This window comes from Lynx canadensis, chromosome B1 (assembly GCF_007474595.2).
Source record: "Lynx canadensis isolate LIC74 chromosome B1, mLynCan4.pri.v2, whole genome shotgun sequence".
Lineage (NCBI taxonomy): Eukaryota > Metazoa > Chordata > Mammalia > Carnivora > Felidae > Lynx > Lynx canadensis.
In genome coordinates, this window is record NC_044306.2 from 185,729,845 (window position 1) to 185,847,316 (window position 117,472).

At 40.7% G+C, this 117,472-nt stretch overlaps 2 protein-coding genes across 3 annotated transcripts; both read right to left on the bottom strand.

Moving 5' to 3' along the window:
- Positions 1-3,821: 3,821 nt before the first annotated feature.
- Positions 3,822-37,896, bottom strand: ANAPC4 (anaphase promoting complex subunit 4). Its single transcript, XM_030314097.2, has 28 exons — positions 37,659-37,896; positions 34,582-34,687; positions 32,731-32,863; positions 30,892-30,966; positions 30,743-30,769; positions 30,606-30,650; positions 29,891-29,975; positions 29,115-29,219; positions 27,278-27,361; positions 26,099-26,185; positions 25,626-25,690; positions 24,860-24,902; positions 24,674-24,750; positions 23,109-23,209; positions 22,976-23,027; positions 19,673-19,728; positions 16,863-16,909; positions 15,610-15,666; positions 15,002-15,058; positions 12,815-12,908; positions 9,253-9,350; positions 8,311-8,372; positions 8,194-8,232; positions 7,995-8,096; positions 6,697-6,771; positions 5,609-5,782; positions 4,792-4,915; positions 3,822-4,295 (listed from the first exon to the last, which is right to left on the bottom strand). The coding sequence occupies exons 1-28, from the start codon at positions 37,785-37,787 to the stop codon at positions 4,071-4,073; spliced, it is 2,424 nt and encodes an 807-aa protein (XP_030169957.1). The 5' UTR covers positions 37,788-37,896; the 3' UTR covers positions 3,822-4,070.
- A 7,809-nt stretch (positions 37,897-45,705) lies between these two features.
- On the bottom strand, positions 45,706-96,894 carry ZCCHC4 (zinc finger CCHC-type containing 4). 2 transcript variants are annotated; one of them, XM_030314098.2, is made up of 13 exons: positions 96,750-96,894; positions 95,632-95,750; positions 94,800-94,882; positions 81,679-81,954; positions 80,741-80,821; positions 68,886-68,958; positions 65,009-65,159; positions 63,402-63,502; positions 54,131-54,252; positions 53,814-53,889; positions 52,047-52,098; positions 51,131-51,275; positions 45,706-46,285 (listed from the first exon to the last, which is right to left on the bottom strand). In XM_030314098.2, exons 1-13 carry the CDS (start codon positions 96,874-96,876, stop codon positions 46,150-46,152), a joined length of 1,542 nt encoding a protein of 513 aa, XP_030169958.1. In that variant the 5' UTR covers positions 96,877-96,894; the 3' UTR covers positions 45,706-46,149. The 2 variants fall into 2 exon arrangements, with proteins under 2 accessions (XP_030169958.1, XP_030169959.1); XM_030314099.1 differs by lacking the exons at positions 53,814-53,889; positions 54,131-54,252 and having other exon boundaries at positions 96,750-96,877.
- Positions 96,895-117,472: the final 20,578 nt, after the last annotated feature.

Consider the following 117,472-nt stretch of genomic DNA (forward strand, 5'->3'; position numbering starts at 1 on the left):
CATGCTGACAGTGCGGAGCCTGCTTGAGATGCTCTCTCTCTCTCTCTCTCAAAATAAATTAAAACAAAAAAACACAAAGACTTCCTAAGTCTCCAATCTGGTTGGGAGGATACGACAACACTGGAAGTTGGAAGGGCAGGATGCGTGAATTACAAACCTGTCTCCTTGCTTTCACACTTAAAACATCCACCAAGTCAATAAACACCGTATCATTTAGTTATGATGCAGGATGCATTTATCATCACTACACCCAGCGTCTCAGGGTGCTGTGTGCTCAGTCGGACTGCACACACCAGAGCAAAGGTGACATTCATGAGTCCTAATGGCCTGTTAACCAACCTGGCTGGCCCATACAGACCCACCTCAGCATCTGCCACTCAGCTGACCATGAGCTTAAAGTTAAAATGTGGCCTTACAGGATCCAGTTCTACATGCTCCAGTGCACAGACTCAGGGTACAATTAGGCCCACCATCATTTAAACACACCTACGTAACTGGGCACGTGTTGCATGTAAAATTCGCATCAGGGTCATTTGTAAGGGAAAAAATACAGTTTTCAATGCACCTAATGGAGTTTTGTTTTCTTTTTTTTTTAATGTTTATTTTTTATTGAGAGACAGAGACAGAGTGTGAGCATGGGAGGGGCAGAGAGAGGGGAGACACAGAATCTGAAGCAGGCTCTAGGCTCTGAGCTGTCAGCACAGAGCTCGACGCAGGGCTCGAACTCACAAACCGTGAGATCGTGACCTGAGCGGAAGTGGGACGCTTTACGGACTGAGCCACCCAGGCGCCCCAGGGAACAGCTTTTAATTGAAAAATGATAAGCATTGATCACTAAAAAATAGCCTCCACACAATATAAAGGTTCTCAGCTTTAGTGGGCATAAAATTAGGTGGCATAAATTTGCATATTTAATCAACGGCCCAGGCAATTTTGATGTGGTGATATCTGCTTCATGGAAAATCCTGTTCTAGTGAGCTCAGAAAGTGAAAAACATTGATTACCCACATATTAACAATTCATTTTCATAGAACTAACCCTTGAACAATTGAGAATTTCTGAACTGACAATTCCTAAGAGTTCAAACACTATTTCCTGCTTTAACATAATCCTTACTCTCATGCTGTAAGGTTTTTGTGATCTTGACTTAGTATAATTCTAAGTACCATCTCTCTGCTCAGTGAGAACTAAAAATGGTATGTTGGACAAATGTATATTCTAATAAGTGCAATCAGTCTATAATAATTGCCACAACTTCAACAGGTGCCAAAGAAACTGATCTGTCCAGAGAATTCATGCAACCCATGATTTCAACAACAGCATTCTCCAGAGTATTTAGCACATGTTTGCTTGCTGAATTTCCATAAGAATGGGAAGTATTTAGATTAACTCAGGTATCTGTATCTAAGAGAGATTCCCTAGTTTATGGTGTCATAAACCCAAGGTTTATGGTGTCATATAACCCAAGGTTATACTAGAACATAAGAGTTTTCTTCACATTTAAATTCAAATGCTTTGAATAAAGATAAAATATTTTAGCATTTTGATAAGTGTAAAATTTTTGTTTTGGAAAAAAAAATCAAGAATAAAAAAAAAAACTACAAAGCCAGAGAATTAGAAAAAAAAAAAAAAACACACTACAAAGCCAGAGAATTAGAGGAAAACTATTGTCACAGTCCCATTAAGTCAGGCACCAAGAAAAAAGAAGAAGAAGAAGAAGAAGAAGAAGAAGAAGAAGAAGAAGAAGAAGAAAAACAAGAAAAAGAAAAAACAAAGGCTATTTAAATTTCTAAAAAATCAACACATTTTATCCTGGAAAAGAGAAGCGGGAATTACAATAAGTGCTAATCTTCATCAGGTGTTTCATGTACCAACCACAACGCTCTACAAACACCCATTTAACCTTCAAACCTTTAGACAGGCACTCGCTTATGCCCACTGTATGAAGGTCAGGGCCCAGAGCTCCACACACAGCCTGCATCTGGAAAAGTCCACTGCCCAAGGTCCTCCACAGCCCACTTTGCTGGTTACTCACTAAATTCAAAACTCAAATTTAGCATCTGCTGTTAAATAAACTGGAAATAAAATGATAGTCTACAATAGTCAAATTCTTCCTAAACATTAAAAGCAAAGTGTCCAATGGTGTGGAAATCATAGCTTATATCTAAACTTAAACAGATTATCTGCATTCTACTTATTAAAACTTAAAAAGGAATTCAGGTATCAGTTCAAAACTTTCTACACTTTGATATCATACAAATCCAGTTCCTAAATATTTATCATATACGTTAAAAGAATTAATGAATTAATGAAAGAATTAATGAAAAAACAATTCTCCGAAGATTAAGGATGATTCACATCAATTTAACTTGACGTTATGGGATAGCTTATACATCAACAGTACTGATTCTTGGTTCAGGATGAAGGCAGAGTCTGGGAGTCTTGGTTTCGATTTATCCCTAGGCCGGAACTGCAGGAAGCAAATGTGCACATATCCAAAAATCTTTATAAATTTCACACTGAAGTCACACGGGGGCAGATTACTGTCTAATAAAGAACTGGTTGCTCATTGTGAAACTGTAACTCATTCTAACAAGCTGTAATGTCATCTGACAGATTACCTTTCTTGCTTACAAAAGTTAATTCAAGACACTCTACATTACGCCATGAAACTGACCAACCACCAATCAGCATTTACGTAAATTATATATTAATCATGTTCAAGGCCTGCTACGTGCAAGGCTGCATGCTAACAGTCGGTCTCCTGAAGATCACAGCTCTGAATTCCAAGCTCACGCACACAATAGTGGCTTCTCTTCAGTTTTCCCTTTATTTATTTATTTATTATTTTTTTTTTTAATTTTTTTTCAACGTTTTTTATTTATTTTGGGACAGAGAGAGACAGAGCATGAACGGGGAGGGGCAGAGAGAAGGGGAGACACAGAATCGGAAACAGGCTCCAGGCTCCGAGCCATCAGCCCAGAGCCTGACGTGGGGCTCGAACTCACGGACCGCGAGATCGCGACCTGGCTGAAGTTGGACGCTCAACCAACTGCGCCACCCAGGCGCCCCCAGTTTTCCCTTTAAACCAACACAGACCAGACCAACTGAGGTACCTGGAGTATCTAAAGCATGATGTACCTACAATCCAAGTGTAACAGGTACTAAAGAAACAGACAAATGACACAAAATCCTGCAGTTACCCACTCCTCTGATTATAGTATATTTTCCTACCCAAAGATATTTAAAGCTTTAAAAAGTGATTCTTTTCATTTATTGGTGAACTGATACTACAATTCATATATAAACTAGAAATTCTTTGAAAGCCACATGACAATACCACTCAACTTTAGGAATGAGCATCAGGAAATTAACAGTTCTTCTGCACCAACGTGAAGTTAGGTTTAGCTGATCCACATTTCTAGCATTCCCAAGGCGTTACACAGAAAGCCACTGTGTGTCCTTGACCAATTCTAAACAGAGGAGAAAGACACATCTAAATGCTGCCAATTCAAAGAATTCAGAGCTCAAATATGGCAACAAAACGAGAAGATAATCATGTCGGTGCCAAACAGTGTTTTTGCTATTTAGATCGTAAAGGGAGTATCCATCTTTTGGCTTGTTTAGCATTACAATAAAGCAGTGTAATTTACTTTGAAAACATAATTTTGAAAGTATTCTGGAGACCTGGAATAAACTAGAAAGAAGAAGATGGAAAAAACAGGAATAAATGTAATCTACATTTTGATTAAATTTAATTTCTTCTTGATATAGGAATGATTTCTAGTACCTATCTTTTAACAGAAAAGACTGAAACTCTCTTCCCATTCAATTTATCTTTACTTTAAACATGAATTCTGCACACAGTATTAAAAAGAAATCTCAGCAAGAAGAAAGTCTATCATAGTGACTACACCACTAAGAGAAGATGAAACAGAATAAGGAAAAATATAATCTATGGTTTATTTCTTTGTTACACAAAGAAAATTAAGAGTGGTCCAAAACATCTTAGTCCATCTCCCATATCCTTCCTGACATAATGAGAACATACAAAATAATGGCAAGCTAGATTAGGGGTCCAGCTCAGGGTCAAGTTTTTCCACCTTGATGACGATCTCTGGAGCTAAAGCAGCACTGGCTGGCTGGTTCTCTGCCTCCGACTCTGAAAGCACTTCCTCCTTTATCTTCACAGGCTTATTACTGGCCTCCTCCTCTTCATCTGAAGACTCATCAAGCTCCCATTCATCATCTATGTCCATTTCAAATACTCTTACATGACGGAGATTTGAGCTCAACTGGAGAAGAAAAGGTTCAAGAGTTTTTAAATTAATGGCTTAACTAATACGTGATATATAAGAAATCAGAAATCTGAAGAATGGTCTTATACGAAAGTTATTTTTCATTGATTTACAACAAAATCACTAAACTCAGCCTCATTTGCTGCAAAAGGATCTCCACCTATAACGGTGACAATGTCATGATAATTAAAAGCCAGGGGTTCCTGGCTAGCTTGGGTAGAAGAGCATGCGATTCTTGGTCTCGGGGACATAAGTGTAAGCCCCCCTTTGGGTGTAGCGATTACTTAAAAAATAAATAAATAAATAACATCTACAATTGTTATTACTCAGTAAGACTTCTCAGAACAAGAAAGGTACACAGCTAAGACCACAACATGCTCATAATCAATAAAAGCAATACATCACAAAATGTTTACACTTTCTGAAAGGACCTCATAGATCCAAAGTCACTTCTTCCTGTTACTGAGTCCGTAAACAATCTGTAAATACTTACCACACAGGATACTTTGCGAAAACCATTCCCAGCAACGTACTGTGCTTTCATACTTTCCAGTAATCTCCAATGCTTCTCAAAATGCATGGTACGTGTGGGAATAGCACTACGCTGTTCATCTAGCCTGGGAAGGGGAAAGAAACCAACCCAGGAATGAAAAGGGGATCTTCTCCCTGGTTTACAAGGGGTAGTAACAGGATCCACCATGGGTTTCATTTCTACCAATACTCCCATTTCCAATAGAATTCTATCAGCCACTATCTAAAAAGCTATGATACTATCTTCTAGGAAAATTCTGCCATTCCAAGTAGCCAGAATGTCATCTTACTACGGTTTTTGATCCCTTTTCAATGAAAGCAAATGGACACATTTTTAAATTAGAGGAGGGATCTACTCACTTAAATCTAAGAAAACTAAAACCATCTCTGGAATTGATTGTGTACCCTCCATGTGGCTACCGAGGTCCTAATTCTGGTAGGAAAGCACTAAGAGCAAATCTAAAATAATTAATTCTACTATCACCTGAGATTAATGCTATGCTTGAAAACAGAACTAACAGAAATCCTATTCTCCACTCCAGGTAATTCCCCACCTTATGTTAGCAAATGCTTCTTGATTTATTAGTAAAGCAAAAGGGTAGAAGAGCTGCCGAAGTCCATGTTTTCTTAAATAAAATATAGTACTTCTGCTCAGCTGACTTTACCACTGTTCCTAGTAACCACTGTCTACCATACCTAAGGTACTAAAATGTGCGATACACATTAAAAAACATTTAACTGTCATGACAGAGAGATACTCTTACTAAGGAGGTGGTTACCTTGTCGAGTAATCCCCAGTGAACTGATATTCTGCAGAATCCTCACTGTTATACACTGAAGACAATGGCAACTGGACCAAGAGTCTGTCTCTTCCTTCGCGCCCCACTGTGTCTTTAAGAACTACCGTTACGGTTTCGTCATCATAAAACTGTGCATCTAAACAACTGTAGGTGCTACAAGTAAAGTACATTCTTTTATGTCAGAGATGATCCGGACTACTGAGAAAATACTGTATACATAACATGCTACTGGTACAACACAAAAACATTAATGAAACAAAAACCAAGTGACATTCTATTTAATTACATTTAAAATATATCATTAGTTTGCACTAAAGTCAGTTATCTATTGTACCGAGTATTCACAAATACAACTAGGCCCTAAAAACAGGTCATCATGAAAAAAGGAAAGTCTGTGAGGGTGAGGTCGGTTCACAGTTCCAAAAAACTCTTTTGATATCAAGAGTTAGGCCTTAAGCCTGTGGAAACTCCATGAATGGCACCTCGCTGGTATACTGAGTAAAGAAACTGGGCTAACTAGACTGAAAAGTAAAAATAAGACTCACACAGGAAAAGTCACAACAACTTCAAAGACGTCATCATTAAAAACTCCTTTTATGTAAGGAAAAGAGAATGAGAAAAAGACTGGCCTATGGTTAGTGTTCATTCCACACACTCAGGGGTGATTTTGGTAACGTTACCCTTTTATATCCTAAGGACCTCCCAGAATAGTGAGAACGACACCACCTCACATTACTGTTGGTTGTAACAATAACTCCAGCCATATACCCCTTGGAACGACCACCCTTTCTTAACAGCCAGGGGAGCACAGAAGTATTAATTACAGGAAACCACAGCTGTATAAATTCCTGTAGGGCAGGAAGGTTCCATTCAATTGTTAAGTCAAATCAAAGCATAACACACATAAGCAATCCTGTCCCCTACGCTGCAAGTTACAAAGGCCTCCTAAGGACGGTATCAACACTGTAACTGAGTCTAACCGTATTTCTAAAATTGCATTTATTAAGCACACACACATATCGTACATATATATATACAATCTCATCCAAACAAGATTCAAGATTTACCTTCTTCTCACTTTTTCAGTTGTGGCGTAGGTGAAGCTCCCAAATTTAACAGCAATCAGTCCATTAGTTACAGATCTTGAAGAAAGGAGGAGGGAAAAAAAAAAGACTATGGAAAAACCCGGATAGCCAATAATCTAAATGCTTGAAAGAACAGGATTGTCAGCGTTAGTATATTTACCTGAACAGCAAGCCCCAGACCAAAATACCATTATGTTCACTCTTCAACACTAATTTAAACGCCTAAATAGACAAACCTACGTCAAAACGACAACTTGGTTTAAAATCTTAGTCACTAAAGTAGCTAGATACCTTAAAAAATTAAGGGCACTTCGAACAACCAAATTATTTCTGTTTGGCCTCATCTTGGCCTCAAAAAACTTCCTTCAAATTCAGATTAAAAACCATTTGAGGGGCGCATGGGTGGCTCAAATGATTAAGTGTCCGACTCTTGGTTTCGGCTCAGGTCATGATCTCATGGTTTTGTGAGTTCGAGGGCTCTGTGCTCATAGTATGGAGCCTGCTTGGGAGTCTGTCTCCCACTCTTTGCCCCTCCCCGACTCGTGCTGTCTCTATCTCTCTCAAAACAAATTTTAAAAAAAGCTATTTGAGATACTAATGGTATTCTGTATATGATTTATTTTTTTTAGAATTTTCATTTCAGATTCTCAAGAGAAGTCTCTACAGGCAAGGCCTCTTGTTTAATGAAAGGCAAACTTAGCCTGAGGTAAAAATCCTTTCAATAAGGAACCAAAAACACAGTTTTGAACTGCTACACATTCATGAGATACAATCCTGAGTGCTCTGCTGTTGTATTTTTCTTAACTCTAAAGAAATCCTACATGTCATAGCTATACCTGTATAAAATTAATAACCCAGAATCAGAAGGGTTCACATAGCTTCCTGATTTGGCATTATCATCTTAATGATGTGAAAACTAAGACTAAGGACAGTTCGGTGACAAGCCTAAAGTCAGAAGGTGGCTTAACTAAACCCCAAAATGTAGGGAAGGGATGCTGTACATTTTACTATTAAAAATAATAGGGGCACCTGGGTGGCTCAGTTAAGCGTTCGACCTCGGCTCAGGTCATCATCTCGCAGTCCGTGAGTTCGAGTCCCACATTGGACTCTGTGCTGACAGCTCAGAGACTGGAGCCTGCTTCAGATTCTGTATCTCACTCTTTCTCTGCCCCTCCCCCACTCAGTTTCTCTCTCTCTCTCTCTCTCAAAAATGAATAAACATTAAAAAATTTTTTAAAAAATACAATCTTATCTAATTCAAACTTTAGATTAATACTTACTGGGAAATATCAGTATGTCTCCTTAAGATGCACATTTTATAAAGTGAATCTTCTAAAATTGTAAAAAGAAGATAATGTAGATTTGAGGTTTTATTATTCCACCTAAGGAAAAAAAATTAATATCAAAACATGATATTTAGCTATCATTGCAGAGAACAAAACTGCATTGTTCACATGAGATGGGGAAAAACACACTTACAGAAAAGGAAATTTGAACAATCTGCGTGTACAGTCCTCACTAAAACAAAAGAAGAAAAGGTAAGAAAAAATTAAATTGGCCGCTGAATTTTACCATCCAAAAAGGAAACAGAATTACCTTCTAGCATCCCTATATAATGGAATACAGATTGCTTGATTCATCGATTTTCCAATTACATCCTAAATAAAAACAGATTTAAAAACACAATTAAAGCATGTACATACACACACACACAGATACTCTACACAAAGTACCTGACCATCGCTGTTCAAATCTAGTAAAAAACCATCTAGATCACGAAGCTTTCTCACAGGAAACTTCAATGACAGTCGTTAACAGTAAGGAAAAGAGAGAGATGAAATTCTGAGCTGAAAAGGATGTTGGAGAGAAGTGCACGGCAGGCTAAGAACCCCCACCCCAGCCCAGCGTCTCAGAACACCCATCCTCCCTCCTGCAGGAGTCAGCTGGAGACACAAAAGCCCCATAACTAAGACTGTTTATAAGAAGTTTGGTCTGGGGGCGCCTGGGCGGCTCGGTCGGTTAAGCTCCAACTTCCTCTTAGGTCATGATCTCAGTGCTCGTGAGTTCAAGCCCCGCATCGGGCTCTGTGCTGACAGCTTGGAGCCTGCAGCCTGCTTCGGATTCTGTGACTCCCTCTCTCTCTCTCTCTGCCCCTCCCCTGCTCATGCTCTGTCTCTCTCTGTCTCTCAAAAAATAAATAAACGTTAAAAAAGAAAAAGAAAGGAAGGAAGGAAGGAAGGAAGGAAGGAAGGAAGGAAGGAAGGAAGGAAGGAAGGAAGGAAGTCTGTTCTGGGAACAAATAATGATGCCAACCCTTTCAGTAACCCTGTATTTGTTACTTTTAATTTATGTAAGGAACTAACAATAAAAGGAAACGTTAGGGTAAACCATATGAAACTGCCATTTTTGTTAGCCAGAAGTTGACTATCAGCATTTTCACGTGGCTCACCTTAATAACCATGATCGTTTGCATAAATGAGCCACATATTGTAGATATTCTCACTCCTACTCAAAGACATGCATTTCTTTCAAACTTACGGCTGGTTTTTGCAAGCATAGGTCAATAATGTTCTCCATCCGCCTTTTCACAAAATGCAATGATTTTCGAGGATAATACGGAAACAGCAAAGGACTTTCTGGTTTCAAACAAAAAGAGAAAGAAAAACAAAAACAAAAACACAAAGCTATAGCAAACCAAATGATTAGGAGAAAATAATCTCGTCAGAGCCAGCCCGCGCAGCTTATGGGGCAGTGGAAATCTCCCTGGCCCTTTCATTATCCTTCACACCCACCTCACTGGAAACGAGTATGGCCTTCTGCCTTTCATCATCGCCTGCTGCCACCCCTAAGTACCCCCCTAAAAACCACCGCACTTAACTACAATCCGAGTCCTAGCAGCTTGGTATTCTTTATTCTGTTTTCCCTACCAAAATCAAATAGTATGCTTCCACTGGGTATAAGGAAGGGATCATTTGGGAACCAAAAGACATATAATAAAGTTTGTTCTTCTCTACTCTTTGCCACAATGGGGTGACAACAGTCCAGCACGGTTCTGGAAGACTATAATACTTAAAAACAGAAACAGGAGACGAGAAACTAGTGCTGTGTAAATAAGCTCTTTACTTTTCAAAAGGCCACTTTACCAGGAGACAGTCCTGTATGATTCAGCGTTTATGGATACCAACTACGCTCCAGTCCTTTGTATCTGTTCTTCCTACTGCTCACAGCAGCTGTGCAAAGTAAGCATCTCACTCTCCAACTTACAGACTAAAAAATGAGGCACAGAAGATCTGGGCAATTGCCCAGTGTGGAAATGACTAACAATCTAGACCTGTAAATCAAACCCTCTGCCTCCCAGGCCTGCACTCTTCTACTGAGTTCTGCAGGCTTCTCCCTCACCTGCAGCATCTCCTGTCCCAGCTATGCTGGACAAAGTGAGTTTTAATTAGGTCAACATTATAAGCTCCCCACAGGTAACAGATGCTGTGGGAGCAGAGAAAGACATTTGGTCTTTGCCCCTGGTTCCTGGCACAGAACTCTAAAACCCTCAGAATTTCCTGAGTGATAAGGGTGATAGGAACATCTTTTGTTGTAATGAGACGACTGTGTGTAGATCCCTAGGATAGCTTCAGGATGAGGACTGGTCACCAGAAAGACCAAGCTCTGATGAGAAGTCTGGACTTTTCAGCTCCATCCCCCAAATTCCAGGGCGGGGAGACAAGCTGCAGAAAGACCAAGCTCTGATGAGAAGTCTGGACTTTTCAGCTCCATCCCCCAACTTCCAGGGCAGGGAGAGAAGCTGGAGTGGAATTCAATCACCAACAACCAATGATTTAATCAAGCATGCCTGCGTAATGAAATCCCCATACAAAACCCAACCAGTGGGCTTCAGAGGGCTTCCCGGTGTTGGGAGGGTGGCATGCCCAGAGCAGGCAGGGAAGTTCCGAGCCCCTCCCCCATACCCTGCCCTACGCATCTCTTCCACTTGGCTGTTCCGAGTTGTATCTTTACAGTAAACCAGTAAATCTAAGTAAAGTGCTTGAGTTTCATGAGCCATTTTAGCAAATTATCAACCTGAAGGTGGTGGTAGAGGGGGAGCAACAGAAATGTGGGCAACCTGGGGAACTGATGACATCGGGCACCCAGTTGACCTGAGAACTGGTCTCAGGAGAGAAAAAGCTCCCATTTTGTCAGGTTTTTTTTTTGTTTTTTTTTTTTTAAGTTTATTTATTTTTGTGAGAGACAGCAAGAGAGACAGGGAAGGGCAGAGAGAGAGGGAGATAGAGAATCCCAAGCAGGTTCCCCACTGTCAGCGCAGAGCCCGACACGGGGCTCGATCCCACGAACAGGTGAGATCAGGCCCTGAGCCAAAATCAAGAACCAGATGCTTAACCGACTGAGCCATCCAGGCGCCCCAGTGTCAGAAGTGTTTTGAGTAAAAACAGCTCAGATGAGAGCACACTGGCCGCTTATGAGCCATGTGCCGGCACAAACTGCTTTATCTACATTTAGTTAATCTTCACGACAGATTTTGAGGGAGGCACTACTATCATCCTCATTTTACTGATGGGAAAACTGGGGTACAAAGAGGTTGGACAATTGGCCCTCAGCCACATTCCTAAGAAGTCGTAGAGCAGATTCCAACACAACACTGACTCTCATGGACCCTGAGAAAGCACCTGTATCGAGTACTTAGCACATGACTTTTGCAAAGTGCTAGAAAGAAGTTTCATTAAAGTTTTAATAGTTCCATAATAATAGCGGGTATTTCTTCACACTAGACTAAGAAACTGGAGAATTAACGAGCTTGTCCCAAATCACATACCAGCAAAACCTCGAGCATTTAGGAGATGGAGTCAGTAATACTGAAGTGCATCTTGGTTAAACATGAGGCCTGTAGCTAAGATTAGGCCTTCCTGTTCAGTCACAGATGTCAAGACAAAAAGGGTAGGGCCCATTTTTAGCCCATCAGAGTTCCCAGAACCAGCATTAGCCCACTCTAGTGACAGGGCCCAGATGCCACCCCGGCCGGCACATTGCCATCAGCGCTCCTCAGGCTGGGGGGGGGGCCACCTGATTAAACACAGCAAAGAGATGAGTTGGCCGTACCTTTATTCTCCCTCCATTCGATAACTAACTGACATCAATGTATCTCAAGCAATACAAAATATGTCCTGCTCTGAAAAAGAATCTGGGCTTCTAGAGTTAAAACAAAAGAGCAATAAGCAGAGTTCTGGGCCTCAAAGAATTCTCTCCTTCCCCCATCCATCCTCATTCATTCATTCATTGATTCAGATAAACAGCAACCAGACACAAGTGGCAGAGATTACTCCTGAGTCGAGTTAAAAACTTAGGTTTTGAAGTCAGCAGAACCCTGGCTCCACTGCACGGTAGCTTGTGTGATCTTGGGCCTTCTCTGACCTTCAGTCTCCTCGACAGTAAATGGGGATAACAGGTACCTACCCCCTAGGTTCTGTGAGGATTAAAGGAGGAAATACACATATGTGGCTATCAGCCTAGAGATCTAAGAAACTGATAGACTGTGATCAGATTACTCTTAGAGAAAGCAAAAAAAATACTGCTTCAAATACTGTCATGTAAAATAGTGAAGTTCTGACATTTAATGGTGGCTATTTTGTTTTCATCCCTAATAATGCTGGATAGTTTTACTATATCAACATCTTAAGATCCTAGAGAATGAAAGGCACACGTACACTAAGAACCTACAACCTCAGAAGAACAGTTAAGCATCATTATGCTTTCAGAAATTAACAAATTGGAATCAGAAAAAGACTGCTCTCACTAGCAGGCTCTATAATTTTCTTCCCAATATCCTAGTTTCTATATGGTATAAAACAAATATAAAGAATACCTGAGAATAAATAATCTTACTACATCACAGTTAATATCAGGGTGTTTTCTATCATGGGAACGTCATACTGTTTGCTATTCTGCTGTTTCTCTAATCAACTACAATAGACACTAAAGATCTAAAGAACTGAGATACATATTCAACAACTGTTCAGCAACACTCATAGCTAATACACTGGTCTCAAATTAAGTATAAACATGGCCAAATTCTACTAGGTTCACTAAATACCTTTAAGATGGTTGCTATTTTGAAGAAAATCATACCACTGGTTTCCTTCTGTGTTAGGAGGTGACACAAGATCATCATCTTCATCTTTCAAGTACTAGAAACACAGAATTAAAATTTTAAATGTCGTAAACCAAAGAAGCAGGCTTCAAAAACTTTATACAGTTAACATTATTTTTTTTTAATGTTTGTTTATTTTTGAAAGAGAGACAGAGTGTGAGCTGGGGAGGGGCAGAGAGAGAGGGAGACACAGAATCTGAAGGAGGCTCCAGGCTCCGAGCTGTCAGCACAGAGCCCGACGGGGCTCAAACCCATGAGCTGTGAGATCATGACCTGAGCAGAAGTCAGATGCTTAACAGACTGAGCCACCCAGGCACGCCTTAACATCATTCTATTTAGTAAGTGGTTCCATCACATTGGTATTATTCCAAGTGAAGTGACCAAAATCTGCTAAATGCCAAGACGCTAAACAAACTACAAACTACTGAAAGATTAGAACACTATAGATTCAGGGACCATAAACTGAATTTAAATTTTGTGTTCCATTTTCATGAAGTACATTTAAATCATCTATACGTGTGTGTGCACGTGTACATTACAAATTAATTTTAGAAGTATCACCTGTCAATCTACTCTAGGGCAGTACTTCACAGGGAAGGATGGTGGACAGACCCCTGGAAGTCCCAAAGATGCCTTAAGGGTCAGTGAGGCTGATACTATTTTTATAGTAGCAAAATGTTATTTGCCCTTTCAACTGTGTTGACATTGCACGGATGATCAAAAGCACAGGTGGGGAAAACTGCTGTTGCCAGGAGTCATGGTGGTGGCCTTGAACCACACGAGTGGTCACTGTATTCCTTTTTGCCACATACTGACGGTTCCCATTAGTGTTTAATGAAGCTATTAAAATTATTGATTTAGTTAGATCTCAACCCTTGAGTACAGATCTTTTTAATATTCTGTGTTACAGAATTGGAAGTATACATAAAGCACTTTCACTGATACCAAAGTACAATGGTTACCACAAGGGAAAGCATTTAAGAAATTGTCTTGGCTGTGAGTGAAGCCAGGCACTTTGTTGCTGTTAATGGGATTCCTTTCTTCCTTGAAAGAATGACTGGCAGATAGGCTATGATGATTCATACATGGGTATTTGGTGGATACTTTCTTGAAAATAAAGTAAGCCTGTCACTGTAAGCAGAATAACTGGCAGTATTTATTGCCAATGATAACATTTAAATATTCATGCAAAAATTAGAATTTTGGAAAATCTGTATCTGCCACCGTGTGCTTGACAGCCGTAGCACTTGAAGATCATCTGATGAAACTGGTGCTGATATTCATAAAACCTGACTTTTAGATACTGCGTGGAGAAAGGCGTCAGCATTTGGAGGATCTGAACCACTCAGCGAACCAGTGTTTTCCAAATGACCAACACATGATATTATAAAATCATGCACTAGTGAACGATCCACTCAAAGCACAAGACAGATGAATGGATTTTAATGTATCAGAGTAGGAAAAGTTCACTGATGCAATTTTAGATTCCACATTAAAGCTAACCTTTAAGACACTATCTCTTAGCAAGACTTGGTTGAATATCAAAAAACATCCATAATTATCTAGAAAAGCTATTACAATACTCCTCCCTTTCTAACACCTATGTGAGGCCAGATTTTCTTTACGTACATTAACCAAAAAAACTCATCACAACACACTAAAGAAACAGCTATGAGAACCTGCCTTCTATTACACCAGACACCAAAGAGACTTGCAAATCTACAAAACAATGCCACTCTTCACTAAACTGTTTTGTAAAATATATTTTTCATTGAAAGTATTTATATTAATACATAATGGTAAGTGGAATTACTGTTACTTTTAAGTAATTTTGTATTCTGTTTAATTCCTAATACCTAATAATATCTACCATTGATAAACATAACCCATATTAGCAAAATCTCTTTGGGGTCTTCTATTAAGAATGTAAAAGAGTTATAAGATCAAAAAGTTTATAAAAACTGCTACTCTTCGGTTACTTTACCATCAGAACAGGGCTGCTATCCAAGTTGGCATTGTATTATTTTCTAGAAACTCTGGATAACAAAGACTAACACTGCTAAAGTTTTAACATTAGTTTTTAATAATTTTTTTAAAAAGTAATAACTAAGTTCCATCAAAAGCCCGTACCTGACCAACTTTTTCAACGTTAAAGTATTTTCCTTTTCGATTGTAAAGGTCTGGAGCCTAGAAAGAATAAGCATAATTTAACTCTTACATCAACTCACAAAAGAAAAAGAAAAAATTCTTTTTAAAAAAAATTATTAATGTTTATTTATTTTTAAACAAATAGAGACAGAGCGCAAACAAGGAAGGGGCAGAGAGAGAGAGGGAGACACAGAATCCGAAGCAGGCTCCGGGCTCTGAGCTGTCAGCACAGAGCCCGATATGGGGCTCAAAATCATGAACTACAAGACCATGACCTGAGCCAAAGTTGGACACTTAACCAACTGAGCCACTCAAGCACCCCAAAAATATTCTTAAACTTACCCAAAACCCTTATTTTTTAAGAGAGCTATTAGAGGCAGCTATTCTTTTCTTTTACGGATTGTACAACACACAAACAAAAGTTGAATTTACAGGCTCTAAGATGAATACTGCCATTAATTAGTGCAATAGTTTATAAACAGCACGACTGCTAAGAATGTCAATTAAATTGGATTAAATGTTAATTACTTCTATCACCCAGGTTTATTGCAATTATTTAAAAAAAAATTATACAAATACCAATTTCCTACCTCATTGAAATGTTCAGTAAGAAATTCAGCAACAAATGTAATATCTTTTTGAGTCATCTATCAAAACCAAAAAGGAACAAAAAGAAAAACAAATTAAGATAAAGCTTCCCAATATCTTGTATCATGTAATGTAATATCTACTAAAAGCTATGGTATGAAGAGGCAAAGTTCCTTCACAGAAATATCAATATAAATCCAAAAGATTATGCAACTGTGAGAATATGAAATCTTGAAGCTCTGACAAGTCATTAAACATTTAAATCCATTTTCCAATCAGCTAACCCAACAGCTACAGAATTCTTACGGCCTAAAGTTCTTTATTATTTTAGAAATAAAATACTAATTTATTTAGTAATTTACTTAGTATTTACTGTTTAGTGATTTATTATTGTGCTAAGACTGGTGTGCGGGGTGCCTGCTTTGGGAGAGGAGACTGTGACCCAGATAAGCAACCTCAACCTGAGCTAAGAGCTGATGCCTCGGGGTCGGCCTCTACTTCTTACAGTGACCCTGCCTCCATTTCAGCCCTCAAAAATTAACACGCTGAGGTCCCCCCAGCAGTCAACACACTTTATCTCCTCAAATAAAGGTTAAGAGTAATATCAGAGAAACAGCTAACGTGGACCTCCCTGGTTTGCAAGGCCAGTCACCCACAGCATAAAAGATCTACTTCTTGTCAGAGTCTAAGAATGGCGATCCTGCATTCATCCAGTCCACTGAGGCTCATTATAACATTCTCCATTTTTTCAGGCCCCAAATGACCTAAATCTACCTGCATGAGAGCTTGGACAGAGGTGAGAATGAGTGAACTGCAGAAATCAGGTGGGAATTTGGCCCTGGTCTGAAAGATTTTACTTAAATTCCATTGCCACCTGTCTCAATCCTTATAAAGAGAAACTACTGTTTACCAGACATCAACATAGGTAGTAATATCTAAAGTACTAGATTTCCCAGGAAAATAAAAAGGCATTCAAGACCTAAGGAAGTGAAAGAATACAAGCACCCTACATAATACAAATTATAAAATTTTATATAAATATGAGAACTATAAAATTAGACAGCCAGTTAAAGGCATTTTGAGAGATGAAAAAACAAACTTCTTAAAAAAAAAAAAGGCTTACTAAGATATATTTAGCATCTATAGCCTCACATCTTGTAAACTAGTAACCGTGTAAGAATACCAAGGTGACCAGCAAAGCTGAGCTCAACCAGAGCCACATTAACACACTGGAAAACGTACTACCACGAACTACCTTATTCAGCTCCGGAAGCACGTGGTCTTCTGTCATTCTCAACATCGCTGAAAACAGAAGTTAAAAAACTGTCTTTAAAGGAAAACTACAGACATAGCTATAGATACATTTCAAAGACAAAATGTGTTTCACTGGACTAAATCCTCAATATTCAACAAGGAAAATCACCAAGGAAAACTTACTTTTCTTCTAAAAACTAATGCGTGAAGAATTTAAACTTGATTTGTATTTTCAGGTTCAAAATGGCTGGTCTCATGATCCTGAACTACTATTTTTTATTTTCTCCTTCAACTCAACCCATTGCCACTCCAGACAGGCCAATCTGACTGCTGCCTTGTGTGAAGACTGTGCAGGGAATCCTCTTCTAACATATGATATTTCTTCTCATAAAATCTGCAAGCACTTCTTGCCTCCAAAAGCCTTAGAATACCCAACAAACATGTTTCTTTCCCTTGGGTTTTCTGTTACACAAAAACATTTGCACTAAGATTTACATGCATATACGTACATTTACGTATATTTATATACTTTCTTTAATTAATCTGTGGTTGATTCATATTGTCCTTTCAGAGGGCTGTGTTTTTTTATTTTGTCCACCTAAGTCAAGGAGTATGCCTCATGTGCTTTTACAGAGTGTTTGAATATCCCTCTTAATTGCTTTTGGTCAGGAATAAGCATGCTGGATGTGATTCTGCAAATACATATTATTTTAGAAACTGTTCTTAATTACTTCAAACTTCTAAATATCTAAAAAACAAGACATAATCTAGTTCCATTCACTCATTCATTTACTCACCCAAAAATTACTATGGGTGCTAGGAAGATATCAGTATAAAAGAGGTTCCTGCCTTCATGGAGGTTACATTTTACAAAAGAGCAAACCAAGGATGCACAGCATCCTAACCAGTGGCAGAGCCGAGATTATAATATAAGCAGGTCTCTGGGGCTCCTGGGTGGCTCAGTCGGTTGGGCATCCGACTTTGGCTTAGGTCACAATCTCACGGTTTGTGAGTTTGAGACCCACATCGGACTCTGTGCTGACAGCTCAGAGCCCAGAACCTGCTTCAGATTCTGTGTCTCCCTCTCTCTCTGCCCCTACCCCACTTGTGCTGTCTCTCTCTCAAAAAAGAAACATTAAAAAAATTAAAAAATTTAAAAAAAAAAAAAAAATCAGGTCTCCAGTTCTCCAGTCCAGTGTGCCTTCTACAATGCCCTGCTCTAATGGGAAGGACTAAGCAGTAATTCATTTCTCCTCTAATCAGGCTTCTTACGAGAATTAGGACATGCAGTAGGAACATAAACTGCCTAAAGTACCCCAACAATTATGAGTAAAACCCAACCTCATCTGTAAAAGAAAGTCATTTCTAAGATCCCATTCAGTTTTAACATTGTAACTCATCCTAATTAACATCTCTGATATTAAACAGGCTGGCCTGATAAACACTCTGGCTCCCCATTCTGGCTAGCGTTGGTACAGCTTTGAGGAAAAAAATAAAGAATTTTACAGGCCAACATCTGTAGATCACATTCTTTTTTTCATAAATACAATTATATTAGGCCGACAAATACAAGTCTGTTTATAAGATATCTGAATTGAAGAGTCAGGCATTTGTTTAAAAGATGTGAGCACATTACAGATAATTTACTTTCTATTTTATTTACCCTTTAGAGTTTTAACAAACTCAGATAAATCCCATTTATAACTAAGTTTTGCCTATGTTGGAAGGGAATGTATGCTGGATTATTTCAAAGATATTAAGAGGGGTCACAAAAATAGTACAAATGGACCTACATAAAATACACTGTAGAGTAAGCATTAAAACACTTAATGTCAAGTCAATAAATACCGGTTAACTACCTGCAAATGAAAAGAGATACTGTGGAGATACAAAGAAAGCTACCAATGGTCTACATTCTATTTAGCTAGGGTATTAGCATCCGATAGGAAGGATAGTGGAAATTTTCTAGTTCGGTGCTGTTCAACATGATAAGCACTAACAATGTATGACTACTGAGTACTTCAAATGTGGATAGCATGACTACAGAACTTGAACATATAATTTATATAATTCCAAGTAATTTAAAGAGCCACAGGGGGCTATTGGCTATGATAATGGACAGCACAGATCTAGAAACAAGATCAGGAATAAAACAGGAAACAAGCTACTCAAGGACAGAGGCTAGTCTTTGTTTTTTTCCCCCCTTTCTTTAAAAAAAAAAATCTGGGGCGCCTGGGTGGCGCAGTCGGTTAAGCGTCCGACTTCAGCCAGGTCACGATCTCGCGGTCCGTGAGTTCGAGCCCCGCGTCAGGCTCTGGGCTGATGGCTCAGAGCCTGGAGCCTGTTTCTGATTCTGTGTCTCCCTCTCTCTGCCCCTCCCCCGTTCATGCTCTGTCTCTCTCTGTCCCAAAAATAAATAAACGTTGAAAAAAAAAAATTAAAAAAAAAAAAAAAAAATCTAACTCCAAACAGTGCCTAGTACATAGTAGAGATCCACATATGTTATTTTAACCTAAGCAGACATTACAAGATTAGAAAAAAAAAAAAAAAAGGTTAATCATCAGTGAGTGAGAAACCATCAAAGCTATAAGTTACATCTGCGGGGAGCTGGGGCCGGGTGGGTGTGCAGAGGAAATAAGACTGGCCACGTGCTGAAAGCTGGTGAACCAGTGAAGGGTAGAAGACGGTTCATTTATACCATTCTCTCTTACAGTTACTGGAAATTTTACTAGAGTAACTTAAATATTCTAAATTGATACTCCCACAATTTTTAAAGAAGCATTAAAGTAATGTTTCATTCAATTAACTTACCCACATAAAGCCAGCGGAAAAAAGCTTTGAAGTTTTTCATACTACTATCTATAACTCTGAAAAGAAAAAATAAAAGAAATCAGAAATAAAATTATTATACAGGGTTCGTGTACCACTGTTCAATTGTTGTGGGATACAATAACCCTTACCTTTCTATTTTATCCTATCTGGAGGACATCCAAACCTTTAGAAAAGATATTATAAATCAAGCACATACCTAAAAATAAAGCTTCAGGAGAGCAAATCCTGGTTCTTTTCAAAAATAAGGCAAATAGCTCAGATTCTGACTGGTTATTACAGCCTTGCCACAAACTGTGTAATAGTCTTTCCCAGCATTCAGTCAAGTATGAAATCCTTTTCCAACTTTGCAAATAAAAGAAGTCAGAAAAAACCACTTTCAGCATTATTCTCAGTTAAAAAAAATACTCACTGGTCAGTATGAAGAAAAGACATCAACGCCAACAGAAAAAAACATTATTACCTATTTGTACTATGTCACTACCTCTGGTATCAGTGGACGTTATTTCTGGAAGTTGGAAGCACTTTTGATGCTTACAGTAACTGATCTCCAAAAACTGAATTTCCTTGAGCTTTACACAAATGCACCCCTCAAATTCCAATGTTATAGGTGGAAGCCATCTTTGTCTTGATCAAAAGGCTTCTAAATAAGGACATGGGTATCACTTCTAAAAAATCTCTGAGGGGCGCCTGGGTGGCGCAGTCGGTTAAGCGTCCGACTTCAGCCAGGTCGCGATCTCGCGGTCCGTGAGTTCGAGCCCCGCGTCGGGCTCTGGGCTGATGGCTCGGAGCCTGGAGCCTGTTTCCGATTCTGTGTCTCCCTCTCTCTCTGCCCCTCCCCCGTTCATGCTCTGTCTCTCTCTGTCCCAAAAATAAATAAACGTTAAAAAAAAAAAAAAATTTAAAAAAAAAAAAAAAAAATCTCTGTAAGTTCACATCTACAAGATAACTACTCTGAGCAATACGCATTATTCACTCCCAAGTCTCAAAGTCCCTTCCAAGCCAGAAGTTCCATAATACTACTGAGACGTGGATCAGCATCATTAACCTATCTCCATACAGTGAAACAGACTGCCACGTTTATGGGACCAAGCAACGTAATCAAAACGCTCCTGTGGCAAAAATGAAAAAAGAAAGAAAAGTTCCTTTCTGCCCTTCCCAATCAATACTCTGACCCCTACTGCGGGCAATCCCTGCTGTTACAGGGTAACATCAAAGCACTCACTGCCTCAATTTCCCCACCTATCACCTAAAATAATAATGCTACTTCATCCAAGGGATCAAGAAGCAAAACGAACTACCTTTCGTTCATATTGAAAAGTGATCACAGAAAGCTTGAGATTTCGTATTTACTCTCCGTAAATATGGTTAGCCAAAAAATAATCAACACACAGGAAAAGCAAAGTCATTTCTCCTCTCGTTTTGTATTCTTAGCACAAGTGTCTACAACCTCCACCTTCTAAAACCCCGTTAACATGGTAATGGATCGGTGGGGAGGCGTGCGTTATAAACTCACGAAAACAAAGAGGACGGCAGAAAAGAAATCAATTTCAGAAGTGTCAGAAAGGGCACATGACTGATGAGGCTCAGCAGAGGTGGCTGCATTTTAGAGAATCCATGGAGAGGACCCCGGAGAGGAGCAATCCACCCTGCAGAGTCCCAGGGACTCTCAGACCCTGGACATGTCAGGTCCACAACAAACGAATGGGGTTCTTCCAAGAACCCGAATAAGCCGGGAAGAGTGGAGGTGGCTCTGTGCGAGCGCTGGCGGCCACAGCCAGCTTCGCGCTCCGCACTCAGGCCGGCTTTCTGTTGCCCCTGCATACAGACCTTCCACGCGCTTTAAACTGCCTCATGAATCAAGAGGAGGAAATTGAGCATCAGGTATTTGAAGAAAGCTCGCAACCAGAGACCAAGACAAACCCAGGAAGTGGAAATCCTTCAGGGGAACAGCACACTTCTAAAAATATCTAATTAAGGTCCACAGGGATGTGAAAAGATGTCATCTACAAAACAAGAGCACGGCTTTGAAAACGATTAAAGAACTAAGAAAACACTTTTGGATGGAAAAACTAGGACTGCCATGATGAAGCATTCAATGCAATGGTTCAGGTTAACAGTCACGTCCTCCACCACACCTCGACTATTCCACAGTTCACAGCCTACACTGTCACCGGCAACTGGAACCCTCTAAATCTCAATGTGAAGCATGCCACTCACCAACAGCCACCTATCTTCCCAGTGACCTCTCTCCAGGACCCCAACCTCCGTCTCACAAGACCACTGCCTACTGGTTCCACCACCTCTCATCCTGCCTCCCACCCACACCAGCTCCCCGCTTCCTCCTAAACCAGCTTATATTCAAGGTTCATTTTAATCATGCTCTGGTTTTAATTCCCTCACTCCCGTCGCTTCCCCTCAGTCACCAGGCCTACCAAATCTGACCGCTCACCTGCTCCGTGCCCCAGCACTGTCAGCTGACCCCAGCCAGAGAAACCCTGCAGCCGTAGGGACGGCTCTCACTTCCACACTCATTCATAAGCACTAACCAAGGGCCCTCGGCACCACCAGCAGCCGCCTGTTTAGCCGCCTGTTCACCCTCCCGCTAGACAACCGGGTCACAGCTTTTCCTTTATTCCTAAACCACTTCCCCACCCTTACCTTCAGCTGCCGACAGAACATTCCTCTTTCATTAAGACAATCAGGACAACGGGAAACGAATGTCCCCAAGCCCCACGTGCTCATGTACTAGCATCTGGGTCCCTTCCCACAGCCTTCTCTCCTGTAATTGTGGATAAGCTCTTGTTCCGGCCCACTCCCCCATGCACCACATGGCCATCCCCTCCCACACTCCTGCCCCAGCGATCCTCTCCTCAATCTGCCAGCATCACTTGTTCCCCTTTGAGGAGAACATGGCATCATGTATAAATACGCTCTAACTTATCCCATCGTAAGAAGACAGACCCGACAGCGGCTCCCAACTACTGACCATTCCTTTACAGCCAAACCCCTCAAGGGACATTTGCTGTTTTCTTTGCATCTGCTCTCGTTCTGCATCTGCAGAGGGGCTCAGAGGGAGGCTGATGGGAGAGTAAAATGCCACTCTAATTGGTGAGACTCTTGTTATTAGCTTGTTTAATTATCTTTAAACTGTAAAGATACAGTTTTGATAAAAACTTAAAAACTCACTTTAAGAAAATCATGACAATTTGCTGGGTTCTTACTTCTAAAACAAAGAGTAAAGTGTTCTCAGGTCAATGACGCCAGGTAACCCCTCATACTTACTGAAGAAGTTCATTTGCCTTTAGTATGAAAGAACCCACCGCAGTAATAGCATCTAAAAAGAAATAAATAATTACATGTCATTTGTCAAATGAGGAAAGCGTGTTTAATGTATTCTATGGAACAATTAAGTTACCTTCGATTCCTGCAGCATCCAGTCCAAGAGGTTCGTATTTTTGCTTCCATGAAGCCATTCCTTTCAGTTCACTCAAATGGTACAATAAAGACTCGGAGCCACTATCAAAATGGAGCAGAAATAAATTACTGTCACTACCATCATCAAAGTGGCAGACACCGGCTACCTTGCCTAAATATTTCTAAACTTCCAGAAATAAAAACTGAAAGCAACCTTAATTTTCTTTCTATGAGAAGTAATTATTTCTCAAAATTTTCTCTAAGACAGTAGCAGAATCATTTGGTCATCGTGACTGAGATGAATATATGACCATAAGGTTAAATTCTGTAAGATCAAATTATGTTCCACAGTCAGCCCTGGCGCTTTTAAGACAGTCGTGTGGCCATCTTATTCACCCAAAAGCCATCAGTGTAACATTCAACGAATATTGTTTAAGCTCCGACTTCAGATCAGGCACTGTGCTATGTGCTAGGGACATAATAGTGAACAAAACCTCATGGCACTGACAGTCTAAGGGGGAGGACAGTCACGGCCACACAGTCAGGCAGGGTACCATTCCAACTACCATAAATGCCTTGGAGGAAATGCATACGATGCAGGTGTAATGAAATAACCTAATTTGGGGAATTGGGAAAGACTTCTCGGAAAAAGTGGTATTTGAGCTGAGACCTAAAGAGTCTGAGTGAGAACTGGGTGGGAGCGTCCCAGAAGGCAAGACAGATGCAGAGAAGCCCTGGGTAGGAAGAAAAAATGTCAAGTCTGAGAAGGTCACCAGTGTGCATGAAGCAGAGAGGCAGGCGTGTTAAAGGCCACGCAAAGGTTTAGGTCCTAAGAGCCACAAGAAAGCACTGGAGGTTTTTAAGTAAGAGTGACATGATCAGAACTGCTGTGGGGAATAGATTTGAGGGGCACGAATGTCCTTGTGGACCGGAAACCAGGCCAGAGGGCACTGCAGTGATCCAAGGGACAGGCGACGTAGAAAGGGCTAAGCACTCAGCATAAAGGAATTTATCAAAATTTAAGTGAAACACTGAACATTCATATGCAAACTGCTTCACCAAGGGAGCTGGGGATAGAAACAGAACAAGACTTAAAGGTCAGAGACACAGTCTAATTGTGACACTTAGTAACTTCAGGCCAGCCATACAGCCATTCTGGATTTCAGTTTCTTTTTGTGTAAAAAGGAGGACAATAATTATCAATACCTTGTCAGGGTGTTAAATGTACAAAACAAACAGTATGCTTCGTAAACTCTAAAATGATAAACATATTTAACTTCACTGCTCAAAAAAGGGTACATCCCTTTTTCAAAATATACCTCCTGGTTGTCTGGCTGAGAAAAGCCCAGACAGAGAACCTAGACTGGTAAAAAGATGTCTGAAAATGATTTGCAGCATTACCATTACTGATTCTTTAAAAATCTTGGGCACTCCGAGATTCCCCTCAAGTGCCAATGCAACAATTTTAGCTAGAAAAGGCTCAAAATGAGAATGCCAGATGATGAAGGAACACCGACACCACGTACATATAGATGCAACACCAAAAATTCAACACCACCTTCATACCTCTGTAAGTGACTTATAACCAATTTTTGTATACTGGAATATGATGACTCTATAGACTGGCCAAGCTTTTTTAAGCCCTAATTAAAAGAAAAAAATATATTTAGCATGTAAGATATTGCATGCTGCTCTAAAAAATATTAAGCACGTGAAGATAGCCATTTACATAAAAAGATACTTCATCTGCACCTTTACTGTTAACTGGTTCATTAAGAGGGTCTGAAGTTCAGCACTACAATGAAAAGAAAAGTATTTTTAGTCTTCTCCATTCAAAATGTGAATGCATCACTTAAAACTTTTAAATTTCAAAGCAAAAACATTTTTAAACAAAATAAACAAATAGTCCAACAAAAATTAAGACTTTGTTATACTCACAAAAGGACAGAAAACATGAAACAATAAAGTCCAGAAACAGACTGAACTACATTTAACAGGTACTGAATGCTAAAACAGCATTTCAACAAACCCCTAAGGACAAAGTGTGATACTCAATAAATTACGCTGGGCAATTATCTAAACCTTAAGAGAAAAAGAAGTCAGTCTTCCACAGCATATAACCAAATAAATCACATCTGAAACATGAGAAGAGAATATAACATAAACCATAAAAACACTCTAGAAGAAAATACAGATCAATCTTTGAATACTCTTAAGATGGAAAAGGCCTTTTTAAGAATAACATGAAGGCAGATACTGCAAAGGAAAAGACTGATCTGACCATATAAAATTCAATGTTTTTATACATTTAGAAATATATATATTGCAGACACAGAAAATGATTACATTTACATAAAAAAATACATACAAAAGTCTAGAAAGATATATACTATTTTTTACTCTCGCGCACCAGAATTTTCTACTTTTTTTTTTTACAATGAATATGAATTACTTTTGAAATAAAAAACTACTGTAAAAAAAGAAGAAAAAGCAAGGGCAACTAGTGTGAGTTTACTACCTTGCTTTCCCCCACAACAGCAAGTGCATGAATTCATCTTGCACTGAAGTGGTTGTGCTCTTCTCCTAGACAAAACGGATAAAATAATGACGCGTATTTTGAAAATGATAAGCATATGTGTGATTCAAAATTAAAATTACAGGAGCAGGACTCCCTTCCTTTTCCTTAACCTTCCTTCAAATCCATATTTAAACTGATTACGTGAATTATCAGTTAACGGAAAATGGCCGGTCAGCTCTTCCAACACCCCTGGCCCCACTCTCCACTCCACAACCTGTCCCCACCTACACTGTACCAGTGGGAGGAAAGCCTGTCCTCTCGGGAAATAGCGTGAGGTCAGACCGAGCCATCTGCGAGAAATCCTGACCTTAGCCTTTTCCAAATCGGACCAGTTCTCCCCTGGCATCTCATAAAGCAAAGGAGGACATCATGCACTCTTTTACTCCTTCCAGGGAAAACGTCACCAACAGTACCTGAACGAACTTGGTGAGACGAGAATCCATCTGCATCAGTATTTCTTCCCACGCTTCACACATACATGTTAGTGACAAATTTATATACTGTTATCAAGAAGAAAAAAATAATAAAACAGTAAAAAAAATATGTACGTAAATCAACGTGCTAATATATGCTTTTTATTCTCAACTATCTTAAAGAAATCCAGAATTTACTTTCAATCATTTTTAACTCAGCCTGAGAAAGAGAAGACCACAGCTAATGCTTGATAATCACTTAACCATCAAACATTCTGAAATTAAATTTTTATCTGGTAAAACAGACATCCTCCGGCTTTTTATGTATGTTTCATGTACACTAACCGTCAAAATGCTGGTTTAGTCAGCTATTCAATTTTCAAACAGAATCCTTAAAAAGACACTGATCTCCAGAAATCTTTCACATCAAGTAAGTCAGTGACTGCGTCAGACTGAAAAAGGAAGGACCCAACTGTTTGTAGCTCCTCTATAGAGGGTCCATTTCTAGACATCCGGGCTGGCCTCATGTCTTGCTATGACCAACAAACAGAACTGACACTGAGTCCAAGGCCTCAAATGGTTTCACACATGTCCACTTGCCCTCGACATCCCTGCTGAGGCCACCATGTCACAAACAAGCCTGGGCGAGCCGTCTGGAGATGACAAATGTGGAGCCATCATGAGTAAGGGACACTGAGACCAGCCAGCGGACCACTGACACATGACCAGGCCCTGCTGAGATGAGCTATACCTGGCCCAGAACAACAGAACCTTTTGCTGAGCCCAGCCCAAATTGCTGGGCTACACTGACCTACAGTACCACAAGCTAATATGGGGTGGGTTTATTATGCATAAAAAGCAAACTGGTATGAGAGCTGTTTTCCATAATGCTTTATTTGCAATAAAAATTAAAATTCAAAAATGTTATTTCACTCACAGGAATATTTTCAAAAGATTTAAACTACTTTTTTCTTTCCTTCTGGAGAAAAAGAGATGGGTGGGAATAGATTTTCAATTAAATCCCTTTTTCTTGCTTTAAGGGATATTTATTATTAGATTATCAAATAGACATGTTTACACCACAGATAGTTAGCTTTACAGAATAAAATCTGTGTTTTATTTATAGACTGTTAAAAACTTAGAATAAATATTCACATAAAACGAGACAGAAATAAATACCTGTAAAAGAGCTGAAATATGAGTAAACTTTCTAGCCATCCGCGTTACTTCAGGTAAGAAAGAGTACAATAGATTGGTTTCAAGCTGTAAAATCAAAATAAAGTGAGTTATAATTACACACTTCTTTTAAAGATTAAAAAAAAAAGTCCCTCCCAGCTCAAAAAAAAAAAAAAAAAAAATCCTACAGTTTAGAAGAGGAGTCGAGGTCTAAATTATCAGAAAGACGATGACCGAATTCTGCTCCATTGGAGCCTAACAGAACAGAACCTTAGGATTTTCTAATCGGCTATGTTTAGCCAGGCACAGCTCACCCTCTCGAGGTTAGCAATCCCCTCTCCATAGCTAAATAAAGATTACACACTATTTCCTAACACTATTATGAGGATTTAAAAAATGATTACAAATACATATAAAAAGTTTTTTAAAAACTGTATGTTCCTGATGAACACGTATTAAATATCTATTGCAATGGTACAAGAATTATCGATCAATAAAGCTGTTGTTTAAAAGAATATCCATTACAAACTTCAAAGAAATAATGAATCATTTTAGTATAGCACCAAATGCAATCCTAGAAGTCCTATTTCCACAGAACTTTAAGAGGAAGAGCAAATGTGAACAACTATTCCAGGGAATCAGGAAGTCCAGGGTCCCCCCAAGCTCTGACAGAACGATGAATACCAGAAAGCCTCCTACACAGCGCATTCTGCATCATTTTGTTCTACTTTTGTTTGGGAATTCATGCATCCTGAGGCTAAGCGGCTGGGTTATCTGGTATAAAAATCTAGGGAAGGGACATCTGGCTGGCTGAGTTGGTGGAACGTGCGACTCTTGATCTTGGGATTGTGAGCTCGAGGCTCACGCTGGGTGTAGAGATTACTTAAAAATAAAACCTTTAAAAAAAAGAAAAAGAAAAAGAAAAAGAAAATCTAGGGAAGATTTTCTTAAAGGCAAGGGCACAGTCTAAATACTCCATAGAAGTCGACACAGTTTCCACAATCTACAATACAAATAGCACACAGCACAGAAAGTTTTCGCCAGCGTTAAATGATCATCGTCCACAAGAGGAAATGTGTCGGTTAAGAGCACCAACTCTGGAGCCAGACTGCCCAGGGTCACTTCCTAAATGTAGGACAACACCGAGCAAGTGCTGCAGTTTCTCTGCGTGCCCGTTTACTTATCCATAAAGTGGGGATAATAGGGGCGCCTGGGTGGCGCAGTCGGTTGAGCGTCCGACTTCAGCCAGGTCACGATCTCGCGGTCCGTGAGTTCGAGCCCCGCGTCGGGCTCTGGGCTGATGGCTCGGAGCCTGGAGCCTGTTTCCGATTCTGTGTCTCCCTCTTTCTCGGCCCCTCCCCCGTTCATGCTCTGTCTCTCTCTGTCCCAAAAATAAATAAACGTTGAAAAAAAAAAAAATAATAAAGTGGGGATAATAACAGAACCTACCTATTAAGTGGCTGTGAGGATTCAAAAGGACTACAATGAATCACTCAGTACTTGGCACATATTAAACACTTAATAAATATTAGCTATTATTATTATTAGGACCCGAGTCCTAAGAACACACTTGGTATATAGATAAACTGGTTTAGCAGCCAATTAACATGGTCATTAATAAACCATCAAAACACTGTTTCCATGAAAACCATACTGGGCCATGGTAATAACTGTTCACTAGAATAAGATTCTAAATATGAGATTTAGAAGCTCCAAGCTGTTGTCATTTTTTTGCTTTGTTTTAATAACCATTAGAATCCAAAGACGAGGATAATAAAAACCTATCAAAACCTTACAAATCTGTATTTACTCTCTGCTGCGACCAAGTTTCAATACTCACCTGGAAGTATGAAACCTCTGAAGCACCACCTGCAGAAACCTCTGTGACCACGGATAACGATTTCAAATCACTAGATAAACATAATGCAAGACAAGTACCGACGATCTGTAAAACAGTCAAATACCCTGCTCTGTTTAGTATTATTGCTAGGCTGCATCTGCTTACAATACAGGAAACAAAAATTCACAGAGCCCTGAAAGCAGAAACACACATGCCTGGCTCCTCCCACGCATGTGGGACACGAAGGTATGTGTCTGCCTCGTCCACAAGGAGACACACACACACACACACAGCCCTCCATCAAGGTCCCAAATCAAGTGTTGGAGAGCCAACGATATTTCCTATCCCTCTCAGGAATGGCAAGAAGAGGACAGAAAAGCTAACAGAGAAGACCGAGACTTAACCACGGCAGACCCGGTACGAAGGGAAGATGGCTTCTGTGATGTTCCTCACACGATCACAAACTGTAGCTCCCACCCGGACTACAGGCTACAAAAACATTCAATCATCATCAAGTGTGTCCCACACATCTTTTCATTATCAAAAATTTGACTAATTCCACTAACAGTCCCTGTTCTTCATCGATACCATAGGACTACTATTTTATCTTAGTAAGAAAATTATTCTCCTAACATTTAACAATGAAAAATTCCAATAACTGAAACGGAGAAAAAAAAAGGCTAGTGTCTCATTCTTTTCCCATAAATCAGTTGGCTGGTGTATTCTGGGTGGTATATTCTGAGAAATGGTATCGAAAATTTTAAAGGAAAACTTACCCCCGTGACTCGAGCAATTTTGAACATTCCGTACGCATAAAGCTCAATAAATCCAGAGCTTCCTCCCAGGACAAGAATATTCAGCCTAATTAAAAGTAATGCAACAAGCTGAGGACAACAGAGAAGATCAAGTTCTTAAACTGAGACAGAAATTGTCCTTGCTCTCAAATAATCTGCAAGCTGAGGCTCCCCTACAGGAAAGCTGAAACACCAAATTCTCCAATAGTTCATATTCAATCATAGTAGGCATACTCCTTTTTTCAAAGGAAGATAAATTTGCTCTAGCCTAAAAAGCATCAGTTTACAGTAAAATAAGGATACAGTATTTTCACAACCACTGCATTATATACTCTCAATCACAACACAATCCTTTCTAACACAAAGTGCCATCGGCTTTATCATGGCTCTGATGCTACATGTATATTAAAGGGGCTTTAAAAATTTGGAATATTTAAACTTAAATTTTAGAAACTCCAGTAACTTCTACCTCCTTTACTTATTAAAATAAATCAAGGTACAGTATAGCATTATTAAACTTGACACAATCCAAGACCACACAAAAACAAGTAAATGATACTAATGCCTGTATACTGTTCTGAGGTTTGTCAGCAATGAAATACCATGACAAGTAAAGGAACTGCCCTTGAAACCCTAAACTCTGCCTCAAGTAGCAACTTAAAGACATGAGACTTGTTAAGATCTTTGCAAGATTTACCTGACGTCTCCCAAAAGCTTAATAATTTCATCAGAATTTTCTTCACTAAAATATAAAAATAAATTAGGTTACCTTTCAACTACATCTTTCAACTAATAAAAGATTATCTTAATTGAAAACAAAAAGGCAGAGCTTACCTAAATATTTTTGAGGTGTTGCTATAACTAGAGAAAAACAGAGACTGGTGTAAAAACAACAGAAATGTATTTTTTAAAACACATGAGAAAAGTATCACAGTATTAAAAGTAAAGAGAAATCTGCGATGAAATTAAACTCTGATACTTACTTTTTTGGCAGTGTAGGTAATTTAGGTAAGAGAAGATTTGATTCATCTTCAGCATTATAAAAGGATGTCAGAACACTGAAAAGAAAAGCAGAGGCATTACAAAAATACCAAAGATTTTACCTGTCTTTCCATTAAAAAATAGTATTTTTAAAAGAAATACTCAGTTTTATATATCATACGTTATGAAGTAAACAGATGCACACATATTTTAGTATTGTAAAACAGTCATTATGGCAATCGCAAACAGGAAACAGAAAAATAGGAAATTCCTCACTTACAAGGGGCTTTATTTCTGCCAAAAAAACCAAAAAACAAAAAAACCCAGCCACTTTATACTTAGAGGAACAAACATTAATCAACAATTTTCTCTAGGTATTCAGTTTTAGATACTAAGAATTTATGATATTTATGAACATATGAGTACCAAGAATAATTTTAGAGAACACCACAGTTACTATATCATTTAACTGTGGGTTCAACAGCTTATATACATTTGGGGAACTGACAACCTGGCAGGTATATGAGATAATACTACGTATTCTGAAATACAGTACAACCTTGGATTGAGGGTAACTTGTTCTGCAAGTGTTCAGCAAGAGGAGCAAATAGTTCTAATAAGTTTTAACTTGATAAACAAGAGAAGTCTTGCAATACGAGCTGCACCTGACACCAAATGTCACATGATCATAACTGAGCCAATGGTTCTTGAAATGTGCTTTGATATACGAGTGCTTTGGATTACAAGCACGTTTCTGGACCTTGCAAACCAAGGGTTTAGTGTAAGTCTTATTTACCCCCTCTTCTGAATTCTACCTCCATATTCAGGTTAGTAATAAATGAGTGAAAAGGTGAAAAAGTGGTGACTTGGCAAACCTTTTTTCCACTTTCATACAAACTAGGTGCCCTTTGAGACCCTGGAATCTCCATATTATATTTCTAAATTATTAGTAGAAAGTATGTTAGGGATACACTTTGCAGGTACCTGGAATGTCACAGAAATGACACGGCATACTCTGCTCCTCTAAGCATCTATATATTCATGTGACCATTTGCCTACCCTGATGATGATGGGTAGCACATATCTAAATTTGCTATATTCACTGTTTTATCTATAGTGAATTTCAAACACCACGTTACATCCTTGTTATCCAATTCTTCACAGACCCGCCCTTAGTTAATCTGATATTAACTTAAAACTTAATTAGAAAGGAAAAGCTACTGAAAACAAAATCACCATATTTCCTAAACAAAAAAAGAAAAAACCTTTATTTTCAGTATTAGCTAAACCCACCTATCCTTTACACCATCTTTACTGCAAGCCTGGTGTATTATTTGATTGCAGACTAAGGCAAAAAGTTATTTTCATGAAGCAAGGAAACTATAAGGACCATGGATACAGAGAGAACTCATTTAGCATCAGAACAGAGTGCTCAATTTAGCACTTTTTGTACTCAGGATATCTACTAAGATGCAAAAAAACAAAGCTCTGCCAAAAATAGATGGTGAAAAGAAAAACAGAACCTCAATTTGCTAATTAGTAATTTTAATATCTATTACTTGAAAGTATAAATCACTGATATAAACTCCTAAAAATAAAAAAGCAAAGAAAAACCTTAGCCATTCAGGCACTACTGGTCCAGTAAAGAAAACACACATTTTTAGAAGAAAAAAAATCTAACAAAGCATTAAAAAAATGTCACCTTGATAAACTTAAAACCCAAAGTTAAATGCAACGTGTCCAGGGTCAACACTCAGAGAGTCTTAAGTCTCCATGTTAAAAAACGGAAGCTGCACGACTGCCCTGCTGTAACTATCGGGGTTCTCTGTTTAGGACTCCACCTGCTTTCTGCAGTCACTTCCATCCAATGCATACAAGAAACTGGAGCCTCCACGGAAAAAGAGTGCAAGCTTTCAGGTTTTTCTACATCACACAGAACAATTTTCTTGGTGTCAGCAAGAGCAAAGGCCAAAACTGAAACAAGAAGAAACAATCAGGATAAATTATAGCAACGTTCCAGAAAACTAAAGGGCTATTTCACTTCTTGTCCGGTTTTACTATTTCAAATGCATCATAATCATAGAAATTATTTAACCTAAAAATCCTTCCTCTAAATAATATTTTAAAAACTGAAAGATACCTTTGCACATAGTTTTGCTGTTATCTAAGCTTATTTGCAAATGCTCAAACGTTCATGAGCGACTTACTACTTTCTCGTGTGCTGCACTTAACATCTTACACCTCAAAGCCTCTGGACCGGAACCCTGTTACCAAGCGGAAGATACAGAACAGGTCTCAACAGATAAACAACAGCATATCACCAAGATTTGCTTGTCTTGGAAGTAATTCCATCTGCTTGGTTCTTAGAAGGTTTTCTATTTCTTTTGTTTCTAACCCTTAATGAGAAACAAGGCCATCAAATACTGAGGTGAGTTCTTCCTTTCACTGTGGCTGAATTATATCGTACAGTTTCTCCACATAAGTCATTGATATCTTCATAACAAACCAAATTTAGGAATTTCTAAGTAGACGGCTTTGAGTTTCATTGTATAACAACACATGCAATTTTGCTGGATGTGAGGCAATCCAGGTCTCCTCTTGAAAACAAATTAAAGCAATCTTGAAATAATCACTACCTAACAAAACTTTATTTCACTGTCCAAAAACACAAAGCATATTTTTTAATGATTAAGAAATCATCTATCTATATGTGTGTGTGTGTGTGTGTGTATACATACACAGTGTAATCAACATACACTGACTTTCATGATTTATATTTGAGACTCTGGTGTTTTTGGATGAATAGTACAAGATCTCATGATGTTATTTATAAAAACCCTCTAATTCTACACATATTTTTTTTTTTTAAATAAAAGATAAAACAAGAGCTGAATAAATGGAGTACAGCCAGAAACAGCTGAGGCTTTCAGGGTGTTTTTGCATACTCATTTATATTTACAAGAAAAAAAAATGAGCGATGTGGAATACATATCATTTTACAAAAACAATTCAGCTTTTCTTCTTAAAGCACCAATGGTAACAGATGAACTTTAAGCTGCACAATTTACAGCATCTTGCTGTATGGACTGTATGTGCACAACAGCTCAAATAACTACTGTCATTGTAAAACAACAGGGAAGGAGAGAGTTTACTTGTCAAAGCCATAACAAGCTACAAAATAAAGGGCACCAGGAGAAAGGTCATACAGAAATGGAAGGAATGGGGTCAGAGCTGAGAGTCCTTCGGGTGAGGCAAGCATTCGTGAAGACAGAATATTTATGAGCCACACATTTAATGTTAACATACAATTTTGGGAGAAAAGGCCACAGTGGCACTGAATGGACTAGTGAATGGAAGATGAGCTTGGGCCATCAGTGCAGGACAAAACAGCATAAAGAATAAAACCTAAGTATTTTGCATATTCCAGTGAAATAAAGATTTCACTTTAGGAGTTATCTTTGCCAAGAAGTCAGATTTCTCTTTAGAGAGATCTCTGCCAAGAAACAACATAGTAAAATTAATCTCAGTTCTATGAAAACACTTTAAAGCATTCCAAAAAACAAAGTTTCCAAACTGATATTAAGTATACAATAAAAACATAATAAGCACAATAAATTCTTTCTGGAAATAAGATTCCTTTACAAAATTCTTCTTGTGAATAGTAATGTATTTTTAAATAATCCAGTTATTACGTTTGCCATCTGGTCTCCAAGCCAGGCAGGTCACTTCCTTTCCTGTATTTTCATTTGGTGGAAAACTCCAAACTCGATGAAAACTTGCAAGTCGATGAAGTAATACCTAAGACAAAGCAGATACAATGGCAAAAAATAAAAACTCCATTTCCAAAGATGAAATAAACCTAGATCCCTGCTATAACATCTTTAAAAATAATCTCAAGTAGGGGTGCCTGGGTGGCTCAGTCGGTTAAGCATCCGACTTCGGCTCAGGTCATGATCTCGTGGTTCCTGGAGCTTTCTGCCATCAATGCAGATCCCACTTTGGATCCTCTGTCTCCCCCTCTCTCTGCCTCTCCCCCACTAACATGTGCATGCACAAACACACACTCTCTCTCTCTCTCAAAAATAAACAACTTAAAAAAACAATCTCAAGCATAATATTTACTATCAGAAGAAATTAGAATTTAGAAAGGTCTAAATGAACTTAAGGTATACTCAAAAAGATGGGTGAAACAAGATCTAATTTGATCCTGTACTCTACACATTTTCCTATCTTCTAGGTCACCAGGAGACTTATCTTTTAGTAAGGAATGAGGTCGTCCAAGAAGATGATGACAAAAAAATAACATAAACAGCACTAGAAAGGTAGCTGTAATATGGTCAAATGACACTAAACTTGGAATCAGACACCTCAGTATTGAACTTCAGCTGTGTCACTTAATGGTCATAGAGCTTGGACAGGTCACTTATTCTAAATTTCCACTTCCACTTGGGTAAATTCCCACCATGGAGGGTCAAGATGGTGCCTACTGAGTCAAAACTAAGGCTGCCCCTGCTCTATCCTCTATCCAACCATTGAAAAGAAGGAAGAAAAGGCCTCAAAACTGCACATGCTCCCGAAGACCCTTCCACACCGTCTCAGTTCCCCACACCACAGCTTCCCCTCTCCCTGCCCTGTCTCATAGCGCCCTTCACTCTCAGTACAGGGTCCCCCACAGGGAAGCCAAGCCTCCCAAGGAATCCTTCATCCACTAAGCTCAGTGCTTTTTGGAGCCCATCTCTGCCATTCCCCACTTCTGAAACGCTTCCTCTGTGCCCTCTGGAATTCACGGTCAGGTACCCTTAAGGTGTCATCTTCATTCTCTTCTCTGAAACATGCTCCTCACCCAAGGACAGGATTCTCAGGATTCTCAGATGACAGCCATTTTGTACCCCATGTTCCCCATACTACCCGGCCAGGAGATGAAGTAGGTTTCCTCCTTGATGCCCGATGCCATTTCTGGATGACTTTTCTTCTCTAAAATCCTCTGTGAATCAGACCCAGTCACATCATGCTACCTACTATCCCTCTTAACTACAGTCATCTATAGACCCCGAGGCCATTCTCCTCATTCCTGGAAGATCTGGACTCCTCCCTGCCTCATTCATGCTCCCCAACGCTATTCATCATCTTTCCTGGAGATTTCAAGGGCTACGGTGTCCTGGCTTTTCCGTTCTCAACTGCCTTTCTTCTAATGATGGCGTCTTCAACTCACCTCGGTCACTCCCAGGGTCATGCCCTTAACCTTGTCATCATTTCAGCTACAAGTGCCGCCATAATGTTCCAAACCTCCCACTTTACATCGTGCCTCTATCCTTCCAGCTCATCCCTACTAATAACCAACTGCAATTCTTCCACAGGGTAGGAACCATGTCATACAACCCACTGATTCCACTTACTGTTGCTCACTCACACATGCTACTTCCATACTTAATCATGTTGGAATCCAAGGTTCATCATTACAATCGCTCCTCTTCCGTGTAACTTTAACTCTCTTGCATCTCTCTTGCTAGGTCACACTTGCAAAACAACCCTGGTTAAACCCAACCATGCCTGCGCCCACACAGTCCAACAGAACAGCAGAGACACAACTATGCTCACTAGGTTCCCTCTCAAACTACAAGACCACCAACCCCCCGTGGCTCTTAATACTGACCAGCAATCTTACTACACTTCCCTAGTCCACTTGCCTTGTCAGCCTTTCATACCCCTTTCTCCCCAAACGTCCAATATTTTCTTCTCCATCCTACACAGCGCTCTTTCTTCTTCACTGAGAACATGGAAACAAGTGCCCACTATTACACCCACACACCTAGTCGCACTCAGGCCCCATTCTCGCCCGTCCCTCCTACACTAGGAGCTGTGTGGCTGTACTGTCTGCAATCCTCTCTAGACCATGAGGATTTCTGAGGGACAGTGGCAAAGGAGAGAGACCAGAAGATTTCATGGAGGGACTTGAGAGAGGAGACATGCGTACCCGGTGAGAAGTCATTAGGAGTCATTATAGTGGTGCAGCTTTGCAGGCTGCTAAGTGTTCCTTACCACCTAGTTTCCAAGCTTGTCTGCACACAACACAACTCCCACCTGGCCAGGCAACTGTCAGGAAACGTGCCAAAAGGCCAAAGGAGGAAAGATGCACAGCTGAAGGTTTCCTTACACAATGGCTGCCAGGTAATTAAAAACTCTCGGGAGAAAGGCAGACACAGCGGATTTAGACTTGATGAAGCTACAAACAAGAAATGCCCACTGAGGACACTCGGGGACCTTTCACTCTCTTGCTAAATTTAAAGGTATTTTTACCAGGAGGTAGCTATCCGACCCACAGTATAGAGCTTGGACAACAGATTCTAGATTTTGAAACACGTCCTCTGTGGCGGCTACATGCACGCACATTTGCAGCTACAGGATGACAGTAACTCTTCTTTCTTCTGTTACTAAACCCTAAGCAAATTTAGGGTAAGGTCTGTGGCTTTACTACTATGTCTGGTTCATGAGTGATGCATTATGGGCTTTTAAAAAGCCCATTTAACAAATAAATGACTCGAGGACACTTGGGAATGCAGCACTGTGCGAAAACTGTTGTTTTTGCCATGGAATACGGAAAATGGGCCCATCAATGATCCTTCCTTTATAGGGGCCCTTACACTTTCACTTAAGGTTCACAGCTGCTTGGAAAGGGCGTGGTACACAGGCGGCCCGGCAAGTCCACAGAACGGGAAACTGAGGCTGGGGCAGTCTGCAACGCGCTCGCTGTCAGGTCGGGCTCACTCACCTCGCCCGCCGTGTTGGCCAAAGCGATGAGATCCCGCTTGGGTGACCAGACCAGGAAAATGATCTCCTGCGGCAGCTGCTTCTCTCCCACCACCCGGAAGGATGGGAAACAGGTCGGAAAACGCAACATGGGGGCGGCCCCGCAAGGACACCCCAGTCGGAGGCCGGCAGGGGCCTCCCGCAGCCGCCCCGCCCTCGGGCCTCGCCGGAGAGCTCCGACCCCGGCGGTACCTGCGAGACCCGCCCCCTCAGCGGCCCACGCGGCCCGGGAGCCCTCTCCCTCCCTCCACCCACCGCGCGCCCGAACCTGCGCACCGCGCCGCCGCCGCCGCGCGCTCCGGGAACTTCCGGCGCCCGGACTTCCTCGCGAGAGGACCAGGCGGCGCTGGCAGAGGGCGCGCGGGCGCGCCCCCGAGGCCGCACGCCTGCTCGTAGGTGAGGCGTGGTCACAAGCGTGTGCGCGCGCCTGCCGGCCCCGGCCCGTTTCCCCGAAATTCGCCCCTGGGCGTCGATGCGCAGGCGTAGGTTTGGGAGTGAGGCCTCAGGGGCTGCGGGGGTAGGAAAAGGAGCGCAAACTTTTGGTCCTCATCGGCCGGTGCCTGCATTGACAGCCTGTAAACGGGTTGTTTTCAGTCCCGGTTAGAATCACCTGGAGAGATTTTTTTTTTAACCCCGCCCCGGTAGCACCCCAGACCAATTAAAAGAGAATTGATACGGAATGCGACCCAATATATATTAAAATTCTAGGTGATCCCAGTTTGCAGCCAAGGTGGGAGGGCCCTGCTCCAAAACCTGTGAGTAGGCATATATCCCGATTATCCCAGTAAACGTCAACAGTTTATTGGTGGGAGTAGCCCCACCGTAAAAAATGGGGGCTGTGGCCTCGGAGCTACCCGAGGATCTACTAGGACGAAGTATCCGGGATCCACAAACGCACAGGGCATGGGCTCTGCCCTAAAAGGCTTACCGGTCAGCTTGGCCAACTTGTAAGATGTCTCTTTGTGCAGGACAAATTTAAAGGTCAGCATGTTCAAAAAGTTCACAGAAGTTAGGACTCTGGTTAAGAGAATGGGACCGGATCGTCCTGTGATTCTGGAACTTAAAAATCTCTGGTAGAAAATCCATCTACCTTTCACTTCTTTCCCTTGCTGGAAGGAGAGAGAAGCGATAGAACCTTCCAACTTTAACAAGCCCTATCTTCTTGCCCTCTCTCTGGATATCCCCTGGGAAGTACCAGAGGTAGACTAATTGCTTCAGCAACAAAGATTTGAAGCACTTGTTTTGTGGCACTGTTCTTGACTCCTATCTGATGCTTACCCTGCCCCCTCTCAGAGGCAGGCTATTTCCCTTACCTTTGCTGCAGTTTAGCATGACCCCCAAATTCTTCTGGAGGCAACATTTTTAAGGTGAGAATGGACTTACCTTTGGTATCCATGAAGTGCGTTTTCAGGTGTTAACGTTCTGGGGTAGCAGGGATAATCTGGATACTGGGGGCCGGGGGGGGGGGGCAGTATCCACTTAACATTCTTAAAATTGAATGCCCATTTTCTTAAAATTGAAGTTATCCTGATTCTGAACCCTCCTACAGCACATGAAAAGGACTGTCAGTGGAGGAGTCACCTGGTGCTAGCAGACAGAGGAGAGTAGAAGCATTCCCAGAGAATTTCCCAGAAGGTGTTGCAGCACAGGAAACGGTGTAGGTGTGGGGTTCCAGATGTGGTCAGGAAACAGCAAACGATGTTATGTGGCCACAGCACGTCGCGTGTCCTGGTGGGAGTGGGGGGCGCTGGAAATCAAAGTCGCCACTAACAGTGTTTCCAGCCTTTTGCTCACTGTCCCATAAAGGAGATTTGGGTCTCACCCGCTCCTTTTCTTTGACTTCCCCGTTCTCTAAGGGAAACACTGCTTTGGCAAATTGGTTTACTTGTGCTTCTGTGGCACAGCATCAACAGGAAAAGGGAAGAATGCCCAGGTGCTTTTTAAGGAGATAGAAATGCATGGGGTGGGGTGGGGGGGGAGTGTGTGTGTGTGAAGAAAACGGAAGAGAAAATAGTCTAAGAAGAATTTCCATGCTCTGTACATCCTCTTCCTAGTGCTCGAGGGGGAAAAACAATGCAAGAACTAGGTGTTTTTGAATGAACATTTTGGTAGCTAGTCTGTTTGACCACTGCAACCCCTTGGGCTAGCTCATGCTGGACATCTTTGCACGTGTTGTAATGGTACAGGGTTGAATTTTGAAGGGCCAGACAGCTGTCAACGGATCGGGAGGGGGGCATATTGTTAACAGCATCACACCGGTTCATTGGTTACTCAAGACCTTAATTCTTGTGCCAGGGGTGATGATGAGTTAGAAGGTAAAGACGGCAGGAAGACTAGGTAGGGGTTGGGGGAGGCACAATTCCAGAGACGTTTCTGAAGTAGGATAATAAGAACTGGTTAGTGATTGGACTGAGGGAATGAAAGTGAGGGATTAGTCAAGACTAAGGTTGGGATGTTGAGGCATGCAGACTCAGGGATGGAGAAATGGTCATTGCCGGATTAGGGAGGAGGTAATGAGAGAAGTATGAAGGGGAAGCCGGGACAAGCAGACCAGGGCAAAGGATTGAGTGAGTGAGGACTGTGCTCGGGTGTTGGTCCGGTGTGAAAATCTGTGGTAGCCGACAGGAAGCTGGAACTGCAGGTTTGAGGGGGGGGAAGTCAGGGCCTGAGCAGATATGTGGGAGTCACTGGATACAGGAACGGAAGACGGAACCATGTGGAATGTGACTAAACTAGGCCATCTGAGTGACTGTTATTTTGAGAGATCTATTTTGAAGTCATAAAATAGGTGAAACATATAAAATAAGAAATTGACCGAATTTGCTGGAAAGATAAATGTGGAAGATAGGTGTTAGACTCTGTCCTCCATGGCTGCATTTGTTAGGCTACAAAAAACACTGACTCAAAGTGGCACAAGTAATAACTAGAAAGTAGTGCCTCCTGTAAATGACAAGTCCAGAAATAGGGCCAACTTCAAGGCAGGCTAGATCCAGCCACTTGGTGTCCCCAGGGACCAAGCTCAGGGTGTACCTCATCATAAGGCTGGCTCCCCCTGTGGTCACTGGAAAGCCACCCACAGCAACCGGATCTACATGCTTCTGCCTTCAGAGAGAAAACAAAGGGCTCTTTTCAAGACTGAAGTCCCGAGCTGCGCTGTGATTAGACCAACCCCTATCACAAGCATGTCTGACACCAGTCACAGGTGACGGGTATGGAATATGCCCAGTAAAAAGTCTTCCCCAAGAGCTGGAGAGGATGTCAGTCATCTCTCTTCCAAACCCCATGGCAGGCACACAACGGGGAGGGCGGAAAAGACGCCGCCAAAGCCATCAATCAACACTCCTCAATATGACAACCAATCACAAATATGCAAAGGGTAGTTCTAAGTATGAAAGGCATTTGGGAGATGGTTCATCCTGGCAGAGTGAGTCTACACTGTACCAATTATTCGTGGTGTTTTGTCTCTACGGAAGAAATTTGGAGACCAACCCGTGATTCCCATCTGTAGAAAAAAGTATATATAGGTATGCATAGGAATTTATCCTAAGACAATAGATTTGGCCATTAAGTATGTTTATCATAGGGTTATTTACAAGAGTGAAAACATATAAACAATTTAGATGTCCAACCATGAGAGATTGATTTTAAAAAATACACTATATCCATACTGAAGAATAAGACTATTGTTGTAAGTATAAACCAATGTCCAGATGTTGATAAAAAAGAGGATTACAAAATAGTATGTATTCCCAACTCCCATTTTCATGGGGGAAACTTTAGAGTGTTTCTGTCTGTGTAGCTATTTATACAAAAACCTATCTTTGGAATGGTGGTTATCTCTGAGAGGTAGGAGTGGAGACATTTCTTTTCAATTTCTTTGATTTACCTGGCTTGTGTATTAGTTAATTAATTAATTGCAAAGCTAACAGGCAAGCCCTTTGTCTCTTTTTGTCCTCATGAAGCATATAAAATGTTCAGTCTGATTTCCCTGGTTTCTCCTACTCCTCACCCCTGCATTCACAGGTGAAGAAACTGGGCCCATCTACTGAGGCTCAGTTTTCTTGGAGCCCACCAGATGTGACGCTTCTAGTCTGCCGTGGTACGAAGCAACTCCATAGTGTGAGAATCTCGTGACTGTCTGGCTAATGGGATAAAACTCCTCTCTCAGAGCTCCAAGATCTGCTTGCTCACTTTGGGTGCTTTTTCCCCTCAGTCTTGCTGAGTTAACACTTATACTGAATCGCCTGAAATCAAATTGTAGAGATCTTATCTTCAGTGTATTGCAATGACCTTCTTAGCTGACCCTCAAGTAATTTAACCCATGTCCTAATGTTCAATTAAAATTGCATCAAATAGGTGAAATTGGATTTTCTTTGCATTTTGTTCAAGCTTTCCTTACCTAGGCAGCTCTAAGCGTATTAGCTTCTGACTCGTGTAGCTCAGTTAGGGTTCTGAGGCACCAAGGAGTAAGTATATTACATGGCACTTCCATTCACTCAATCCACATTTATGAGCAGCTACCGCTTGGTGGGTGAGGAAACGTGTAGCCCGGCCACCCGCCTCCCGGGGTTGTAGGGAGGGTTCGTGAAGTCACATGTGCAGCAGTTGGCTGTCTCTGACATCACTGGGTGCAAGGCACAGCTCCAGAAAGGAGCCAGTGAACACACACCACGGTGTCCACAGGCCATTGCTACCAACAAAGCTTCTAATCTGAACAGAGGAAGTTAAGTCCAAAAACATTGATCTAATGCAGGGCATAATTTAAGTACCTTAAAAGAAGGAGAAATGAAAAGACACACACATGCACATTTTTATTTCACTGGCAAGAAATATACTATTCCACTGGAAACACCAGCAAGGACGTTGTGAAAAGGAGGTAGCACCAGACCAGGATCTTTTGTGGGCTATGATTTGATATTTAAAAATTAGTCAAACTTCCCGTAGATGCCTACTATTTTATAGATCACTTTGAAGGAGCCAGACGTCAACTTAAGTGTTTTCCTTAAAATCACCTTCAAAGCTGAATTCTTCTTCTTCTGTCTTTTTTTTTTTTCCTATTTTTTTGAAAGCTGAATTATTCTACGTGTAAAGCCGTCTAGATAAGGCTGCCAATCTTGCTCACAGAGCACATCCCAACCCGAAACATACATCTAAACCCTCAGTGTCAGGACAGTCTTCGCACTGACTCTAAATACTTCCCAATATTGTTTAGGTGTGTTTTCCTTGTTTGAGTCCTTATAGGACAGAAGACCAAGCCCTCTCCAGATCTTAGGCAGGCCCACCGTTAGGGACTGAATCATACCTTCTAAATCCATATGTTGAAGCCCTAGCCCCCAGTACTTCAGAGTGGCATTATATTTGGAGATCGGGCCCTTAAGAAGGAGAGGCCATTAGTGTGGGCCCGAATCCAACCTTACTCATATCCTTAGAAGAAGAGGAAATTTGGACACAAAGAGATACCAGGGACTCACAAGCCTAGAAGAAAGGCTGTGAGAGGACACGGCAAAAAGATAAGTTCAGGAGAGAGGCATCAGAAATCCAAACTTGCCAACACCTGGACCTTGGACCTCCAGCCTCCAGAACTGTGAGAAAATAAATTATTGTCATTTAAGCCGCCCAGTCTGTGATATTTTGTTATAGCAGCCTTAGCAAAGTAACACACCCACCATCTGAAAACTTCTAGAAAATTCCATGCCTTCATCAAATTTTTTGAGCACCTACAGAAGATGGTATAAAATGGGTAGTGACATGAAGAAACCGCAATCTTTTGGGGAAATAGAATCTGTACATATAATGGCAGAACAATACATGAAAAGTGCCTCAGGTGTGGCTGCAGAACTCCCAAGTGTTCAGAGAGGAAGGTAGCGGTTGGTAGGGGGACTCCTAGAACACTTCCCTGGAGACAGTGGGACTGGGCCATATGGAGAGATATAGTCCCAACAGAGCAAAGGGAATGAGATGAAAACAGTGGGGCAGATTGGAGAAATAAATGAGTCTAAATATCAAACTAAATGTAAGAGAAAAACCTGAAATCTGATCATTCAAGGCCTACAAAGTGACTTTGGCTGTCATTAAATTTTGTAATAGAAGCAAGAAGTGGAATTAAATTTAGCTGTAATAAGAAAAACATCCTTTTAAAAAGCTCTGTGTCAGATTTAGGGATTTTCTTCTATTGGTGATTTGGGTAGGTATCTTAATGTTCAGATATGCAGATTTCTAATTAGAACAAATGACCTCATCTCCCATCACACTTTACCTCCCAGAGACATTTTTACATCCTATTAGTTTATTCCCTGAGAAAAGAAAGAAGCGGTTAGTCCTTAAAATTAGTATTAATTGAACAGAAGAACAGAATCACCGGATTTCTTATTTTTAACTTCCTAAGAAGTTCAAGTTTTAAAGTACATAATTCCTGATTGTAAGTAACACCCGATTTCCTCAATTCTAAGATGTGCTTTTTTTCACATTTCAATATTTCTGAAACAGGATATACCTAAAATTTAACATGCACAATTAATAAGCTATGGGGTTTCTCCCCCTGAAAAGTTACAATCCCATCAATAGTGCATTTTACAATTGATGGTACCTTAAAACTAAGGAAATGGGGTGATGATAATAACCCCTGGCCAGCAGGACCTGATTCTTGAGGAATCATGGTCCCTCAGGTGTCTGCGTTTCCAAGGAGATTTCCAGAGATTTTAGCATGGTATCAGGGGCCACCGTGAAAGTCAGGCAATCAGAGAAAGGAACACTCCTAATGATTCGGCAAAAGGTTCACATCTCACCCCGTCACCTCTAAATCCACCCCTCTGACCATCATAGCAACCTCCGTGGAAAAAGGGGACAAGGGAAGAGTTTTCTGATGCATGTCAAGTCCAGGGGCTTAGCTCATCTTTTGATGTGGCCGGATATACACCCCCATCAGCTGATCAGGGCCCACGCTGTGCCTTCCACATCACGCATCCAACAGCCCTAACTTAAAGACCAGAAGGAATTTCCATGCCAGGTGGGGTGCAGCTCTTGTAACTTTACTCACAGGGCTCTAGCTAAGCCCAAGCAAGCATGCCTCCAAACCTGCTCTAAAGCAACTATTTGGGAATAGGAGAAAAGTCATTATGCAAATGCAAGCCATTCAAAACTATGGGATCTTAAGGAGATGATGTCAGATACCTAGAGAGAAATAGGGAGAGGAACTGTTTGTTCTCAGAATTCAAACCCAGTCCCTTCACTGCTGATACTGGACCACCAGATGATTACCATTAGGGCTGCAACCCCACCCATCTGCACTTAACATTTCTCACCAACTGAACAAGAGCCAGACACATGTGCCTCATTTAACATAATCACAGAAAACAGCCTGTGGTATAACTATTATTACATAATACAGTAATTATATGATAATAATAATGAAGAATCGGGCTACGAGTGAATGACCTGGCCAAGGACATATAGTCAGGAAGTGTTCATCAGAACAAGAATGAGAGGTTTTAATCCCCAAACTATGCTGCCTTCTGCTACTACTTTTACAAAGAAATAAAGTTACTGGGGCACCTGGGTGGCTCAGTCAGTTAAGCATCCGACTTCAGCTCAGGTCATGATCTCACGATTCGTGAGTTCAAGCCCCACATCGGGCTCTGTGCTGACACCTCCAATCCTGGAGCCTGCTTTAGAGTCTGTGTGTCCCTCTCTCTCTGTCCCTCCCCCACTCATGCTCTCTCTGTGTCTCTCAAAAATGAATAAACATTAAAAAAAAATTTTTTTAAAGAAATAAAATTACTGCCTGGTTTAAAAGATACTGAGATGACAGAGCAAGTCATAATTCTAAATGTCTCATTCATTCCACAACAGTTAAGTGGTTCTATACCATCAAAGGACACTGCAAAAAGTACTTGAAAAACCCATATTTAATCATAAAGCCATGATGATACTCTTGATATCTTTAGACTATCTTCGTCAAAATTCTTCCCATCATCTTCAGTTTTTGTCCCCAAATAATTGCTCATTGTGCCTTTCTTTGCAAGTGGGGTTTAATCCATCATACAGTATTTTGATGTTTGACTTACAACATTCCTGTGTCTAATTTAACACACTCGTGTTCAATATGAACAAGACCTCAAGTCTCCCCTTTCATTCCTCTTCTGACACTTTCTGCAAAAGAATGCTATATGCCCATTGTTCAAAAGAGGTCAAAATGATACGACTGGGACAGATTTGGAGAGTGAAAGAAGGCACACGGAGAGGTCTGGAAAACCAGCTAAGGATGGGACAACTCCCCAGGTCTCCAGAGAGGCTGCTGAGGGGCCCAGACAGCAACAAATGCCACCTGCCTATTTTCTGGCTTCAAAAGGCGCATACCTTTGAAAGCGACAGAATTTAAGTCCAGTGTGGCACTTTCAGAAAATGGCATCAAAGGTTGGACTATAAATCTTTCTTATTCTCAAGTCACTGGACATTTAAGAGCAAAGATATTGATGGGCTCTTTCTCTCCTTTTCTTCTTCCTTGTAACAGATGTGTGATTCATGGATTGCTCTTTAACGGTCTCCATTTTCGTCTTCTTACTTTTTCTTTGCTTCTGCTTTCTGACAGCTCTGAAAAAGAAGGTGCTGAATTATTTTGTAGAATAAGCATGATGTATGTAATTATGCTGGGATTTAATTAACCAGCTGACCAAATAAGAAAACAGGAGGAAAAGAATTTACTGTATCCTAAGCATAAATCCTCAGAACCCTAATCATAATAACAAGGACATAGTCTGAGGCCTCACTAAGCAATATGCTGGAGTAAAGAAATTTCCTTGACAGACGGTTACTACAGATTCAGAACAATCTATTCGAGACAAACACACCACAGAGGTAAATAGTCAAGCCAGGAAAAACCGCTGCTGTGCTGAACCATCCGGTGGCCTCCAGCCAGCATGTGGCATCCAAGCACTTGGAATGTGGTGAGGGCGAGTTCAATGTGCTCCCTATGTCAAGTGCACACGGGATGCTGAAGAAAGAATGCAAAATATTTTGTCAATGTTTACACTGATTATGTATTGAAATAATACTTGGGATATAGATCCTTTAAATTGTAAAAACAGTAAAGCCAATGAGTTAGGAGGGTTTTTTTGTTTGGTTGGTTTGTTTTTTTGTTTTTTTTGTCTGTTTGTTTGTTTTTGCTGTTGTTTTGGTTTTGGTATGTCTGTACTGCTCAACTCAGCACTTCAATCTCCAAATCCTTGCATTACATTTTTCAGGAAAAGGACCAATACATTCGACAGTTAGCAGAGGTGGAGAAATGAAATCGCACGATGGAAAAACTGACAACACTTAACAGAGGCCCATCTTATAAGCCCTACGGCTAATTTTCTCTTCCTCAGTGAGTGTAAAAGTCTGGACAAGTGCCACACAGGATGTCCATATTTTGTGGTCCCTGTCTTCTCGAAAGACTAGCTTCAAAACAAACGAGATGGAACTCACTCCCTAAAAACACTAAAGCACACCAGAACAAAACAGATCCTTAGCTTCTGGTACTCTCTGAACTAAGTTACGGACAATCTATAGCTAAGAAAGATTACTTGTCCGTTCATTCTCTCTCTCCAAACTTACAGAATCATGCCATTTATCACATTACCAACCAAGGAAAATGCTGGGGCTGCCAGCACCAGCTAACCTGGAAAATCCCCAAGGCTACCTAGCAGTATCGGTCACGAGATGCACTTCTCCTAAACCACAAGTCCAAGGGACAACCTTCCTTCTGATCTGCCCAGGACCAAAACCTAGGAAAGAAGCTCCATAAACAATATATAATCCCTCAGTGGAGGAAACTGAAGCCTCGCTTTCTGTCCACACAACATCTCTATTAAGTGATGGAAATGAGTGGGCATAATCTTTGACTCCAAGGATCTGGGAGACTGAGACAAGGCTGAGGTCACCTTTCCTTTTCCTTCCCCCAGCTTTTTTTTAGGGGAAGAAACCGAGGCTATGAAATCATCCAATGAAGAAGTGGCAGACCAGCCTGATCCTAGAACCTGTGTTCTTAATTACCTTGATACTATGTACTCTGCTATAAATTATTCAGATATGTAAAATGCTACGCATACAGTAAGCACGAAACAAATATGAGCTGTTATTAGTAGTGCCGCATGACTATTATTCAGACTTTTGCTTGACAACTTTCCCTTTTTCCATATTTAGATTTTGCATTATGGATTCGGATAGCCTACCCGTTCAGAAATAAAACAAATGCTACAGTCATACACTGTTTTGTGCATGTTATATAAACCTCCTTTCCCTCCAGTCATTATTTGAAGTAGGCTAATGTTCTGACAAGGGATGATTTAGCAAACTTAATGAAGTCTAATGTCTGGATGGCAAAGTCAGTGAAGCTGTTTGTGCCTGTATACAGAATTTGAACAAATTTTCTTTGGCTTATCCACTTACAAAAAGAACTAAACACGAACCGGACCTCACTAGAATATATAGTAAACAAAAGCAGAAGAATATGTTCACTTGTTAATATGAATAAACAAAACTTTCCGGAGATAAATTTTTCACATGAGTATAAGCTGAACTGATTGAGTATAAATCAATTGTTTTGTTTTGCCTTAAAATTCAATTGACCTAGTAGCTGTTCTCTAAATTATAGGTATTTATGTAATGATAAAAAAGATTAACCACAAGAGGGAGCTTGCATCATTCCAGTTCAGGAGCAAAGGCAAATTAAACTCAGAAAAAAACAAATTAATATAAGACAGCTATGAAATATCTTTTATGCCATACATGCTAAAATATAAAATATCTATTTTTTTTAATGTTTATTTATTTTTGAGAGAGAGAGCACGAGCAGGGAAAGGGTAGAGAGGACACGACACACAGAATGTGAAGCAGGCTCTAGGCTCCGAGCTGTCAGCACAGAGCCCAACACGGAGCTCCAACACACGAACCACGAGATCGTGACCTGGGCCGAAGTTTGACACTTAACCGACTGAGTCACCCAGTGCCTCTATTAAAATTATTTTTTACAATTGTAAAGAAAAAATTTTACCTTGTCAATTTCATTATGAAAAATTTTTGAGAGAAATACCTGAAGATAACTGTCAACAGTTCAGGAGTCTATTCTGAGAAAAAAGTAATACTATTTAAGACTTATCAGGTAGGGGTGCCTGGGTGGCTCAGTTGGTTAAGTGTCTGACTCTTGGTTTAGGCTCAGGTCATGATCTCACGGTTCGTGAGTTCGAGCCCCAAATGGGGCTCTGCACTGACCACTTAGAGCCTGCTTGGGGTTTCTCTCTCCCTCTCTCTCTGCCCCTCCCTGCCTCTTTCTCTCACAAAATAAACATTAGAAAAAAAAAAGACTTGGGGCACCTGGGTGGCTTAATTGGTTAAGCGTCCGACTTCAGCTCGTGATCTCATGGCTCATGAGTTCAAGACCTGCTCAGGCTCTGTGCTGACAGCTCAGAGCCTGGAGCCTACTTCAGATTCTGCCTCCATCTCTCTCTGCCTCTCCCCTGCTCACAAACCATCTCTCTCTCTCTCTCTCTCTCTCAAATATAAATAAACATTAAAAAATATATTTAAAAGAAAGACTTATCAGGTATACCACATCCTAATGGATTTGCTCCTTGAATTAAACTTGATAAAACCTAGTACTAAAAAATACTAAATGGTTTCCCTCAACGAAAACAATATAATACTACCAAGCAGACTAGCCAGGGCTGTTGAAGAGCCAACAAAGAGCCTACAATATATAACTAAAATGCAAATTCAGTTTCCATGTATCATACAGATCAAAGTCTGAGCATGTTACTAACTCCGTTTGCAACCAGAATTACCCAGTAAATGGTGCAACAATCCCAGACCAATAGTTTATTATGTTGTACTTTATTCTTTTTAAAGTTTATTTATTTGAGAAAGAGTGTGCGTGCGTGTGTGTGCATGCGTGTGTGCAAGCGGGGAGAGACAAAGAGAGAGGGAGAAAGAGAATCCCAAGCAGGCTCTGTGCTGTCAGCACAGAGCCCAAAATGGGGCTCACCAACCATGAGATCCTGGCCTGAGCCAAAATCAAGAGTCGGACACTTAACTGACTGAGCCACCCAGGCACCCCGAGTTGTACTTTAATTCCCAAAGGTTTCTAAGAAAAACTCTTTTATAAGATTCTTCAATACATTTCTTAATTTAGCAACTTCCATTTCTACCCTGGATTACTTAATGGAAATAATTGTTCAATTAAATTTGATAAAAAGTAATGGAAAAGTAAAACAGTAGGCAGAATTCAAATAGCTGGACCTCAGTGGAAAAAAATAATTGTCACTGTCCAAAAAAATAAACAAATGGACAAGAATTCTAATACAATTATAAACAGTTACAATAGCATCAGATATTTCTAATACTAAGAAATATTTTTTTTTATCACAAGTCATAAGATAGCTCAAAAATTTTATGCTGATCCCAATTCTCACATAATGTTAAATTTGGCTATCTGGTTTTCATAACAATAAAAGAAGAAGACTCAATAACTATCATTCCTTTTAGTTTTTTTGGTTTTTTTTAAGTATTATCATTCAAATCAGCCCAGTTGAAACAGCAGTGGTTTTTCTAAATACACTGTGGTCACTGGGATAACTTTGTTCTGAGTTATAACCAACACCAAATATTGGTGGAAGTGAAAATAATCATAGAAAACAAATGGTAAAAATTAAAATTTTACATATTTAAATATTAATACGTCTGAATTTTTTTTCCAAGTCTGCAGAATTTAAAGAGATAGCTTCCATTTTCCAAGGTGTTCACTGTGGGATTACAAATCACATTCCATCTGAAATGCCTTCTCCAGCCTCGCCTATCACGTGTCTGCATCCCAGCTGCCCTGACTTAAATATCATGTTGGTCAATAAAGCCTGAACTCTCAGGGGGTGCCTGGGTGGCTCAGTCGGTTAAGCATCTGACTTCAGCTCAGGTCATAATCTTGCAGTTTGTGAGTCCGAGCCCCACGTCAGGCTCTGTGCTGACAGTTCAGAGCCTGTTGCCTGATTCAGATTCTGTGTCTCCCTCTCTCTGCTCCTAGCCTGTGCGTGCATGAGCGCACTCTCTTTCTCTCTCTCTCTCTACCTCTCTCTCTTCCCAATCTCTCTCAAAAATAAACATTAAAAAATATATATATAAAAAACAAAGCTTGAAATCTCTCCCCACAAATTATAATTTCACATGAACCACAAAAGATACAAAGTTAATCAGTTTCTACCTTGTATTTTGGTTATTTTCATGTCTTAAATGTTAGGCTTTTTCACTCATCTTCAGGTGCTCACACCACTGTCTACACAAAGGTACATAACAGTAAAAATAGCCAACGATTTCGCACTTCTGAATCCTCCAGTGCTCACCTTTGTGGACTGCTTTATACGGATCACACAAGGAAAAGCTTTTTCTAGTCAATAAAAGAATTCAACTTACTTGATCACTTTCTTAGATGCAGTGATCTGAGGACAGGTACTACGTTTATGATCTAATTCACCACAAATAAAGCAGCCATCTTTAGGGGCCCCGCAGGAATGATCTGGAAGAGCACAGTGACCGCAAAGGCTACAGTGGATCCAGGCTATAAAATAAAAATTGAGTTTTGGAAGAAGTTCATTTAATATAATTTTTCATTTGACCAACCTTTATGATAGAGAGGATGAACAATGTTTACTTCAAATTACCGTGACTGGTTTGCATAGTTGTTTATACTTTGGCTGAAGAGGCCAAGGTAAAGAGTCGGAATCCCACATAAACCAGCTAACTTCTTTCTGATACATGGCAACAAATGCAGCCCTTCAAGGAGTCATGAGCGGGAGCCACTGACACCATGGGGGTTGGCTGAGGGACACAGAGCCCTATTAAAATAAGCCAAACCAGGCCACCTGGGTGGCTCAGGCGGTTGAGCATGTGACTCTTGACTTCAGCTCAGGTCCTGATCTCATGGTTCATGGGTTTGAGCCCCACATCAGGCTCTACGCTGCCAGTATGGAGCCTACTTGGGACTCTCTCTCTCTCCCTCTCTCTCTGCCGCTTCCCCACTGCACCACCACCACCACCCCCATCCCTCTCAAAGTAAATAAAAATGTTAAAAAAATAAAATAAATTAAATTAATAAAATAAAATAAGCCAAACCAAATGCCACACTGAAATAGGTTACAGTCATATCTCCCTATAAAGGAGAGTGTGTGCATTTTGGTAACTGCAAAAACTACAAAGCAGGTAAAATCAATGCAGGTGTCTATATTAAGTTTTTTTCTCTTATAGATACAATTAAATAAAAACCCTATCTGGGTGAAGAAAACCGCTGAAATGTTTCATAGGATGTCAAACTCTAAGTCTAAATACTTACAAGGTTTTACACACTTTTTGCAGAGAAAGCAATGGTTCCACTTCCTGCCATCCTACAAAAATAATTTTTAAATTATGTTTAATGTATCATAAAAATCAAGTTCCACAATTAAAAATTAAAATGTCTTATTAAAATCTGTGTAAATTATTCACTCCTTATTTCTCACTTTCCTGGGCTTCACAATTAAATACTTTGATTTTAATTTATGCATTTCTCCACTCAACTCAAAGGCCGCCTTGATGGGCCCCAATTTCCTTAACTGGAAAACTAGGGGATTTATCTACATGATCTTGAGTTCAAGCAATCCATACTGCACAACGAAGGACTCAATGAAAATTTCAAGAGAATTAATGATTCATAACTTTGACATGTCTATGTGGTGTAATCCTTAATAAAATTCGCATTTAAGAATTTTAGATAATTTAGAAAGATAGAGATTACAGGGTACTGTCTGGGTAATATTAAATCCGGGAAATAGAACTACCTAGAAAAATGTATAAGACACTTTCGTGTATAAGGCACATGTCCCATTTAATGAGAATTATAAAGAACAGACTGATGAATCCCAACAGGCTGAGAAATGGAATCCTGTCAGCCCGGGGACACCCCCCCTTTCTAATCGAGCAACCCTTCCCTCCCCATTGAGTAACACCTACTCCAGTTCCTGGGATGGTCATTTCCTTGCTTTTGTTTATTTTTTACGACTTATGTGTGCCTCTCTAAATGATAAAGTTTGGTCTTACTCATTTTGAGCTTTATATGATCTGGGTGTAATTTTTTTCTTTTAAATAAAGAACACAGAGAATTTCTAAACTGATTGAAAATACATGTAATCAGGTGTGCTGCCACAGTTAAAAACAAGTATAACCCGTCATAAAATTATAGAGTTTTGAAAACTGTACTTTATAATAGTTACAAAAATATAGCCTTTCCTTTGGAGAATGATTTGCGTATATTACCCAAACTGAACTTCCTATGTTCTTTCTGACTGGATTTAGCTAAAACAAATAAGCCAACTTAAGTGTCATCCCACCTCTTTAAAACAATAAACAGGAGGTGCGTCCCTACAGTCCTTCCTTATCTGCAAAAACTGGCAGAGTACCTGGGGCGCCTGGGTGGCTCAGTCGGTTGAGCGTTTGACTTTGGCTCAGGTCACGATCTCATGGTTCACGAGTTCGAGCCCTGCATCAGGCTCCATGCTAACAGCTCAGAGCCTCGAGCCTTCTATGGATTCTGTGTGTCTCCCTCTCTCTCTGACCCTCCCCTGCTCACACTCTGTCTCTCTCTCCCTCAAAGTAAATAAACATTAAAAAAATAAATTTTTTTTTAATTAAAGAAAAAAACGAATTCATCCATGCACAGCCCTTAGGAAAGGGCCTGGCACATAAAAAGTGCACAGTATGTTACTAATACTTCATTAAAATACTGATGGCATCTAATAGTTCAGTACTTTACCTACAACACTTTAAGTTTATCCCCAACACAGTTCAGCACTCATCTCATGCCTTATTTAAAATACTCCTAATTTTAGCAGTCATACAGTCCCATAGCAAAGTGAATTCAAATAACCATTAACGATGATGAATGCAAAGGCTGTTGTGCTTTATAATTAGACATAAAATACTCTATTAATGTACATTTAGCAAATGATACTATGGTAATACAAATTATAATATTATCAAAATAACCTTAAGCAAATGTAATGGCTAGTAAGCTAAAATAAAACTAATATATTTAAATAAAAATGCATTCTATAGGAACCTATACCTTGGATGTGCAAGAATTACAGTGCTCACAGTGTTGATTCTCTAGGGAAACATATCGTTGACATAAAGGGCAAAATCTAAGGAGGAAAGAAACAGACTTAACTCAGCTGCATATTCTCATGAAGATTCACAGAGCAGATAAATGGCACTTGTTACAGAAGTTGGGTGTAATCCAAATGCAATTCAATATAAAATACAGACCAAATTTAAAAGTAACAGAAGAACTATATGAGTCAATATGAGGATCATTTTAATGTTAGATATATGGAACTTTATTTTCAGTGACTCATGTATTTCAAGGCCCCACTATGGTCTTACCTGTACCCTTCTTCACTAGGAAGGATTATTTTGCTGGGTGGGATATTGGTGAAAATACGCACAGGAGATTGTTTTCGACCTGTCTTTCCATGTTTATAAAGTGCGTGATTATCATAATCTACCTAGAAAGTTAAAAAAAAAATTGAAAAAGAACACTTACTCAAATGAGTGAACATCTATGAAGATTCTTTACCAAAAAAGAACAACTGATGCCAAGATAGGAGTTAAACCAAAGTATTTAACAAGAAACTATTCTTTTTAATTGTTTTTAACGTTTGTTTACTTTTGAGAGAGACAAAATGAGTGGGGGAAGGGCAGAGAGCAAGGGAGACACAGAATCTGAAGCAGACTCCAGGCTCTGAGCTGGCAGCACAGAGCCCAACGCGGGGCTGGAACTCAAGAACCGGTGAGATCATGACCTGAGCCAAAGTTGGATGCTTAACCGCCTAAGCCACCCAGGGGGCTCTTACGAAAAAATTCTTTTTTTAAAATTTTTTTTTTTTTTCAACATTTATTTATTTTTGGGACAGAGAGAGACAGAGCATGAACGGGGGAGGGGCAAAGAGAGAGGGAGACACAGAATCGGAAACAGGCTCCAGGCTCTGAGCCATCAGCCCAGAGCCCGACGCGGGGCTCGAACTCACGGACCGCGAGATCGGGACCTGGCTGAAGTCGGACGCTTAACCGACTGCGCCACCCAGGCGCCCCCGAAAAAATTCTTAAAAGCAAAAGTTTGCTTATTAATCAACAGGCTCAGAGAGGCCTCTGTGGCAGTGAAATTTCATTACAGAAAAGGCAAACTTTGTTATGCTAAGTTCATATTGCCCAGTATTGAGAGAACAACTGTAATCTTTCACCCAACACAACAGACTTCACAAGAAGCACTACTATGTAATTAAGAATTTGGCTTTTGGCACTAAAAAAATTCCACCCCTGAAGACGCGTGCCTGTCAGGTGTCAGGTCAGCAAGTCTCAATCCAGCCTTACTTTGGCCCTCCACCATTCACTATGTGACCTCTCACATCCTGGTAGAGCACAGGTTCAGGGACCAGACAGTGGCTCTGCCACTCACTTGTTGTGACCAGAGGCACCTTCACATAATCCTCACCTGGAAAAGGAGGTTACTGATTTCTGCCCCAGGGGGGCTGTGAAGGTTTCACGAGATAATGTGTGTAAAATACGGAGTTCAAAGCCTGGCATGTGGTGGAGACATAGAAAGATGGAGATGAAGAGAGAGTCACAACTATAATTGTGACTATTTCAAACATTTACGTCTCCTCAACACCCTAACTCGGCTTTCAGCCTTGGCAGCTCATCCTGAAAGTAAGCTGAAGCCAACAGGCACGGCTTCTATAGGCTTCTTGCTCCCGCCTCCTTCTCCAACCTCTCTGTTATCCATACGCATTCTCTCTTTGGCTTTAAACCTGCTCTGAATGCACCCGGTCACTAAGGCCATCTTTCTCTAGATCAGTAATTCTCCAGGTGCGATGCCTGGATTGGCAATACCAGCACTGCCCCTGAGATCTTGGTAGAAAAGCACATTCTCCCCAGCCTAAGACCTAAGAAAACAGAAGTTCTGGGGGTCAGGGCCCGCAATCTGCATTCTTTTTTTTTTTTTAGCAGGAACTATTTATGTATGTATGTATGTATTTTTGAGAGACAGAGACAGCATGTACATGCGCAAGGAAAGGGCAGAGAGAGAGAGAGAGAGGAGGACAGATCATCCCAAGCAGGCTCCATGCTGGTAGCAGAGAGCCCGATGTGGGGCTCGAACTCACAAACTACGAGATAATGACCTGAGCTTAACCGATGGAGCCACCCAGGCACCCCCACCCCCTGCTCCACAATCTGTATTCTTAAATTTTTTTTTTCAACGTTTATTTATTTTTGGGACAGAGAGAGACAGAGCATGAGCGGGGGAGGGGCAGAGAGAGAGGGAGACACAGAATCGGAAACAGGCTCCAGGCTCTGAGCCATCAGCCCAGAGCCTGATGCGGGGCTCGAACTCACGGACCGCGAGATCGTGACCTGGCTGAAGTCGGACGCTTAACCGACTGCGCCACCCAGGCGCCCCATCACAATCTGTATTCTTTTTTTTTTTTTTTTAAATTTTTTTTTCAACGTTTTTTTTTATTTATTTTTGGGACAGAGAGAGACAGAGCATGAACAGGGGAGGGGCAGAGAGAGAGGGAGACACAGAATCGGAAACAGGCTCCAGGCTCTGAGCCATCAGCCCAGAGCCCGACGCGGGGCTCGAACTCACGGACCGCGAGATCGTGACCTGGCTGAAGTCGGACGCTTTAACCGACTGCGCCACCCAGGCGCCCCCACAATCTGTATTCTTAACAAGCCTTCCTGGCGCACTAAAATTTGAGAACCGTTGTTCTAGATTATCCACAAGAATACCATGAGATTTTTATAAAGTCAATACAGGCAGAGCCCAACTTTCAAATAAGTTAGACTGAATTGTTTGGATTCTAAACAAGAATACACTTAAGAATTTCATAGAAGAACTGGCTTGCAAGCTAGCTATTTAATAAACAAATCACAAAAATATAAGGACTTAATGACAATGGAAAGAGAGGGCCTTTAATGAGAAATTCCTGAGCTCTCTGTATGGCCCTGCTGTGGCTGGCTATCAGACTAACAGATGAACAAGTTCAGGAAGACTCATCAATAAGCTTCAGCAGTGGGGGGAAAATAAGTGGCACATGAGGAGACCCAGCTAAACAAGGGACAGTTGGGGAGGGGGCGGGGACAAACCCTGGGGGCTCTGGTTAACTGTCAGCATGGTAAGTCCACGGTCTAGCGTGACGGTGTGAGAGCTGACACGGACTCACAGCTGCCCTATGCAGAAGTGTAATATCATAACAAGGAAAGGATGAAGTTAGATTACATTTGAAGCCCTGCATTCCGTCACTGCATATGAAGAGAGACGCTGATAAAACAAGTTCATTTCTACCAAAAGTAATGGGAATGAATAGGATTTGTAGTTTAACGAACTGGGGGTGGTGTTTATTCAGAAAAGCGAACACTGGGAAGATCTGATAGCTGTTTTATAACTGAAGGGGTGTCAGTGGAATCGAAATTAGACTTAGCCTTTATTGCTTTGGAGAATAGAAGTAGAACCAATGGTTAGAAGTTAATAGGGAGCATATTTTATCTCAATATGAGAAAATTTTCTAACGATTAGAGCTATTAAATAAATTGAGTTGCCTTGTAAGGCTGCAGGACTTTGCTCACTGAAAGCATTCAAGTGAGGCCGGTGACTCACTTAGTAGAGACGATTATTATGGTGAAAAGTTAGCCTACGTTACACCCCTCATGTTTCTTTCCAACTTTAAAATTCTATGAATATATGTCACCTATTAGAGGCTAAGATACAAAAGTAGGTTTTACTTCAAAATTACCTTAAAATATTACTGTAGTAGTTTTCTTTTAAACCTATTTAAATTCATAATTTCTCCCTAATACACTCCTCTATGTACTCAATAAAAACATGATACCTTATTAAATTCAACAAAGATATTTTGAACATTTATGAGTATCATAAGAAAGAAAAAACCTTCCCAAGAGAACCTCAGGAAGATCTTCAAATGTTGGAAAAGAGGACCTTAGAAAAATTTCTAAGACATGGAATATTCCATGCAATACAACGGATGGCAGACAGAAGAGAGGGAAAAAAAAGAACAATCTCTTTATGGCTACCCCAGGAGTTGGAGAATGTATGTGTCAGGAAGGTGGTTGATTGCTTGATTTTGCATAACCTAATTGAGATTATTATTATTTTTAAATGCGGGTTTGTTGTGCTAATTAACTATAAACATATGGTATGTAAAATGCATGCTGCTAGGGTAAATTAATGTACCTCTAACATACATCCATATTTCATAGCTTCATCCACACAAATAAACGTCCTATGGAAGGAAGCGCTGTAAAGCAAACACAATTTTGCAAATTGCATATCACTAGTGGTAGAGCTGATACACCATTTTCCCATCATTATCTCTGACATTTCACTCACAATGATGATGAGAGGCATTTTCAAATAGAAAATTTCTCCCATGGAACTGATTAATGTGATGAAGTACTGTATAGAAATGAGGGAAAGCACAAAATCTCTGCAGTTCTTAACTTTTAATTTTATCTATACGCAAATTTCTTCTGTAACATGAGACTGGAACTGGTTATACAGACACCAAGACGTTCAAGTCAACAGACATTTATTTTGCACCTACTATGTCTTAGGCATCCCTCGGGGAAACAAAGATTAAAAAGACACAGTACTTGTATTTATTTTCCCATTCCCTAAGGACTATAATCTATTTATTTAATTTCAGTGTATCAAAAGGTCTGAAGTGAACTCTTCAGCTCCATCAACCAATTTCCACCAGAGCAATAAGGTCTTTTAGTCATATTCCCCATATCCCATGTACCTCTTATTTAAAATTATAGGGGTGCCGGGGCGCCTGGGTGGCTCAGTCGGTTAAGCGTCTGACTTCAGCTCAGGTCATGATCTCGCGGTCTGTGGGTTCGAGCCCCGCGTCAGGCTCTGTGCTGACAACTCAGAGCCTGGAGCCTGCTTCGATTCTGTGTCTCCCTCTCTCTCTGACCTTCCCCCATTCATGCTCTGTCTCTCTCTGTCTCAAAAATAAACATTAAAAAAATTTAAAAAAAATAAAATAAAATTATAGGGGTGCCTGGGTGGCTCACTCAGTTAAGCATCCTACTTGGGCTCAGGTCACGATCTCATGGTTCATGAGTTCGAGTCCTGCATGGGCTCTGTGCTGACAGCTCAGAGCCTGGAGACTGCTTTGGATTCTGTGTCTCCCTCTCTCTCTGCCCCTCCCCCACTCACTCTGTCTCTGTCTCTCTCTCTCTCTCTCAAAAATAAAAAAAAAAAAACATAAAAAATATTTTTAATAAAACATTACATACATACAATATATATTATAATATATGATATATATACATATTATCCCCCTTGTCACTCCAAACCCTTTACATGTTTGTTTATTACATATCAAGTTTTAAGAATTTCAGTTGCCATCCTGTAAAATTTGCAGTCATTTGCCAGAAATTCCTGTCAAAATATCTTCATTTCTGAACATGAAAATAAAAATTTCAAAAAACAGTTTAACACAGGATGATTTTTTTAAAGATAGCTTAAAAAAAAAGCGCGAAGTTTGTACTTATAACAATCCAAACAAATGTCCCAGATGAAGTAGAAACAAGAGATCATTGCATGTTCGCAGTGGAAGGGAAGTGAGGTGATCTAGTTCAGATACGGTAAATACAGGACCCGAATGCCACTATTCCCTGACCCTGTCCCTGTGGCAGACATCACTAATCAATCACACACTACTCGCTGCCACTAGGCATGGTATTCTCAACAAATTCTCCAGAAAGTCACTACCAATTTATCAGGCTTACCACTAAAGCACTAAAAGTGAAACTTATCTGCCCTCTCTTTTCTGATTCAATCATTTTATTTTATAGGTAAGGAAACAGAGACCAGGAAAGATAAACTGACTTCTTCCAAGATTAAAGAGCCTCTAAAAGGCAGTATGCTAGGACTCACACTTCTGACTGTGAATCAAAATTTCTTTTCATTATCACATCCTTCCTTTCTAATCTGCCCTTAATAGAACTTTTAGTTTTCTAGGTCTTTGATGATTATTTTATTCTGTAGTCATCAAGTGCTTTATCATTGAAGAGTCTGACTTATATTTTATGAAGATTTGCAGCATTTCTGCATTCTTCTTACCCGAAAAGTATTTCAAAAAAAGAGATTTAGTGATTTTTTTTTTTTTTTTACTGTATTATGGTTTGGGAGCTTATAATCATCTTGGGCAATGTGAGAAAGAAGGTCTAATCCAGGTCTATGGCAAAAGACCTGTGAAGGAGGACAAGAGACTTTCAAAATTTCATTTGATGCAGGCAGCTAATATACAAGAAAATAAACTACCACAAAGTAAGGTTAAAATAACAAGAGAAAGAAAAGAAAGAAAATAAAAGTGTCAGAAAGGATAATAATGGAAAATCCAGAAAAAAAATCAAAAGAAAGAAAGGAAGGAAGGAAGGAAGGAAGGAAGGAAGGAAGGAAGGAAGGAAGAAAGAAAGAAAGAAAGAAAGGAAGGCCATCAAGGTAAGATACAACAAATAAGGTTTATAAACACAATGGGATATACGGTGAAAATCAATTTCTCCATCTGAGCATATAAAGGGCAGTAGTGTTCTGATCTTTAGTAGAAGTCAGGAAAAACAAAGATTTTTCTTTGTTTCACAGATTGTATTCTAATTTTCCTTTTCAAAGTTTGGCTTTCTCTTTACCAAAAAGACTACTTTTTACCCTGATACATATGGCCTAATTAGAAACTTTTTTCACCAATACAATGAATTGTATAATTATCATTTTTTTAATGTTCATTTATTTTTGAGAGAGAGAGCGCACGTGTGCAGGGGAGGCGTAGAGAGATGGCGAATCCCAAGCAGGCTCTTCACTGTCAGTGCAGAGCCAGACGCAGGGCTCGATGTCATGAGATGTGAGATCATGACCTGAGCCGAAATCAAGAGTCAGACGCTTAACCAACTGAGCCACCTGGGCTCCCCTGGATAATTATTTTTTATAAGCTTGGACCTTGGAACGATTTCTCAACAGCGAGACTCCAGTATTCCCACAGGTTCCTTCCTAGTAACATAGGCTGTCAAACAATGACTGGTTTCTCCACAGTAACCTCTCTCATCCACTCTACTCTTGATCTGCCTTCTTTGGGTTCCTTGCCATTTCAAACTCTTGCCTTAGTGAAAACTCATCTCTAAAAGTGTATGGAAGGGCGCCTGGGTGGCTCAGTTGGTTAGGCGTCCGACTTCGGCTCAGGTCATGATCTCGTGGTTCGTGGGTTCAAGTGCTGAATCAAGGCGCTTCAGATCCTCTGTTTCTTCCTCTCTGTGTCCCTCCCCTGCTCACGCCCTCTCTCAAAAATAAACAAACATTAAAAAATAAATAAATATGAATGGACCAGTTTTCTGAGGGACCTTACGTTTTGCAAATTTAATGTTTCAGATACTGTACAAAAAACAAAAAAAAACGCCCGAAAGACGAGTTTTACCCCCACCTTGGGACTGTCTGAATGGTGACAACAAAGTGATGGTCATAACAATGCTGAGACCAATAGTCTTTAAATTTTTTTTTTTTCAATGTTTATTTATTTTTGGGACAGAGAGAGACAGAGCATGAACGGGGGAGGGGCAGAGACAGAGGGAGACACAGAATCGGAAACAGGCTCCAGGCTCTGAGCCATCAGCCCAGAGCCTGACGCGGGGCTCGAACTCCCGGACCGCAAGATCGTGACCTGGCTGAAGTCGGACGCTTAACCGACTGCGCCACCCAGGCGCCCCCAATAGCCTTTAATCTACATTTGCTGTGCGTCAGGGACGAGGCTAAGCCTTTTTGTGTGTTATATAATTCTCAAAACCTTATTGAGGCAGATAGATTATTACTCTGCTCATTTAACAGGTCACATGGGCTGCAGAGAGTTAGATAAAATGTACAGGCCTAGCTAGTAAGGGGCAGAACCAGGATTAAAACCCAGTTCCTTTTCAACTCTGGAGTTCACAATGGCTTTCAGACAGTTATTTATTCAACGTGTATAAGGCACCTACTATTGTGCCAAACATCGTGCCACATGATTCTTCACTGTCAAAGGCAGCAGGCGCTCCTGCCAACTGAGAAATTTCCTTGGTTAACATCTTTAGGATATGGCCGCTATCTCTGCTCTGCAAATGTCCACACTAGAGGCACCTCTCAGACAAGAAACAGAAAACTGTGTGTCCTAAAAAGGAAAGTAAACCGGAATCGGGAAGAATTATGACATGGACTTTGCCTGAAGCAGAGCTTGAGAATTCAAGGTTAAAATGGTTTGTGCTAGAGACGCTTTTGGAAAGGAACCTGGTAATATGGTTCAGAAGCCATAGAAATGTCCATTAAATTCGATAACATAATGTTTGGAATTCTATTTCGGTTTTGGAAATTTATTTTAAGGACGTTATGTAAAATATGGAAAAATTTGAATAAAAGGTGTTTATGGCGGTGGTATTTATAGTGCCTTAAAGGTGGAAGCAATCTGAGTCCAAAAAAAAAAAAAAAAGAATGATAACAATTGATAACATAACTTGCTAATGAGATAATTTAAAATGATTAAAAGCATAAAAACTATGGCGCTACATTTACAAATGTACACGTACATAAGACACAGGGGGGAAAACAGAATTCAGATTTGTCTGCTATGATGACAAACACGGAAAATTATGATATTTGCTATTTGGGATAGAATCACAGGTAGGGTCTATCCTCTCATTTTTGGTAACACTGTTTCTGAAAGAAACATAACAACTTTTTTCATATGGTAATTTTCATCATTCTCATGATAAATGTCTTCAAGATTAGAAAGCTCAGATCCAAGCACTAGCTTGTAACAAGTAGGGAAGACATTTTCAGTTCTATGGCTGAAAAGCCTTCATAAAGGTAGTCCATTGCTCAGCAGCTCAAATAGAAAAATATCACTACAAAAGAGGAAGCAGTGGCCACTTGGTGACCACACATGGTGATGGTGACAATCGGGTTAACTTCAGAACCCAAGGGAATGAATACAGGAAAGTGGACATTAAAGCAGAAGGAGTTGAGGGCAGAGATGGGAGGGCGGGCTGGTCAATTCCACCCTGAAATCAGCACACTCACCCCCACACACAGACCTCAGCATCTCTGCCTCTCTGACATGCTGCTACCTGGGACACGCCTCCCTTCAGAGCTCCTGGCATCCTCTGAGTGACACAGTAAAGTGTACATGACATGCCACCAACCAGAAAAGCGACTTACTTCTCTACAACCTCTGAACAGACAAAAATCCCCGTTCCTAACAATGACCCTGAGGTTCTGTGGCATCTTCTGGTGATGATAAAGGTTAGGTCAGTTGGTCTAAAACCTAGTTACACTGCAGAATCACCCGGAAAGCCTGGGAAAATATGGTTTCTTCGGGCTTTACTCTCTAATTTTGATTTAGTTGGTTTATTTTGGTACCTAAGAATCTATATTTTTAATCAGCGCTCTAAAATTACAATTAGGAACCTCTGGACTAAGCTACGTATGGTACAACTTTAGTGTTTAATACAGCTTATAATATTTTCATATGCTAAACCTGATGGATAGTCTGATCAGAATATTTACTTAAGCATCCCTCGGTCATGCCCGAAAACAGAATATTTACTATACCTGGTAATCCAGCATGCAGAAGCTTGGAAAAAACTGACGAATTCGGGATTCAAAAAAATAGGGGAAAATCCAGAATACAGGTAGTTCTTTGTGACTGCTATCTAATGGATCAAAAAAAAAAAAAAGGAAAAGAAAATAAGAAGTTTAAATTAAAAAAAATAAAACAGCTATAATTGAAAAACTTCTGATACTGGGAGAAATTGCAAGCATTCAATGCATTTAAATCATACAAAAGAAGAAGTTCACCAGACTGCCATTTACAACCTGATCTTTTCCAAGAGCCAGTGGAAATGTTCTTTTAGATCTAAACACAGCTATAAAGGAAATGTAAAAGGAATCCTTACACACATATCACTCTATTCCAGTAAAGGCAAAGATATCACCAGTAAAGTGGGAGATGAAAGGGAGCATCACGTGAGGAGCAACGTGGCTGTGCTGTGTGTGGGGCAGGAAGGACGGGCCAGAAGGCAGAGGCCGGAAGGCAGAACACAGCTCTGCCACAACTCGTTATGTGCTTTTCCGGGGTGAATCAATCTTTCCCAAATCATGGAAGATTCTTAAAAACAATTTTATCCACACTAACTTTGATGACAGACTGGGGATATGGCTGTTAATTGCAGAGCACCCAGTAGAGGCTGAGCACAATACTAGGTACTTTCTATACATTATCTCCTTACAATAACCCTTAGAGTTAGATGTTAACAACCCCATTTATAGCCAGGGCAACTGAAGCCGTAAGATTTAGGTATTTTGTTCAAGTTCATGCGGCCAATAAATGGCAGAACTGAAACTCAAGACCACTGAGCTCTTTATTGCTTCCCCAATAACCCTGACTTTATCTATTCTGATAAGTGGACTTAAGATCTGAAAATAAGTGGAATACTTAATACTTTAAGTCATGTTTAAGATTTCGTTTGCATTCTCTCTCCAAAGCACAAGCACAATTAACGAAGAAGCCTGGCGCTCTTACAGTTTATCAACTTGCAAGCTGGAAGCTAAAAAATGATTGTACCAACTAATTAGATAATTACATAAAATCCTTCAAAGGCCTAAGCCACTTTAAAATGAATAATAACCCCCCGCCATTAACGCACCTCTATCTACGTGGGTATCTATCGCTGATAACCACTGTAAGGCTAGCGCACGTCCAATCTTTCTACCCCAATCTTGGCACAGTTTAGAGCTCTGGGCCACAGGCTGGGTGACCTCCAGGAGCTTTGGGCAGGACTTTAGGAACATGGAATGTAAGATCCACGAGGACAGGGAAATGTGCCCATCTCGCATGGTACTCTATTCCCAGCACCCAAACAGTACCCAGTACTCAGTAAATATCTATTAAATAAATGCCAACGGTTTACTGCGATTCTTCATAATGTCCCCTTATGCTCACCTGCAAGTCATTTTGAGAACACATGATTAGGAAAATACAAAGTGTATCATGATAATGAAGCGTGCCACATTCTCAAATGAGCCCGTTTTAGAAAAACACAAGAACCCAAGACATGTATATTTTATCAGAGCTCTGATTCACTGAGCTCTGCTAATATTTGACAGGAAGTAGATACACAGATACATGTTTGTTTTGCAGTAAGTAATAAATTACACACCTTGGCTTTGACCTTCTTTCCACATAGCAATTAACTTCTTGAATGTAACAGCCAGAGGTTCAACCAAGCCACCAAAAGGAGGATCTGTCACCATAATGACTCCCTCACCTTTATCTTCCTGTAAAAATGTTCTGCATACTTCAAGGGCAGCCTGGAACAAATAAAAATTCATTTCTAAATGAGGACGAGAGGGAGGCACTTCATCCTATCTGGAGGATGTATTAGGCTCGGGCCTCCTGTTTGTACTGAAACTTCACCCATCCTGCCACCTCAGAGTCGCTCGGTGACATCCAGAAGCCTCTCTCATTCAGCCCCCAGAAGATTTTATCTTTGGGCTCCTTGATAAGCGGGTTTTTTAAATTGCAAATTCAAACACCATCACTATCAGAGGACTACACATTTCAAATGGTTAAATTAAAAAACTAAATTTAGTAACCTAAAAGAGAAAAACTCATTACCCATGAAGACTATCTAAAACGCTAAATTCAATTCCACAAACAGAAGCAGGGACTGAGCTAAACACTGGAGACACAAAGACGAATAAGACGGACTCTTTTCCTATCTGGTTTGTCCACCACCATGAGTTCAGTTTAATAGGAGCTACACGTCACCAGTTTCCATGCACGTGTTCTTGAGCACCGGGTATATGACAGATGTATTCGGACATGCACAGTACGTAAATAAATGAAAGACGACAAAAAACAAAGCTTATCAAGGCTGTGAAACCATGCTATTAACGCATTTTCCCAACAGACTAATTGTTTTCAGTCATTGTAAAGTTAACATTAACCACTGTCTAGGATATTTATTATTTTTTGCTTTGAGAGAAGTTAGTAAGAAATATACCTATGATACTAACTCCAGTCTACTGACTTTGTAGTAGTTTTCAAGTACTCATCTATAAAAGCAAATCAACACACTATAAAAATGGCCTAAGACTTTAAAGTTTAATGGCGTTTTAAACTTTAATCAGCCCATATGTACTTTATAATAAAATATATATTGTTCTACTACTAAATCAATTTAGAAGACCCAATTGATGAGAGGAAAAACCACAACATCCTAATCCCCTTTCCCTAGGAGAGTCTTTATTAACTTCCTACTCGAAGTCCTACGGCGATGGATGGTATGTCAGGAAGGTTAATCATTTTTCAAGTAGTGCCTGGCACTTCCTTAACCTGCCTACGTGAACAAGGACTTCAAGTACAGATGATGTTATTGAAAAACCTTCAAATTCCTTAGGCTTAAACGTAGGAAAGGAAAAGGAACAAGTAAGTGAAATCTAAGCTCTTAACCAAATTAAAAAACCAGTAAAGAGTGCATTTGTCTCCAATGGCAGGATGGCCCAAACCAGTCGAGTATGTTTGTTTCCAATGGTGGGACATCCCATCGTGACTTGCTGAGGGTCCTGCTGTTGACCTATGGGAAACGCATGCTTGACACCACCAACGCTGACACAACTTAACTCTTCCCTACACCTTAATCATCACTAAAAAAAGTGCCTGGTACTTTAAATAACTTCCCTCTAGACATGCTTCAACTTCCTTGACCACTGAAGCATATGACACTTCCCATTACCTGAAAGACTATATGATTTTCTCTGGGAAACAAGGAACACCTGCTTTTTAATCCTGTGGACTGTGAAGTTCTTACCTGCAGAGACAGAGACCTCTATCCCCGAAAGCTCCCTGCACACCTTTACAGGCGCCTGGTAGATGCTTAAATACTCAGTGATGGATTAGTAGATGGTAAATCTCTACTGAAAACCTTTGACTCAGGAAGCAGGCAGAAAAAGGGCAGACGGTAAAATCATCAAGACAATAGTTTTCTGTAGATCAATCTCTACAGTTGCAGTGCTATTTAGAGGCTGCTCCTAAAATATAGAGAGAGGAAAGACTGAGCTAGACGATTGTTTTCTTCTGGGAAAGATAAAGTGGAGCTCGGTCTTGGCAGCTTATTCCAACCATTATTCTAGAAACTTTTAAGGTATTTCCATAAGCTTTCAATAAAAGTTCAAAAGAATTTCCTACAGAAAGGTGAATCACATGCTACTTTCTTAACATATAAGATACTGTTAGCCAACGGTTAGCGATTTCAATGTAACTTCACTCTTATCTTACCATTATTGTTCAAAATAGAATGCAAATCATGGTATAGTATTAAAAACAAATAAGCAAATGAACAAACCCGACCCACTACTGCGGTATCAAGCAGTAACACAGACTCAGTTATTACTTCGCCAACTCTGAACCCAGCCCTGACAACACTCCTGAGCTTGAGGCCCCCCAGTTTCAAGAAGCCATACTCAATACCCCTAAATCAACATTTCACCAGCTCCAGAAACTTGACATTTCCAAATCTCCCTTCCAAACTTCCCTACCCTCTGTTTTGAAGAATGAAATACAAATCCAGGCTGGACCACCATATCCTCTTGGACTTCTCCCCCAGTATACTTACCACCAAGTCTTCTGGTTTCCATCTGTGGAAGCCCACGGAATCCACCTCTCTCTTTTTCCCACTGCCACTGTCCTAGTTGAGAAGCCCATCATCGTCCACTGTCAAGTAAGTTTTCAATACCTCTCTCTCCTTCACACTCATCTAATCAGTTCTCAAATCCTGGAGATGATCGACCACATAACTGCTTTGGGAAACTCTGCAATATGTCTAGTTCTAACTGCTATTTATTTCAATACTTGGTTTTTATGGCTATCATAGCCAAAAAATATAGAACCCAATGCTGACTGAGTCTCGTGGAAGGAGTGCATCACTGGCTAGACTGAATCAGGAGACTCATTTTTCAATCCCAAACAACAATTTAGAATTTGCTTTCATTTCCCGGATGCTTAGTGTTCTAGTTTTGCTTGGTTTTTGTTCTATCATCAGTTAATATCTAAAAACATAATATATACGTATACATGGTTCAGAATTTCTGGAAAATTGATATACATACATATACGGATATGTGCTTCAAGTAGTCTTGATAATTTCAAACAGTGTGGCCAACTTCCTGTCAGGTGTCATTACTTGGTTGGGTATAGTTTTTATATTGTAATAAGACTAACAAAGAGCTCAAACTAGGAGTGCAAGTATCAGCTCTGCTATGTTGTTTATTCATAGTGACATTACTAACATCATAGTACTGACAGATGCCATCCCCTGCTACACATGGACAGCCTCCCCCACTACCACCATCCCCCACCAGAGCGGTACATTTGCACAACTAATGAACCCACACTGACACACCGTTCGTAGATTAGGGTTCACTCCTGACACAGTCTAATTTTTAAGAATTAGTTTAATAAAACCATAAACCCCCTTAATATTTATCAGGGAGGCAGACATCAAACAACTAATCACAGGATTATTTAATTATAGTATCAAAGTACAAAGGAGAACTTGACCTTGTCTGGGGGCCAGGGGAGGCTAGAGAAAGTGGCTTGGAAAAGAGCTCTGAAAGATAAGGTGAACTTAACAAGGCAAAATGAGCCCAGAAGGCAGAGGAAACACCGTGGGCAAAAGCCCCCGGGGCAGAGAAGCCGCTCCCAGATGAAAGTCAGACATCCTGAACACGAACACACACAGCAGAGCAGGGAACAAAGAGAGCCACTGGAGGGTGGCAGGGGTCAGCTCAGGCTGAGCCACGTGGGCCTTGGTAAGAAAGTGGGTCTTTATCTGAAAAGCAGAAAAAAGTCACAAAAGAACAAGAGTACAATCGCTTCTAGGGGCTCAACACACACTCGGTGGATGAAGAAAACTAAACACCAATAAATGGTGGGACAGCCACAGTCTGATCTTGAGGAACTCAAAGAAAATAAGAAAGGAGGTGCTCTCGAATTTGTTCTTCCACAGTAAGAAGGATGACGGTAATAATTCTTACCTTTCCATCAAAGAAGTGATGGTTGAACATGTTATAACGGCAAAAGCTATCTTCCATATAAAACTGTGAATACCTGTAAAATGATTTATTACTGTAGTTATCTGTCCAGTTATGTATACAGTAAATACATACAAACTAAATTTTAAAACTATCAAAGCACACCTTTAATAAAAGCAATTCCATCATTCCTTACTTTTCGAAGTAAAGAGTGCTTTCCCAAAGTCTCAGGGAGTCCATAGCAAGGAATAAATATCAAATTTAAGAATACTCACATATAAGATTCGCATGTTCCTTCAGACCACAGAATTATACAGAAACAATGAGATTACTGACCAATTATTATGCAATTTAAGCTTGAGATGGGTTGGCAATTAAGATACATCTCTCATAGTTAATAATTTGAAGAAAAACACTGAATAAGCATTTCTGCTCGGCAGCTGTTAATTATTTTTTTCTGTGGTTAACAAGGAAAATATCTAATACAAAGCATTTCTTGTGCATTGCGGATTAGCTCAATAAAATATACTTCTCGATATATAAGAAAAATAAGTATGTGCATTTCATATTTACTGAATTAGTGCCAGGAAAGAGAGATATTTATTTACTGATTGAACCATTTTATTCTGCTAACATACTACTTTAAAATGCAATCAGTAATGAATGAGAGTACCAGCTTTGGGTATTAACATTTTATAAATTTTTGCTAATTTACTAAAAATTCATAGCATATGATGGTTAAATTTGCATTGATTTGATTTCTTACAAGACTGAGTTTTCTTTATTCCTTAATTGTATTTGTACTGTCTGTCTCTGCATCTTCCCCAGGTCTTGTTAGTTCTTGCTGAATTTGGAGTTTTTTGTATAATATAGAAACTTCTTTGTTATCGTAATAGGATTCTGAACTTCCAAAATTTTGCCATAAGCAATTCACATATGAACCACATTGTTTTTCTACAGGATTCATGACCTAGTGAAAAAAAATCAGGGACACATGCTCACTTCTTTCAAGTTGACACATGGTCAACTTTTGACCAAATCGTGATAGTGGCACTTTGCTTCTATTTTTTTTTTTTAATGTTTGTTTATTTTTGAGACAGACAGAGGGGGTAGGGGAAGGGGCAAAGAGAGAGGGTGACAGAGGATCTGAAATGGGCTCTGCGCAGACAGCAGAGAGCCGGATGTAGGGCTCAAACTCACGGACTGCGAGATCATGACCTGAGCTGAAGTCAGACGCTTAACCAACTGAGCCACCCAGGCACTCCACTTTGCTTCTACTTCTACTTCTGGTTCTCCATTACTGTCCGTAACTGATTCACCACCCATGGCGAGTGCTCAACCCAACGGACAGCCTTGCTCTATCCTCTCTATTACACGTGGTTAAAAGTACAGGCTCTAGAGTCAGATGGTCTGGTTTCGAACTCTGGGTCTCTCACTTACTACCTGTGTAACCTTAGTAAGTTATTTAACCTATCCGAGCCTCAGTTTCCTCATCTACAAAACGGAAGAAATAACAGTGTTTGCTTCATAGGACTTGGTAAGTATAAACAATGCACGTAAAGTGCTTAATCCAATGCATCTACATAGCACATAATGAAATGTAAGGCAATGCTGTTTTAATAAATATCTGCTATAAAGATTTATATCTTAATTCCCCTAATATTAGGGAGTTAACGTTTATGTCCAACCAAAATTTCTCCTCCTATAATTGAAACCCACTTCTTCTTGTTCTCTGGAGAGAGAACAGCTGTTCACTTTGAGTACAATGTCCCTTAATATCATTTGAGATACTGTTAGTGCATCTGCTGATTTCATAAAACATAAATTTGCACTGAAGAAATAAAAGGTCTGAATAACTGAAAAGTATTTAAGCTATACACTGTAACCTGATGAACGTCCCAAAAACTGTGGGACAATGTCAGTTACCGTTAATAAACAAATGTCTCCCTATTTAAGTAAATTCCAAATAACCGGTAATATAGGTATCAGTTATTTTATATACAGGTATATCTCCATACTAGTACAACTGCAGATCAACTATAGTTTGCGGACTTTCTTCTCTCTTGTATAGCTTGTTAAGGGTGAGCAAAGGAAAATACAACCCCTTTTAAAATATATTTCTACCCCCCTCCACCTTTTTTTTATTGCTTCAAAAAGACACAACAGCCATTTTTAAAAAATTAAAAAAGAAAATTTTATTTACATAAAATTCAGCACAGCACACTTGTCCAAAACATTCTGGGAAGCAGTGGGCAGAGTCAGAGACAGAAAAAAGCCAAAATTTCAGCTCTGAGTTTCCATCAGATACAAACAAGGGAGCATAATTTTTCATATTCTAAATTATGAAAAATCACTGAACTTACCCTCTTAAAATGAAATTGGCCTCAAAGAATTATTCTCTCTATTGAATAAGGCAAACAAAACCAATCAGAAATGCATGCACTTGAAAACTGCAGAAGGACATTCATTTAATTTGGCCATTCATTCTCTTTAAATGAGAGTCAGTTACCAAGTGTAAAACATGCTCTATACACAGGAAATGTAATCAAGAGCTGAATAAAATTAGTCCATGAAATGAACCTAAGAAATTCATTTTTTTTTATATAACTTTATTTGGATGATAGTTTGCCAAATAGAGTTTCACATCTTTCATGCTAAAATTGGAGCATGTAAAAATCCATCTTAGCAAATGTTAACTTCATATCTTAGACCTCCTGAAGAGAATATTTATAGCATATATAACACTGGGGTTGAGGCAGTTCTCTGAAGCCTTAGACAGACCTTTTGTAGGGCTGCAAGGAACCAAAGTCAAAGGGCCAAAAGTAATGATTCACCGCCACTCTGTATCACACGGGATTCTGTTCCTGCTTTAATTGTGGTCCCTGTGAGAAATCCAAACAGACTCCACATCCCATAATACCGGAAGTACAGGCAACAGATTCATTCTGGCCACTAATGTGTTTCAGTAAAAGAGTTCTCCCTCAATACCCAATGTCAACCTTTTACAGGACTGACTCAGCATCAAAGAAGCTAAGCTAAGTAATACAGCACTTTCAACTTTTGTTTCCATCACACACACCCAGAAATGTATAGATACGAAAAGAAAAAAAATCAATACATTTGATAAGTTACCAAATAACTATCCACATCACCTACTCCATCCAGGAGATTTCATACAGGCTCGAGGGAGGTAAAACTATAAGACACAGCTTAAATGAAGAGTTAAGAGTCCATGTAAATCTTTCAAATTAAAAGCCATTCAGCCAAGGTGAGAAGAGTTCTAGCGAACTGTTGTACAACAATGTGAAGGTATTTAACTTAATACCACTGAACTGTACACTTAAATAAGTAACTTGGTAAATTTTAACCTATGTGCATTTTAGCACAGTTTTGTTGTTTTTGGGTTTTTTTTGTTTTTGTTTTAAAACTACATCAGGGTACCTGGCTGGCTCAGTCCATGGAACATGAGACTCCTGATCTTGGGGTTGAGAGTTCAAGCCCCACATTGGGGGTAGAGATTGCTTATAAATAAATAAATAAATAAATAAATAAATAAATAAATAAAATCTAAAAAACCAAAAAGTAAATTGGGGCACTAGCAATGAATAATACAAAATGAAATTTAAAAAATGATTTAATTTACAATAGCAACAAAAAGAATAAAATATTTTAAATAAATTTAACAAAAAACGTGCAAGACTTATACAGTGAAAAACTACAAAATATTTAAAGAAATTAAAAACAACCTAAATAAATGGAAAGAACTCTATGTTCATGGACTGGAAGACTTCATATTAAGATGGAACCCACACCAGCCAAAACAATCTTGAGAAAGAATACAGTTGGAAAACTCCCACTTTCCATTATCACAATTTACTACAAAGCAACTGTAATCAAGGCAGTGTGAAAGTAGCATAAACATAGATCAAATAAACAGAGTTGAGAGCCCAAAAATAAATGCATACATTTATGGTCCTCCGGTTTTCAATAAGGTACCAAGATAATTCAATGAGAAAAGAATAATCATTTCATAAATGTTGCTGAGGCAACTGAATATTCACATGCAAAAGAAGAAAGTTGGACTCCTACCTCACACCATACATTACAAAAAACTCAAAATAGATCAAAGACCTAAATGTAAGAGTTAAAATCATAAAACTCTTAGAAGAAAACATTGTGTAAAGATCGTGACCTTGAGTTAGGCAATCGCTTCTTAGATATGACACCTAAAACACAAGCAACCAAAGGAGAAAAATTGCACATAATCACTAATAAAAAGACAGCCCACAGAAAGGGAAAAAATACTTACAAATCATATATCTGATGAGGGTCTAGTATCCAGAATATATTAATTACTCTTTCAATTCAACAATAAAAAGACAGCCAATTAAAAATGGGTAAAGGATTGAATAGATATTTCTCCAAAAAGATAAACAAAAAGCCTGTAAGCACATGAAAAGATGCTCAAAATCATCAGCCATCAATAAAATACAAAACAAAGCCACAGTGAGATACCACATTAGAAAGACAGACAATAACAAGAATTGACAAGAACATGGAGAAACTGGAACACTCACACACGGCTGCTGGGAATGTAAAATGGTAGTCACCTTGGAAAACAGCTTAGCACTTCCTTAAGAAGTTAAATGCAGGGTCTCCACATGACCCAGCAATTCCACTCCTAAGATAAATGTCTGTTATGGGCTGAACTGTAACCCCTCAACATTCATCTGTTGAACCCCTCACCCTCAGCACCTTGGAATGTGACTGTATCTGGAGACAGAACTTTTAAAAAGGTGATGAAGCTGCTAGGAATTTACCCAAGAGATACAGGAGTACTGATGTATGGGGGCACTTGTACCCCAATGTTTATAGCAGCACTCTCAACAATAGCCAAATTATGGAAAGAGCCTAAATGTCCATCAACTGATGAATGGATAAAGAAGTTGTGGTTTCTATACACAATGGAGTACTACGTGGCAATGAGAAAGAATGAAATATGGCCCTTTGTAGCAACGTGGATGGAACTGGAGAGTGTGATGCTAAGTGAAATAAGCCATACAGAGAAAGACAGATACCGTATGTTTTCACTCTTATGTGGCTCCTGAGAAACTTAACAGAAACCCATGGGGGAGGGGAAGGAAAAAAAAAAAAAAAAGAGGTTAGAGTGGGAGAGAGCCAAAGTATAAGAGACTCTTAAAAACTGAGAACAAACTGAGGGTTGATGGGGGGTGGGAGGGAGGGGACGGTGGGTGATGGGTATTGAAGAGGGCATCTTGGATGAGCACTGGGTGTTGTATGGAAACCAATTTGACAATAAATTTCATATATTAAAAAAAATAAATTAAAAAAATTAAAAAAATAAAAAGGTGATTACGCTAAAATGAGATCATTAAGGCAGTCCATGATGCAAGATGACTGGTGTCCTTATAAAAGAGGAATGTGGACATACAAAGAGAAACTGGGGCTATGCTAAGTGAAATATAAGTCAGTCAGAGAAAGACAAATACTATATGATTTCATTCATATGTGGAATTTACAAAACAAACTAGATGAACATATGAGAAGGACAAAAAAAGGAGAGAGAGGGAAGCAAACCATAAGAGACTTTTAACTAAAGATTAGAACAAACTGAGGGTTGCTAGAGAGGAGGTGGGGGGGGTGGTTACATGGGTGATGGGCATTGAGGAGAGCACTTGTGATGAGCACTGAGTATTGTATGTAAGTAATGAATCACTAAATGTTATTCCTGAAGCCAATATCATACTACATGTTAACTTACTAGAATTTATATGAAAATTTGAAAAAAAGAGAGAGAGAGAGAGAGAGACACTAGGGCCGTACACACACAAAGGAAAGACTACGTGAGAACACCGTGAGAAGATGGCCGACTACAACCAAAGGAGAGAGGCCTCAGAAGAAACCAAATCTAATAAAGACAGTCTCTTCAGCAAGTGGTGCTGGGAAAACTGGACAGCAACATGCAAAAGAATGAACCTGGACCACTTTCTTACACCATACACAAAATAAACTCAAAATGGATGAAAGACCTCAATGTAAGACAGAAAGCCATCAAAATCTTTGAGGAGAAAGCAAGCAAAAACCTCTTTGATCTTGGTTGCAGCAACTTACTCAACACATCTCCGGAGGCAAGGGAAACAAAAGCAAAAATGAACTATTGGGACCTCATCAAAATAAAAAGCTTCTGCACAGCAAAGGAAACAATCAGCAAAACTAAAAGGCAACCTACAGAATGGGAGAGGATATTTGCAAATGACATATCAGAAAAAGGGTTAGTATCCAAAATCTAGAAAGAACTTCTCAAACTCAACACCCAAAAAACAAATAATCCAGTGAAGAAATGGGCAAAAGACATGAATAGACACTTCTCCAAAGAAGACATCTAGGTGGCCAACCGACACATGAAAAAATGCTCAACATCACTCATCAACAGGGAAATGCAAATCAAAACCACAATGAGATACCACCTCACACCTGTCAGAATGGCTATTAACAACTCAGGCGACAACAGATGCTGGCGAGGATGCGGAGAAAGAGGATCTCTTTTGCACTGCTGTGGGAATGTAAGCTGGTGCAGCCACGCTGGAAAACAGTATGGAGGTTCCTCAAAAAATTCAAAATAGAACTACCCTATGACCCAGTAATTGCACTACTAGGTATTTATGCAAGGGATACAGGTGTGCTGTTTCGAAGGGGCACATGCATCCCAATATTTATAGCAGCACTATCAACAACAGCCAAAATATGGAAAAGAGCCCAAATGTCCATTGATGGATGAATGGATAAAAAAGATGTGGTGTATATATATTCAATGGAGTTTTACTCAGCAATCAAAAAGAATGAAATCTTGCCATTTGCAACTACGTGGATGGAACTGGAGGGTATTATGCTAAGCGAAATTAGTCAGAGAAAGACAAATATCATATGACTTCACTCATATGAGTACTTTAAGACACAGAACAGATGAACACAAGGGAAGGGAAGCAAAAATAATATAAAAACAGAGATGGGGACAAGACATAAGAGACTCTTAAATATAGAGAACAAACTGAGGGTTACTGGATGGGTTATGGAAGGGGGGATGGGCTAAATGGGTGAGGGGCATTAAGGAATCCACTCCTGAAATCACTGTTGCACTACATGCTAAATAACTTGGATGTAAATTAAAAAAAATAATAAAATAAAATAAAATAAAATAAAATAAAATAAAATAAAAATAAAATAAAAACAAAAAAGAAGAAACCAAATCTACTGACACCTTGATCTTGAACTTCTAGCCTCCGGAACTGAGACAATAAATTACTATTGTTTAAGCCATCCAATCTATGGTTACTCTGGTATTGCAGCCCTAGCAAATTAACACAATACCAAAGAGACAATAAAACCTATGTTCACACAAAAACTGTACACAAATGTTCACAGCTGCAATATTCCAAATAGCCAAAGAATGGAAGTAGCACGCGTCCATCAACTGATGACTGGATCAAAATTTGGTATCCTGATACACGCTGTAACACGGAGGAGCCTTGAAAATACTAAGCTAAATGAAAGACGCTAGATACTAAGGACCATATGTCGTAAGATCCCATTTTTATGAAATATCCAGAACAGGCAAATCTTCAGAGACAGAAAACAGATTAGTGGTGGCCAAGGGCTGAGGGAAGGAGAGAAAAGAGATCACTTATTGGGACCACGATAATGGAGAGACAGCTCCATCAGAAGTGATGGAAATGGGGCACCTGGGTAGCTCAGTCAGTTGGGCGTCCAACTCTTGATTTGGCTCAGGTTTGTGGGTTCGAGCCCCACATCGGGCTCCATGCTGACAGAGTGGAGCCTGATTCCCTCTCTCCCTCTCTCTCTACCCCTCCCCTCCTCACATGTGCGTGCTCTCTCCCAAAATAAACAAATAAACTTAAAAAAAAAGTGATGGAAATGTTATTAACGATGAGCATTTAGCACAATTTGAGGCTGAAGTTTAGTGCAACACTGTATCCTAGATCAGTCAGTCTTAACAGTTTGCCTGCTGTATTTGTAGTCACCATTTTCCTCTGGACTGTTTAAGCAAAAAAAGGTAACTAACTCCTTCATCTCCTTTCGCACTTATTTGGAAGTTTTAGTTACAGTGTTTAACTGGCATGGATGGATAAAGTTGGAGTTTTATTTCTAAGAAAACTTCACAAGCTAACTTCCACTTAATCCATTACCTCTATCTTACTGAAATGTATAGTCAAATTAGCTGAAGGAAAGATTCGTAGGACTATGTTGCCAAAGCACTTCATGGAAACTAAATTACTGTTTCACGTTGATCTGCATATTTCTGTGTTTCGTCATGACAGTGCTTGCATGCTATCTGGTGTACTGAGCACACACACACAAAAATTTCCATTTTAAACAAACGACAACAAAAAAAAAGGTGATGGAAGTGTTTTGGAATTAGGTGGTGGTGACAGTTGCACAACCTTGTGAATAATACTAAAACCCTGCTTTTCCTACATGAAATATGCCTCAGTTTAAAAAAAGAAAATATGACTGATATACAGTGGGGAAAAAAGATTATGATTCTCTCTTTTCAAAATGTTTATATGCATAAAAAAGACCTAAAAAGCCAAAATCCAGAATGTTTTGGGTGATGGAATTAAAGATCTTGTCTCTTTAAAGAGCTAAAATAGGAGCGCCTGGATGGCTCAGTTGGTTAAGGTCTGACTCTTGATTTCGGCTCAGCTCACGATCTCAGTCATGAGATGGAGCCCTGTGTTGAGCTCCTGGCCGGGAGTGGAACCTGCTTAAGATTCTCTCTCTCTCCCTCTCCTCTTCCCCTGCTCACACACACATTGTCAAAAAAATAAAAATAGAAAGATTTGTTAAAAGTAAACCAGAGATTCTTGGAATTTGAGCAAATCACAATGAATCACTGATTTTTTTCTAGTTTGTGCACAAGACAGTCCACCACAACTGGCTTGGAAAAAGCTTGACTTGAATGAATCAGAACACAAAGAACCATGACTGTACCAAAGAAAGACAACACTGTACCATTTTCATGGAGGTAAAAGTCCCAAAGGCAGGGACATGAGCACTACTGCCTACTGATATACATGATGTTAGATAATTCAGCTGTGGACATGTGATTTTTGTCATCTCTCACGTACCTATGGTAAGAGAGGGTTTCCTTTGGTGAACCCACTCCATGTGGTTGGTCAGGGTTGCCGGGCCACCCTACCTGGCAGGCCACAGAGATGGTTCTGGAACGGGCAGATGGCCCCAGCCCAGCCAGCCCTTCCCCCATTGGGGCTCTCAGGAAAGAGTGCCTCCGGCCACTGGACAGTGAAGCTAAGACTACAGGGGCTCAAAGCTGCTGCTGTCAAAGTGTGTGATGTATACTGTCTGGAGAATAAAGCCAATCCGGAGAAAGACAGAATGAGAGGTACAGAGAGAAAGACGGAGCCCGAACGACACAGGGCAGCGCCCAGGACCTCGCCTGGACTGAGGCCTGCTGTATCACAGGCTCCGGTAACATGAGCCAACACGTTCTCTTTGACATAAAAGAGACTTCCAGGGCTCCAATATAAGGTGCCCGACTAACGAGTGCCTTCTTGTAAACACGTGAGGGGCCTGCAAACCCGCTACGACGAACCTTCGTGGACCAGGCACGGGGACAGATGGAGAAAGGGAGATGGAAGGATGACAAGAGAGAAACGGGCTACAGAACAAAGGCTCATATACAAGTTCAAAAGCAAAGTTATTTTCAGAGGGTAACTTAACTTTTGGAGCCAGACTAACTGGGTTTGAGTCCTGACTTGGCCACTTACAACCACAAGGTCAAGCCTGTTCACCTCTTTGTGCCTCAGCTTTCTCACCTGGCAAATGAGGATGAGGACAGCACCGACCTCACCGGGGAGGTGAATGTGAAGACGGAATGAGTTAGAGCAGGGTTTGACACAGGACAGGCACTCAACGCAAGCACCAGTTATTGTGAATACTGTTATCGAAAGAACCCAAAGTTACACTTCTACCTTCAAAATAACATGTTTACAATAACTTAACAATCATTCCTTAGAAAAGGAATGTGGTGTTTTAAAAGAGAATCTGCTCTATCGATACAATGGAATGTTAACAGAGCCTTACAAGGAACAAAGTACCGTGAGGTGCCATGACCTGGATAAGCCTTGACAACATTACACCAAGTGAAAGAAGCCACATACTCAGGCCACACATTGTATGATTCCATTTATGGAAAACATACAGAAGAGACAAATTCACGGAGACAGAAAGCAGATCGCTGACCGCCAGGGGAAGCGAGTCAGTTTCTTTTCAGCGTGACAGAAATGTTCTGGAATTAGATAGTGGTGATTACTGCAAAACATAATGAATACACCCCAAACCACAGGCATATACACCTTAACTTGGTGAGTTTTAAGTGAATTATATCTCAATTTAAGAAAAAGAAATTGAATTTCTCTTTTAAAAGTCTGTATTATCACCTATGGAATTACAGCTTGCCAAGCCACGCTCATGTTAAGCAGAAATCGCCAACTGTGCTAGTCCTGTTAATACGGAATGAGAGGTTACAGAAACTGTGGCTTATTTCTGAGAAATGTAGCTGCCTCTATTAGACCACCTAAAGTTGACCTGGAAATCTTAAAAATAGTAATAATAAATGATAAAAGCTGTACTTCTTGTTGTAACTTTTTCACTTTAAAAATCTGTTGGCCTTGTTTTTAGCGAGAGAAAGCACATGAAATTTCACAGATTCTCTCTGACAAATACTGGAATATTAGCCAAACAGACTCTATCAGATTAAATAAAAAGAAACACAGTGCCTGCTCCCTTTGACATATTCAAGAACAAGTAAAAGATACTAAGAACACAGTGTTTTATAGCATCACCCTGATCTTGGGGAATCCAAGTAATTACAGCAAGTAAGGAAGGGCAGTCCAAGTTTACAGAATCACAGAGACTGTGGATGGACACATGTGCTTCTAAATCACCACCTGAGGGGAGGTACGACCGGTGGTCCTCTGTCAGTCTCATCTCCGCTTGTCCCAACACATCAGACGCCATTTAATTCTGGCCTTCTCCCACAGACTTTGTCTGTTAATCCTCTGCTTTAACACCTGTCTCTTCCCTAGCTCTCCCTTGACTTCAGGCTATTTCCAGTGAAAGACAACAGGCACATCATCTGGGAAGATCTTTTAAAATAAGTATCTTACCACATTTCCAACATGATGAAACAAAATCCTGAAGGAAGTTCACAATTATCTTTGAAAAATAAGTGTATGAGAAGAAATTTCACTCAGTAAGAATTTATCTCTAAATTATAAGCCCAAGACAATGAGACACATTCGTTGAAAGAATTTAGGACGCACATCAGCAAGAAGGAATCCACTGCCTTCTTGAATCCACTGCCTGTGTTTGAAATACGGAAGATTACAAGTGGAGTTTATATGACTAAAAAGGCGGCTTCTAACCAATTACTACTTCTGAATGTTAAAGGAATGCAACCAGTAACAAACAATAAGAGGAAAACATTAACAAGGAATAGGAGACAACTGGGTGCCCGGGTGGCCCAGGCAGTTAAGCGTCTGATTTTCAGGTCATGATCTCGCGGTTAGTGAGTTCAAGCCCCGGGTCGAGCTCTGTGCTGACAGCTCAGAGCCTGGAGCCTGCTTCAGATTCTGTGTCTCCCTCGCTCTCTGCCCCTCCCCTACTCGGGCTCTCTCTCTCTCAAAAATAAATAAACATTAAAGAAGGAAGGAAGGAAGGAAGGAAGGAACGAAGGAAGAAAGAAAAAAAGAAAGGCGACAATGAACGAGAATAAATACCATACTTTGTAAACCTACCGAAAATCAATATCCAATAAAAGGCTTTTAATGTTAGACTTCTCGTCACCTGATGCTTTCAACCTGATCAGCTCATGCAACCTAAAACAATTAATGAAAGCAAATTTAATAAGGAATTACAAATGCCATAGATAATAAGCAAATAAACCAAAAAAAACAAAAAACAAAAACAAAAAAACAACACAAAACAAACAAACAAAAACCCACCAATGTTCTCCTGGTATTTCTAATATTTCAATGAAACAACTGAAGTGAATTTGGCAAATACAACTGTTTCAGTTTTCAAGTATTTTTTAAAAGGTAGAACGTATTTGAAAAAGAGAAGTCTAAAATTGTAAACAAGTCAAGAATCAAATCAGAAGGAATCTTCCATCATATAACAGAATTCTATAAAGGTTTCTCTCGAGGAGCACCTGGGTGGCTCAGTCGGTTAAGCGTCCGACTTCGGCTCAGGTCACGATCTCAACAGTTCATGGGTTCAAGCCCCGCGTCAGGCTCTGGGCTGACAGCTCAGAGCCTGGAGCTTGTTTCGGATTCTGCGTCTCCCTCTCTCTGCCCCTCCTCTGCTCATACTCTTTCTCTCTCCCTCCCTCTCTCTCTTTCTCTCAAAAATAAACAAACATAAAAAAAAAAAAAGATTTCTCTCAAATGACCTATACAAACTCCTTAGGAGAAGGACCATGCTTTCTACTTCCTTTGTATATTTAAAGCTGCGTGCGATGTCTCGGAACATAGTACACAGCTGCTTGATAATTCCGTCTCACAGTTTCAATAGTGGGGATAGAAGTTTAAAAAAAAAAAAAAAAATCATTGGGAGGGGGGAGGGGCTACATGGGTCAGGGGCATTAAGGAATCTACTCCTGAAATCACTGTTGCGCTAGATGCTAGCTAACTTGGATGTAAATCAAAACATAAGGAAATAAGATCGCGTGACCCACCTTGGTGTGCCAACGCACAGTACTCTCGTGAGCCCAAGGGCAGGAAGCAGGTCTACCAGGAAGTGGCAGGTACGCTCGGCAAACAAATACTGGGCGTTTGTCTTCTTGTTCTCCAGTGGACGGAGAAGCTGGCTGGGCCTGCCGAGCTGGCTGGCAGAGATGTTGCCCACCACCCAGTGCTCTCGGTGCTTCTCCCAGTCGTCCGGCAACAGCAACTGCTGGCATCTTTGACAAAACCTCCTCTCAGCCAAGGGCAACTCAATAAACTTCAAGTACCTTCAGGACATAACAAAACACAAAGCGATACGTTGGAAGTCTGCTGTTTTAAAGACAGTTTCTCTTTGCTATTTTTAGTATGCAAAAAGTATTATTTTTTTTTTTAATTTTTTAAATGTGTGTTTATTTCTGAGAGAGAGACAGAGAGCAGGGGAAGGGCAGGGAGAGAGAGAGAGAGAGAGAGAGCAGGGGAAGGGCAAGGAGAGAGAGAGAGAGAGAGAGAGAGAGAGAGAGAGAGAGAGAGAGAATCCCAAGCAGGCTCTGCACTGTCAGCACAAAGCCTGACGTGGGGCTCGAACTCACAAACCGTGAGATCATGACCTGAGCCAAAGTCAGACGCTCAACCATCTGAGCCACCCAGGGCCCCCGCAAAAAGTATTATTACTTCCTGAAGAGTACTGTGTAAAGAGGCAAAGGAAAGAAAAATCTGTGGAATGCTGGCTAGAATTTATGTCTGGCTGCATACCCACAAAGTAGAAAAGAATCAGCAGTTTTGTAAGAATTGAGATGCTCCAATTCAGTCACTGAATGAAGATCAATATCCACTTAAAATGTGAATATAATATATTACTCAAACAACGTAGTAGTAATGGAGACTACTATTACGCTTAAATTTATTGACAAATCCATGTGTTCCAACGCTGAAGTGTTAAGTAGTCTGGCTCGGTATGACAGTCATTTTAAAATGAGAAATTAAGATCGTTCTTCAATTTTTTATGGCATAGTTAGCGGGAAAAATTACCTCCTAAAAGAAAAAAATGTTCCCACAAAGTTCCTCTATTCTTAGCAGTACTGATGGAAGCAGCTCTGCAAAAGCTCATCCCCAAAATAGCAAGACAATACCCAGAGCCTTAAAAAACTGTACCAATAGCCCATTTGGTCTCCTTCAGATCGTCCTCCTATCTGATTTCAAAGTTACTGCTTTGATTTTTCTCTTTCATTTTATTAGAGATAATTAAAGAGAGAAAACAATCACTGTATGTTTTAAACACTGCTGTTGGATAGCCACTAGCAGCTATGAAATCAGAGTAGGGACACAAAAGAAAACCAAATAACGCTATTGAGGCCTATGGCGGGTCAGAAATGTCTGAATCTAAGCATGTCGCATAGTCCACTAAAGGGTTCTTATCGTTGGAGCGGAGCCATATGGTTTCAACTGAACTGAACTCCGGGACTGCACTGGAAAAACTGTGAACTTCACACAGAATCAAAGTGGGTTTTAAAACTTTTTATATCTAAGCACAGTTTCACTTCAAAGCACCCACGGCAGTGACAAATCGATGCTCTGAATGGCTACAGCAAGAAATAGGCTTATCGTGCCAGTAATTTAAATGTTTCTATTTCCATGATAACTGTGCTTTTGACAGCTTTATCTATGACTGGAAAGAAAAGGGAAAGCGATATTAGAGGAAACTTTTATAGTAATTCAAAGTAAGACTGTCGGTAGAGGAAAGGGACATGAAATGCCGTAGAAAGAATCAGTACATTCTCCAGCAAGAGCAACGCTGAATTCACTACTATTTCCTTTCATTGTTAAATGCGGAGTGTTGAAGACTTTCGCGTGCAGCCATGATAGAGTAACGGAAACCAGACTGACCACCTTGGCCCTCAAAAAATCTTTTAAACAGGGGCGCCTGGGGGGCTCAGTCGGTTGAGCGTCCGACTTCGGCTCAGGTCATGATCTCGTGGTCCGTGAGTTCGAGCCCTGCGTCGGGCTCTGTGCTGACAGCTCAGAGCCTGGAGCCTGTTTCAGATTCTGTGTCTCCCTCTCTCTGACCCTCCCCCATTCATGCTCTGTCTGTCTCTGTCTCAAAAATAAATAAAAACAGTAAAAAAAAAAAAAAAAATTAAAAAAAATCTTTTAAACAGACAAAATAACATGAAACTGCAGCTTTAACATAATGGACAACTGGCAGCCAAAATGGGGAATGGTGAGAGAAGGGAAGGGTTGAGGGGGAGGACAGCTGCCAGTTTGCCGCCTGCACAGAGCTGGCAACAGAGGACAGAAAGCCCAAACAGAGCTCAGGGAATGGATGAGCAGAGCTGGGAACTCGTGGAGGCCAGGGCGGCTAGAATTCACAGGGCAGAGCACTAGTGAATGCACATGTGGAGCATCCCAGCCAGAAAGCAGGACGCGGAGAGAGAGGGAGCTCCACGGTTTGCTACGACTCCCCTCGAGTCCGTAGCTGAGTACTGATCGGCACACGCAAGCGAAGGAAGCATCCAGAGCACGGGAGAGAACCACTGGAAAGGAACAGGTGGAATAATCGCCAGGTACGCAACAGGACACGGGGTCGGTGTCTACCAAGCAGCCCGAGGGAGAAACCTCCTAAAACCCAAGCATCAGGTGCGGTCCTGAGAAGGGTACTGCTTCAGGAGCGGGGAGAAATCAGCCCTACCCCACAGATGCTCTAGTCCTGCCCAAAAGCTTGAAGATAAACCTTCGAAAGCAAGGAACGACAAACCTTTTCTGTACAGGATCAGGTAATAAATATTGAGCTTGGCAGGCCATCTGGTTTCTCTGTCACATCTATGCTGTGATTGTAGCACAAAAAGAACTACAAACCCAATGTGTAAATGAACAGGCATGACTAGAGGTGGTCTGCACGCTGGGGTATGCCAAATCCTGCTGGAGAGTACCAAACGATAGCCAAGTAACAACTGTGTTCCAGAACAAAGCTCAAAAATATGTAAAGGAATAAGAAATATCCAGTATACAAGGTAAAATTGATACTTCCAGCACTGAATCAAATACCAACAGGTATGTAAAGAAACAGGAAAACATGACCCATGACGAGGGGGAAAAACAACAAGAGCAACAACAATCAAATCAAACTGACTCAGAAATGACACAGATGATCAGAGAGAAATTAAAGCCATTTACTGTAACTATATACCATATGTTCAAGTGGTTTAAAAAAAAAAAAAGAATGAGCTTGTTAGGTAAAAACATAGAAAATATTAAAAAGACCCAAATTGAACCTTTAAAGTTTTTTTTTTTTTAATTGTCTGAGTGGAAAAATAGCCTAGATGGGAGTAACAGAAATTTAGACGTGACAGAGGAAAGATCCATATACATGAAGGCACAGTCTTAGAATTTACCCAAAATGAAACCCCAAGGGACAAAAATACATGAAAATGGGCCCCCAAGTGGGGTTGGGGAGATGGAAACATTTTTGAAAAAATTATGGCTGCAATTTTCCAAAAATTACATCAAAAGACTCAAGAAGCTCAGAGAACCTCAAGCACAAGAAACACGAAGAAAACTACAAGGTGCATCATACACAGTAAAATTACTCAAAATCAGTGAAAAAGAGAACATCTTAAAACCAGAAGAAAAAAAGACACTGTACAGAGGAACAAAGATTAAGAATGATATCAGATTTCTCACTGGGAACAATGTAAGAAAGAAGACAGTAGAGCAATACCAATTCTACATAAATTCTTCCAGTACCCTCAAGAGGAAGGTACAGTTCCCACTTCATTCATTAGGCCAGGATGACCCCAACACCAAACCAGAAAAAAATAATCGTAAGAAAACTAAAGACCAATAAACCTCATAAACGCAAACTCAAAAGTTATTAACGAATTTTAGCAAATCAAAACCACAGTATATAAACAAGGTAATAGATCATGACCAAGTGTAGGTTAGCCCAGGAATGCAAGGCTGCTTTAATGTTTAATGTTGCAATCAGTGCAACTCACCAAATTAACAATCTTTTACAAAATGATCATCTCATTAAATGCAGGAAAAAAGCACTTGACAAAATCAAACACTCATTCATGAGAAAGATTCACAGAAAACTAGGAACAGAAGGAAACTTCCACAGCCTGCTAAGGGGCATCTGGGAAAAACCTATTGCTAACACCATACTGGTAAAAGACTGAATACATTCCTCCCAAGATTGGGACACAAGCAAAGATGTCTACGCTTACCATTTCTAGTCAACACTCACTAGGGATTCTAGCCACTTTGATAAGACAAGAAAAAGAAATAAAAGGCACAGATCGGAAAGGAAACATAAAAATTTTTTTCACAGACAACATGATTGTATATGTAGAAAGCTCTGAGGAAATATTTTTAAAAGTTGCTAAACCTAGTAAGCTCATCAAGATTACATGATAAAAGATTAATACACAAAATCAATTGTACTGTTTACAGACTGGTTACTTTGCATATGATCAATCTTAAAATCACACCAAGTGAATAACCAGGCATTATCTATCTTTTGATGTAATTCAAAAGGGAATATGCCCCACTACTTACAAAAGAGTTTTGTCCCCTGAAACTGAACTTGAGTCTGATGATACCTCTACAAGAAATACAGGGATAGAATAAATGTTAAACAACATTACAGGATGCAAGCAACCAAATCCAGAATGTGAGGAATTCTATGGGACAAATTACTCTGTTTTTTTCAACAAACAAGTGATTAAAGATACCCACCAACTACAGTGCATAAACCCTGTTTGGATCCTGTTTGAAGAATCAATTATAAAACAGTATTTATGGCTAATAGTATTTATGGGCTAATCAGAGAAATGTGAATACTAACTGCATGTTACGTTAAGGAACTGTTCATAGTTTAGGCATTTTAATAGTATTGTGATTATGGTTTTTTTAAAGGCTTTATTTCTTGAGGTGCATATATTTATGGATAAAATATGTAATATCTACACTGGAGGTCACAGTAGAAGGTACATGTGAAATAAAATTAACTACATATTAATGACAAATGAAGCTGGGTGTGGGTGTAGGAGACTCTTTATACTGTTCTCTCTTTTATATATGCCTGAAATGTCCCACAGTAAAAGGTTTTAAAAAGTGCTTTAAAGAAAAGGCAAGAATTAAACTCAAAGAAAACAAAGATGACTCCAAAAAATACTAAACCAAAAATGGATTGTAATCAGCCCTACATCATGTGAGATTTGGTTTTTCATTCGTTGACAATGGGAATATATGCTGGGAAATTTCTCAGAACTGAAGAACAGGAGTTTCCAGTTTGAAAGGATTTACCTAATACCCAGCAAAATAAAATGTAACAGACTCACATCAAGATAGATAGTCATGAAATGTCATACCCCTAGGAATAAAAAGATTCAAAAAAAAAAGAAAAAATGACAGAGGGATCAAACAGTCACAGATCATTTATGAGATCAGGAATGAACTTCTTGAACTTGAACTTCTCAGCAGCTAAAATGAAGACAAAGTAAATGGAACATTGCCTTCCAAAATCTGAGGGAAAAATATTTCCAACGTAGAATTCCATCATCTGCAAAGGTATCAATCAAGTATCGGCACAGATAAAGGTATTTCCAGAAACACAAGATTTCAAAATTGTTGGATAGTAAAAATCAGGTTGGCCTCAGATTTCTACAGCACCACATTTAACTCTAGATCAGTGTTCCTCACAAAGTGGCCACGAACTGGTGCTGGCAGTCAACTGTTACCAGTTCCTGATGACACAAAGACAGACATCAAGAGTATGTATTTAGAATTTTTATACCAGTTAGAGCACTTTCATGTCTGTTCAAATTAACAATAAAAAATGTGGGCTTGTATTTTGTATGTCTTCTCTCTTCTTCATTTGACTTTCATTTTACTTTAATTTATCTTTACCAGGTTTACAAAAGTATCTGACCCCAATGGGTAGGAAATAAAAACAAGAGCACAAAAAAGCCAACAGACAAAAGACCGATCCTTTAACACAGATCATTTAAGAAGTCCTGCTCTGAAGGACATGATGCAATCCTGCAATTGTTCAAAGGAAAACATGTAATCTGAATAATTTTATAGTTGGTTGCCACTCAAGAATAAAGCAGGTGGGCACCTGGGTGGCTCAGTCGGTTAAGTGTCCATCTTCAGCTCAGGTCACGATCTCAACAGTTCATGGGTTCAAGCCCCGCGTCAGGCTCTGTGCTGACAGCTCAGAGCCTGGAGCCTCCTTCAGATTCTGTGTCTCCCTCTCTCTCTGCCCCTCTCCTGCGCACGTTCTCTCTCTCTCAAAAATAAATAAACATTAAAAAAAAGAAAAAGAAACAAACATAAAAAAGTACCCGAGGAAAACTATCTTAAAAAAAAAAAAAAAGAATAAAGGACTTCGTAGAACTCAGGTTATGTAGTCATACAATCTAAGTCCTTGCTGAAGAAACTGCAGGACTGCTAGGTGCCAGGTAGAAAGGGAAACCATTCCAGACTGGAGCATTTCTGAAAGCCCTAGGACAGATTTCTCTAAGATCTAAAAGACTGTGCTACATCTGAATGTTCTGAAAGGACTCAGACAACTGGCAGAGAGTTTGCGGTTGGAGCAGTGATCAGCACATAAATAAGCAAATAGCAGCTACAACAGTAAAAAAATCCAAGACTATTCTTAACTCCAAAGAAAACAAAAAGCTGTGTAGGAAAGAACTTACTATGATTTCTTATGTGGTTCAGCTATGAGCAGCATTTACACAGTTATAATAATGCAAATGCTAAAATATGAATCTAACCCCCAAATTATGATGTAACCATACACAAATGGGGTAGTGAAAAGGTACAGATTCTGAGGTGGGGAGCGGTAGAGGTGAAGGGGAGAGGGCAGGAGAGGAGAAGAAGAAAGGTAAACCCTCCTCTTCCACAGGAAATAGATAATTCCAAAACCTGATAAATCAGGAAGTGGCAATGCAAGCATGTTTTGTATTTCACAGACAGGAAGGCAAATTCTAAAATAATTAGCCAGAACGGCTGACTGTAGTTGCTGCTGGGGAGGAGAAACGTAAGGGTGGAAACAGGAGCGTTGCTCTCTGTGAAACCTCACAGAACTGTTTGATTCCATTGCCACGTAAAGATTTTGGTTTGACTGAAATTTAACTCCTACCGTACAACCACTCTTCTAAAGTGTACAAGTCAGCAGTTTTTAGAGTGTTCATGAAGTTGGGCGACTATCACCACAATCTAATTCCAGACCATCGTCATCACCTCAAAAAGAAACCTTGAACCTGTCCACAGTCATTCCTCGTTCCCCAACCCCCAGCCCCTGGCAACCATGCCTCTACTTTCTGTCTCAACAGATTTGCCTGTTTGGGGTATTTCATATCAACAGAATCATACAACAGCCACATAGGAATTTTTATTGAAAATTTCCGATGAATGTGAGACTTTTATTTAAAAAGTAAAAATCACGAGAATATGAATGTTAGCCATAGGGGAGATAAATAAAGCAAGTACAGCAAAGGGGCTTCCAGGAAGCACCGAATCCATTTAACCACAGAATAACAACGGAATCATATGGGCATTATGGTTACAGTATAAAATGTAAATAACGTAAATCCCAACACAAGAGGTCGGAGAAGTCCCAGAGAAGGTGGGAGACAGTGTAAGGACACTGGTGCTCTCGTGTGTTAGAGGCAGAGACCAAAAGATATCATTTCAAAGCGAAAAATCGAGGGACAGAGCAATAAGCAATAGTCAAGGGCATAAAGGGTATTCCTAAAAAGAAATAATCAACCAAAATGGGATAGTTCATTATCTCTCACTTTTAGATGGATGAAGACCATCTAAAGAAAGGATTAAATAGGATATAAAAAGCTAGAAAAGCAACCGTAAGAACAACAAAAAAACAGAAGCAGCACACATTAAATGAAACAAAGCAAAGCCAACATACGCCACATAGTAAAAGAGAACAAAGAGAAGAAAACCAGGAAGCATCAATACAGCAAAACCAAGACCAAGTGTTATCTATTATACCCGCTATGAAAATGAGATAAATCTAGCCACTAAACGAAAGCCAGTCAGACAGGATCACAAAGCAAAATCCAGCCATCCCCATTTCATCACTTCTAAGATGCGTATTTTTTCACTACGACAGAGACAGGATTTTTAACGCCATCAGCCAGACGGAGGGCATGATGTGGTTGGGATGGTCCCTCCCCACCCCCTCCACGTGCAAAATTGTCCCAGCCCTTCATGGTACCATCTCTCCAAATCGGCCCAATGCACTGCTGGAACTACACGTGTCACTGCCGTCATCTACGATTCGGTCCCCAAACGCAAGGGTATGACACGTGCAGTCAGGAACTAAAACAGAACAACAGGGCATACGTTGGATATTAGGGAAGTAAATACCCATCCTTGAAAGAATGACGACTACAATCGAGGGCTTTATAGGAACAACGAGAAGGAAGATCCCCACAGCTAGAGCTGTGTCAGGGTCTGTTACTTAAACCCAGTCCAAAGGACCACCTATCACTCACCAAACGATGCCCACTGAAGGAGGAAGACGCAAATTCACCAGGAAGAGACGAAAGTTTAAAAACACCATGAATGACCGGTGTACAATTTGCTCATGACACAGGACTCTCTGAAGGCACTGAGGACACTGAGTTTAATTACTTGTAAACAAAGGAAAAGAAGAATACTGTTAAGTGAACCTCCACCTCGAGATCTTTGTGCCCTGTCAAAATTGCTCTTCGGAAAGTTTTACTGCTGGTTTGTTAACCTTTCCCTGACAAAAGATAAACTGAGATCTTGTGCATTTATCTTTCCATTCAAAATCACATCATAATCATTCAAGTGTACTGCTTTAAATTTAATATTCAGACACAAGGCTTTTTAGAGGTTTGGTAGGAAGAACATGAGAACATGAAAACTGAAGATTACTCAGCTCTCCCTCCTTATTGGTACTTTCTACACATACTGAGGGTGGGGGGGGGCAGAGGAAATTCATTCTGCTGCATGGCTCAGCATGATTCACAAATTGCAGGCTAGCATTTTGAAATGTCATTTTTATTGATCTCCATTTGATGTTCCATTTGCCTTTCCTGGAGTAGACGAATTACGTTTATGGCATTTCCCTAATAGCAGACCTTGAAAATCTGAGTTTAAATTGAGCTCTGAAAAAAACGTAACCAAATGAAGTTATCAACTAAACAAAACCATATGGATGCACATAAATTATTGCTTATTTTAGCATTAAAATATATCTTCTCTAAGACTTCATAGGTCACAATAAAGGTGCCAGCACACCACATAATAGAATAACATCTCAGGGCATGACAGGCAGCTAGAAACTATAAGGAAAGTCAAATCTCAGACACAAAATGTAAATCTGTCAACTGAACACATGAAATCAAAAGCATGGCTCAAAGAGTGAGGTTAAAAAAACAAATATCCAATCCTCTTCTGTAGCACCTAGCCATCTGTGCAGGACAGCCAGTTCTGTAATAAAAATCAAGTATAACAAGCCAATTTATATGGCTAGCTACATATTTCTTTTCTAGCAATTTGGAAAAGAAATTACCAATGCAAAGCTATTGTTACTCCACAGTAACAGATAAAAGTTTGCTTTATAGAATAGGAATCACATTTAAATGCATTTTAATACTTCCAAATGGTGTAGTTATTTCCTAAGACCATTTGTAAATGAGTTGTAGAAAGTTCACTTAGAAAACAATTACAACGTCAAGTAACAGTACATCATCCTTTGGGTCATTTACACACAGGAACGAACTGCGAGTTTCTAGCTGAAGACACACTCAGAGAACAGGTACTTAATAACATAGAATAATTAACTTAGTAAGCCCTTGATTTTAAAAAGCCAAAATTTTACGTGTTTAGAGGAATGACTGATTTCAAATGTTTTACTCCACAGAAAGCATATAAGACAGCATGCAGCATCAATCACAGAGCAAGACAGTGAAATCAATGCCAGTGCATTTCAAAAAGCTTCAACTTCTACCCATCCTCCAAAACCTGTTCCAGTCCCATGTCCTTAACCGGTACTGATCAGCTAAGGCACAAGGTAGCTGTATCACTGCTGACCTCCCAGAACACCCAGTTTTTTTTTTCTATAAATACTGTCTACATTTAACACATTCTTCTTAGCACAATGTTATCTTTGTGTATCTCAACTCCATTACTTGCATTTTAAGTTCTTTTTGAGACCTCAACAAAGAATGAATATATGGATGCATGGATGGATGGAAGGAAGAAGAAAGGAAGGAAAGAAGAGGAAGGAAGCTTCAGGAAGGAAAGAAGCAGCAAACAAGCAAGCAAGCTTGGGCAACAAAATCCAAGGTTATGGGTTACAGATGATCTCAGATGTTGAAAATTATTTTATTAAGACATGTTCTCAGGGCGCCTGGGTTGCTCTGTCAGTTAAGCATCTGACTTCGGCTCAGGTCACAATCTCATGGTTCATGGGTTTAAGCCCTGTGTCAGGCTCTCTGCTGACAGCTTGGAGCCTGGAGCCTGCTTTGGATTCTGGGTCTCCTCTCTCTCTGCTCCGCCCCTACTCGGGCTCTGTCTCTCTCTCAAAAATAAACATTAAAAAAAATAATAAAATTTAAAAAGACATGTTCTAAAGAATCAGCACTAGATTACAAATGACAGTACGACCTTTGAGAAATAACCTTTTGAAAATTCTTTAATTCTTCATATTTTAGCCAATGCTTTGATATTCCAATTAACATGAAATAGGAATTTCAAAAATGATTATCAAAAAGCCATATTCTGGCAGCACAAAGACAGAACAGTGGTTTAGCTCCAGACTGAAATGTTCTTATACAAGGAAACAAGATCACCAAGATGTTCTTATAGTTTAAGTGAATCACCAATATCCTTATGTAATAATATAAAAAAGATGCTTATCAGGTAGAATTGAAATGGCAAAGTATAAGAGACTATGTATACATTATGATGACAACCTTGTAAAACAAACTTTAGCACAGGTCAAAAAGGCTGAGAGAAAATACTACAAAATGAACAAAATGAGGGGCTCAAGGGGAGAGATCACAGGTGATATTTTTCTACTTTGTACTTTCTGCATCTTTGGTATTCTTTGCCATTACGATAGATCTCTATAGAACTCATGTTTTATCTACTTAGATCTCCTTAAATCAAATCAGCACATACCATATGTTAATTTGCGTCTGCTTTCATGTTTAAAAATGTTTTAGAATCAGGGGCGTAAGTCTGCGTCACCGCTAAGCCATTCCAGTAGTAATGGCTTTAATGAGGTTCCTCATCTGCGCCAGGCCTCAATTTTCTCATCTAAGTAAATAAACTGCCTCAGCAAGATTAAATAATGCTCATGTGAAACACTTAGCCCACTAGCCCGCTCACAGTAGTGCTCAATTTACATTAATTTCCTTTTAAATATTTTGTACTGTTGACTGAATTCCCATATAGTAAATGGTCATCACTGATTAAGTACTTTGGTTAGGGGTGATCAAGTTATCCTGTGAAAAGCCTCCTCCATCAGAGGACTTCAAAATCCAAGAAGCTCAAGAAAGATGTTTTTAATAGAGCCTAGTTCTCCTTTCCACTTAGCCTAGATAAGACCTCAGAATCCTTCTGAACACAGCAGCCCAGGGAGCCGGCGCACTTGCTGTGAGAGTAAAAACCTATTTGTCACCAGCAGCCCAGACCAGGGGCTTCGCAAGGAGCTTCTCCCAGCACACAGGAACAAGGCCTGTGACACAGAAGGAAGTGGCCTTTCACAGATCTCCAAAGAATTAAATCCAGGAGTCAACTTCCAGTCACTCAATAAAATATTTCAACAATGTAGATTTTTAAAAATAAATGTCCACAGTTTTCGAAAAGTGTTTTGTTTCTTTTAGTGCTGCAAAATAGAAACATTATGGTAAATCTTCATAACAGTGGATAGGGTCATGGATTCCTAGCTACATCATCAAAAAGCAAAGAAAACAAAAGCAAAAATTTGATAAATTGGACTTGATCAAATTTAAAAACTCTTGTGCATCAAAGAACATCATCAAGAAAGTGAAAAGGCTATTTACAGAATAGGAAAAAGTGTGTAAAAATCCTATATCTGATAAGGGTCTGATGTCCCTCAACATATAAAGAATTCCTGCAATTCGACAACAAGAATTACAACTCTATTAAAGATGAACAAGGGACTTGAATAGACATTTCTCCAAAGAAGATATACAAATGGCCAACAAGCACATGAAAAGATAATCAACATCATTACTCATTAGGGACCTAAAATTCAACACCACAATGACACATCACCTCACAAGTACTAAGATAATTAAAACACACACACACACACACACACACACACACACACACAATAGTAAGTATCGACAAGGATGTGGAGAAACTGGAATCCTTGTACGTTGCTGGTAGGGATGTAAAATGGTGCAGCCATTGTGGGTAAGAGTTTGGTGGTTCAGCAAAACACTAAACACAGAAATATCGTATGATCCAATAATCCCACTCCTAGGTATATATAGAAAAGACTTGAAAACAGAGACTCAAGCAGACATTCGTATGCCAATGTTCTCTGTAGCATTAGTCACAACAGCCAAAAGGTGGAAATGGTGTTCACTGATGAATGAATAGATCAACAAAATGTGGCGTGTGTGTGTGATGCAGTATTACTCAGACATAAAAAGGATGAGGTTCTGACACAAGCCACAACATGAACGAACCCTGAAAACATGCTAAGTGAAATTAACCAGGCACAAAAAAAGCCAAATCAGAAATACATAATTCCACTTACATGGGGTAACTAGAACAGTCAAATTCATAGAGACATAAATTGTATGAGAGCTTACCAGGGTTTGGGAAGAACTGGAATGGGAAGTTACTGCTTGATGATAAGAGAGTTTCTGTTTGGGGTGATGAAAAGGTTTTGGAAATATATAACGGTGACAATCGCATAACTGTGACTACAATTAATGCCACTGAACTGTACATTTAAAATTATTAAAATGGCAAATGTTATGTTATATATATTTTACCATAATAAAAACTTTTTAAAAAATGAAAGTAAATTTAAGGACCCAGGAAAAAAACAAAACAAAAATAATAAATAAAAATGACACCACATCAGCACCTTTCTGCACACTGCGTTCGGGATAGAGGAGGCTGACATCTTCGGTTATGAGCTTCTCGGGCAGCAAGTCTAGCTTCTGACAACTGGAAAAGAATAAAAAAAACATTTAATAAACTACCAAACTTGCTATCATCCTAGAAAACCCGGTATCACATTCTGACATTAAGAGGCCAATTAGAGCAGCTCAATGTTGTAAACAAGCATCTGTTTCAGGGGAAAACAAAACAAAACACATTAAACTGGTAAAGTTCTAGAGTAGTACGAAGCAATACCTAACATATTAAAGCCCTGCAGGATTATCTCACAGTGATTTTAACAGACGTGCAGGAGAGTCGTATACAAGACTGTATTCCAATAAACCCAACAAAGCTGGGATTTTTCTAGACAAAATTTTCAGAAACTTCAACTGGAGCTGAGTCCAAGAAGATACCAAGCTGATAACTACCTCCCTAGGTGCCTTCATCAGTCATATAGTAACTGTATAAAGGATGCTCACTCAAATGTTAAAAAAAAAAAAAAAAAAAAAAACGTTTTTCTAAAACACTGCCTGACATGATCACAACCTAGACTCGTTAGGGAGAAATCTATACTAACACCTCTGAATCTTAAAGGGAACTGTCTTTGAGACAGTTATTTACAATATCAGTAATCAGAGTTAAGTTGAGAGTAGGTCTAAACTCCAGTCCCTTGACCCAAAAACCATGTCTTCATCTATCCAAAGAGATTTATCTCATTTAATGCTCAAACTGCGTTTTTATTGGTTCACACATTCTCAAACAAATTGTCACATACATCAAAAATAAAAACATATATGTCCACAAAGTTGATATACCTTTTCATCTTCCCATTGAAAAAAATTACAGTCTTTCCTATCTCTACAGGCTGAGCAGGCATAAAACCTCCGTGATTCTTCTTTCCCTTGGTTCACCTTTACAAACAGAAGAGTGGGTCCTAGTTCCAGAAAGGGACAAAACATATCAACAATCGTCATCTACATCAAGTTCTTAGTTTTCACTGCCCTTAAATAAAGCTTGATTTGGTTTTACGCACAATTTGTCATAATTCAACCTACACTCTGTTTAATTACTTTTTTTTCCCGTCACAATGTTTAGACACTGATGACTGAAGAAATGGCTTTTACAAACTAGTCTCTCCAGAAAGAAAATGCCGTAGTCAGTTGCTGTCTACATGATGAATGACCTGGCTCCTGAGACTAAAACATGGCCAGGGTCCAGAGAACTGAGCATTTTGCCACCTCCACCCAGTTATCCTTTCAGTGAAAATTTGGGCTTTTGGAGTTGGGCACATCCTCTCTCCATAAGTTAGAGAAAAACTTGGTCTGGTTTCTAAGCAATAATTCACGCTATTCTTCTCCCTTTCTTTTTAAATTTTTATCTTTTATTTTAGAGAGGGAGAGCGCGCGAGCGGGGGAAAAGGATGGAGGGAGAGAGACACAGACACAGACACTCCTCAACAGGTTCCATGCTCAGCGCACGGAGGGAGGGGCGGGGAGGCTCGATACCACCACGCTGGAATCGAGACCTGAGCGGAAATCAAGAGTCTGTGGCTCAGTCGACTAGCTACGCCCCTCTTTCTCCCTAACTTTTTAAAATAAAGATATCAAAACAACCAATGAAGTCCACAAGTACTTGGCAACGGATTTACTCAATAACATGCATCCCCTTTGCTTAGACTGTCTCTTCCCTTGGCGGGGAGGGGGGGAGAGGAATGTAACAGCCACGGAGCCAAAACCGCAACAGTGAGGACTTCCTATGACAGTGTCTTAAATAAGCTGAAAACACTACGTCCCGAAGAAAGGGCGTTTTCTAGGGATCACACATGGTGGTAGAGAGCATAAAAATCTGGGAGCCGTAAGAAGCCCATGGCATCTTCAGGCTAACCCCCGCCCCTTGCGCCCGAAACCTCGGCAGAGCCCAAACGCGCACCCACCGTGAGGGCACAGCGGGGCAGGCGTGGCGGGATCAGAAGGAAAAACCACCTCCACTCCCGAGCTCCCCTGAAGACCCGAGTTCCCCTCTTCCTCCACCGCTCCCAGCCAGTCCCTGGGGGCCGCCATCTTCCCGCCACCGTCCCGAAAGCCTCCGTGCAAACAAAGGCGTCTGAGAAAGAGTGCCGCCACGCGGCACGGGGAACTCACAGCGCCCCCGCGCGTCTAGGAGGAGCTGAGACCGCCGGGGCTGAGGCTACGCCCCGAAAGGCAGTCTCTTCTGCCCCTGGCTGCCCCCAAAGGGGTCCCTGGCGGGCAGACCAGGGTAAGGGTTTGGGGAAATGGGGGGGATATTTGCACGCAATTTATTGGACCTGTGCAATAAGCTCACCTATTATCTGCTCTACCCTTAGTACCCCAAGCACCATCCTCTCGTAAGAATACAGCCAAAAGATGAGAGGACTCTTTGGAGCAGGTTTGGTGGGGTTTTAAGACCAAAAGGCAGCATCACCACCACCAGTAGCTGACAATAGAAATAGCTGCAGCAACCGCGTTTGAGGGAGACATCCTCTTCTTTCTTCCCCAAAGTGAGAGTCACACTGTCATCTTCTACCTCTTGGGCAACTGTTAACAGTTGAACGTTATCGTTGCATATGCATCGACATCTATACATCAGAGAGAGAGAAATAAACCTGTCCCTCTTTGCATACGACATGATTGTCTACATAGAAAATGCCAAGGAATCTGCAAAAATAATTCCAGCTGAAATTGAGGTCAGCAAGGTTGCAAGATATGAGATTAGGAAACATACAAAACCCATCCTACTTCCATATTCTAGGAATGATCACGTGAACGCCCAAATTAGAAATGAAATACCACTTACAACTGCTGAGATAAATGAAATACTTAGGTGTAAATCCAACAAACATGTTCAGAACTTGTATGTGGAACACTACAAAATGCTAATGACAAAATCAAAGGTCTAAATAAATGTAGACACTGTGTCACTAGGTTAAGAGTCGACATAGCAGGGATGTCAGTTCTCCCCAGGTTTAGTGCATGTACACGTTTAACACCATTTCTATCAAAATCCCAGCCAGACTTTTGCAGGTAAAGACATTATTCTGAAGTTTATAGGAAAAGCAAGGGAACTAAAGTAGCCAAAGGAACTTTGAAAAATAATAAAGAAGGAAGAATCAGTCTATCCAATTTCAAGACATTATAGCATACACACGCACATACGTGCGGTTATGGGTGGAAAAGTAAAATTCTCCTTATAGTTCTAAAGAACTGATTTACACACACATATCTAACATCACACATTTAGTCCTACGGCATATTAATTTAGATATATTGCTCTTTTTCATGCACATTTCATACAGTGGTTTCACTCGATTCTCTCACCTGCACCTTCAGCATCTGGACTTTGACATAACAATGTCCCTGTTCAAGCTGTCCAGCACTGGTTGCCAGTGCACGTTATCTGCACTTATATGTCATTTGGATAGAAAATTCTAGACCCAGGGGTGTCTGTGGCTCAGTCAGTTAGGGTCTGACTCTTGGTTTCAGCTCAGGTCATGATCTCATGGTTTCGTGAATTCAAGCCCCATATCAGGATTCTCTTTCTTTCCCTCTCTCTGTCTCTCTCTGCCCCTCCACAACTTGCGCTGTCTCTGTCTCTCTCAACATAAATAAACTTTAAAAAAATTTTTAAAAACCCTCTAGATCCAAACATGACGATACTTTGAGAAATTTCATCTCAAGACCTAACTACCCATTCTCATTAACACTAACACTTTTATTGAAAAACTTTTCTTCCAGGTACAGATTTGTGATCTTTAAAAGACTTCTTTACAAAATTTGCAGTTGGATTCATGAACTCCTATCACCAAAAATAGTCACTGAATCCGTATTTTTCTAATTCTCCCTTTAACTCCCGACTCTGTGGGGTGACCTCTCTAAGCAGCCTAAGACGGTATGGATTTGCAGCCTTAACGGGTAAGCTTCCCCAAACAGTACAAGTATGACAAAGGTCGACCCAAATAAGGTAAAGTACCCTTTAGTGTGAGAGAATCGGAAGGTTTCAAAATTAAGGCAGTTCCCTCTTTTCCGGGGGATAATTTTGGGAAGGAAAACAAAACAAAACAAAACAAAACAAAACAAAACAAAACAAAACCCTCACCTTATATTCAGACATATCTGGTAAAAGTCGTGCGTGTTGAATATTTGCTGAGAGGGGCGAGACTCTGACTTCACAACAATAAGCTGGGGAAGTTTCTTCTTATCGTCTAATCTGCACAGGAAAATCCTTGGGTGGAAGAAAGCCGAGGGACAGAGAAGGATGCTCAAAAGGAAACCAGTGGCAGAGCTGGAGGTGGGTCTCCTGAGCCCTGAGCGCGGAGCCGGACCCTGGGCTCGCAGACCATAGTCTCTGACACCAGGCCACTAAGACGGGTCCAGTTCAGTGACTCCCCCAACCGGAGGACACGGGCAAACCACCCAGCTTCCTGCGGGACCCGGAAGTCTCACTCCTTACTTTGCTAGTAGGATGGAAGCTCTCCAATCTCCAAATCTACCGCAGAGAAAAGGGTTGAAGGCAGAAGAGCGTTTTGTAGTGATGCCTGACCGACTTCCCTGTCTTATGTACCAGAATCCCAGTTTCCCTCGGCAACCCTCCCCAACTTTAGCTCACGTGATTGGAGAGGTAGGAAGAACCACGGGGACTGGCTTGGGTTTGGGCAAATGCCCGGGCGCTTCTGCTAGAACGGTTGGGAAAGAAACTACTGTAGTTCAATGTTGTCGTCTTAGTGGCATCCGAGATGTTGATTTCTCATGTGCCGCACAGGTTCAGCTTTCCCATCTCGCCTGGGGTAGGTGACCGGCTTGTCTAGGGTCGCGTTGGCCGAGCTAATTCGGCTCTGTTCCGTGTGTCTCTCGTGCTCCTCCTGGATCCAGCGGGCCAGTCTGGACATGTCTTTCTCATGGGAACAGCCGGAGCTCAAGAGTTAGGACAAAGGGACGAGCTTCTGGAAGCCTGGGCTTGGGGCTGCCACTGTTACTTCCACCGTAGGCTTTTGGTTCAGGCAAGTCACACGGCCAAGCATTGCGAAGTTACATGGCAAAGGGCAGTGGGTCAGAAGGGGGTGAAGAAGGGGAGCCAGTGACACAATCTGTCACTGAAGCGCTCTTCACTGGAGCAACCAGGTAGCTGTTGGTATTTGTGGTAGGTATGGTTTTTGCAGTTTCCCACCACTTAAGGAGCGCCTGCCTTGGCCCAAAAGTCAATAAGAGGAGAACAGAATTAGGAAATGGGAACGTATGAGGATACCACATGAGCACCTAGACCCAGCCATGCCTGAAGCTTTCACTTATGTGGGTCGTATAAGTTTCTCCTTAAGCCAGTTTGAGATGAGGTTCGTTCTATCAGTCACACCCAAGAATGCCAACTGGGGCTCCTGGGTGGTTCAGTCCGTTAGGCATTCCACTCTAGATTTCGGCTCAGGTCACGATCTCTCAGTTTGTGAGTTTGAGCCTTGCATCAGGCTCTGTGCTGACAACATGGAGCCTGCTTGGGATTCTCTCTCTCTCTCTCTCTCTCTCTCTCTCTCTCTCTCTGCCTCTCCCCCACACTCTCTTGCTCTCTCAAAATAAACTTCAAAAAGAATGCCAACTAAGGCTCTATGGCTGCAGCCATAATATGGCACGGATGTACCTTCTACTAATACGCCTTGAAGCTCCTTTCCGGTCAAGACCAGCTAACCCCTCTCTCCATTCTCCCTGCCATCCCCCCCCCCCGGTCAATATGCCGCCCGCATTTGCCCCTCCAGTGTGAGAGCTGGGAACAAGGTGCAGAAGAGAACGTGCATTTATGTGCGTGAAGGTGACTGTTCCTTCACATAGAAATGAAACCCAGAGATCAATAAATCTACTAAAAGCAAAGTTCCCTGGGTTCCATAGTGTCCCCCAAAGATTGATATCCCCCTGCAACCTCAGAATGTCGATCTCGAAATAGGGTCTTTGCAGGTGGAATCGGTTAAGGATAGAGGAGATATCATGCTGGATTCGGGTGAACCCTACATCTGACGAGAGTGTCCTTATGGGGAGAGGAGAGGACACAGAGACACACACAGAGAAAGCCACAGGAAGATGCCACGAGCCAGGCAACGCCTGGGGTCACTAGGATCTAGGAAGAGACAAGGAAAGATGCTCCCCTAGAGCCTTGGACGGGAGCCTCACGCTGCTGACACTGCCAGAGCTGTAAGAGGATACATTTCTGTTGTTTGAAGCCTCCTGGTTTGTCGCACTTTGTCACAGCAGCCCTCGCAAACATACGCCTCATCTGGGTTTGACATCCTCCTCCCGGAGAGCCCAGCTCTTTGTTTTATCTTCCAAGTGACCTTGGAGAAGTCACTGTCTGAACTTCGGTTTCCTCACCTGTAAAACTAACCATGTCTACCCTCAAGGACTGGGAGGGTTCAGCGTACGTGAGCAAAAACTCACAGAGCGCTTTGTCACCAGCCCAGTGACGTGTACACGTTAGTCGTCACGTTATTCCTTTATGGCTGCCTTCAAGTAGGTCAGGGGGCCACCTAAGGAAGAGAATCCATTTATTCTGGATTATTCAACATGGCCAGCCCCAGGTGAGATTATAAAAAGACAGATTTGGGCTAAGAAAGAACATGGGGTTCCTACACACAGAGCCTGGGGTGCAGATCCTTTTGCAAGTGGTGTTTGGAAGGAGAAACTTGTAAAGAGGTCAGAGGAGCAGGAAAGGGCAGGGGTAGAGCCGAGGCAGACGTGTTTCAGCCAGAGTGGATCCTCAGCCTGATGCACAGGGAGCTCTGGCATGTGACCAGTCCCGAGGCATTGCCTGGTCTCGGGGTGCCCTTCTGTACCCTGCCACCGGTCAGTCCTAATCCCAGACTAAATTGAAATCCTCTGTGGGACTTCACAGAAGGCCCTTCAAGGGACTGACTCCGCTGGGCAATGTATCTCCTTACTCTTCATCCCTCGTCCTCCCTTCTGGTGGAAAGCAGATATAACGGCTGAAGCTCCAGCAGCCATCTTGGGCCTTGAGGTAACTGTGAGACAGAAGGCAAAAAGATAGGAGGAACTGGTCGAAATATACTTCTTCTTAAAAAACTTTATTTAAGTTCAACTTAGTTAACATACAGTGTAGTATTGCTTTCAGGAGTAGAACCCAGTGATTCATCTCTGATATTCGACACCCAGTGCTCATCCCAAGTACCCTCCGTAATGCCCCTCACCCATTGAGCCCCCCTCCCCCTCCAGCAACCCCCAGTTTGTTCTCTGTATTTAAAAGTCTCTTATGGTTTGCCTCCTTCTCTGTTTTCATCTCATTTTTCCTTCGCCTCCCCGATGTTCATGTTTTGTTTCTTAAATTCCACATATGAGTGAAATCATATGATACTTGTCTTTCTCTGACTGACTTATTTCACTTAGCATAATACACCCTAGTTCCATCCACGACATTGCAAATGGCAAGATTTCATTCTTTTTGATTGCCGAGTAAAACTCCATTGAATATACATACACCACATCTTTTTTATCCGTTCATCTGTCGATGGACATTTGGGCTCTTTCCATGCTTTGGCTATTGTCGCTAGTGCTGCTATAAACATCGGCGGGGGGGCACGTGCCCCTTCGAATCAGCATTTTTGTATCCTTTGGATAAATACTTAGTGGCGCAATCACTGAATCGCTGGTAGCTCTATTTTTTATTTATTTTTTTGGAGCAACCTCCACACCGATTTCCAGAGTGGCTGTGCCAGTTTGCTTTCCCACCAACCTAACTACACGTCTTTGATGTGAGAATAAACCCTTGTTTATTTAAGCTACTTGGGTTTCATGTTTCCTCGTTTGTGTAACCCAACTTGACCTTCACATAGGCTTTTCGAATATGGCACTTCAGGTTTCAAAAATGTGATTTGTGGGATGCCCGGGGGGCTCAGTGGGTTAAACGTCCGACTTCAGCTCAGGTCATGATCTCCGGTTCGTGCGTTTGATCGAGCCCTGTGTGGGGCTCTGTGCTGACAGCTCAGATTCTGTGTCTCCCTCTCTCTCTGCCCCTCCCCCACTTGTGCTCTGTCTCTCTCTCAAAAATAAATAAATGCTAAAAAAAAAATTTTTTTTTAAATGTGATTCGTAGCTAAAATCATATACACTGTATACTCTCCGGGTTACGATGCTTCTCACTTAAAAAAGGGAAAGATTGAACTTGGATGATAACTTTCAAAACATCCCACAAATGGGCCTGGTGCCTTCAATATGTAAACATTTCATCCATCTACCAATTCGCAGGAATTATTGTTGTATTCCTTTTGCACAGGAGGCAGTAGGGTCAGGGGTCAGACCATGCAGGTGGGAGTGAGGAATGTTAGTCCTGGAGTCACATTGTCTGGGTTCTAATCTGGCTCCACTGCCTTTTAATTCAGGCAACCTTAACCTTGCTGTGCCTCAGTTTCTCGTTCTGTAACAGAGGGATGGCTAATAAGACTCTTGGGAGGATTAAAGGAAAGAATCCTTGTAGGGCACTCACTGGAGTGCCTGGGATGTAATGAACAATTAGTAAAGCTGTTATTCTAATGGCTCCGGATGAGAGCTGAGGCGGGGTTTGAACTAAGGTCTGTGGGAGCCCAGTGCTCAAGCTCCTTCCGCAGTCTCGGTTTCGGGGGGGTGGAGCCTGCCGCTTGCTCTTCTCCTCTGTTCCCTCTTACCCCTGCCCTCTTACCCGTTTGCTCATGGGTGCCTGTTCCTCCGTCAGCGATGCTTAGACATCACCTCCTCCAAGGAGCCCCCAAGATTAGGTTAGATGTTCTTCTTACGTGTTCCTGTAGCAGCTCGAATGCACGTCAGTGGTTTGTTGTTGTTGTTGCTGTTGTTTTAATTTTTTTTCAGTGTTTATTTATTTTTGCAAGACTGACAGAACATGAGTGGGGGAGGGGCAGAGAGAGAGGGAGACACAGACTCTGAAGCAGGCTCCAGGCTCCGAGCTGTCAGCACAGAGCCCGAATTAGGGCTCAAACCCATGAACTGTGAGATCATGACCTGAGCTGAAGTCAGATACTTAATCGACTGAGCCACCCAGGTGCCCCATATAATTCTTATACCCATAGTGCTGATGCGTAACAGACATTTGATACGTATTTACTGATTAAATGACAACTAAAATCAGACTCAGAAAATCTGAGACTATTTGGACTGGAAGGGACCACTGAGTCACCTCATCTGGTGATTCCAGTAAGGGCCAAACCACCTCCTCCCAGGGAGCATTTTGGAAATGGGCAGAGGTGTCTTCGGTTGTCACAGGGTTTTGAGGGGCCCTGTTGGAATGTGGAGGGTAGGAGTTAGATGCCAAATAGCCTGTCACAGAACAGTCCTGTGCAATGAAGAATTAATTGCAAAAGGAATTAATTGCACTAAAGGTCGCACAGCTTTTTTCGAGTCCAGAAAGACATTTATGTGGGCGAATAATCTATTTATACTTATTTGAACCCAGACTCTTTGATTTACACAAACACAAAGTGTTTGCGTAGAATTTTAAAATATCTGAATATGCCAGGAATGCACTGCCGTGTATACCAAGGGGAAACTATACTTTGCTTTGTCCAGAAGGAAAAGCAGGAATGGAGCACCATTGTGGGAAACCCACATGACCTATAGCAACGTGGCCCATGTTATCTGAGTCCCCCAAACAACCCATCTGTATCTGCCTTTATAGCCGTCACAGTCGTCCTGGTTGTATCTGTCAGCAATTTCTGGGGAGCAAGCCAGTCCAGAAAAACGTGGCTTAAAACAGCATTCCCCCCCACGCATCTTGGGTGAGCAGGGCGGGGGCGGGGGGGGGGGGGGTTGACTGATCTAGGCTGGGCTCAGCTGGGCGGTTCTGCTCCAAACTTGGTCAGGTGGGCGGGTCTCCTTGCTTGGGTTGGGCTCAGGTCTTCTGCATGCGTCTCACCAGGGAGCCAGGCTGCGGGGACGGCAGGTGGCTGGGAGAATCCCACCTCACGATAATGGCAGGGGTGCAAGGGGCCAAGCCCCCCCTGCACAGCACACTTCAAGCCTTATTTCAGTCTAGGCTGCTGTTATTCCACTCGACCAAAGCGGGCTACATTGGCGAGCCCAACATCGAGGAGTGAAAAGTAAGAGTACTCGCCTCTCCCACGGAGGCGCAGGGATAGAGTGAATATTTTTGGGCCACCTTGGTAGTGATTCTACATGAATCTCCTAGTTTAGCTCCGATTTCAAAATGTCCTGTATACATAAAAAATTCAGGGGGCCCTGGGTGGCTCAGTCGGTTAAGCGCCTGATTTCAACCCGGGTCATGATCTCACGGTCCGTGAGTTCGAGCCCCGTGTCGGGCTCTGTGCTGACAGCTCAGAGCCTGGAGCCTGCTTTTGATTCTGTGTCTCCCTCTCTCTCTGCTCCTCCCCCATTCATGCTCTGTCTCTCTCTGTCTCTCAAAAATAAATTAAAAAGTTAAAAAAAAATTTTAAACCTCTTTGGGATTCTCTCTCCCTCTCTCTCTCTCTCTCTCTCTACCCCTCCCCCACTCACACGCACGTGGACACTCTCTCCCTTTCTCAAAATAAATGAACTTAAAAAAAAATTAGGCATTTAGGTAGATTATATTATCTATGAATTTCATGTTAAGAGAGTCAAGGGGGTCTACAAAGCATTTTTTACAGAAAGAGGACAAAGGGTAAAGTTTAGGACCACAGAGGTCTTGCAATATAGCACACCCTGGGGAGGGGCAGGTGGTACAACTGAGTCACAAAGACCTTCCTTTGAATCCTGCTCCACCATTTACAAGTTAATTATGTAAGTTCAGGCCAGCTGTTTAACATCTCTGAGCCTTTCTCGGGTGTGCTATGGGGATAATAATACACGTGTCTTCTGGCTTGCGGGAAGAATGGCATGAGATCACGTGTGACATTCAGGATCCTGGCGGGAAACAGATGACTCGCTCACGTGGGGAATTTGAGGGGCGTTTCATAAGGGGACTGCTCACCAGCTTGTGGGCAGGGTTAAGTTCAGCTACCCGGGGAATGTGCCTTCTCTTAGAGCCATTAACAGCAGGGGAGACGTGGAATTGACTTTGGAGTGATGGCGATCTGGAGCTGATGGTGAACAAGGAATTCCTGAGATGTCTTTGGCACAAAAAGATGATTTTATTAAAGCACGGGGACAGGATCTTGGGCAGAAAGAGTTGCAATGGAGTTGTAAGGAGAGACTGGTTATATTCTATGGAGTTGGGGCAGGTAAAGGCAAAAGGAAGGCCTCCAAAAGGACTTTCATACCCAAAGGAGGACTCCTAAGATACTGGGGGCCTAGCTATTGTCACCCTAAGGTTGTTTTTCCTCTAGTAAGGCATTAGCATTAGGACAGTAGGGGTCCTGGAGGAATATTCTACGCTGTATTGGCCTCAAGTATCTGTCAATGGGCTGCAGGTTATAAGGAAATTTAATTTTACCTGCCATTTCCTGCTTGCCTTTGTTCCCCACGTCACTATGGAAGGGAGGGTGGTGTTAGGGCTCCAGGAAACTGAGTCTATGGGTTTCTGGAGGTTGGGCTATTGATAAGATTGCCTTTTTTTTTTTTTTTTGTAATTTACTAAAACATTTCTAAACTGATGGAGACTCTGTCTGCATGACTATGATCTCCATCAGTTAGTCATTGGTTTTCTCCTTCTCTTAGCTTTAGGGCAGCCAGGAATGCCTGAGGAATGTCACACAGATTCCACCTGTGGTGCTTTGAAGGGAGGGGTGGGGGAGTTGCTAGCTTGTGCTTTGCATCCAGCTGGCCTTTGGCTGCTTCCTCAGAAGGAGCAGCCCTACCAGACTCATGGCCTTCAGCAGAGGCCCTCAGTCAACCACGACAAGCCCACAGGGAAGAAGCTGAAGGGATGAAAACCCCTACCTCACGCTCCTCCTTTGGACCTCAGATCTTTCATCTGTCAGTGTCTCCTATTGGCAAAAAACAACCAGAGACGAGATGTGGACTGCGTGTTGATGGCGTCCATGTAGGTCAGTCTCCCGGAGCATAGAGCAGGGTGGGGCGGGGAGGAGTGGAAAGAAGGTCTGGACGGGCAACGAGAAGATGGCCAACACAGCATGAATAACACTCAACACCGCACATGGCAAAAGTAAGATCGCTATAAGTGGCAGTACTGATGGGGGGAGTGCTGAGGGCATAAGGTGGGCTGAGGACAAAGTACAAGCTACACCACCCCCCACCCTCCAGGTGGGATATGTGTGGTAGTCCTTGGGCACTCCCGCCTCCTCAAAACCAGGAAAGGACAGAAAACAAATGGTTAACTGATAGAGATCACAGTCATACAGGACATGGGTCTCCTGTGTGTGAAATTACAAGAAAAAGGCGATCTTATCAATAGCCTAACCTCCAGAAACTCATAGACTGGGTTTCCTGGAGCCTCAGCATCACCCTCCCCTCCACAGTGATGTGGGGGAACAAAGACAAGAAGGAAATGGCAGATTAAATTAAATTTCCTTATAACCTGCAGCCCATTGACAGATACTTGAGGCTGGCAGAGTAAAACATTTCTCCAGGAACTCCCTACTGTCTTAATGTTAATGCTTTGCTAGAGGGAAAAACAACCTTAGTTCCACAGTATCTTGGCCTCCAATCATCTGTGAGTCTTTAGCATATGAAAATCGCTTTGGAGACTTCCCTTTTGACTTTCCCTCCCCCAGCCCCATAGTATATAACGAGCCACTCTTCACAGCCCCAATGCAGCTCTTTCTGCCCTCGGGTCTTGTCCCCATGCTTTAAAAAATCACCTTTGTGCACGAAAGACATCTTCAAGAATTGTTTCTTGGCCATCAGCTCCAAACCCCACCATCACCCCAAAACCTCATCAGTGCTGTTAAATAAGTTAACACACACACATATGCACACGGGAAACTCAAATAACTTCCCCAAATGATGAATAGAACCTCCACTAGAATCTAGTTGACCTTGAAGGGAAGGAAAAAAGTCTTTTCCCCTAACCATCTTGGGTTTTCTGGCTGAGGCCCCATAAATTAGACTAACAAAAGACAAATTAACAGGAGAAAAAAACCAGCAGAAGTTCATTAACACCCGCATCCAGTTCACGAGAGAGACAGAGAGAGAGAGAGAGACAGAGACAGAGACAGACACACACACACACACACACACACACACACACACACACCCTGGAGCTTAGAGATCAGTATCTCAAAGGAGTGATTAAAACTTGGGCTTGTACAGCATCTTGACAAAAATGTTTTTAGAGACCTGACAAGACAAAGGAAAGGACTTTGAGTTTCCAGGGGCACCAAACCGTGGGAAGGCAAGGATATGGGGAAACTGGTGGTTAAGAAGGACCTAGAATTTTCTGCAGTGATTAACCTCTGTCCTTGTAGGGGTGTGTGTGGTGGTGGTGGTGGTGGGGCATCTTTACATATTATGTCCTGCTTTTAGGCAAATATAAGGGGAAGGCAAAGGGCTTTTCTTATATCTGCTTTTTCTCAATTACCTTCAGCTCAAAATCATCCTTATGCCCAAGTGCTGTATTTGGGAGTGGCATATTCTGCTACCTTTCAACCTCTTCAGTCAGAATCGAAGGCTTTTTCGACTGCATTCTTCCACAAAATATGCCAACTTTCTGCATCAACACTGACAAATTGCCCTGAGCCAAAGACTCTCGAAACTTAAAAGACCGTAATATTTGCCCTCAAAAGATATTAAGGGGGATGCTGTCCAGGCAAATAAACCGCATTTAAGCTAGAGATTCAGGGAATCAGGCATTTCCAACTCCTCACACACAGCATTGGATAGCAAGTGAGGCTGGGTGTTCGCTTGCTTAGAAACTAGGCTGGGGCAGTGGTGACCTTGGTTTAAACCAGCACCTTGGTTTAAATGCAGTTCCCGATTACCTTTAAGTAGCTCACGTTAAAACAAACACTTGAAGGGTAGAATAGCTTCCTGGATTGGTCCCCAAGCCACACTGAGATAAAAGGCAGTCTTATTTGTCCTGACAGGCATTCAGGCAGAAACGTCTCTGAAGCTGGTTAAAGCAGTTCCTCTGCAGCCCTGGGATCAGCCCTAAATGTTTATACAACTCTCTGACTCTTGGGAAAGGCAAGGCCACCTGATTGTTCTGCTATTTCTGTGAGCCTCAATAGTTTCAGAAGACTGAACTGTCAGGTGGGAATTTTGTAAGCAGAACAGCCAGGGTTCTTGGAGTCAAAAGAAAAATTAACACATCTCTTTGTATACAGAGTAGATTAGCAGCTTCTTTTTGACTTCACATGCTTTCAATTTCAAGGACTAAAAAAAAAAAAAGAAAAAAAAAAACCCCAAAAACCCACAGGCACAGGCACCAGCCATCTCTGCTCTGCCAGGTTCACATTTCCCTGGCTGGAGCTGGGTGTCAGGATTCTGAACAAACACCTTTTGAAATGTCACTTAGTTTCCCAGAGGATCAGATTTGGATAAATCTCTTTCTTTTACCCAGTGACCTCAGGTGACTTTTCCTCTCAATCCCCTGTCAACCCCATATGCCACACAACAGAGAACTTTAAGATAGTCTTTTGATTCCAAATCTGTCACCATGCTCCAGGCAAGATGTTGTCAAATCCAGAAATTTGCATGTGCACATACTCTCTTTATGTAATAATCCAAACCCATAAGCGTGCATGTAGCCTTATCTCCTCATCTAAAACCAAAAGTCCAAAAATGTCATTAATACACACAGACAGGAGCTCCTGGATGGCTCAGGTCGTTGAATATTCGACTCTTGATTTCAACTCAGGTCATAATCTGAGGCTCATGGGATCAAGCCCTATGTCACTACGTGTGGAGCCTGCTTGAGATTCCTCTCTCTCTCTCTCTCTCTCTCTCTCTCTCTCTGTCACTCTCTCACTCTTGCTCTCCCTCTGGCCCTTTCCCCTACTCATGTTCTCTCTCTAAAATAAAAAAAACCATATATTTAATAAAAAAAAAACCAGACAGTTGCTCACATAGAAACCCAATCTATAACCACCAGAATTTGTACCACACTTTTCACATAATATATCTTATTTGTTCTTGTTAGAAACCTCTGAAGTTATCATTAGCTTGTATATTTTACATATGGAGAGAAAGCTGGTTTGCAAGATCTGTCCAACAACACAGAGCTGATAAGGGGCAGAACCAGGACTAAAGTATCAGTCTATTCCAATTCAAAATTCTTAGTCAAAAGAGAATTGTGGCACGCTTTCCATTTATTTAAGATAAGCAACATTAGAACATAAGTAATTTTACAGTATTTTGAAATGACAAAAGTCAAATCTATTGCATTACTTGGTGTTTGAATAAAAATCTTTAAGCTTCAGGATTTATTTTCTCAAAGAACTCTTTACATGGAGTCTGAAACAGGTTAAAACTTACTGAATAAAATGATGCTGATTAATAATACAGTTTGCTTAAAAAATAATTCATTTTTGTTATACATCTTTCACTGTTTGATCCACGAGCCCACTTAATATTTAGGGATCTTCATATGAAAAGCACTGAATAATAACAAAATAGCTCACAGCCAAGAATGAAAGCTCGTAGAATTGAAATACAGTTTTGTCGTAAGTTATGAATTTTATTCTCGAGATTTTAGGCTTAACTAGTATCCTTCATGACAATATTCTTTTAATATTGTGACCAACTAGTACATTTGCTTGTGATGAAACCCAGCTCATCACCCCTCATCATTATCACCATCATCATTATCCAAAAATAGAGCTAAGAAAAACTCACTGATAAAGAAGATGGGACAAGAATTAAGTTTTCAAAGAAATGGTGAGGGACATCTAACTACCCTCTACATAGACAAGTATATTTTTCAATTTGTGAACAGAGTTCCTACTGCCACAGCTCTCTGGCTCCTTTGGGACTTCCTCCCCTACCATGATGAATTCTTCAATGAAAATGAAATATCTTTTAGTAACTCTTTTATTTTTAATTTTTTTAAAAATTTACATCCAAATTAGTTAGCATATAGTGCAACAATGATTTCAGGAATAGATTCCTTAGTGCCCCTTACCCACTTAGCCCATCCCCCTTCCCACAACCCCTTCAGTAACCCTCAGTTTGTCCTCCATATTTATGAGTCTCTTCTGTTCTGTCCTCCTCCCTGTTTTTATATTATTTTTGTTTCCCTTCCCATATGTTCATCTGTTTTGTCTCTTCAAGTCCTCATATGAGTGAAGTCATATGATTATTGTCTTTCTCTGGCTAATTTCACTTAGCATAATACCCTCCAGTTCCATCCACGTAGTTGCAAATGGCAAGATTTCATTCTTTTTGATTGCCGAGTAATACTCCTTTGAATATATATACCACATCTTCTTTATCCATTCATCCATCGATGGACATTTGGGCTCTTTCCATACTTTGGCTATTGTTGATAGTGCTGTTATAAACATGGGGGTGCATATGTCCCTTTGAAACAGCACACCTGTATCCCATGGATAAATGCCTAGTAGTATAATTGCTGGGTCATAGGATAGTTCTATTTTTAGTTTTTTGAGGAAACTCTATACTGTTTTCCAGAGTGGCTGCGCCAGCTTGCATTCCCATATGTAACTCTTGATGTAAATGCAGTATGAAGTGTGCAGGATCATCTCTGAAATATTCTTGTCAAAAATGTTTAGCCCGAACTTAGTCAAGCTTTCAGATCTCACTTCCAGTTCATAGAAAATATAAGGGATAGAAGATCAAGCTGAACACTAAGAAGAAATAATTAGACAAATTCAGAATATGGAGGAAATTCCAAAAGTAACCATCATGGGGAAAATGAAGGAACTGTTCTAGATTGGAAGATGGAACAGACGGATGTAATGAATAAAACTTGATTGGATCCCAACTCAAGGAAATCTAGCTATAAAATATGTATTCGGCAAATAATCGAAGATATTTGACTACTGTCAATATAATAGATAAGAGACACTTCTGTTGATTTTCTTCAGAGAGATGATGTTGTGGTAAATAGAATGACCTTACTCTCTCCTTCAATATGGTCTCTCCACATAACTAGCGTGGTCTTCCTCATAGCGTGGTGGACTCTGGGGAGTTGGACGATTTATGTGAGTAACTTCCGGGGGGAGAGGGAAGGCTCCTAGGTTCTTAAAGACAAAGCCCCAAATTGGCATAGCTTCACTTTCACTACATTCTGATGTTCCAAGCAAATTGCCAGACCAGCTCAGATTGAAAAGGAGAGGCAGTCTGCACTTCCTGATGGGTGGAATAACACACGCTTACAAAGTGGGAAGGAACTAACGACCGCCATCTTTGAAGACTATCTACTCTCCACCTCCAAAAAAAACAGATTAAATATCTCAAGTGGTGGAATGAAAGCCACACCCTCCACAATCCAAGAGAAATCTAGACATTGAAAACATGCCTCTTTTATAAATAAAAAATTCATTGAGAAGCTCAAACCAAAGGCAGTCAAGCATTTAGTCTACAAAGCATTTCTTTTCTCTCCCTTGTATGCAAGTCTAAGGAGCAAATGCAGAAAAGGACACAGGTAAGACACACAGAGATTAGGATATTATTCCCTCGAAAATATTTTATTTTAGCCCTATTCTCGTTTTCAGGTTTTCTTTCCCGCTCTGAGCAGTACTTGAAGAGTGAATCCAATTGAAACAGTTGAAAATGTATTTTACTGATTTTTGTCTTCCTACTATCTTTGAGAGAATTTGACATACTGAGTACCCAACAAATGTCTGTTGAATTCACTGAATGATTTATATTTATCATACAAACCGTTATGCATCTAGGAGTTAGGGTTTTAGGAAATTAAAAAGAGCTAAAGAAATTCGTGTATTTGCCACAATTGAGAAATGAGCTGTTCTGGTTCACAACTATGTAGAACAGAACCATGAGCCCAGCAGTAAGCAAGAACTTTATCTCCGCAGTCAAAAATAATTACTAACGGGGGAGCAGAGTGGCTCAGTCAGTTGAGTGTCCGACTTTGGTTCCGGTCACGATCCCCCCGCTCATGGGTCCGAGCCCCGCATTGGGCTTTGTGCTGACACCTTGGAACCTGGAGCCTGCTTCAGATTCTGTGTCTCCTTCTCTGCCCCTTCCCTGCTCATGCTCTTTTTCAAAAATAAGTAAATGTTTAAAAAAAATAAAAAAAATAATGATAAATCCCGTTGAAAAATTCTACACTTATTAAGAAGCGCTTTTTTTTTTTTTTTTTTTTTAATTTTTTTTTTTCAACGTTTATTTATTTTTGGGACAGAGAGAGACAGAGCATGAACGGGCGAGGGGCAGAGAGAGAGGGGGACACAGAATCGGAAACAGGCTCCAGGCTCCGAGCCATCAGCCCAGAGCCCGACGCGGGGCTCGAACTCACGGACCGCGAGATCGTGACCTGGCTGAAGTCGGACGCTTAACCGACTGCGCCACCCAGGCGCCCCAAGAAGCGCTTTCAGACGTCGCGTCAGAAAATACTCACGATGACCTTAGTCTTCCATTAGGCACATGACGATGGAGGTGGCTGGGACTGCAGAAATGGCTGCGACGGATGCTGATCCTGACCACATTACGAGGAACCAATGCAGATGTAGATGCTTGCAAGTTTTTTACTTTGGGTGGTGGTAGGTACTGAACTGTGTCCCTCCCAAATTCATATTCAGAAGTTCTAACCCCCCAGTGTGACTATATTTGGAAACAGAGACTTTAAAGAGGCAAGTAAGGCTTAATGAGGTCATATGGGTGAACCTCAACGAATAGGGCAGCCTGTCCTTAGAAGAAGAAGAAACACCAGGGTGAGTGCACGGAGAAAAGGCCGTGTGAGGACATGGTGAGAAGGTGGCTTTCTGTCAACGAGAGACATACCTCACCAGAAACCAATCCTGCCAGCACCTTTATCTTGGTCTCCCAGCTCCCAGAACTGTGAGAAAATAAATTTCTGCTGGTTAAGTCACTCAGTCTGTGGTATTTTGTCATGGTAGCCGTTGTACGCTAATAAAGGCTGGCAAACAGAGCATTCATATAAATATGCTTCCATAAAAGCTTATTTTTAAAAATGAGATCATTGAAACATACAGAAAATAGCAGAGAATTAAATATATACACACATGCATATATATACACATATGTATACACACATATACATGTGTATATATGTATGTATACATATATACACACATACATATATATGTATACACATACACACATATACATATATATCTATATATGTATATACATATATGTATACATACATATATACATATATGTATATATATGTGTATACATATATACACACACACACTCATATATATATATACACACACACACACACACACAATATATACATCCAACCACTGACGTACCACTCAGATTTTAACAAATGTGGACAGCCTGTATTTGCTTCAGATCATTAAGAAATAAATTTTATATTTCAAGTGTGCTTGGTGCCCTTTAGATCTGCTTCCATATCCTCCTACCCCTCACAACTATTCTGAAGCTGGAGGCCGTTCCTGTCCACACTTTTTTGTACTTATATATATGCATGTGTCAAAAAGCAGCATATGGCACTGCTTTGTATTTTACATAAATGATGCCTGTACATACTTTTCTTGCAACTTTACTTCTTTCCCTCAACATGGTCTTGAGGTTTATGTGCGCATTTTGATCCATGTAGTTACAGGTGAATTATTTCCACTGCTCTGTCGTTTTCCACTGTATGGGTGTGCTGCTGTTGACTTCTCCATTTTCCTGCTGACAGACTCTTAGGTTGTTAGCAGGGTTTCAGAATTCTAAACACTACAGCCTAGACCAACCTTGCATGCGCGTCCTACCACAGAGTGCTTGCGTCTGCAATTTTACTAGCTATTGCTCTCCCAAATGATTGTGCCAATGGTTGGGCTTTTAATTTTTCCCAGATATGATAGATCTGAAACCTTTATTCATTGTTTATTGTTTTATGAAGAATAAGTTACACACAACGAGCGGTGCCATCCGATGATCTTTGACGAGCATATTAACCTGTGAAATCAGAACGATCATCCTGTTTCCCCGTGCTCCCATGCAATCCATCTCTCCCTCTGCCTCGACTCCCAAGGAAGCACTGGACTGTTTTAACAGTAGACTAATTTTCATTTTAGAAAATTTTATATAAATGGAATCATACAGTATGCTTTCTTTGTTTCTCGCTTCTTTCAGTTTAGTGCTGTGATTTTGAAATTCATCCACAGTGCTGTGTGTAGCAGTAGGACGTTCCTTTTGTTGTATGGAGATTTTCTGCTTATCCATTCACCCTTTGGTGAATTTAAGTTATTTGCAGTTTGGGGCATTACAAAAAAAGCCTGCTATGAACATTTCTATGTGGCGGTTTGCTTTCGTTTCTGTTGTAAGGACAAAGGCTGCGTGGCATGATAGGTAGATGTTTAACTTTACTCAAGGTTTTTATTTGCATTTCCCTAATGGTAATGCTGACCACCTTTTCATGTGCTCATTGGCCATTCATAGATCTTCGTTGGTGAAGTGTCTCCTTAAATCTTTCGTTCACTTCCTAATTGGGTGACTTCTTATTCTTGAGTTGTGTAATCTCTTTATGTATTCTGGAATTCTGGATACAGTTCCTTTATCAGATACTTTTGCCAAATGTTTTCTCCCAATTTGTGGCCAGAAATTTCATTTTCTTAAGCATGTTTTAAAGAGTACAAGTTTTTTGAAGAGCAATTTCTCAATTGTGTGTGTGTGTGTGTGTGTGTGTTGTGTCGTTTCTGCTTTAAGAAATCTTTACAAATGCGGGGTTCACTAAGGTTTTCTCCAGTTTTCTTCCACAGGTTTTAGCTCTTTTCTTTAGGTCTACATATGGGGTGAAGGTGAAGATTCACTGTGTGTGTGTGTGTGTGTTGTGTGTGTGTGCATGTGCACGTGTGTCTAGTTACTGGCACCATTTGTTGAAAAGACTATCTGTTTCTTTGAAATGCCTTGGCACTTTGGTTAAAAATCAGCTTACCATATGTATAAGGTTTATTTCTGGATTCTCTGTTCTGTTACATTGATCTATATGTCTATCTTTACACCAGTTATCACTGTCTTGAGTGCTATACCTTTATAGTTTGGAGATCAGGTAGTGTAAGTCTTCCAACTTTGTTCTATTTGTCCAGAAGTTTTGGCCAATACATTTCTATATACATTTTAGAATTAGCTTGTTGAGTTTTACAAAAATTTCAGATGGGATCTGGATTGTGATTGTGTTGAATCCATAGGTAAATTTGGGAGCACTGACATCTTAATATTATCAATACCTCACCATGGTATAGACCACCATTTACTTAAATCTTTCATTTTTCTCAATACTCCCCTAGAGTTTGGTGTAGAGATCTTGCACATCTTTGGTTGGACTTATGCCTAGGAATCTGAAATTTTGCTGCTGTTGTAAATGGTATCTTTTTTACATTTTCTTTTTTAAACTATGTTGCTGGTGCATAAACCTTGCAATACTGGTTCTAATAGTCCTCTGTACATGCTATTGAATTTTCTAATGCATAATGTCACTGAGTAAATAATGACAGTCTTATTTACTTTCTGATCCTCATACCTTTTGCCTCTTTCCTAGGCTTACCAGTGCAATATGGAGCGAGAATAGTGAAAGCAGGCATCCTTGTCACATAACCGATCTCAGAGGGAAGGTATAGAAGGCAGAATAGCCCCCAAAGATGCCCATGTCTTGGCTCTCCAAAACTTGCAGACGTGTTACACGGCCAAGGGGGGGGTTAACGTTGCAGATGGAATTAAGGTTGTGTATCAACGGGCCTTAAAGTAGGGAGAAAACCTAAATTACCTGGGTGGACCCAGTCTAATCACAAGATTCCTTAAAGATGCAAGAGGGAGAAGGAGGAGTCAGTATCACAACACGGTGATTGTAGCACAGTGAAACCTGTATCAGACTCCTAACCTGCAGAACTGTAGGATAACCGATCTGTGTTGTTTTTGAGTCACTAAAGTTTGTGGTAATTTATTACAGTGGCAAAAGAACACTAATACAGATATTTGAGACTTTCCAACAGTATGATGTTTGCTGTAGGGTTTTTACGGATATGTTGTCTCTTTGTTTTGTATTCCTTCCAGTTTATTTCTGAAGTGTATTTTTAACTCTAGTATTTGCTCTGAGCTGTCGGCTCTCATTTTCTTTCCTCGTGTTGCTTGCCTATCGAATCTGAGATTTTTCCAATGTTGATGTTTGATTGTTCTTCCTTAGCTTCTATCATTTCTTGAATTTCTTTCTTCCGTTACTTTTTAAAGAATATTAGATCACGGTTTTTTGCTGCTTTGTAAACATTATTGGGCATCTTCGTTTTCTGTGGGTGTATTATACAGGTTGTTATCCTGTTTTCTTAGAGGATAGTAGGATGTGGTTGTGTGTAAATTGAGATGGATTTCCCTATATTTTTCGATTTCTGTGTAGGAGGTGAGGTGCGCCAGGACAGTTTCCTAGTTTTGGGGTCCTAGGGTTCTGTCCGCTGCAGTTACTAGGCAGTGGCTTTGTGTGTGCTGTTAGTGCTCTCTGAATTCGGTCCTGTTTGGTCCCCTCTTCCATCCATCCTTCCCTTGTCAATGCTTTACACCAACCACCTCCCCCAGGACAGGCCCACTAAAGGGTAAGAGCTACTTCTGATGACTCGAAGCCCACGTGGCCCCAGCACCCTCATACTTTTCTCTGCAG

Bases quoted from the DNA above. Each gene is read 5' to 3' on its own strand.
- ANAPC4 (XM_030314097.2), bottom strand. From the start codon at position 37,787: ATGTTGCGTTTTCCGACCTGTTTCCCATCCTTCCGGGTGGTGGGAGAG. The intron at 32,864-34,581 runs GTAATAACTGGA...TTCTTGTTTCAG, and splicing joins TTGGAGACCAGATGGCAAAC to TTTTGGCCTTTGCTCTTGCT. The intron at 8,233-8,310 runs GTAATTCTGTTT...CTTTTGTTTTAG, and splicing joins TTATATAGGGATGCTAGAAG to TGAGGACTGTACACGCAGAT.
- ZCCHC4 (XM_030314098.2), bottom strand. From the start codon at position 96,876: ATGGCGGCCCCCAGGGACTGGCTGGGAGCGGTGGAGGAAGAGGGGAAC. The intron at 81,955-94,799 runs GTGCTGATGTGG...TATGTCCTGAAG, and splicing joins CGAACGCAGTGTGCAGAAAG to GTACTTGAAGTTTATTGAGT. The intron at 65,160-68,885 runs GTAAGAATTATT...TATTTGTTCCAG, and splicing joins ATCACTTCTTTGATGGAAAG to GCTGCCCTTGAAGTATGCAG.